This window comes from Procambarus clarkii, chromosome 32, assembly GCF_040958095.1.
Source record: "Procambarus clarkii isolate CNS0578487 chromosome 32, FALCON_Pclarkii_2.0, whole genome shotgun sequence".
Classification (NCBI taxonomy): Eukaryota; Metazoa; Arthropoda; class Malacostraca; order Decapoda; family Cambaridae; genus Procambarus; species Procambarus clarkii.
Genome location: NC_091181.1, coordinates 19,327,511 through 19,471,689, shown reverse-complemented (window position 1 = coordinate 19,471,689; position 144,179 = coordinate 19,327,511). Strand labels below are relative to the sequence as shown.

The window sequence follows — 144,179 nt, the reverse complement described above, 5'->3', positions numbered from 1 at the left end:
CTGGAGACCCCTGCCAGTGTGTTACTGGAGACCCCTGCCAGTGTGTTGCTGGAGACCCCTGCCAGTGTGTTGCTGGAGACCCCTGCCAGTGTGTTGCTGGAGACCCCTGCCAGTGTGTTGCTGGAGACCTCTGCCAGTGTGTTGCTGGAGACCTCTGCCAGTGTGTTGCTGGAGACCTCTGCCAGTGTGTTGCTGGAGACCCCTGCCAGTGTGTTGCTCGAGACCACTGCCAGCGTGTTGCTGGAGACCCCTGCCAGTGTTGCTGGAGACCCCTGCCAGTGTGTTGCTGGAGACACTTGCCAGTATGTTGCTGGAGACCCCTGCCAGTGTGTTGCTGGAGACCCCTGCCAGTGTGTTGCTGGAGACCCCTATCAGTGTGTTGCTGGAGACCCCTGCCAGTGTTGCTGGAGACCCCTGCCAGTGTGTTGCTGGAGACACTTGCCAGTATGTTGCTGGAGACCCCTGCCAGTGTGTTGCTGGAGACCCCTGCCAGTGTGTTGCTGGAGACCCCTATCAGTGTGTTGCTGGAGACCCCTGCCAGTGTTGCTGGAGACCCCTGCCAGTGTGTTGCTGGAGACACTTGCCAGTATGTTGCTGGAGACCCCTGCCAGTGTGTTGCTGGAGACCCCTGTCAGTGTGTTGCTCGAGACTTCTGCCAGTGTGTTGCTGGAGACCTCTGCCAGTGTGTTGCTGGAGACGTCTGCCAGTGTGGTGCTGGAGACCCCTGCCAGTGTGTTGCTGAAGACCTCTGCCAGTGTGGTGCTGGAGACCTCTGCCAGTGTGTTGCTGGAGACCCCTGCCAGTATGTTGCTGGAGACCCCTGCCAGTGTGTTGCTTGAGACCCCTGCCAGTGTCTTGCTGGAGACCCCTGCCAGTGTGTTGCTGGAGACCCCTGCCAGTGTTGCTGGAGACCCCTGCCAGTATGTTGCTAGAGACCCCTGCCAGTATGTTGCTGGAGACCCCTGCCAGTATGTTGCTGGAGACCCCTGCCAGTGTGTTGCTGGAGATCTCTGCCAGTGTGTTGCTGGAGACCTCTGCCAGTGTGGTGCTGGAGACCCCTGCCTGTGTGTTGCTGGAGACCCCTGCCAGTATGTTGCTGGAGACCCCTGCCAGTATGTTGCTGGAGACCCCTGCCAGTGTGTTGCTGGAGACCCCTGTCAGTGTGTTTCTTGAGACCCCTATCGGTGTGTTGCTTAAGACCCCTGCCAGTGTGTTGCTGGAGACCCCTGCCAGTGTGTTGCTTGAGACCCCTGCCAGAGTCTTGCTGGAGACCCCTGCCAGTGTGTTGCTGGAGACCCCTGCCAGTGTGTTGCTGGAGACCCCTGCCAGTGTGTTGCTGGAGACCCCTGCCAGTGTGTTGCTGGAGACCCCTGCCAGTATGTTGCTGGAGACCCCTGCCAGTGTGTTGCTTGAGACCCCTGCCAGTGTCTTGCTGGAGACCCCTGCCAGTGTGTTGCTGGAGACCCCTGCCAGTGTTGCTGGAGACCCCTGCCAGTGTTGCTGGAGACCCCTGCTAGTGTGTTGCTGGAGACCCCTGCCAGTATGTTGCTGGAGACCCCTGCCAGTGTGTTGCTGGAGACCCCTGCCAGTGTGTTGCTGGAGACCCCTGCCAGTGTCTTGCTGGAGACCCCTGCCAGTGTGTTGCTGGAGACCTCTGCCAGTGTCTTGCTGGAGACCCCTGCCAGTGTGTTGCTTGAGACCCCTGCCAGTGTCTTGCTGGAGACCCCTGCCAGTGTGTTGCTGGAGACCCCTGCCAGTGTGTTGCTGGAGACCCCTGCCAGTGTGTTGCTGGAGACCCCTGCCAGTGTGTTGCTGGAGACCCCTGCCAGTGTGTTGCTGGAGACCTCTGCCAGTGTGTTGCTGGAGACCTCTGCCAGTGTGTTGCTGGAGACCTCTGCCAGTGTGTTGCTGGAGACCCCTGCCAGTGTGTTGCTCGAGACCACTGCCAGCGTGTTGCTGGAGACCCCTGCCAGTGTTGCTGGAGACCCCTGCCAGTGTGTTGCTGGAGACACTTGCCAGTATGTTGCTGGAGACCCCTGCCAGTGTGTTGCTGGAGACCCCTGCCAGTGTGTTGCTGGAGACCCCTATCAGTGTGTTGCTGGAGACCCCTGCCAGTGTTGCTGGAGACCCCTGCCAGTGTGTTGCTGGAGACACTTGCCAGTATGTTGCTGGAGACCCCTGCCAGTGTGTTGCTGGAGACCCCTGCCAGTGTGTTGCTGGAGACCCCTATCAGTGTGTTGCTGGAGACCCCTGCCAGTGTTGCTGGAGACCCCTGCCAGTGTGTTGCTGGAGACACTTGCCAGTATGTTGCTGGAGACCCCTGCCAGTGTGTTGCTGGAGACCCCTGTCCGTGTGTTGCTGGAGACCCCTGCCAGTGTGTTGCTGGAGACCCCTGTCAGTGTGTTTCTTGAGACCCCTATCGGTGTGTTGCTTAAGACCCCTGCCAGTGTGTTGCTGGAGACCCCTGCCAGTGTGTTGCTTGAGACCCCTGCCAGAGTCTTGCTGGAGACCCCTGCCAGTGTGTTGCTGGAGACCCCTGCCAGTGTGTTGCTGGAGACCCCTGCCAGTGTGTTGCTGGAGACCCCTGCCTGTGTGTTGCTGGAGACCCCTGCCAGTATGTTGCTGGAGACCCCTGCCAGTGTGTTGCTTGAGACCCCTGCCAGTGTCTTGCTGGAGACCCCTGCCAGTGTGTTGCTGGAGACCCCTGCCAGTGTTGCTGGAGACCCCTGCCAGTGTTGCTGGAGACCCCTGCTAGTGTGTTGCTGGAGACCCCTGCCAGTATGTTGCTGGAGACCCCTGCCAGTGTGTTGCTGGAGACCCCTGCCAGTGTGTTGCTGGAGACCCCTGCCAGTGTCTTGCTGGAGACCCCTGCCAGTGTGTTGCTGGAGACCTCTGCCAGTGTCTTGCTGGAGACCCCTGCCAGTGTGTTGCTTGAGACCCCTGCCAGTGTCTTGCTGGAGACCCCTGCCAGTGTGTTGCTGGAGACCCCTGCCAGTGTGTTGCTGGAGACCCCTGCCAGTGTGTTGCTGGAGACCCCTGCCAGTGTGTTGCTGGAGACCCCTGCCAGTGTGTTGCTGGAGACCTCTGCCAGTGTGTTGCTGGAGACCTCTGCCAGTGTGTTGCTGGAGACCTCTGCCAGTGTGTTGCTGGAGACCCCTGCCAGTGTGTTGCTCGAGACCACTGCCAGCGTGTTGCTGGAGACCCCTGCCAGTGTTGCTGGAGACCCCTGCCAGTGTGTTGCTGGAGACACTTGCCAGTATGTTGCTGGAGACCCCTGCCAGTGTGTTGCTGGAGACCCCTGCCAGTGTGTTGCTGGAGACCCCTATCAGTGTGTTGCTGGAGACCCCTGCCAGTGTTGCTGGAGACCCCTGCCAGTGTGTTGCTGGAGACACTTGCCAGTATGTTGCTGGAGACCCCTGCCAGTGTCTTGCTGGAGACCCCTGCCAGTGTGTTGCTGGAGACCCCTATCAGTGTGTTGCTGGAGACCCCTGCCAGTGTTGCTGGAGACCCCTGCCAGTGTGTTGCTGGAGACACTTGCCAGTATGTTGCTGGAGACCCCTGCCAGTGTGTTGCTGGAGACCCCTGTCAGTGTGTTGCTCGAGACTTCTGCCAGTGTGTTGCTGGAGACCTCTGCCAGTGTGTTGCTGGAGACCTCTGCCAGTGTGGTGCTGGAGACCCCTGCCAGTGTGTTGCTGGAGACCTCTGCCAGTGTGGTGCTGGAGACCTCTGCCAGTGTGGTGCTGGAGACCCCTGCAAGTGTGTCCCTGGAGACCTTTGCTAATGTGTTGCTGGAGACCTCTGCCAGTGTGTTGCTGGAGATCCCTGCCAGTGTGTTGCTGGAGACCCCTGTCAGTGTGTTGCTGGAGACCTCTGCCAGTGTGTTGCTGGAGACCTCTGCCAGTGTGTTGCTGGAGACCCCTGCCAGTGTGTTGCTGGAGACCTCTGCCAGTGTGTTGCTGGAGACCTCTGCCAGTGTGGTGCTGGAGACCCCTGCCAGTGTGTTGCTGGAGACCCCTGCCAGTGTGTTGCTGGAGACCTCTGCCAGTGTGGTGCTGGAGACCCCTGCCAGTGTGTTGCTGGAGACCCCTGCCAGTGTGTTGCTGGAGACCTCTGCCAGTGTGTTGCTGGAGACCTCTGCCAGTGTGGTGCTGGAGACCCCTGCCAGTGTGTTGCTGGAGACCCCTGCCAGTGTGTTGCTGGAGACCCCTGCCAGTGTGTTGCTGGAGACCTCTGCCAGTGTGTTGCTGGAGACCCCTGCCAGTGTGTTGCTTGAGACCCCTGCCAGTGTGTTGCTGGAGACCCCTGCCAGTGTGTTGCTGGAGACCCCTGCCAGTGTTGCTGGAGACCCCTGCCAGTGTGTTGCTGGAGACCTCTGCCAGTGTGTTGCTGGAGACCTCTGCCAGTGTGTTGCTGGAGACCTCTGCCAGTGTGTTGCTGGAGACCCCTGCCAGTGTGTTGCTCGAGACAACTGCCAGCGTGTTGCTGGAGACCCCTGCCAGTGTTGCTGGAGACCCCTGCCAGTGTGTTGCTGGAGACACTTGCCAGTATGTTGCTGGAGACCCCTGCCAGTGTGTTGCTGGAGACCCCTGCCAGTGTGTTGCTGGAGACCCCTATCAGTGTGTTGCTGGAGACCCCTGCCAGTGTTGCTGGAGACCCCTGCCAGTGTGTTGCTGGAGACACTTGCCAGTATGTTGCTGGAGACCCCTGCCAGTGTGTTGCTGGAGACCCCTGCCAGTGTGTTGCTGGAGACCCCTATCAGTGTGTTGCTGGAGACCCCTGCCAGTGTTGCTGGAGACCCCTGCCAGTGTGTTGCTGGAGACACTTGCCAGTATGTTGCTGGAGACCCCTGCCAGTGTGTTGCTGGAGACCCCTGCCAGTGTGTTGCTGGAGACCCCTATCAGTGTGTTGCTGGAGACCCCTGCCAGTGTTGCTGGAGACCCCTGCCAGTGTGTTGCTGGAGACACTTGCCAGTATGTTGCTGGAGACCCCTGCCAGTGTGTTGCTGGAGACCCCTGTCAGTGTGTTGCTCGAGACTTCTGCCAGTGTGTTGCTGGAGACCTCTGCCAGTGTGTTGCTGGAGACCTCTGCCAGTGTGGTGCTGGAGACCCCTGTCAGTGTGTTGCTGAAGACCTCTGCCAGTGTGGTGCTGGAGACCTCTGCCAGTGTGTTGCTGGAGACCCCTGCCTGTATGTTGCTGGAGACCCCTGCCAGTGTGTTGCTTGAGACCCCTGCCAGTGTCTTGCTGGAGACCCCTGCCAGTGTGTTGCTGGAGACCCCTGCCAGTGTTGCTGGAGACCCCTGCCAGTATGTTGCTAGAGACCCCTGCCAGTATGTTGCTGGAGACCCCTGCCAGTATGTTGCTGGAGACCCCTGCCAGTGTGTTGCTGGAGATCTCTGCCAGTGTGTTGCTGGAGACCTCTGCCAGTGTGGTGCTGGAGACCCCTGCCAGTGTGTTGCTGGAGACCCCTGCCAGTATGTTGCTGGAGACCCCTGCCAGAATGTTGCTGGAGACCCCTGCCAGTGTGTTGCTGGAGACCCCTGTCAGTGTGTTTCTTGAGACCCCTATCGGTGTGTTGCTTAAGACCCCTGCCAGTGTGTTGCTGGAGACCCCTGCCAGTGTGTTGCTGGAGACCCCTGCCAGTGTGTTGCTGGAGACCCCTGCCAGTGTGTTGCTGGAGACCCCTATCAGTGTGTTGCTGGAGACCCCTGCCAGTGTGTTGCTGGAGACCTCTGCCAGTGTGTTGCTGGAGACCCCTGCCAGTTTGTTGCTGGAGACCCCTGCCAGTGTGTTGCTGGAGACCCCTGCCAGTATGTTGCTGGAGACCCCTGCCAGTGTGTTGCTTGAGACCCCTGCCAGTGTCTTGCTGGAGACCCCTGCCAGTGTGTTGCTGGAGACCCCTGCCAGTGTTGCTGGAGACCCCTGCCAGTGTTGCTGGAGACCCCTGCTAGTGTGTTGCTGGAGACCCCTGCCAGTATGTTGCTGGAGACCCCTGCCAGTGTGTTGCTGGAGACCCCTGCCAGTGTGTTGCTGGAGACCCCTGCCAGTGTCTTGCTGGAGACCCCTGCCAGTGTGTTGCTGGAGACCTCTGCCAGTGTCTTGCTGGAGACCCCTGCCAGTGTGTTGCTTGAGACCCCTGCCAGTGTCTTGCTGGAGACCCCTGCCAGTGTGTTGCTGGAGACCCCTGCCAGTGTGTTGCTGGAGACCCCTGCCAGTGTGTTGCTGGAGACCCCTGCCAGTGTGTTGCTGGAGACCCCTGCCAGTGTGTTGCTGGAGACCCCTGCCAGTGTCTTGCTGGAGACCCCTGCCAGTGTGTTGCTGGAGACCTCTGCCAGTGTCTTGCTGGAGACCCCTGCCAGTGTGTTGCTTGAGACCCCTGCCATTGTCTTGCTGGAGACCCCTGCCAGTGTGTTGCTGGAGACCCCTGCCAGTGTGTTGCTGGAGACCCCTGCCAGTGTGTTGCTGGAGACCCCTGCCAGTGTGTTGCTGGAGACCCCTGCCAGTGTGTTGCTGGAGACCTCTGCCAGTGTGTTGCTGGAGACCTCTGCCAGTGTGTTGCATGAGACCTCTGCCAGTGTGTTGCTGGAGACCCCTGCCAGTGTGTTGCTCGAGACCACTGCCAGCGTGTTGCTGGAGACCCCTGCCAGTGTTGCTGGAGACCCCTGCCAGTGTGTTGCTGGAGACACTTGCCAGTATGTTGCTGGAGACCCCTGCCAGTGTGTTGCTGGAGACCCCTGCCAGTGTGTTGCTGGAGACCCCTATCAGTGTGTTGCTGGAGACCCCTGCCAGTGTTGCTGGAGACCCCTGCCAGTGTGTTGCTGAAGACACTTGCCAGTATGTTGCTGGAGACCCCTGCCAGTGTGTTGCTGGAGAACCCTGCCAGTGTGTTGCTGGAGACCCCTATCAGTGTGTTGCTGGAGACCCCTGCCAGTGTTGCTGGAGACCCCTGCCAGTGTGTTGCTGGAGACACTTGCCAGTATGTTGCTGGAGACCCCTGCCAGTGTGTTGCTGGAGACCCCTGTCAGTGTGTTGCTCGAGACTTCTGCCAGTGTGTTGCTGGAGACCTCTGCCAGTGTGTTGCTGGAGACCTCTGCCAGTGTGGTGCTGGAGACCCCTGCCAGTGTGTTGCTGGAGACCTCTGCCAGTGTGGTGCTGGAGACCTCTGCCAGTGTGGTGCTGGAGACCCCTGCAAGTGTGTCCCTGGAGACCTTTGCTAATGTGTTGCTGGAGACCTCTGCCAGTGTGTTGCTGGAGATCCCTGCCAGTGTGTTGCTGGAGACCCCTGTCAGTGTGTTGCTGGAGACCTCTGCCAGTGTGTTGCTGGAGACCTCTGCCAGTGTGTTGCTGGAGACCCCTGCCAGTGTGTTGCTGGAGACCTCTGCCAGTGTGTTGCTGGAGACCTCTGCCAGTGTGGTGCTGGAGACCCCTGCCAGTGTGTTGCTGGAGACCCCTGCCAGTGTGTTGCTGGAGACCTCTGCCAGTGTGGTGCTGGAGACCCCTGCCAGTGTGTTGCTGGAGACCGCTGCCAGTGTGTTGCTGGAGACCTCTGCCAGTGTGTTGCTGGAGACCTCTGCCAGTGTGGTGCTGGAGACCCCTGCCAGTGTGTTGCTGGAGACCCCTGCCAGTGTGTTGCTGGAGACCCCTGCCAGTGTGTTGCTGGAGACCTCTGCCAGTGTGTTGCTGGAGACCCCTGCCAGTGTGTTGCTTGAGACCCCTGCCAGTGTCTTGCTGGAGACCCCTGCCAGTGTGTTGCTGGAGACCCCTGCCAGTGTTGCTGGAGACCCCTGCCAGTGTGTTGCTGGAGACCTCTGCCAGTGTGTTGCTGGAGACCTCTGCCAGTGTGTTGCTGGAGACCTCTGCCAGTGTGTTGCTGGAGACCCCTGCCAGTGTGTTGCTCGAGACCACTGCCAGCGTGTTGCTGGAGACCCCTGCCAGTGTTGCTGGAGACCCCTGCCAGTGTGTTGCTGGAGACACTTGCCAGTATGTTGCTGGAGACCCCTGCCAGTGTGTTGCTGGAGACCCCTGCCAGTGTGTTGCTGGAGACCCCTGCCAGTGTGTTGCTGGAGACCTCTGCCAGTGTGTTGCTGGAGACCTCTGCCAGTGTGTTGCTGGAGACCTCTGCCAGTGTGTTGCTGGAGACCCCTGCCAGTGTGTTGCTCGAGACCACTGCCAGCGTGTTGCTGGAGACCCATGCCAGTGTTGCTGGAGACCCCTGCCAGTGTGTTGCTGGAGACACTTGCCAGTATGTTGCTGGAGACCCCTGCCAGTGTGTTGCTGGAGACCCCTGCCAGTGTGTTGCTGGAGACCCCTATCAGTGTGTTGCTGGAGACCCCTGCCAGTGTTGCTGGAGACCCCTGCCAGTGTGTTGCTGGAGACACTTGCCAGTATGTTGCTGGAGACCCCTGCCAGTGTCTTGCTGGAGACCCCTGCCAGTGTGTTGCTGGAGACCCCTATCAGTGTGTTGCTGGAGACCCCTGCCAGTGTTGCTGGAGACCCCTGCCAGTGTGTTGCTGGAGACACTTGCCAGTATGTTGCTGGAGACCCCTGCCAGTGTGTTGCTGGAGACCCCTGTCAGTGTGTTGCTCGAGACTTCTGCCAGTGTGTTGCTGGAGACCTCTGCCAGTGTGTTGCTGGAGACCTCTGCCAGTGTGGTGCTGGAGACCCCTGCCAGTGTGTTGCTGGAGACCTCTGCCAGTGTGGTGCTGGAGACCTCTGCCAGTGTGGTGCTGGAGACCCCTGCAAGTGTGTCCCTGGAGACCTTTGCTAATGTGTTGCTGGAGACCTCTGCCAGTGTGTTGCTGGAGATCCCTGCCAGTGTGTTGCTGGAGACCCCTGTCAGTGTGTTGCTGGAGACCTCTGCCAGTGTGTTGCTGGAGACCTCTGCCAGTGTGTTGCTGGAGACCCCTGCCAGTGTGTTGCTGGAGACCTCTGCCAGTGTGTTGCTGGAGACCTCTGCCAGTGTGGTGCTGGAGACCCCTGCCAGTGTGTTGCTGGAGACCCCTGCCAGTGTGTTGCTGGAGACCTCTGCCAGTGTGGTGCTGGAGACCCCTGCCAGTGTGTTGCTGGAGACCCCTGCCAGTGTGTTGCTGGAGACCTCTGCCAGTGTGTTGCTGGAGACCTCTGCCAGTGTGGTGCTGGAGACCCCTGCCAGTGTGTTGCTGGAGACCCCTGCCAGTGTGTTGCTGGAGACCCCTGCCAGTGTGTTGCTGGAGACCTCTGCCAGTGTGTTGCTGGAGACCCCTGCCAGTGTGTTGCTTGAGACCCCTGCCAGTGTGTTGCTGGAGACCCCTGCCAGTGTGTTGCTGGAGACCCCTGCCAGTGTTGCTGGAGACCCCTGCCAGTGTGTTGCTGGAGACCTCTGCCAGTGTGTTGCTGGAGACCTCTGCCAGTGTGTTGCTGGAGACCTCTGCCAGTGTGTTGCTGAAGACCCCTGCCAGTGTGTTGCTCGAGACAACTGCCAGCGTGTTGCTGGAGACCCCTGCCAGTGTTGCTGGAGACCCCTGCCAGTGTGTTGCTGGAGACACTTGCCAGTATGTTGCTGGAGACCCCTGCCAGTGTGTTGCTGGAGACCCCTGCCAGTGTGTTGCTGGAGACCCCTATCAGTGTGTTGCTGGAGACCCCTGCCAGTGTTGCTGGAGACCCCTGCCAGTGTGTTGCTGGAGACACTTGCCAGTATGTTGCTGGAGACCCCTGCCAGTGTGTTGCTGGAGACCCCTGCCAGTGTGTTGCTGGAGACCCCTATCAGTGTGTTGCTGGAGACCCCTGCCAGTGTTGCTGGAGACCCCTGCCAGTGTGTTGCTGGAGACACTTGCCAGTATGTTGCTGGAGACCCCTGCCAGTGTGTTGCTGGAGACCCCTGCCAGTGTGTTGCTGGAGACCCCTATCAGTGTGTTGCTGGAGACCCCTGCCAGTGTTGCTGGAGACCCCTGCCAGTGTGTTGCTGGAGACACTTGCCAGTATGTTGCTGGAGACCCCTGCCAGTGTGTTGCTGGAGACCCCTGTCAGTGTGTTGCTCGAGACTTCTGCCAGTGTGTTGCTGGAGACCTCTGCCAGTGTGTTGCTGGAGACCTCTGCCAGTGTGGTGCTGGAGACCCCTGCCAGTGTGTTGCTGAAGACCTCTGCCAGTGTGGTGCTGGAGACCTCTGCCAGTGTGTTGCTGGAGACCCCTGCCTGTATGTTGCTGGAGACCCCTGCCAGTGTGTTGCTTGAGACCCCTGCCAGTGTCTTGCTGGAGACCCCTGCCAGTGTGTTGCTGGAGACCCCTGCCAGTGTTGCTGGAGACCCCTGCCAGTATGTTGCTAGAGACCCCTGCCAGTATGTTGCTGGAGACCCCTGCCAGTATGTTGCTGGAGACCCCTGCCAGTGTGTTGCTGGAGATCTCTGCCAGTGTGTTGCTGGAGACCTCTGCCAGTGTGGTGCTGGAGACCCCTGCCAGTGTGTTGCTGGAGACCCCTGCCAGTATGTTGCTGGAGACCCCTGCCAGAATGTTGCTGGAGACCCCTGCCAGTGTGTTGCTGGAGACCCCTGTCAGTGTGTTTCTTGAGACCCCTATCGGTGTGTTGCTTAAGACCCCTGCCAGTGTGTTGCTGGAGACCCCTGCCAGTGTGTTGCTGGAGACCCCTGCCAGTGTGTTGCTGGAGACCCCTGCCAGTGTGTTGCTGGAGACCCCTATCAGTGTGTTGCTGGAGACCCCTGCCAGTGTGTTGCTGGAGACCTCTGCCAGTGTGTTGCTGGAGACCCCTGCCAGTTTGTTGCTGGAGACCCCTGCCAGTGTGTTGCTGGAGACCCCTGCCAGTATGTTGCTGGAGACCCCTGCCAGTGTGTTGCTTGAGACCCCTGCCAGTGTCTTGCTGGAGACCCCTGCCAGTGTGTTGCTGGAGACCCCTGCCAGTGTTGCTGGAGACCCCTGCCAGTGTTGCTGGAGACCCCTGCTAGTGTGTTGCTGGAGACCCCTGCCAGTATGTTGCTGGAGACCCCTGCCAGTGTGTTGCTGGAGACCCCTGCCAGTGTGTTGCTGGAGACCCCTGCCAGTGTCTTGCTGGAGACCCCTGCCAGTGTGTTGCTGGAGACCTCTGCCAGTGTCTTGCTGGAGACCCCTGCCAGTGTGTTGCTTGAGACCCCTGCCAGTGTCTTGCTGGAGACCCCTGCCAGTGTGTTGCTGGAGACCCCTGCCAGTGTGTTGCTGGAGACCCCTGCCAGTGTGTTGCTGGAGACCCCTGCCAGTGTGTTGCTGGAGACCCCTGCCAGTGTGTTGCTGGAGACCCCTGCCAGTGTCTTGCTGGAGACCCCTGCCAGTGTGTTGCTGGAGACCTCTGCCAGTGTCTTGCTGGAGACCCCTGCCAGTGTGTTGCTTGAGACCCCTGCCATTGTCTTGCTGGAGACCCCTGCCAGTGTGTTGCTGGAGACCCCTGCCAGTGTGTTGCTGGAGACCCCTGCCAGTGTGTTGCTGGAGACCCCTGCCAGTGTGTTGCTGGAGACCCCTGCCAGTGTGTTGCTGGAGACCTCTGCCAGTGTGTTGCTGGAGACCTCTGCCAGTGTGTTGCATGAGACCTCTGCCAGTGTGTTGCTGGAGACCCCTGCCAGTGTGTTGCTCGAGACCACTGCCAGCGTGTTGCTGGAGACCCCTGCCAGTGTTGCTGGAGACCCCTGCCAGTGTGTTGCTGGAGACACTTGCCAGTATGTTGCTGGAGACCCCTGCCAGTGTGTTGCTGGAGACCCCTGCCAGTGTGTTGCTGGAGACCCCTATCAGTGTGTTGCTGGAGACCCCTGCCAGTGTTGCTGGAGACCCCTGCCAGTGTGTTGCTGAAGACACTTGCCAGTATGTTGCTGGAGACCCCTGCCAGTGTGTTGCTGGAGAACCCTGCCAGTGTGTTGCTGGAGACCCCTATCAGTGTGTTGCTGGAGACCCCTGCCAGTGTTGCTGGAGACCCCTGCCAGTGTGTTGCTGGAGACACTTGCCAGTATGTTGCTGGAGACCCCTGCCAGTGTGTTGCTGGAGACCCCTGTCAGTGTGTTGCTCGAGACTTCTGCCAGTGTGTTGCTGGAGACCTCTGCCAGTGTGTTGCTGGAGACCTCTGCCAGTGTGGTGCTGGAGACCCCTGCCAGTGTGTTGCTGGAGACCTCTGCCAGTGTGGTGCTGGAGACCTCTGCCAGTGTGGTGCTGGAGACCCCTGCAAGTGTGTCCCTGGAGACCTTTGCTAATGTGTTGCTGGAGACCTCTGCCAGTGTGTTGCTGGAGATCCCTGCCAGTGTGTTGCTGGAGACCCCTGTCAGTGTGTTGCTGGAGACCTCTGCCAGTGTGTTGCTGGAGACCTCTGCCAGTGTGTTGCTGGAGACCCCTGCCAGTGTGTTGCTGGAGACCTCTGCCAGTGTGTTGCTGGAGACCTCTGCCAGTGTGGTGCTGGAGACCCCTGCCAGTGTGTTGCTGGAGACCCCTGCCAGTGTGTTGCTGGAGACCTCTGCCAGTGTGGTGCTGGAGACCCCTGCCAGTGTGTTGCTGGAGACCCCTGCCAGTGTGTTGCTGGAGACCTCTGCCAGTGTGTTGCTGGAGACCTCTGCCAGTGTGGTGCTGGAGACCCCTGCCAGTGTGTTGCTGGAGACCCCTGCCAGTGTGTTGCTGGAGACCCCTGCCAGTGTGTTGCTGGAGACCTCTGCCAGTGTGTTGCTGGAGACCCCTGCCAGTGTGTTGCTTGAGACCCCTGCCAGTGTCTTGCTGGAGACCCCTGCCAGTGTGTTGCTGGAGACCCCTGCCAGTGTTGCTGGAGACCCCTGCCAGTGTGTTGCTGGAGACCTCTGCCAGTGTGTTGCTGGAGACCTCTGCCAGTGTGTTGCTGGAGACCTCTGCCAGTGTGTTGCTGGAGACCCCTGCCAGTGTGTTGCTCGAGACCACTGCCAGCGTGTTGCTGGAGACCCCTGCCAGTGTTGCTGGAGACCCCTGCCAGTGTGTTGCTGGAGACACTTGCCAGTATGTTGCTGGAGACCCCTGCCAGTGTGTTGCTGGAGACCCCTGCCAGTGTGTTGCTGGAGACCCCTATCAGTGTGTTGCTGGAGACCCCTGCCAGTGTTGCTGGAGACCCCTGCCAGTGTGTTGCTGGAGACACTTGCCAGTATGTTGCTGGAGACCCCTGCCAGTGTGTTGCTGGAGACCCCTGCCAGTGTGATGCTGGAGACCCCTATCAGTGTGTTGCTGGAGACCCCTGCCAGTGTTGCTGGAGACCCCTGCCAGTGTGTTGCTGGAGACACTTGCCAGTATGTTGCTGGAGACCCCTGCCAGTGTGTTGCTGGAGACCCCTGCCAGTGTGTTGCTGGAGACCCCTATCAGTGTGTTGCTGGAGACCCCTGCCAGTGTTGCTGGAGACCCCTGCCAGTGTGTTGCTGGAGACACTTGCCAGTATGTTGCTGGAGACCCCTGCCAGTGTGTTGCTGGAGACCCCTGTCAGTGTGTTGCTCGAGACTTCTGCCAGTGTGTTGCTGGAGACCTCTGCCAGTGTGTTGCTGGAGACCTCTGCCAGTGTGGTGCTGGAGACCCCTGCCAGTGTGTTGCTGAAGACCTCTGCCAGTGTGGTGCTGGAGACCTCTGCCAGTGTGTTGCTGGAGACCCCTGCCAGTATGTTGCTGGAGACCCCTGCCAGTGTGTTGCTTGAGACCCCTGCCAGTGTCTTGCTGGAGACCCCTGCCAGTGTGTTGCTGGAGACCCCTGCCAGTGTTGCTGGAGACCCCTGCCAGTGTTGCTGGAGACCCCTGCTAGTGTGTTGCTGGAGACCCCTGCCAGTATGTTGCTGGATACCCCTGCCAGTGTGTTGCTGGAGACCCCTGCCAGTGTGTTGCTGGAGACCCCTGCCAGTGTGATGCTGGAGACCCCTATCAGTGTGTTGCTGGAGACCCCTGCCAGTGTTGCTGGAGACCCCTGCCAGTGTGTTGCTGGAGACACTTGCCAGTATGTTGCTGGAGACCCCTGCCAGTGTGTTGCTGGAGACCCCTGCCAGTGTGTTGCTGGAGACCCCTATCAGTGTGTTGCTGGAGACCCCTGCCAGTGTTGCTGGAGACCCCTGCCAGTGTGTTGCTGGAGACACTTGCCAGTATGTTGCTGGAGACCCCTGCCAGTGTGTTGCTGGAGACCCCTGTCAGTGTGTTGCTCGAGACTTCTGCCAGTGTGTTGCTGGAGACCTCTGCCAGTGTGTTGCTGGAGACCTCTGCCAGTGTGGTGCTGGAGACCCCTGCCAGTGTGTTGCTGAAGACCTCTGCCAGTGTGGTGCTGGAGACCTCTGCCAGTGTGTTGCTGGAGACCCCTGCCAGTATGTTGCTGGAGACCCCTGCCAGTGTGTTGCTTGAGACCCCTGCCAGTGTCTTGCTGGAGACCCCTGCCAGTGTGTTGCTGGAGACCCCTGCCAGTGTTGCTGGAGACCCCTGCCAGTGTTGCTGGAGACCCCTGCTAGTGTGTTGCTGGAGACCCCTGCCAGTATGTTGCTGGATACCCCTGCCAGTGTGTTGCTGGAGACCCCTGCCAGTGTGTTGCTGGAGACCCCTGCCAGTGTCCTGCTGGAGACCCCTGCCAGTGTGTTGCTGGAGACCTCTGCCAGTGTCTTGCTGGAGACCCCTGCCAGTGTGTTGCTTGAGACCCCTGCCAGTGTCTTGCTGGAGACCCCTGCCAGTGTGTTGCTGGAGACCCCTGCCAATGTGTTGCTGGAGACCCCTGCCAGTGTGTTGCTGGAGACCCCTGCCAGTGTGTTGCTGGAGACCCCTGCCAGTGTGTTGCTGGAGACCTCTGCCAGTGTGTTGCTGGAGACCTCTGCCAGTGTGTTGCTGGAGACCTCTGCCAGTGTGTTGCTGGAGACCCCTGCCAGTGTGTTGCTCGAGACCACTGCCAGCGTGTTGCTGGAGACCCCTGCCAGTGTTGCTGGAGACCCCTGCCAGTGTGTTGCTGGAGACACTTGCCAGTATGTTGCTGGAGACCCCTGCCAGTGTGTTGCTGGAGACCCCTGCCAGTGTGTTGCTGGAGACCCCTATCAGTGTGTTGCTGGAGACCCCTGCCAGTGTTGCTGGAGACCCCTGCCAGTGTGTTGCTGGAGACACTTGCCAGTATGTTGCTGGAGACCCCTGCCAGTGTGTTGCTAGAGACCCCTATCAGTGTGTTGCTGGAGACCCCTGCCAGTGTTGCTGGAGACCCCTGCCAGTGTGTTGCTGGAGACACTTGCCAGTATGTTGCTGGAGACCCCTGCCAGTGTGTTGCTGGAGACCCCTGTCAGTGTGTTGCTCGAGACTTCTGCCAGTGTGTTGCTGGAGACCTCTGCCAGTGTGTTGCTGGAGACCTCTGCCAGTGTGGTGCTGGAGACCCCTGCCAGTGTGTTGCTGAAGACCTCTGCCAGTGTGGTGCTGGAGACCTCTGCCAGTGTGTTGCTGGAGACCCCTGCCAGTATGTTGCTGGAGACCCCTGCCAGTGTGTTGCTTGAGACCCCTGCCAGTGTCTTGCTGGAGACCCCTGCCAGTGTGTAGCTGGAGACCCCTGCCAGTGTTGCTGGAGACCCCTGCCAGTATGTTGCTAGAGACCCCTGCCAGTATGTTGCTGGAGACCCCTGCCAGTATGTTGCTGGAGACCCCTGCCAGTGTGTTGCTGGAGATCTCTGCCAGTGTGTTGCTGGAGACCTCTGCCAGTGTGGTGCTGGAGACCCGTGCCAGTGTGTTGCGTGAGACCCCTGCCAGTATGTTGCTGGAGACCCCTGCCAGTATGTTGCTGGAGACCCCTGCCAGTGTGTTGCTGGAGACCCCTGTCAGTGTGTTTCTTGAGACCCCTATCGGTGTGTTGCTTAAGACCCCTGCCAGTGTGTTGCTGGAGACCCCTGCCAGTGTGTTGCTGGAGACCCCTGCCAGTGTGTTGCTGGAGACCCCTGCCAGTGTGTTGCTGGAGACCCCTATCAGTGTGTTGCTGGAGACCCCTGCCAGTGTGTTGCTGGAGACCTCTGCCAGTGTGTTGCTGGAGACCCCTGCCAGTTTGTTGCTGGAGACCCCTGCCAGTGTGTTGCTGGAGACCCCTGCCAGTATGTTGCTGGAGACCCCTGCCAGTGTGTTGCTTGAGACCCCTGCCAGTGTCTTGCTGGAGACCCCTGCCAGTGTGTTGCTGGAGACCCCTGCCAGTGTTGCTGGAGACCCCTGCCAGTGTTGCTGGAGACCCCTGCTAGTGTGTTGCTGGAGACCCCTGCCAGTATGTTGCTGGAGACCCCTGCCAGTGTGTTGCTGGAGACCCCTGCCAGTGTGTTGCTGGAGACCCCTGCCAGTGTCTTGCTGGAGACCCCTGCCAGTGTGTTGCTGGAGACCTCTGCCAGTGTCTTGCTGGAGACCCCTGCCAGTGTGTTGCTTGAGACCCCTGCCAGTGTCTTGCTGGAGACCCCTGCCAGTGTGTTGCTGGAGACCCCTGCCAGTGTGTTGCTGGAGACCCCTGCCAGTGTGTTGCTGGAGACCCCTGCCAGTGTGTTGCTGGAGACCCCTGCCAGTGTGTTGCTGGAGACCCCTGCCAGTGTCTTGCTGGAGACCCCTGCCAGTGTGTTGCTGGAGACATCTGCCAGTGTCTTGCTGGAGACCCCTGCCAGTGTGTTGCTTGAGACCCCTGCCAGTGTCTTGCTGGAGACCCCTGCCAGTGTGTTGCTGGAGACCCCTGCCAGTGTGTTGCTGGAGACCCCTGCCAGTGTGTTGCTGGAGACCCCTGCCAGTGTGTTGCTGGAGACCCCTGCCAGTGTGTTGCTGGAGACCTCTGCCAGTGTGTTGCTGGAGACCTCTGCCAGTGTGTTGCTGGAGACCTCTGCCAGTGTGTTGCTGGAGACCCCTGCCAGTGTGTTGCTCGAGACCACTGCCAGCGTGTTGCTGGAGACCCCTGCCAGTGTTGCTGGAGACCCCTGCCAGTGTGTTGCTGGAGACACTTGCCAGTATGTTGCTGGAGACCCCTGCCAGTGTGTTGCTGGAGACCCCTGCCAGTGTGTTGCTGGAGACCCCTATCAGTGTGTTGCTGGAGACCCCTGCCAGTGTTGCTGGAGACCCCTGCCAGTGTGTTGCTGGAGACACTTGCCAGTATGTTGCTGGAGACCCCTGCCAGTGTGTTGCTGGAGACCCCTGCCAGTGTGTTGCTGGAGACCCCTATCAGTGTGTTGCTGGAGACCCCTGCCAGTGTTGCTGGAGACCCCTGCCAGTGTGTTGCTGGAGACACTTGCCAGTATGTTGCTGGAGACCCCTGCCAGTGTGTTGCTGGAGACCCCTGTCAGTGTGTTGCTCGAGACTTCTGCCAGTGTGTTGCTGGAGACCTCTGCCAGTGTGTTGCTGGAGACCTCTGCCAGTGTGGTGCTGGAGACCCCTGCCAGTGTGTTGCTGGAGACCTCTGCCAGTGTGGTGCTGGAGACCTCTGCTAGTGTGGTGCTGGAGACCCCTGCAAGTGTGTCCCTGGAGACCTTTGCTAATGTGTTGATGGAGACCTCTGCCAGTGTGTTGCTGGAGATCCCTGCCAGTGTGTTGCTGGAGACCCCTGTCAGTGTGTTGCTGGAGACCTCTGCCAGTGTGTTGCTGGAGACCTCTGCCAGTGTGTTGCTGGAGACCCCTGCCAGTGTGTTGCTGGAGACCTCTGCCAGTGTGTTGCTGGAGACCTCTGCCAGTGTGGTGCTGGAGACCCCTGCCAGTGTGTTGCTGGAGACCCCTGCCAGTGTGTTGCTGGAGACCTCTGCCAGTGTGTTGCTGGAGACCTCTGCCAGTGTGTTGCTGGAGACCTCTGCCAGTGTGGTGCTGGAGACCCCTGCCAGTGTGTTGCTGGAGACCCCTGCCAGTGTGTTGCTGGAGACCCCTGCCAGTGTGTTGCTGGAGACCTCTGCCAGTGTGTTGCTGGAGACCCCTGCCAGTGTGTTGCTTGAGACCCCTGCCAGTGTCTTGCTGGAGACCCCTGCCAGTGTGTTGCTGGAGACCCCTGCCAGTGTTGCTGGAGACCCCTGCCAGTGTGTTGCTGGAGACCCCTGCCAGTGTGTTGCTGGAGACCCCTATCAGTGTGTTGCTGGAGACCCCTGCCAGTGTTGCTGGAGACCCCTGCCAGTGTGTTGCTGGAGACACTTGCCAGTATGTTGCTGGAGACCCCTGCCAGTGTGTTGCTGGAGACCCCTGCCAGTGTGATGCTGGAGACCCCTATCAGTGTGTTGCTGGAGACCCCTGCCAGTGTTGCTGGAGACCCCTGCCAGTGTGTTGCTGGAGACACTTGCCAGTATGTTGCTGGAGACCCCTGCCAGTGTGTTGCTGGAGACCCCTGCCAGTGTGTTGCTGGAGACCCCTATCAGTGTGTTGCTGGAGACCCCTGCCAGTGTTGCTGGAGACCCCTGCCAGTGTGTTGCTGGAGACACTTGCCAGTATGTTGCTGGAGACCCCTGCCAGTGTGTTGCTGGAGACCCCTGTCAGTGTGTTGCTCGAGACTTCTGCCAGTGTGTTGCTGGAGACCTCTGCCAGTGTGTTGCTGGAGACCTCTGCCAGTGTGGTGCTGGAGACCCCTGCCAGTGTGTTGCTGTAGACCTCTGCCAGTGTGGTGCTGGAGACCTCTGCCAGTGTGTTGCTGGAGACCCCTGCCAGTATGTTGCTGGAGACCCCTGCCAGTGTGTTGCTTGAGACCCCTGCCAGTGTCTTGCTGGAGACCCCTGCCAGTGTGTTGCTGGAGACCCCTACCAGTGTTGCTGGAGACCCCTGCCAGTATGTTGCTAGAGACCCCTGCCAGTATGTTGCTGGAGACCCCTGCCAGTATGTTGCTGGAGACCCCTGCCAGTGTGTTGCTGGAGATCTCTGCCAGTGTGTTGCTGGAGACCTCTGCCAGTGTGGTGCTGGAGACCCCTGCCAGTGTGTTGCTGGAGACCCCTGCCAGTATGTTGCTGGAGACCCCTGCCAGTATGTTGCTGGAGACCCCTGCCAGTGTGTTGCTGGAGATCCCTGTCAGTGTGTTTCTTGAGACCCCTATCGGTGTGTTGCTTAAGACCCCTGCCAGTGTGTTGCTGGAGACCCCTGCCAGTGTGTTGCTGGAGACCCCTGCCAGTGTGTTGCTGGAGACCCCTGCCAGTGTGTTGCTGGAGACCCCTATCAGTGTGTTGCTGGAGACCCCTGCCAGTGTGTTGCTGGAGACCTCTGCCAGTGTGTTGCTGGAGACCCCTGCCAGTTTGTTGCTGGAGACCCCTGCCAGTGTGTTGCTGGAGACCCCTGCCAGTATGTTGCTGGAGACCCCTGCCAGTGTGTTGCTTGAGACCCCTGCCAGTGTCTTGCTGGAGACCCCTGCCAGTGTGTTGCTGGAGACCCCTGCCAGTGTTGCTGGAGACCCCTGCCAGTGTTGCTGGAGACCCCTGCTAGTGTGTTGCTGGAGACCCCTGCCAGTATGTTGCTGGAGACCCCTGCCAGTGTGTTGCTGGAGACCCCTGCCAGTGTGTTGCTGGAGACCCCTGCCAGTGTCTTGCTGGAGACCCCTGCCAGTGTGTTGCTGGAGACCTCTGCCAGTGTCTTGCTGGAGACCCCTGCCAGTGTGTTGCTTGAGACCCCTGCCAGTGTCTTGCTGGAGACCCCTGCCAGTGTGTTGCTGGAGACCCCTGCCAGTGTGTTGCTGGAGACCCCTGCCAGTGTGTTGCTGGAGACCCCTGCCAGTGTGTTGCTGGAGACCCCTGCCAGTGTGTTGCTGGAGACCTCTGCCAGTGTGTTGCTGGAGACCTCTGCCAGTGTGTTGCTGGAGACCTCTGCCAGTGTGTTGCTGGAGACCCCTGCCAGTGTGTTGCTCGAGACCACTGCCAGCGTGTTGCTGGAGACCCCTGCCAGTGTTGCTGGAGACCCCTGCCAGTGTGTTGCTGGAGACACTTGCCAGTATGTTGCTGGAGACCCCTGCCAGTGTGTTGCTGGAGACCCCTGCCAGTGTGTTGCTGGAGACCCCTATCAGTGTGTTGCTGGAGACCCCTGCCAGTGTTGCTGGAGACCCCTGCCAGTGTGTTGCTGGAGACACTTGCCAGTATGTTGCTGGAGACCCCTGCCAGTGTGTTGCTGGAGACCCCTGCCAGTGTGTTGCTGGAGACCCCTATCAGTGTGTTGCTGGAGACCCCTGCCAGTGTTGCTGGAGACCCCTGCCAGTGTGTTGCTGGAGACACTTGCCAGTATGTTGCTGGAGACCCCTGCCAGTGTGTTGCTGGAGACCCCTGTCAGTGTGTTGCTCGAGACTTCTGCCAGTGTGTTGCTGGAGACCTCTGCCAGTGTGTTGCTGGAGACCTCTGCCAGTGTGGTGCTGGAGACCCCTGCCAGTGTGTTGCTGAAGACCTCTGCCAGTGTGGTGCTGGAGACCTCTGCCTGTGTGTTGCTGGAGACCCCTGCCAGTATGTTGCTGGAGACCCCTGCCAGTGTGTTGCTTGAGACCCCTGCCAGTGTCTTGCTGGAGACCCCTGCCAGTGTGTTGCTGGAGACCCCTGCCAGTGTTGCTGGAGACCCCTGCCAGTATGTTGCTAGAGACCCCTGCCAGTATGTTGCTGGAGACCCCTGCCAGTATGTTGCTGGAGACCCCTGCCAGTGTGTTGCTGGAGATCTCTGCCAGTGTGTTGCTGGAGACCTCTGCCAGTGTGGTGCTGGAGACCCCTGCCAGTGTGTTGCTGGAGACCCCTGCCAGTATGTTGCTGGAGACCCCTGCCAGTATGTTGCTGGAGACCCCTGCCAGTGTGTTGCTGGAGACCCCTGTCAGTGTGTTTCTTGAGACCCCTATCGGTGTGTTGCTTAAGACCCCTGCCAGTGTGTTGCTGGAGACCCCTGCCAGTGTGTTGCTGGAGACCCCTGCCAGTGTGTTGCTGGAGACCCCTGCCAGTGTGTTGCTGGAGACCTCTGCCAGTGTGTTGCTGGAGACCTCTGCCAGTGTGTTGCTGGAGACCTCTGCCAGTGTGTTGCTGGAGACCCCTGCCAGTGTGTTGCTCGAGACCACTGCCAGCGTGTTGCTGGAGACCCCTGCCAGTGTTGCTGGAGACCCCTGCCAGTGTGTTGCTGGAGACACTTGCCAGTATGTTGCTGGAGACCCCTGCCAGTGTGTTGCTGGAGACCCCTGCCAGTGTGTTGCTGGAGACCCCTATCAGTGTGTTGCTGGAGACCCCTGCCAGTGTTGCTGGAGACCCCTGCCAGTGTGTTGCTGGAGACACTTGCCAGTATGTTGCTGGAGACCCCTGCCAGTGTGTTGCTGGAGACCCCTGCCAGTGTGTTGCTGGAGACCCCTATCAGTGTGTTGCTGGAGACCCCTGCCAGTGTTGCTGGAGACCCCTGCCAGTGTGTTGCTGGAGACACTTGCCAGTATGTTGCTGGAGACCCCTGCCAGTGTGTTGCTGGAGACCCCTGTCAGTGTGTTGCTCGAGACTTCTGCCAGTGTGTTGCTGGAGACCTCTGCCAGTGTGTTGCTGGAGACCTCTGCCAGTGTGGTGCTGGAGACCCCTGCCAGTGTGTTGCTGAAGACCTCTGCCAGTGTGGTGCTGGAGACCTCTGCCAGTGTGTTGCTGGAGACCCCTGCCAGTATGTTGCTGGAGACCCCTGCCAGTGTGTTGCTTGAGACCCCTGCCAGTGTCTTGCTGGAGACCCCTGCCAGTGTGTTGCTGGAGACCCCTGCCAGTGTTGCTGTAGACCCCTGCCAGTATGTTGCTAGAGACCCCTGCCAGTATGTTGCTGGAGACCCCTGCCAGTATGTTGCTGGAGACCCCTGCCAGTGTGTTGCTGGAGATCTCTGCCAGTGTGTTGCTGGAGACCTCTGCCAGTGTGGTGCTGGAGACCCCTGCCAGTGTGTTGCTGGAGACCCCTGCCAGTATGTTGCTGGAGACCCCTGCCAGTGTGTTGCTGGAGACCCCTGTCAGTGTGTTTCTTGAGACCCCTATCGGTGTGTTGCTTAAGACCCCTGCCAGTGTGTTGCTGGAGACCCCTGCCAGTGTGTTGCTTGAGACCCCTGCCAGAGTCTTGCTGGAGACCCCTGCCAGTGTGTTGCTGGAGACCCCTGCCAGTGTGTTGCTGGAGACCCCTGCCAGTGTGTTGCTGGAGACCCCTGCCAGTGTGTTGCTGGAGACCCCTGCCAGTATGTTGCTGGAGACCCCTGCCAGTGTGTTGCTTGAGACCCCTGCCAGTGTCTTGCTGGAGACCCCTGCCAGTGTGTTGCTGGAGACCCCTGCCAGTGTTGCTGGAGACCCCTGCCAGTGTTGCTGGAGACCCCTGCTAGTGTGTTGCTGGAGACCCCTGCCAGTATGTTGCTGGAGACCCCTGCCAGTGTGTTGCTGGAGACCCCTGCCAGTGTGTTGCTGGAGACCCCTGCCAGTGTCTTGCTGGAGACCCCTGCCAGTGTGTTGCTGGAGACCTCTGCCAGTGTCTTGCTGGAGACCCCTGCCAGTGTGTTGCTTGAGACCCCTGCCAGTGTCTTGCTGGAGACCCCTGCCAGTGTGTTGCTGGAGACCCCTGCCAGTGTGTTGCTGGAGACCCCTGCCAGTGTGTTGCTGGAGACCCCTGCCAGTGTGTTGCTGGAGACCCCTGCCTGTGTGTTGCTGGAGACCTCTGCCAGTGTGTTGCTGGAGACCTCTGCCAGTGTGTTGCTGGAGACCTCTGCCAGTGTGTTGCTGGAGACCCCTGCCAGTGTGTTGCTCGAGACAACTGCCAGCGTGTTGCTGGAGACCCCTGCCAGTGTTGCTGGAGACCCCTGCCAGTGTGTTGCTGGAGACACTTGCCAGTATGTTGCTGGAGACCCCTGCCAGTGTGTTGCTGGAGACCCCTGCCAGTGTGTTGCTGGAGACCCCTATCAGTGTGTTGCTGGAGACCCCTGCCAGTGTTGCTGGAGACCCCTGCCAGTGTGTTGCTGGAGACACTTGCCAGTATGTTGCTGGAGACCCCTGCCAGTGTGTTGCTGGAGACCCCTGCCAGTGTGTTGCTGGAGACCCCTATCAGTGTGTTGCTGGAGACCCCTGCCAGTGTTGCTGGAGACCCCTGCCAGTGTGTTGCTGGAGACACTTGCCAGTATGTTGCTGGAGACCCCTGCCAGTGTGTTGCTGGAGACCCCTGTCAGTGTGTTGCTCGAGACTTCTGCCAGTGTGTTGCTGGAGACCTCTGCCAGTGTGTTGCTGGAGACCTCTGCCAGTGTGGTGCTGGAGACCCCTGCCAGTGTGTTGCTGGAGACCTCTGCCAGTGTGGTGCTGGAGACCTCTGCCAGTGTGGTGCTGGAGACCCCTGCAAGTGTGTCCCTGGAGACCTTTGCTAATGTGTTGCTGGAGACCTCTGCCAGTGTGTTGCTGGAGATCCCTGCCAGTGTGTTGCTGGAGACCCCTGTCAGTGTGTTGCTGGAGACCTCTGCCAGTGTGTTGCTGGAGACCTCTGCAAGTGTGTTGCTGGAGACCCCTGCCAGTGTGTTGCTGGAGACCTCTGCCAGTGTGTTGCTGGAGACCTCTGCCAGTGTGGTGCTGGAGACCCCTGCCAGTGTGTTGCTGGAGACCCCTGCCAGTGTGTTGCTGGAGACCTCTGCCAGTGTGTTGCTGGAGACCCCTGCCAGTGTGTTGCTGGAGACCCCTGCCAGTGTGTTGCTGGAGACCTCTGCCAGTGTGTTGCTGGAGACCTCTGCCAGTGTGGTGCTGGAGACCCCTGCCAGTGTGTTGCTGGAGACCCCTGCCAGTGTGTTGCTGGAGACCCCTGCCAGTGTGTTGCTGGAGACCTCTGCCAGTGTGTTGCTGGAGACCCCTGCCAGTGTGTTGCTTGAGACCCCTGCCAGTGTCTTGCTGGAGACCCCTGCCAGTGTGTTGCTGGAGACCCCTGCCAGTGTTGCTGGAGACCCCTGCCAGTGTGTTGCTGGAGACCTCTGCCAGTGTGTTGCTGGAGACCTCTGCCAGTGTGTTGCTGGAGACCTCTGCCAGTGTGTTGCTGGAGACCCCTGCCAGTGTGTTGCTCGAGACCACTGCCAGCGTGTTGCTGGAGACCCCTGCCAGTGTTGCTGGAGACCCCTGCCAGTGTGTTGCTGGAGACACTTGCCAGTATGTTGCTGGAGACCCCTGCCAGTGTGTTGCTGGAGACCCCTGCCAGTGTGTTGCTGGAGACCCCTATCAGTGTGTTGCTGGAGACCCCTGCCAGTGTTGCTGGAGACCCCTGCCAGTGTGTTGCTGGAGACACTTGCCAGTATGTTGCTGGAGACCCCTGCCAGTGTGTTGCTGGAGACCCCTGCCAGTGTGTTGCTGGAGACCCCTATCAGTGTGTTGCTGGAGACCCCTGCCAGTGTTGCTGGAGACCCCTGCCAGTGTGTTGCTGGAGACACTTGCCAGTATGTTGCTGGAGACCCCTGCCAGTGTGTTGCTAGAGACCCCTGCCAGTGTGTTGCTGGAGACCCCTATCAGTGTGTTGCTGGAGACCCCTGCCAGTGTTGCTGGAGACCCCTGCCAGTGTGTTGCTGGAGACACTTGCCAGTATGTTGCTGGAGACCCCTGCCAGTGTGTTGCTGGAGACCCCTGTCAGTGTGTTGCTCGAGACTTCTGCCAGTGTGTTGCTGGAGACCTCTGCCAGTGTGTTGCTGGAGACCTCTGCCAGTGTGGTGCTGGAGACCCCTGCCAGTGTGTTGCTGGAGACCTCTGCCAGTGTGGTGCTGGAGACCTCTGCCAGTGTGGTGCTGGAGACCCCTGCAAGTGTGTCCCTGGAGACCTTTGCTAATGTGTTGCTGGAGACCTCTGCCAGTGTGTTGCTGGAGATCCCTGCCAGTGTGTTGCTGGAGACCCCTGTCAGTGTGTTGCTGGAGACCTCTGCCAGTGTGTTGCTGGAGACCCCTGCCAGTGTGTTGCTGGAGACCCCTGCCAGTGTGTTGCTGGAGACCTCTGCCAGTGTGTTGCTGGAGACCTCTGCCAGTGTGGTGCTGCAGACCCCTGCCAGTGTGTTGCTGGAGACCCCTGCCAGTGTGTTGCTGGAGACCTCTGGCAGTGTGTTGCTGGAGACCCCTGCCAGTGTGTTGCTGGAGACCCCTGCCAGTGTGTTGCTGGAGACCTCTGCCAGTGTGTTGCTGGAGACCTCTGCCAGTGTGGTGCTGGAGACCCCTGCCAGTGTGTTGCTGGAGACCCCTGCCAGTGTGTTGCTGGAGACCCCTGCCAGTGTGTTGCTGGAGACCTCTGCCAGTGTGTTGCTGGAGACCCCTGCCAGTGTGTTGCTGGAGACCCCTGCCAGTGTGTTGCTGGAGACCCCTGCCAGTGTGTTGCTGGAGACCACTGCCAGTGTGTTGCTGGAGACCTCTGCCAGTGTGTTGCTGGAGACCCCTGCCAGTGTGTTGCTGGAGACCCCTGCCAGTGTGTTGCTGGAGACCCCTGCCAGTGTGTTGCTGGAGACCCCTGCCAGTGTGTTGCTGGAGACCCCTGCCAGTGTGTTGCTGGAGACCTCTGCCAGTGTGTTGCTGGAGACCCCTGCCAGTATGTTGCTGGAGACCCCTGCCAGTGTGTTGCTGGAGACCCCTGCCAGTATGTTGCTGGAGACCCCTGCCAGTATGTTGCTGGAGACCCCTGCCAGTGTGTTGCTGGAGATCTCTGCCAGTGTGTTGCTGGAGACCTCTGCCAGTGTGGTGCTGGAGACCCCTGCCAATGTGTTGCTGGAGACCCCTGCCAGTATGTTGCTGGAGACCCCTGCCAGTGTGTTGCTAGACACCCTTGCCAGTGTGTTGCTGGAGACCCCTGCCAGTGTGTTTCTTGAGACCCCTATCGGTGTGTTGCTTAAGACCCCTGCCAGTGTGTTGCTGGAGACCCCTGCCAGTGTGTTGCTTGAGACCCCTGCCAGTGTGTTGCTGGAGACCCCTGCCAGTGTGTAGCTGGAGACCCCTGCCAGTGTTGCTGGAGACCCCTGCCAGTGTGTTGCTGGAGACACTTGCCAGTATGTTGCTGGAGACCCCTGCCAGTGTGTTGCTGGAGACCCCTGTCAGTGTGTTGCTCGAGACTTCTGCCAGTGTGTTGCTGGAGACCTCTGCCAGTGTGTTGCTGGAGACCTCTGCCAGTGTGGTGCTGGAGACCCCTGCCAGTGTGTTGCTGGAGACCTCTGCCAGTGTGGTGCTGGAGACCTCTGCCAGTGTGGTGCTGGAGACCCCTGCAAGTGTGTCCCTGGAGACCTTTGCTAATGTGTTGCTGGAGACCTCTGCCAGTGTGTTGCTGGAGATCCCTGCCAGTGTGTTGCTGGAGACCCCTGTCAGTGTGTTGCTGGAGACCTCTGCCAGTGTGTTGCTGGAGACCTCTGCCAGTGTGTTGCTGGAGACCCCTGCCAGTGTGTTGCTGGAGACCTCTGCCAGTGTGTTGCTGGAGACCTCTGCCAGTGTGGTGCTGGAGACCCCTGCCAGTGTGTTGCTGGAGACCCCTGCCAGTGTGTTGCTGGTGACCCCTGCCAGTGTGTTGCTGGAGACCTCTGCCAGTGTGTTGCTAGAGACCCCTGCCAGTGTGTTGCTGGAGACCCCTGCCAGTGTGTTGCTGGAGACCTCTGCCAGTGTGTTGCTGGAGACCTGTGCCAGTGTGGTGCTGGAGACCCCTGCCAGTGTGTTGCTGGAGACCCCTGCCAGTGTGTTGCTGGAGACCCCTGCCAGTGTGTTGCTGGAGACCTCTGCCAGTGTGTTGCTGGAGACCCCTTCCAGTGTGTTGCAGGAGACCCCTGCCAGTGTGTTGCTGGAGACCCCTGCCAGTGTGTTGCTGGAGACCCCTGCCAGTGTGTTGCTGGAGACCTCTGCCAGTGTGTTGCTGGGGACCCCTGCCAGTGTGGTGCTGGAGACCCCTGCCAGTGTGTTGCTGGAGACCCCTGCCAGTTCGTTGCTGGAGACCTCTGCCAGTGTGGTGCTGGAGACCCCTGCCAGTGTGTTGCTTGAGACCCCTGCCAGTGTGTTGCTGGAGACCCCTGCCAGTGTGTTGCTGGAGACCTCTGCCAGTGTGTTGCTGGAGACCCCTGCCAGTGTGTTGCTTGAGACCCCTGCCAGTGTCTTGCTGGAGACCCCTGCCAGTGTGTTGCTGGAGACCCCTGCCAGTGTTGCTGGAGACCCCTGCCAGTGTGTTGCTGGAGACCTCTGCCAGTGTGTTGCTGGAGACCTCTGCCAGTGTGTTGCTGGAGACCTCTGCCAGTGTGTTGCTGGAGACCCCTGCCAGTGTGTTGCTCGAGACCACTGCCTGCGTGTTGCTGGAGACCCCTGCCAGTGTTGCTGGAGACCCCTGCCAGTGTGTTGCTGGAGACACTTGCCAGTATGTTGCTGGAGACCCCTGCCAGTGTGTTGCTGGAGACCCCTGCCAGTGTGTTGCTGGAGACCCCTATCAGTGTGTTGCTGGAGACCCCTGCCAGTGTTGCTGGAGACCCCTGCCAGTGTGTTGCTGGAGACACTTGCCAGTATGTTGCTGGAGACCCCTGCCAGTGTGTTGCTGGAGACCCCTGCCAGTGTGTTGCTGGAGACCCCTATCAGTGTGTTGCTGGAGACCCCTGCCAGTGTTGCTGGAGACCCCTGCCAGTGTGTTGCTGGAGACACTTGCCAGTATGTTGCTGGAGACCCCTGCCAGTGTGTTGCTGGAGACCCCTGCCAGTGTGTTGCTGGAGACCCCTATCAGTGTGTTGCTGGAGACCCCTGCCAGTGTTGCTGGAGACCCCTGCCAGTGTGTTGCTGGAGACACTTGCCAGTATGTTGCTGGAGACCCCTGCCAGTGTGTTGCTGGAGACCCCTGTCAGTGTGTTGCTCGAGACTTCTGCCAGTGTGTTGCTGGAGACCTCTGCCAGTGTGTTGCTGGAGACCTCTGCCAGTGTGGTGCTGGAGACCCCTGCCAGTGTGTTGCTGGAGACCTCTGCCAGTGTGGTGCTGGAGACCTCTGCCAGTGTGGTGCTGGAGACCCCTGCAAGTGTGTTGCTGGAGACCCCTGCCAGTGTGTTGCTGGAGACCTCTGCCAGTGTGTTGCTGGAGACCTCTGCCAGTGTGTTGCTGGAGACCTCTGCCAGTGTGGTGCTGGAGACCCCTGCCAGTGTGTTGCTGGAGACCCCTGCCAGTGTGTTGCTGGAGACCTCTGCCAGTGTGTTGCTGGAGACCCCTGCCAGTGTGTTGCTGGAGACCCCTGCCAGTGTGTTGCTGGAGACCTCTGCCAGTGTGGCTGGAGACCTCTGCCAGTGTGGTGCTGGAGACCCCTGCCAGTGTGTTGCTGGAGACCCCTGCCAGTGTGTTGCTGGAGACCCCTGCCAGTGTGTTGCTGGAGACCTCTGCCAGTGTGTTGCTGGAGACCCCTGCCAGTGTGTTGCTTGAGACCCCTGCCAGTGTCTTGCTGGAGACCCCTGCCAGTGTGTTGCTGGAGACCCCTGCCAGTGTTGCTGGAGACCCCTGCCAGTGTGTTGCTGGAGACCTCTGCCAGTGTGTTGCTGGAGACCTCTGCCAGTGTGTTGCTGGAGACCTCTGCCAGTGTGTTGCTGGAGACCCCTGCCAGTGTGTTGCTCGAGACCACTACCAGCGTGTTGCTGGAGACCCCTGCCAGTGTTGCTGGAGACCCCTGCCAGTGTGTTGCTGGAGACACTTGCCAGTATGTTGCTGGAGACCCCTGCCAGTGTGTTGCTGGAGACCCCTGCCAGTGTGTTGCTGGAGACCCCTATCAGTGTGTTGCTGGAGACCCCTGCCAGTGTTGCTGGAGACCCCTGCCAGTGTGTTGCTGGAGACACTTGCCAGTATGTTGCTGGAGACCCCTGCCAGTGTGTTGCTGGAGACCCCTGCCAGTGTGTTGCTGGAGACCCCTATCAGTGTGTTGCTGGAGACCCCTGCCAGTGTTGCTGGAGACCCCTGCCAGTGTGTTGATGGAGACACTTGCCAGTATGTTGCTGGAGACCCCTGCCTGTGTGTTGCTAGAGACCCCTGCCAGTGTGTTGCTGGAGACCCCTATCAGTGTGTTGCTGGAGACCCCTGCCAGTGTTGCTGGAGACCCCTGCCAGTGTGTTGCTGGAGACACTTGCCAGTATGTTGCTGGAGACCCCTGCCAGTGTGTTGCTGGAGACCCCTGTCAGTGTGTTGCTCGAGACTTCTGCCAGTGTGTTGCTGGAGACCTCTGCCAGTGTGTTGCTGGAGACCTCTGCCAGTGTGGTGCTGGAGACCCCTGCCAGTGTGTTGCTGGAGACCTCTGCCAGTGTGGTGCTGGAGACCTCTGCCAGTGTGGTGCTGGAGACCCCTGCAAGTGTGTCCCTGGAGACCTTTGCTAATGTGTTGCTGGAGACCTCTGCCAGTGTGTTGCTGGAGATCCCTGCCAGTGTGTTGCTGGAGACCCCTGTCAGTGTGTTGCTGGAGACCTCTGCCAGTGTGTTGCTGGAGACCCCTGCCAGTGTGTTGCTGGAGACCCCTGCCAGTGTGTTGCTGGAGACCTCTGCCAGTGTGTTGCTGGAGACCTCTGCCAGTGTGGTGCTGCAGACCCCTGCCAGTGTGTTGCTGGAGACCCCTGCCAGTGTGTTGCTGGAGACCTCTGGCAGTGTGTTGCTGGAGACCCCTGCCAGTGTGTTGCTGGAGACCCCTGCCAGTGTGTTGCTGGAGACCTCTGCCAGTGTGTTGCTGGAGACCTCTGCCAGTGTGGTGCTGGAGACCCCTGCCAGTGTGTTGCTGGAGACCCCTGCTAGTGTGTTGCTGGAGACCCCTGCCAGTGTGTTGCTGGAGACCTCTGCCAGTGTGTTGCTGGAGACCCCTGCCAGTGTGTTGCTGGAGACCCCTGCCAGTGTGTTGCTGGAGACCCCTGCCAGTGTGTTGCTGGAGACCCCTGCCAGTGTGTTGCTGGAGACCTCTGCCAGTGTGTTGCTGGAGACCCCTGCCAGTGTGGTGCTGGAGACCCCTGCCAGTGTGTTGCTGGAGACCCCTGCCAGTGTGTTGCTGGAGACCCCTGCCAGTGTGTTGCTGGAGACCCCTGCCAGTGTGTTGCTGGAGACCTCTGCCAGTGTGTTGCTGGAGACCCCTGCCAGTATGTTGCTGGAGACCCCTGCCAGTGTGTTGCTGGAGACCCCTGCCAGTATGTTGCTGGAGACCCCTGCCAGTATGTTGCTGGAGACCCCTGCCAGTGTGTTGCTGGAGATCTCTGCCAGTGTGTTGCTGGAGACCTCTGCCAGTGTGGTGCTGGAGACCCCTGCCAATGTGTTGCTGGAGACCCCTGCCAGTATGTTGCTGGAGACCCCTGCCAGTGTGTTGCTAGACACCCTTGCCAGTGTGTTGCTGGAGACCCCTGCCAGTGTGTTTCTTGAGACCCCTATCGGTGTGTTGCTTAAGACCCCTGCCAGTGTGTTGCTGGAGACCCCTGCCAGTGTGTTGCTTGAGACCCCTGCCAGTGTGTTGCTGGAGACCCCTGCCAGTGTGTAGCTGGAGACCCCTGCCAGTGTTGCTGGAGACCCCTGCCAGTGTGTTGCTGGAGACACTTGCCAGTATGTTGCTGGAGACCCCTGCCAGTGTGTTGCTGGAGACCCCTGTCAGTGTGTTGCTCGAGACTTCTGCCAGTGTGTTGCTGGAGACCTCTGCCAGTGTGTTGCTGGAGACCTCTTCCAGTGTGGTGCTGGAGACCCCTGCCAGTGGGTTGCTGGAGACCTCTGCCAGTGTGGTGCTGGAGACCTCTGCCAGTGTGGTGCTGGAGACCCCTGCAAGTGTGTCCCTGGAGACCTTTGCTAATGTGTTGCTGGAGACCTCTGCCAGTGTGTTGCTGGAGATCCCTGCCAGTGTGTTGCTGGAGACCCCTGTCAGTGTGTTGCTGGAGACCTCTGCCAGTGTGTTGCTGGAGACCTCTGCCAGTGTGTTGCTGGAGACCCCTGCCAGTGTGTTGCTGGAGACCTCTGCCAGTGTGTTGCTGGAGACCTCTGCCAGTGTGTTGCTGGAGATCCCTGCCAGTGTGTTGCTGGAGACCCCTGTCAGTGTGTTGCTGGAGACCTCTGCCAGTGTGTTGCTGGAGACCCCTGCCAGTGTGTTGCTGGAGACCCCTGCCAGTGTGTTGCTGGAGACCTCTGCCAGTGTGTTGCTGGAGACCTCTGCCAGTGTGGTGCTGCAGACCCCTGCCAGTGTGTTGCTGGAGACCCCTGCCAGTGTGTTGCTGGAGACCTCTGGCAGTGTGTTGCTGGAGACCCCTGCCAGTGTGTTGCTGGAGACCCCTGCCAGTGTGTTGCTGGAGACCTCTGCCAGTGTGTTGCTGGAGACCTCTGCCAGTGTGGTGCTGGAGACCCCTGCCAGTGTGTTGCTGGAGACCCCTGCTAGTGTGTTGCTGGAGACCCCTGCCAGTGTGTTGCTGGAGACCTCTGCCAGTGTGTTGCTGGAGACCCCTGCCAGTGTGTTGCTGGAGACCCCTGCCAGTGTGTTGCTGGAGACCCCTGCCAGTGTGTTGCTGGAGACCCCTGCCAGTGTGTTGCTGGAGACCTCTGCCAGTGTGTTGCTGGAGACCCCTGCCAGTGTGGTGCTGGAGACCCCTGCCAGTGTGTTGCTGGAGACCCCTGCCAGTGTGTTGCTGGAGACCCCTGCCAGTGTGTTGCTGGAGACCCCTGCCAGTGTGTTGCTGGAGACCTCTGCCAGTGTGTTGCTGGAGACCCCTGCCAGTATGTTGCTGGAGACCCCTGCCAGTGTGTTGCTGGAGACCCCTGCCAGTATGTTGCTGGAGACCCCTGCCAGTATGTTGCTGGAGACCCCTGCCAGTGTGTTGCTGGAGATCTCTGCCAGTGTGTTGCTGGAGACCTCTGCCAGTGTGGTGCTGGAGACCCCTGCCAATGTGTTGCTGGAGACCCCTGCCAGTATGTTGCTGGAGACCCCTGCCAGTGTGTTGCTAGACACCCTTGCCAGTGTGTTGCTGGAGACCCCTGCCAGTGTGTTTCTTGAGACCCCTATCGGTGTGTTGCTTAAGACCCCTGCCAGTGTGTTGCTGGAGACCCCTGCCAGTGTGTTGCTTGAGACCCCTGCCAGTGTGTTGCTGGAGACCCCTGCCAGTGTGTAGCTGGAGACCCGTGCCAGTGTTGCTGGAGACCCCTGCCAGTGTGTTGCTGGAGACACTTGCCAGTATGTTGCTGGAGACCCCTGCCAGTGTGTTGCTGGAGACCCCTGTCAGTGTGTTGCTCGAGACTTCTGCCAGTGTGTTGCTGGAGACCTCTGCCAGTGTGTTGCTGGAGACCTCTTCCAGTGTGGTGCTGGAGACCCCTGCCAGTGGGTTGCTGGAGACCTCTGCCAGTGTGGTGCTGGAGACCTCTGCCAGTGTGGTGCTGGAGACCCCTGCAAGTGTGTCCCTGGAGACCTTTGCTAATGTGTTGCTGGAGACCTCTGCCAGTGTGTTGCTGGAGATCCCTGCCAGTGTGTTGCTGGAGACCCCTGTCAGTGTGTTGCTGGAGACCTCTGCCAGTGTGTTGCTGGAGACCTCTGCCAGTGTGTTGCTGGAGACCCCTGCCAGTGTGTTGCTGGAGACCTCTGCCAGTGTGTTGCTGGAGACCTCTGCCAGTGTGGTGCTGGAGACCCCTGCCAGTGTGTTGCTGGAGACCCCTGCCAGTGTGTTGCTGGTGACCCCTGCCAGTGTGTTGCTGGAGACCTCTGCCAGTGTGTTGCTAGAGACCCCTGCCAGTGTGTTGCTGGAGACCCCTGCCAGTGTGTTGCTGGAGACCTCTGCCAGTGTGTTGCTGGAGACCTCTGCCAGTGTGGTGCTGGAGACCCCTGCCAGTGTGTTGCTGGAGACCCCTGCCAGTGTGTTGCTGGAGACCCCTGCCAGTGTGTTGCTGGAGACCTCTGCCAGTGTGTTGCTGGAGACCCCTGCCAGTGTGTTGCAGGAGACCCCTGCCAGTGTGTTGCTGGAGACACCTGCCAGTGTGTTGCTGGAGACCCCTGCCAGTGTGTTGCTGGAGACCTCTGCCAGTGTGTTGCTGGAGACCCCTGCCAGTGTGGTGCTGGAGACCCCTGCCAGTGTGTTGCTGGAGACCCCTGCCAGTGTGTTGCTGGAGACCTCTGCCAGTGTGGTGCTGGAGACCCCTGCCAGTGTGTTGCTGGAGACCCCTGCCAGTGTGTTGCTGGAGACCCCTGCCAGTGTGTTGCTGGAGACCTCTGCCAGTGTGTTGCTGGAGACCCCTGCCAGTGTGTTGCTTGAGACCCCTGCCAGTGTCTTGCTGGAGACCCCTGCCAGTGTGTTGCTGGAGACCCCTGCCAGTGTTGCTGGAGACCCCTGCCAGTGTGTTGCTGGAGACCTCTGCCAGTGTGTTGCTGGAGACCTCTGCCAGTGTGTTGCTGGAGACCTCTGCCAGTGTGTTGCTGGAGACCCCTGCCAGTGTGTTGCTCGAGACCACTGCCAGCGTGTTGCTGGAGACCCCTGCCAGTGTTGCTGGAGACCCCTGCCAGTGTGTTGCTGGAGACACTTGCCAGTATGTTGCTGGAGACCCCTGCCAGTGTGTTGCTGGAGACCCCTGCCAGTGTGTTGCTGGAGACCCCTATCAGTGTGTTGCTGGAGACCCCTGCCAGTGTTGCTGGAGACCCCTGCCAGTGTGTTGCTGGAGACACTTGCCAGTATGTTGCTGGAGACCCCTGCCAGTGTGTTGCTGGAGACCCCTGCCAGTGTGTTGCTGGAGACCCCTATCAGTGTGTTGCTGGAGACCCCTGCCAGTGTTGCTGGAGACCCCTGCCAGTGTGTTGCTGGAGACACTTGCCAGTATGTTGCTGGAGACCCCTGCCAGTGTGTTGCTGGAGACCCCTGCCAGTGTGTTGCTGGAGACCCCTATCAGTGTGTTGCTGGAGACCCCTGCCAGTGTTGCTGGAGACCCCTGCCAGTGTGTTGCTGGAGACACTTGCCAGTATGTTGCTGGAGACCCCTGCCAGTGTGTTGCTGGAGACCCCTGTCAGTGTGTTGCTCGAGACTTCTGCCAGTGTGTTGCTGGAGACCTCTGCCAGTGTGTTGCTGGAGACCTCTGCCAGTGTGGTGCTGGAGACCCCTGCCAGTGTGTTGCTGGAGACCTCTGCCAGTGTGGTGCTGGAGACCTCTGCCAGTGTGGTGCTGGAGACCCCTGCAAGTGTGTCCCTGGAGACCTTTGCTAATGTGTTGCTGGAGACCTCTGCCAGTGTGTTGCTGGAGATCCCTGCCAGTGTGTTGCTGGAGACCCCTGTCAGTGTGTTGCTGGAGACCTCTGCCAGTGTGTTGCTGGAGACCTCTGCCAGTGTGTTGCTGGAGACCCCTGCCAGTGTGTTGCTGGAGACCTCTGCCAGTGTGTTGCTGGAACCTCTGCCAGTGTGATGCTGGAGACCCCTGCCAGTGTGTTGCTGGAGACCCCTGCCAGTGTGTTGCTGGAGACCTCTGGCAGTGTGTTGCTGGAGACCCCTGCCAGTGTGTTGCTGGAGACCCCTGCCAGTGTGTTGCTGGAGACCTCTGCCAGTGTGTTGCTGGAGACCTCTGCCAGTGTGGTGCTGGAGACCCCTGCCAGTGTGTTGCTGGAGACCCCTGCCAGTGTGTTGCTGGAGACCCCTGCCAGTGTGTTGCTGGAGACCTCTGCCAGTGTGTTGCTGGAGACCCCTGCCAGTGTGTTGCTGGAGACCCCTGCCAGTGTGTTGCTGGAGACCCCTGCCAGTGTGTTGCTGGAGACCCCTGCCAGTGTGTTGCTGGAGACCTCTGCCAGTGTGTTGCTGGAGACCCCTGCCAGTGTGGTGCTGGAGACCCCTGCCAGTGTGTTGCTGGAGACCCCTGCCAGTGTGTTGCTGGAGACCCCTGCCAGTGTGTTGCTGGAGACCCCTGCCAGTGTGTTGCTGGAGACCTCTGCCAGTGTGTTGCTGGAGACCCCTGCCAGTATGTTGCTGGAGACCCCTGCCAGTGTGTTGCTGGAGACCCCTGCCAGTATGTTGCTGGAGACCCCTGCCAGTATGTTGCTGGAGACCCCTGCCAGTGTGTTGCTGGAGATCTCTGCCAGTGTGTTGCTGGAGACCTCTGCCAGTGTGGTGCTGGAGACCCCTGCCAATGTGTTGCTGGAGACCCCTGCCAGTATGTTGCTGGAGACCCCTGCCAGTGTGTTGCTAGACACCCTTGCCAGTGTGTTGCTGGAGACCCCTGCCAGTGTGTTTCTTGAGACCCCTATCGGTGTGTTGCTTAAGACCCCTGCCAGTGTGTTGCTGGAGACCCCTGCCAGTGTGTTGCTTGAGACCCCTGCCAGTGTGTTGCTGGAGACCCCTGCCAGTGTGTAGCTGGAGACCCCTGCCAGTGTTGCTGGAGACCCCTGCCAGTGTGTTGCTGGAGACACTTGCCAGTATGTTGCTGGAGACCCCTGCCAGTGTGTTGCTGGAGACCCCTGTCAGTGTGTTGCTCGAGACTTCTGCCAGTGTGTTGCTGGAGACCTCTGCCAGTGTGTTGCTGGAGACCTCTTCCAGTGTGGTGCTGGAGACCCCTGCCAGTGGGTTGCTGGAGACCTCTGCCAGTGTGGTGCTGGAGACCTCTGCCAGTGTGGTGCTGGAGACCCCTGCAAGTGTGTCCCTGGAGACCTTTGCTAATGTGTTGCTGGAGACCTCTGCCAGTGTGTTGCTGGAGATCCCTGCCAGTGTGTTGCTGGAGACCCCTGTCAGTGTGTTGCTGGAGACCTCTGCCAGTGTGTTGCTGGAGACCTCTGCCAGTGTGTTGCTGGAGACCCCTGCCAGTGTGTTGCTGGAGACCTCTGCCAGTGTGTTGCTGGAGACCTCTGCCAGTGTGGTGCTGGAGACCCCTGCCAGTGTGTTGCTGGAGACCCCTGCCAGTGTGTTGCTGGTGACCCCTGCCAGTGTGTTGCTGGAGACCTCTGCCAGTGTGTTGCTAGAGACCCCTGCCAGTGTGTTGCTGGAGACCCCTGCCAGTGTGTTGCTGGAGACCTCTGCCAGTGTGTTGCTGGAGACCTCTGCCAGTGTGGTGCTGGAGACCCCTGCCAGTGTGTTGCTGGAGACCCCTGCCAGTGTGTTGCTGGAGACCCCTGCCAGTGTGTTGCTGGAGACCTCTGCCAGTGTGTTGCTGGAGACCCCTGCCAGTGTGTTGCAGGAGACCCCTGCCAGTGTGTTGCTGGAGACACCTGCCAGTGTGTTGCTGGAGACCCCTGCCAGTGTGTTGCTGGAGACCTCTGCCAGTGTGTTGCTGGAGACCCCTGCCAGTGTGGTGCTGGAGACCCCTGCCAGTGTGTTGCTGGAGACCCCTGCCAGTGTGTTGCTGGAGACCTCTGCCAGTGTGGTGCTGGAGACCCCTGCCAGTGTGTTGCTGGAGACCCCTGCCAGTGTGTTGCTGGAGACCCCTGCCAGTGTGTTGCTGGAGACCTCTGCCAGTGTGTTGCTGGAGACCCCTGCCAGTGTGTTGCTTGAGACCCCTGCCAGTGTCTTGCTGGAGACCCCTGCCAGTGTGTTGCTGGAGACCCCTGCCAGTGTTGCTGGAGACCCCTGCCAGTGTGTTGCTGGAGACCTCTGCCAGTGTGTTGCTGGAGACCTCTGCCAGTGTGTTGCTGGAGACCTCTGCCAGTGTGTTGCTGGAGACCCCTGCCAGTGTGTTGCTCGAGACCACTGCCAGCGTGTTGCTGGAGACCCCTGCCAGTGTTGCTGGAGACCCCTGCCAGTGTGTTGCTGGAGACACTTGCCAGTATGTTGCTGGAGACCCCTGCCAGTGTGTTGCTGGAGACCCCTGCCAGTGTGTTGCTGGAGACCCCTATCAGTGTGTTGCTGGAGACCCCTGCCAGTGTTGCTGGAGACCCCTGCCAGTGTGTTGCTGGAGACACTTGCCAGTATGTTGCTGGAGACCCCTGCCAGTGTGTTGCTGGAGACCCCTGCCAGTGTGTTGCTGGAGACCCCTATCAGTGTGTTGCTGGAGACCCCTGCCAGTGTTGCTGGAGACCCCTGCCAGTGTGTTGCTGGAGACACTTGCCAGTATGTTGCTGGAGACCCCTGCCAGTGTGTTGCTGGAGACCCCTGCCAGTGTGTTGCTGGAGACCCCTATCAGTGTGTTGCTGGAGACCCCTGCCAGTGTTGCTGGAGACCCCTGCCAGTGTGTTGCTGGAGACACTTGCCAGTATGTTGCTGGAGACCCCTGCCAGTGTGTTGCTGGAGACCCCTGTCAGTGTGTTGCTCGAGACTTCTGCCAGTGTGTTGCTGGAGACCTCTGCCAGTGTGTTGCTGGAGACCTCTGCCAGTGTGGTGCTTGAGACCCCTGCCAGTGTGTTGCTGGAGACCTCTGCCAGTGTGGTGCTGGAGACCTCTGCCAGTGTGGTGCTGGAGACCCCTGCAAGTGTGTCCCTGGAGACCTTTGCTAATGTGTTGCTGGAGACCTCTGCCAGTGTGTTGCTGGAGATCCCTGCCAGTGTGTTGCTGGAGACCCCTGTCAGTGTGTTGCTGGAGACCTCTGCCAGTGTGTTGCTGGAGACCTCTGCCAGTGTGTTGCTGGAGACCCCTGCCAGTGTGTTGCTGGAGACCTCTGCCAGTGTGTTGCTGGAACCTCTGCCAGTGTGATGCTGGAGACCCCTGCCAGTGTGTTGCTGGAGACCCCTGCCAGTGTGTTGCTGGAGACCTCTGGCAGTGTGTTGCTGGAGACCCCTGCCAGTGTGTTGCTGGAGACCCCTGCCAGTGTGTTGCTGGAGACCTCTGCCAGTGTGTTGCTGGAGACCTCTGCCAGTGTGGTGCTGGAGACCCCTGCCAGTGTGTTGCTGGAGACCCCTGCCAGTGTGTTGCTGGAGACCCCTGCCAGTGTGTTGCTGGAGACCTCTGCCAGTGTGTTGCTGGAGACCCCTGCCAGTGTGTTGCTGGAGACCCCTGCCAGTGTGTTGCTGGAGACCCCTGCCAGTGTGTTGCTGGAGACCCCTGCCAGTGTGTTGCTGGAGACCTCTGCCAGTGTGTTGCTGGAGACCCCTGCCAGTGTGGTGCTGGAGACCCCTGCCAGTGTGTTGCTGGAGACCCCTGCCAGTGTGTTGCTGGAGACCCCTGCCAGTGTGTTGCTGGAGACCCCTGCCAGTGTGTTGCTGGAGACCTCTGCCAGTGTGTTGCTGGAGACCCCTGCCAGTATGTTGCTGGAGACCCCTGCCAGTGTGTTGCTGGAGACCCCTGCCAGTATGTTGCTGGAGACCCCTGCCAGTATGTTGCTGGAGACCCCTGCCAGTGTGTTGCTGGAGATCTCTGCCAGTGTGTTGCTGGAGACCTCTGCCAGTGTGGTGCTGGAGACCCCTGCCAATGTGTTGCTGGAGACCCCTGCCAGTATGTTGCTGGAGACCCCTGCCAGTGTGTTGCTAGACACCCTTGCCAGTGTGTTGCTGGAGACCCCTGCCAGTGTGTTTCTTGAGACCCCTATCGGTGTGTTGCTTAAGACCCCTGCCAGTGTGTTGCTGGAGACCCCTGCCAGTGTGTTGCTTGAGACCCCTGCCAGTGTCTTGCTGGAGACCCCTGCCAGTGTGTTGCTGGAGACCCCTGCCAGTGTGTTGCTGGAGACCCCTGCCAGTGTGTTGCTGGAGACCCCTGCCAGTATGTTGCTGGAGACCCCTGCCAGTGTGTTGCTTGAGACCCCTGCCAGTGTCTTGCTAGAGACCCCTGCCAGTGTGTTGCTGGAGACCCCTGCCAGTGTTTCAGGAGACCCCTGCCAGTGTTGCTGGAGACCCCTGCTAGTGTGTTGCTGGAGACCCCTGCCAGTATGTTGCTGGAGACCCCTGCCAGTGTGTTGCTGGAGACCCCTGCCAGTGTGTTGCTGGAGACCCCTGCCAGTGTCTTGCTGGAGACCCCTGCTAGTGTGTTGCTGGAGACCTCTGCCAGTGTCTTGCTGGAGACCCCTGCCAGTGTGTTGCTTGAGACCCCTGCCAGTGTCTTGCTGGAGACCCCTGCCAGTGTGTTGCTGGAGACCCCTGTCAGTGTGTTGCTGGAGACCCCTGACAGTGTGTTGCTGGAGACCTCTGTCAGTGTGTTGCTGGAGACCCTTGCCAGTGTGTTGCTGGAGACCCCTGTCAGTGTGTTGCTGGAGACCCCTGCCAGTGTGTTGCTAGACACCCTTGCCAGTGTGTTGCTGGAGACCCCTGCCAGTGTGTTGCTGGAGACCCCTGCCAGTGTGTTGCTTGAGACCCCTATCGGTGTGTTGCTTAAGACCCCTGCCAGTGTGTTGCTTAAGACTCCTGCCAGTGTGTTGCGGGAGGGTTGTGAGAGGCGCCACCTGCTGGTACTAGGCTACGAGAGGCAGTGTTGTGGGAGGGTTGTGAGAGGCGCCACCTGCTGGTACTAGGCTACGAGAGGCAGTGTTGTGGGAGGGTTGTGGGAGGCGCCACCTGCTGGTACTAGGCTACGAGAGGCAGTGTTGTGGGAGGGTTGTGAGAGGCGCCACCTGCTGGTACTAGGCTACGAGAGGCAGTGTTGTGGGAGGGTTGTGAGAGGCGCCACCTGCTGGTACTAGGCTACGAGAGGCAGTGTTGTGGGAGGGTTGTGAGAGGCGCCACCTGCTGGTACTAGGCTACGAGAGGCAGTGTTGTGGGAGGGTTGTGAGAGGCGCCACCTGCTGGTACTAGGCTACGAGAGGCAGTGTTGTGGGAGGGTTGTGAGAGGCGCCACCTGCTGGTACTAGGCTACGAGAGGCAGTGTTGTGGGAGGGTTGTGAGAGGCGCCACCTGCTGGTACTAGGCTACGAGAGGCAGTGTTGTGGGAGGGTTGTGAGAGGCGCCACCTGCTGGAACTAGGCTACGAGAGGCAGTGTTGTGGGAGGGTTGTGAGAGGCGCCACCTGCTGGTACTAGGCTACGAGAGGCAGTGTTGTGGGAGGGTTGTGCGAGGCGCCACCTGCTGGTACTAGGCTACGAGAGGCAGTGTTGTGGGAGGGTTGTGAGAGGCGCCACCTGCTGGTACTAGGCTACGGGAGGCAGTGTTGTGGGAAAGTTGTGAGAGGCGCCACCTGCTGGAACTAGGCTACGAGAGGCAGTGTTGTGGGAGGGTTGTGAGAGGCGCCACCTGCTGGTACTAGGCTACGGGAGGCAGTGTTGTGGGAAGGTTGTGAGAGGCGCCTCCTGCTGGTACTAGGCTACGAGAGGCAGTGTTGTGGGAAGGTTGTGAGAGGCGCCACCTGCTGGAACTAGGCTACGAGAGGCAGTGTTGTGGGAGGGTTGTGAGAGGCGCCACCTGCTGGAACTAGGCTACGAGAGGCAGTGTTGTGGGAGTGTTGTGAGAGGCGCCACCTGCTGGTAGGGAGGCTACGCAGCGCAGTGTTGCCGGCGGCTCCCACCACAACACACACACTCTCTCATCTACGCTAACTGTGAGTACCATGTGTGTGTACTTATTCACAGCTCTTACTCACCTCCTGTGGTAGATGTATCAAACATGGTAGATTAATGCGAGTAAGAACCAGCAGCATTACTCAGATATATGAGCAATATAATATGATCATATTTATGAACCTCTCCAGTCTGCTTTATATGTTAGTTCCCCTTCACAACACAATAGTAAATATGCCCAATTATACCAAATTCTGTTTATTATAATAAAATAATATGGAACTACCAGCGTCTGTGTAGTGTACACTGTCCGCACTGTACGGGGTGTAGTGTACCAGTGTACACTGTCCGCACTGTCCGGGGTGTAGTGTACCAGTGTACACTGTCCGCACTGTCCGGGGTGTAGTGTACCAGTGTACACTGTCCGCACTGTACGGGGTGTAGTGTACCAGTGTACACTGTCCGCACTGTACGGGGTGTAGTGTACCAGTGTACACTGTCCGCACTGTACGGGGTGTAGTGTACCAGACACTGTCCACACTGTACAGGGTGTAGTGTACCAGACACTGTCCGCACTGTACGGGGTGTAGTGTACCAGACACTGTCCGCACTGTACAGGGTGTAGTGTACCAGACACTGTCCGCACTGTACAGGGTGTAGTGTACCAGACACTGTCCGCACTGTACGGGGTGTAGTGTACCAGACACTGTCCGCACTGTACAGGGTGTAGTGTACCAGACACTGTCCGCACTGTACAGGGTGTAGTGTACCAGACACTGTCCGCACTGTACGGGGTGTAGTGTACCAGACACTGTCCGCACTGTACAGGGTGTAGTGTACCAGACACTGTCCGCACTGTACAGGGTGTAGTGTACCAGACACTGTCCGCACTGTACGGGGTGTAGTGTACCAGACACTGTCCGCACTGTACAGGGTGTAGTGTACCAGACACTGTCCGCACTGTACGGGGTGTAATGTACCAGACACTGTCCGCACTGTACAGGGTGTAGTGTACCAGACACTGTCCGCACTGTACAGGGTGTAGTGTACCAGACACTGTCCGCACTGTACGGGGTGTAGTGTACCAGTGTACACTGTCCGCACTGTACGGGGTGTAGTGTACCAGACACTGTCCGCACTGTCCGGGGTGTAGTGTACCAGTGTACACTGTCCGCACTGTACGGGGTGTAGTGTACCAGACACTGTCCGCACTGTACAGGGTGTAGTGTACCAGACACTGTCCGCACTGTCCGGGGTGTAGTGTACCAGTGTACACTGTCCGCACTGTACGGGGTGTAGTGTACCAGACACTGTCCGCACTGTACAGGGTGTAGTGTACCAGACACTGGCAACACTGTACGGGGTGTAGTGTACCAGTGTACACTGTCCGCACTGTACGGGGTGTAGTGTACCAGACACTGTCCGCACTGTACAGGGTGTAGTGTACCAGACACTGTCCGCACTGTCCGGGGTGTAGTGTACCAGACACTGTCCGCACTGTACGGGGTGTAGTGTACCAGACACTGTCCGCACTGTCCGGGGTGTAGTGTACCAGTGTACACTGTCCGCACTGTACGGGGTGTAGTGTACCAGACACTGTCCGCACTGTACGGGGTGTAGTGTACCAGTGTACACTGTCCGCACTGTACGGGGTGTAGTGTACCAGACACTGTCCGCACTGTACGGGGTGTAGTGTACCAGACACTGTCCGCACTGTACGGGGTGTAGTGTACCAGACACTGTCCACACTGTACGGGGTGTAGTGTACCAGACACTGTCCGCACTGTACGGGGTGTAGTGTACCAGTGTACACTGTCCGCACTGTACGGGGTGTAGTGTACCAGTGTACACTGTCCGCACTGTACGGGGTGTAGTGTACCAGACACTGTCCGCACTGTACGGGGTGTAGTGTACCAGACACTGTCCACACTGTACGGGGTGTAGTGTACCAGACACTGTCCGCACTGTACGGGGTGTAGTGTACCAGACACTGTCCGCACTGTACAGGGTGTAGTGTACCAGACACTGTCCGCACTGTACGGGGTGTAGTGTACCAGACACTGTCCGCACTGTACGGGGTGTAGTGTACCAGACACTGTCCGCACTGTACGGGGTGTAGTGTACCAGACACTGTCCGCACTGTACGGGGTGTAGTGTACCAGACACTGTCCGCACTGTACGGGGTGTAGTGTACCAGACACTGTCCGCACTGTACGGGGTGTAGTGTACCAGACACTGTCCGCACTGTACGGGGTGTAGTGTACCAGACACTGTCCGCACTGTACGGGGTGTAGTGTACCAGACACTGTCCGCACTGTACGGGGTGTAGTGTACCAGACACTGTCCGCACTGTACGGGGTGTAGTGTACCAGACACTGTCCGCACTGTACGGGGTGTAGTGTACCAGACACTGTCCGCACTGTACGGGGTGTAGTGTACCAGACACTGTCCGCACTGTACGGGGTGTAGTGTACCAGACACTGTCCGCACTGTACGGGGTGTAGTGTACCAGACACTGTCCGCACTGTACGGGGTGTAGTGTACCAGTGTACACTGTCCGCACTGTACGGGGTGTAGTGTACCAGTGTACACTGTCCGCACTGTACGGGGTGTAGTGTACCAGTGTACACTGTCCGCACTGTACGGGGTGTAGTGTACCAGTGTACACTGTCCGCACTGTACGGGGTGTAGTGTACCAGACACTGTCCGCACTGTACGGGGTGTAGTGTACCAGACACTGTCCGCACTGTACGGGGTGTAGTGTACCAGTGTACACTGTCCGCACTGTACGGGGTGTAGTGTACCAGTGTACACTGTCCGCACTGTACGGGGTGTAGTGTACCAGACACTGTCCGCACTGTACGGGGTGTAGTGTACCAGTGTACACTGTCCGCACTGTACGGGGTGTAGTGTACCAGTGTACACTGTCCGCACTGTACGGGGTGTAGTGTACCAGACACTGTCCGCACTGTACGGGGTGTAGTGTACCAGACACTGTCCGCACTGTACGGGGTGTAGTGTACCAGTGTACACTGTCCGCACTGTACGGGGTGTAGTGTACCAGTGTACACTGTCCGCACTGTACGGGGTGTAGTGTACCAGTGTACACTGTCCGCACTGTACGGGGTGTAGTGTACCAGTGTACACTGTCCGCACTGTACGGGGTGTAGTGTACCAGTGTACACTGTCCGCACTGTACGGGGTGTAGTGTACCAGACACTGTCCGCACTGTACGGGGTGTAGTATACCAGACACTGTCCGCACTGTACGGGGTGTAGTGTACCAGTGTACACTGTCCGCACTGTACGGGGTGTAGTGTACCAGTGTACACTGTCCGCACTGTACGGGGTGTAGTGTACCAGTGTACACTGTCCGCACTGTACGGGGTGTAGTGTACCAGGTACACTGTCCGCACTGTACGGGGTGTAGTGTACCAGTGTACACTGTCCGCACTGTACGGGGTGTAGTGTACCAGACACTGTCCGCACTGTACGGGGTGTAGTGTACCAGACACTGTCCGCACTGTACGGGGTGTAGTGTACCAGGTACACTGTCCGCACTGTACGGGGTGTAGTGTACCAGTGTACACTGTCCGCACTGTACGGGGTGTAGTGTACCAGACACTGTCCGCACTGTACGGGGTGTAGTGTACCAGACACTGTCCGCACTGTACGGGGTGTAGTGTACCAGTGTACACTGTCCGCACTGTACGGGGTGTAGTGTACCAGACACTGTCCGCACTGTACGGGGTGTAGTGTACCAGACACTGTCCGCACTGTACGGGGTGTAGTGTACCAGACACTGTCCGCACTGTACGGGGTGTAGTGTACCAGTGTACACTGTCCGCACTGTACGGGGTGTAGTGTACCAGACACTGTCCGCACTGTACGGGGTGTAGTGTACCAGACACTGTCCGCACTGTACGGGGTGTAGTGTACCAGACACTGTCCGCACTGTCCGGGGTGTAGTGTACCAGTGTACACTGTCCGCACTGTACGGGGTGTAGTGTACCAGACACTGTCCGCACTGTACGGGGTGTAGTGTACCAGTGTACACTGTCCGCACTGTACGGGGTGTAGTGTACCAGGACACTGTCCGCACTGTACGGGGTGTAGTGTACCAGTGTACACTGTCCGCACTGTACGGGGTGTAGTGTACCAGACACTGTCCGCACTGTACGGGGTGTAGTGTACCAGACACTGTCCGCACTGTACGGGGTGTAGTGTACCAGACACTGTCCGCACTGTCCGGGGTGTAGTGTACCAGTGTACACTGTCCGCACTGTACGGGGTGTAGTGTACCAGACACTGTCCGCACTGTACGGGGTGTAGTGTACCAGTGTACACTGTCCGCACTGTACGGGGTGTAGTGTACCAGTGTACACTGTCCGCACTGTACGGGGTGTAGTGTACCAGTGTACACTGTCCGCACTGTACGTGGTGTAGTGTACCAGTGTACACTGTCCGCACTGTACGGGGTGTAGTGTACCAGTGTACACTGTACGGGGTGTAGTGTACCAGTGTACACTGTCCGCACTGTACGGGGTGTAGTGTACCAGTGTACACTGTCCGCACTGTACGGGGTGTAGTGTACCAGTGTACACTGTCCGCACTGTACGGGGTGTAATGTACCAGACACTGTCCGCACTGTACGGGGTGTAGTGTACCAGACACTGTCCGCACTGTACGGGGTGTAATGTACCAGACACTGTCCGCACTGTACGGGGTGTAATGTACCAGACACTGTCCACACTGTACGGGGTGTAGTGTACCAGACACTGTCCGCACTGTACGGGGTGTAGTGTACTAGACACTGTCCGCACTGTACGGGGTGTAGTGTACCAGGCACTGTCCGCACTGTACGGGGTGTAGTGTACCAGACACTGTCCACACTGTACGGGGTGTAGTGTACCAGACACTGTCCGCACTGTACGGGGTGTAGTGTACCAGACACTGTCCGCACTGTACGGGGTGTAGTGTACCAGACACTGTCCACACTGTACGGGGTGTAGTATACCAGTGTACACTGTCCGCACTGTACGGGGTGTAGTATACCAGTGTACACTGTCCGCACTGTACGGGGTGTAGTATACCAGTGTACACTGTCCGCACTGTACGAGGTGTAGTATACCAGTGTACACTGTCCGCACTGTACGGGGTGTAGTATACCAGTGTACACTGTCCGCACTGTACGGGGTGTAGTATACCAGTGTACACTGTCCGCACTGTACGGGGTGTAGTATACCAGTGTACACTGTCCGCACTGTACGGGGTGTAGTATACCAGTGTACACTGTCCGCACTGTCCGGGGTGTAGTGTACTAGTGTACACTGTCCGCACTGTACGGGGTGTAGTGTACCAGACACTGTCCGCACTGTACGGGGTGTAATGTACCAGACACTGTCCACACTGTACGGGGTGTAGTGTACCAGACACTGTCCGCACTGTACGGGGTGTAGTGTACTAGACACTGTTCGCACTGTACGGGGTGTAGTGTACCAGACACTGTCCGCACTGTACGGGGTGTAGTGTACCAGACACTGTCCACACTGTACGGGGTGTAGTGTACTAGACACTGGCAACACTGTACGGGGTGTAGTGTACCAGACACTGTCCACACTGTACGGGGTGTAGTGTACCAGACACTGTCCGCACTGTACGGGGTGTAGTGTACCAGACACTGTCCACACTGTACGGGGTGTAGTGTACTAGACACTGTCCGCACTGTACGGGGTGTAGTGTACCAGGCACTGTCCGCACTGTACGGGGTGTAGTGTACCAGACACTGTCCACACTGTACGGGGTGTAGTGTACCAGACACTGTCCGCACTGTACGGGGTGTAGTGTACCAGACACTGTCCGCACTGTACGGGGTGTAGTGTACCAGACACTGTCCACACTGTACGGGGTGTAGTGTACTAGACACTGTCCGCACTGTACGGGGTGTAGTGTACCAGACACTGTGCGCACTGTACGGGGTGTAGTGTACCAGACACTGTCCGCACTGTACGGGGTGTAGTGTACCAGACACTGTCCGCACTGTACGGGGTGTAGTGTACCAGACACTGTCCGCACTGTACGGGGTGTAGTGTACCAGACACTGTCCGCACTGTACGGGGTGTAGTGTACTAGACACTGTCCGCACTGTACGGGGTGTAGTGTACTAGACACTGTCCGCACTGTACGGGGTGTAGTGTACCAGACACTGTCCGCACTGTACAGGGTGTAGTGTACTAGACACTGTCCACACTGTACGGGGTGTAGTGTACCAGACACTGTCCGCACTGTACAGGGTGTAGTGTACTAGACACTGTCCACACTGTACGGGGTGTAGTGTACCAGTGTACACTGTCCGCACTGTACGGGGTGTAATGTACCAGACACTGTCCGCACTGTACGGGGTGTAGTGTACCAGACATTGTCCGCACTGTACGGGGTGTAGTGTACCAGACACTGTCCGCACTGTACGGGGTGTAGTGTACCAGACATTGTCCGCACTGTACGGGGTGTAGTGTACCAGACACTGTCCGCACTGTACAGGGTGTAGTGTACCTGACACTGGCAACACTGTACGGGGTGTAGTGTACCAGACACTGGCAACACTGTACGGGGTGTAGTGTACCAGACACTGGCAACACTGTACGGGGTGTAGTGTACCAGTGTACACTGTCCGCACTGTACGGGGTGTAGTGTACCAGACACTGTCCGCACTGTACGGGGTGTAGTGTACCAGACATTGTCCGCACTGTACGGGGTGTAGTGTACCAGACACTGTCCGCACTGTACGGGGTGTAATGTACCAGACACTGTCCGCACTGTACGGGGTGTAGTGTACCAGACACTGTCCGCACTGTACGGGGTGTAGTGTACCAGACACTGTCCGCACTGTACGGGGTGTAGTGTACCTGACACTGGCAACACTGTACGGGGTGTAGTGTACCAGACACTGGCAACACTGTACGGGGTGTAGTGTACCTGACACTGGCAACACTGTACGGGGTGTAGTGTACCAGACACTGGCAACACTGTACGGGGTGTGGTGTACCAGACATTGGCAACACTGTACGGGGTGTAGTGTACCAGACATTGTCCACACTGTACGGGGTGTAGTGTACCTGACACTGTCCGCACTGTACGGGGTGTAGTGTACCAGACACTGTCCGCACTGTACGGGGTGCAGTGTACCAGACACTGTCCACACTGTACGGGGTGTAGTGTACCAGACACTGTCCGCACTGTACGGGGTGTAGTGTACCTGACACTGGCAACACTGTACGGGGTGTAGTGTACCAGACACTGGCAACACTGTACGGGGTGTAGTGTACCTGACACTGGCAACACTGTACGGGTGTAGTGTACCAGACACTGGCAACACTGTACGGGGTGTAGTGTACCAGACACTGGCAACACTGTACGGGGTGTAGTGTACCAGACACTGGCAACACTGTACGGGGTGTAGTGTACCAGACACTGGCAACACTGTACGGGGTGTAGTGTACCAGTGTACACTGTCCGCACTGTACGGGGTGTAGTGTACCAGACACTGTCCGCACTGTACGGGGTGTAGTGTACCAGACACTGTCCGCACTGTACGGGGTGTAGTGTATCAGACACTGTCCGCACTGTACGGGGTGTAGTGTACCAGACATTGTCCGCACTGTACGGGGTGTAGTGTACCAGACACTGTCCACACTGTACGGGGTGTAGTGTACCTGACACTGGCAACACTGTACGGGGTGTAGTGTACCAGACACTGGCAACACTGTACGGGGTGTAGTGTACCAGACACTGGCAACACTGTACGGGGTGTAGTGTACCTGACACTGGCAACACTGTACGGGGTGTAGTGTACCTGACACTGGCAACACTGTACGGGGTGTAGTGTACCTGACACTGGCAACACTGTACGGGGTGTAGTGTACCTGACACTGGCAACACTGTACGGGGTGTAGTGTACCAGACATTGGCAACACTGTACGGGGTGTAGTGTACCAGACACTGGCAACACTGTACGGGGTGTAGTGTACCTGACACTGGCAACACTGTACGGGGTGTAGTGTACCAGACATTGGCAACACTGCACGGGGTGTAATGTACCAGACATTGGCAACACTGTACGGGGTGTAGTGTACCTGACATTGGCAACACTGTACGGGGTGTAGTGTACCAGACATTGGCAACACTGTACGGGGTGTAGTGTACCAGACATTGGCAACACTGTACGGGGTGTAGTGTACCAGACATTGGCAACACTGTACGGGGTGTAGTGTACTAGACATTGGCAACACTGTACGGGGTGTAGTGTACCAGACATTGGCAACACTGTACGGGGTGTAGTGTACCAGACATTGGCAACACTGTACGGGGTGTAGTGTACCTGACACTGGCAACACTGTACGGGGTGTAGTGTACCTGACACTGGCAACACTGTACGGGGTGTAGTGTACCAGACACTGGCAACACTGTACGGGGTGTAGTGTACCAGTGTACACTGTCCGCACTGTACGGGGTGTAGTGTACCAGACACTGTCCGCACTGTACGGGGTGTAGTGTACCAGACACTGTCCGCACTGTACGGGGTGTAGTGTATCAGACACTGTCCGCACTGTACGGGGTGTAGTGTACCAGACATTGTCCGCACTGTACGGGGTGTAGTGTACCAGACACTGTCCACACTGTACGGGGTGTAGTGTACCTGACACTGGCAACACTGTACGGGGTGTAGTGTACCAGACACTGGCAACACTGTACGGGGTGTAGTGTACCAGACACTGGCAACACTGTACGGGGTGTAGTGTACCTGACACTGGCAACACTGTACGGGGTGTAGTGTACCTGACACTGGCAACACTGTACGGGGTGTAGTGTACCAGACACTGGCAACACTGTACGGGGTGTAGTGTACCAGACACTGGCAACACTGTACGGGGTGTAGTGTACCAGACATTGGCAACACTGTACGGGGTGTAGTGTACCTGACACTGGCAACACTGTACGGGGTGTAGTGTACCAGACACTGGCAACACTGTACGGGGTGTAGTGTACCTGACACTGGCAACACTGTACGGGGTGTAGTGTACCTGACACTGGCAACACTGTACGGGGTGTAGTGTACCAGACATTGGCAACACTGTACGGGGTGTAGTGTACCAGACACTGGCAACACTGTACGGGGTGTAGTGTACCTGACACTGGCAACACTGTACGGGGTGTAGTGTACCAGACATTGGCAACACTGTACGGGGTGTAATGTACCATACATTGGCAACACTGTACGGGGTGTAGTGTACCTGACATTGGCAACACTGTACGGGGTGTAGTGTACCAGACATTGGCAACACTGTACGGGGTGTAGTGTACCAGACATTGGCAACACTGTACGGGGTGTAGTGTACCAGACATTGGCAACACTGTACGGGGTGTAGTGTACTAGACATTGGCAACACTGTACGGGGTGTAGTGTACCAGACATTGGCAACACTGTACGGGGTGTAGTGTACCAGACATTGGCAACACTGTACGGGGTGTAGTGTACCTGACACTGGCAACACTGTACGGAGTGTAGTGTACCTGACACTGGCAACACTGTACGGGGTGTAGTGTACCAGACATTGGCAACACTGTACGGGGTGTAGTGTACCAGACATTGGCAACACTGTACGGGGTGTAGTGTACTAGACATTGGCAACACTGTACGGGGTGTAGTGTACCAGACATTGGCAACACTGTACGGGGTGTAGTGTACCTAACATTGGCAACACTGTACGGGGTGTAGTGTACCAGACATTGGCAACACTGTACGGGGTGTAGTGTACCAGACATTGGCAACACTGTACGGGGTGTAGTGTACCAGACATTGGCAACACTGTACGGGGTGTAGTGTACCAGACATTGGCAACACTGTACGGGGTGTAGTGTACTAGACATTGGCAACACTGTACGGGGTGTAGTGTACCAGACATTGGCAACACTGTACGGGGTGTAGTGTGCCAGACATTGGCAACACTGTACGGGGTGTAGTGTACCAGACATTGGCAACACTGTACGGGGTGTAGTGTGCCAGACATTGGCAACACTGTACGGGGTGTAGTGTACCAGACATTGGCAACACTGTACGGGGTGTAGTGTGCCAGACATTGGCAACACTGTACGGGGTGTAGTGTACCTGACACTGGCAACACTGTACGGGGTGTAGTGTACCAGACATTGGCAACACTGTACGGGGTGTAGTGTACCAGACATTGGCAACACTGTACGGGGTGTAGTGTACCAGACATTGGCAACACTGTACGGGGTGTAGTGTGCCAGACATTGGCAACACTGTACGGGGTGTAGTGTACCTGACACTGGCAACACTGTACGGGGTGTAGTGTACCAGACATTGGCAACACTGTACGGGGTGTAGTGTACCAGACATTGGCAACACTGTACGGGGTGTAGTGTACCAGACATTGGCAACACTGTACGGGGTGTAGTGTACCAGACATTGGCAACACTGTACGGGGTGTAGTGTACTAGACATTGGCAACACTGTACGGGGAGTAGTGTACCAGACATTGGCAACACTGTACGGGGTGTAGTGTACCTGACACTGGCAACACTGTACGGGGTGTAGTGTACCTAACATTGGCAACACTGTACGGGGTGTAGTGTACCTAACATTGGCAACACTGTACGGGGTGTAGTGTACCAGACATTGGCAACACTGTACGGGGTGTAGTGTACCTAACATTGGCAACACTGTACGGGGTGTAGTGTACCAGACATTGGCAACACTGTACGGGGTGTAGTGTACCTAACATTGGCAACACTGTACGGGGTGTAGTGTACCAGACATTGGCAACACTGTACGGGGTGTAGTGTACCAGACATTGGCAACACTGTACGGGGTGTAGTGTACCAGACATTGGCAACACTGTACGGGGAGTAGTGTACCAGACATTGGCAACACTGTACGGGGTGTAGTGTACCAGACATTGGCAACACTGTACGGGGTGTAGTGTACCAGACATTGGCAACACTGTACGGGGTGTAGTGTACCAGACATTGGCAACACTGTACGGGGTGTTTATCTCATGAGAACAGTTGGTGTTGCCGTCGTGGGAGCATGCAATATTATTCATTTTTCTTTATCTTTATTTAAAAAAATACAATATAAATCATATATACATAAGTTTTACTTGGCAATACTACATTACATATACAGTAGTATAATTCTCAGTGAACAAGTGTTTCTTATCACAGAACATGCATTGGTGCCAAACTGTACTCAACTTGTTGTGCTTGCGGGGGTTGAGCTTCGGATCTTTGGTCCTGTCTCACAACTGTCAATCAACAGGTGTACAGATTCCTGAGCCTACTGGGCTCTATCATATCTACATTTGTAACTGTGTATGGAGTCAGCCTCCACCACATCACAGCTTAGTGCATTCCATATAGATGCATACCTTTAGATGATGTAGACCGCCACCCACAGGCAGCTAAGTACATGGAGTCCAAGCATGTCATAGCACAATCAAAGTAACCAACCCAAATCGACTCATTTCATCGCAAACTAAATTCAAAACAATCCTCTCTGGCGGTGAGTACCAGTGCATGCTGCCCGCCTCTGCCCATCACCGCGCTGCCTGACGCAAGTTTCCACCACAACATATACTCCAGTCATCCTCGACCTATCATGTCTCCCCAGGAACAAGACTGTGCAGGTAAATAAGAGCAACAAAGCCCCCAACAAGGCATCCATCATGCACTAAAGATGGGAAAATCAACTGCTCCTGGAGAGGATGGTATTACTTACAGTCTACTGAGATTAGTCTCACACGTACCAGGTAATCCATTATTAGTGTTGTACAGAATGAGTTTAAGTGAAGGAGTATTACCTGATGCTTGGACAAAGAGTGTCATTGTTCCCATCCCCAAACCACACTCAGATAATTATAGACCCATATCTCTAACATCGTGTGTTTGCAAAGTGCTTGAACGTATTGTTCTTAACCGGCTCATGTATCGTATACAGGGGCACCTGTCACCCCAACTGTTTGGATTTATGCCTGGGCTCAGTACACAATACTGTTTTGCTGAGTACTTCGCACATATTGAAGCTTCCCCTCAAACAGTCTTCATCAACCTAGCAGCAGCTTTTGATACAGCAAACAGAGAAATCATACTGGAACAGCTTGCCGAGCTGGGAATACAAGGAAAATTACTGAAATGGATAAAGGGCTATTTGTCTAATCGAACAGCATATGTTTTGTTTAATGGTGTTAAAAGCGCAGAGAGCAAACACTTTGAACTGGGAACTCCACAAGGAGGGGTCCTCAGCCCCTTGTTGTTCAACGTTCTGATGCATAAACTTATTAAAGATCTTCCAACTGATAATGAAGACACTGTCATTTGTTATGCTGATGATATATGTTTACAGGCTGCCACCGAGCCTAGAATGCAAGTTCTGCTCGACGCTTTTGCTACTAGAGCTGAAGAATGAGGCCTCCTTATCTCTGTACAGAAAACTCGTGCCCTCATTCCATGTGGTATTCCACCAGCCAATTATCATATAGATGGGCGAGCACTTGAGAACTGCGAGTCTTACAGATACCTTGGTGTCCCCATTAACGACCCTGGGTACCTTTCTTTTCTCAAGAGGAGACTTTGGGAGAGATTAAAGCCCTTGCGGGTCCTTGTTGGTGTCAATCATGGACTTAACGTGAGACTTGCTAGAATGTTTTATGTATCATTTATACGCTCTGTGATTGACTACAATGCTCTACATCTCACACTGTATACTGACAAAGAGCTGAAATCTCTTGAAACCTTGCAAAATGAAGCTATGCGTCTTATCCTTGGGGCTCCAAAGTCCACGAGAATAGTTAATATGAGAGCAGAGTTAAAATTACCTACCATAAGTGAGAGAATTTTGTCTATTAGCACAGTTTTCGGCGTGAAGGCATTGAGTAGATCTAGACAACACATGAAGTTTCAAGCTAAACTTTCTAATATGCTGCACTCACCTGAGGTCTATAGAAGAAGAACGAAATCTGATTATGTATATTGGTTCTACAAGGTAGCCAACTTCATCAAAATATTAAATATGTACCCAACTCAACTAATGATTAATTAGCCAATTACTCCATGGGATAACTGGGATCTATTAGTTGATTTTGTAAATGCGTCCAAGAAAGATAGTGTGCACACTACATTATTAAAACAGTTAACACTGAAAAGCATCACTGAAAGTAATCAGAGTATGGGTAACGATGTTTATCAATGCTACACCGACGGCTCTGTAGAAGAAGGTGGACGATGTACCGGATGTGCATGAAATATATTTGAACAATCTTCTCTCGTACATACAGCAATGAAGCGCGTCAATGACTGGGCAAGTACGACTCAAACCGAACTTGCAGGCATATACCTTGCCACTGAATTTTTAAAAGACAAAGGCAGTGGACTTATATACTGTGACTCGCAGAGTGCACTCCTGGCATTGAACGCACATAGTAGTGACACCCAGAAAATAGTCAGTGATATTCGAATAAATGTTTTAGCTGCCAAAGAAAACAGATTTGAGATTAAATTCCTATGGATACCATCACATGTTGGCATCTCAAGGCATGACACTGTTAATATGCTTGCTAAGTCAGTCTGCAGAAAACCAGTGGTAGAAATTGATATGGGTGTTTCATTAGCAGTGACAAAGAGAATACTTAAACAAATATCTAATGAAAATCTCACCGACCTAACAAATTCTCAAAGACCTGAAAGTTGTAGCATTAAATATTATGATAGATATCGTGAGGAGACATTCACATATGGGACTAATAGAACAAGAACCCGGCAATGTGATGTTATAGTGGCCAGAATACGCCTGGGATATAGACGTATCTGGCAGCTTTCTCAAAACCCAAATGTCGAGTACACAATGTGTCAACTTTGTGAAAGAGAAAACATGCACTCTCTTGAACATTATATTGTAGAAGTCCCATACTGACTGACTTTCGCCCTCCTGGGCTAAGGTATGCTGAACTCTGTAGTTACTATATGAGTACTGGAACACTTGATGATATATTGGACTTGTATCCAAGATTGACCATGTAATATATCAATCATACAATGTATATATATGATGTAACTATATAACCTGAGCTTGTAAAAGCACCTTCATCACCTTCAGTGATTAAGTGCTTAATTGCACACTACTTTCTTTATCATCTACCTCACCCTGTCAGAGTAAATGAGACAAATGTATGTGAATGCATGTGTGTGTGTATATATGTATGTATATGTGTGTGTGTGTGTATGTATATGTATGGGTATAAAGTATATATGGAAGCTGATCAGAATTACATTTCACCTTTGTGAATGTACATTAATGACACTATGTAAAAGACGCATCTAACACTTTATGTAGGGCATACGTAAATCTGTGTATCTATGTATTTACGCATGTAGGTTAGCTTAGCATTTTAAAAGCACCGAATCACCTTCTGTGGTTGAGTGTTCAATAAACCCTTGAATTATATGTTTAACACTTCTCTAACCCTGTCCATGGAGGACAGAAGAAAATGTATATATGCTGGTTAGCATTGTAAATGTGTGGCCACGTCTGTGGTAGAAGAAAAAAAAAATCCTCTCCTATTACCACTCTTACATCCCAGTTTACGAAATTCAAGCGTGCTACTGGTCCCTCACTGGATTTTCCTAACTGGGCTGATAATTAGTGGTTCAAAAAGTTGTGCTCAGTCCTTGAGACTCAAAATGCGATCATCATGAGTCTTCAAACTGAAAATCAAGCAAACTGTGTGAACCTCCATCAACAACAACAAGAAATAACCCTACTCCACGAGGATATTAGAAACATAATGGCTAGCCAAGATCAACTCCAGCATGACTTGAATGGTCTCCGTGAGGAAAACATTCGCCTGAAATCTGATGAAGCCATAATAAAACAAGAGGAAGCTCTCAGCAAAATGACTGCTTGTACCAGTACATTATCCGCCCAACGTTCCGTCACCCAGGATGAACAAGATCAGCATAAACTGCTTGACTCTGTAGTTGTGTCGTCCCAAGATATTCCAGTAGAAAGCGAAGGTAAAAAGTGTATTGAAATTGTTCAGGATCTCTTAAAAAATCAATTGCAGGTCACTCTAAACAAAGCAGACATTATTGCTGCCTACAGAGTAGGCAAAAAGAACCCATCAGGACAAAACCAGCGGAAAATTCGCCTGAAGCTGGCTTCCCAGTCCACGAAATTACATATTGTCCGGACAGCTGCATCCCAACGACAGGGAATCTACATCAACGAGTGTTTGACTAGAAAAAGACAGCAACTCCTCCACCGCCTGCGTCAAATCCGTCATCAAAACCCAGATGCGATTCAACAGTGTTTCGTCAGAGATGGCTTGAATAAAGTGAGAAAGACTTCAGTAGGTAAAATGTTTACAATTGCTAATGAGGATAACCTCAACACTTTCCTCATCCAATGTGGTTTGTCTCACCTTATTATCACTCCCAATGAGTCAACATAATTAACCCCCTTGTCACCTATTGCGGGCTAGGTATCCTAAGTCTCTGTTACACTTTTTAAATTAATTTTTAATTTACTATTTACTAGTCATTTATTGGACTTAATTAACTGAGTACTTTAATATTTCTTAAGGTCTTATTAATTATACGATCATAACTAAACTACTTATAGTTAATAATCTTTAGCTTAAATTTGCCTATGTTTATTATTCAACTTTTTTCTTTGATTTCATTTATTACCTAGGTTGCCTAGCCTCGCCATACTCCCTTACTCCATTGTACCCCTGGCTTTGCCTGTGTCTTTAAATGCAAATTATTACTTACAGTGTACCTGAGAGTACCTGTAAGCTACCTCATTTTTTCTTTTCTTTTTGTTCATTTTATGTTTGTTTTGTATAGGCTTGTTTATATATTTTTCCCCCTTTTATATCAAAATTCTATTTTGTAATAGCCATTCTTGCCTTGTTTTCCTACAACCAGCCGTTTTATGCAGACAAGTATAGACCCAGAACTAAACTTCTTATCCACTATCTATGACAATCATCACTTCAATGATCAAAATTGCAGATATTTTACAGCACATGATGTAAACAATGTATTTACACATAATCACAATATCTCTGTAATCAACTTGAACGTTAGATCCCTAGGTAAACCATTCGATGATGTTAGTGCCTTGATTGAAACTATTGACAACAAATTCTCTTTTATTATACTTACTGAAACGTGGTTGAAAGAAGATAGTACTCAACTCTTTAACATGCCTAACTACTCGGCAATTCACAACTGTCGTCAAATTCAGAGAGGTGGTGGTATTGCTCTTTACTACCACCAAGAACTAACATGCTTAAAAGTAATTAGAACTATAGACTGCTGTGGGGAGTATATCTTCGGCAGTTTCAGAGTCAAGGGTGCTGAGTCTGTCCTGACTGTGGGTGCAGTCTATATAATTCCTAACACTGATGTGTCCGAATTCAACTCAAACCTTAGAAATCTAATACTAGATAACAGACTGAACAAAAACCATTTAATTATCGCAGGGGACTTTAATATTGACCTCTGCGAGCCTGAACACCCTACTGCTGTTAGCTTCCTCAACTGTATGAATTCCTGCTTCCTCATACCTGTCATGTTCACAGAAAATGGTACCATCCGTTTTCTATGTACGGCGGCTGAGACGCCAGAGTAGAGAAGGTAAACAAGAGCGTACAGGACGCTACCAGCTTGGAAGCTACTAGTCATGTATCATAATAAGTATTAAAGTCAGTAACCAAGCAATGACTTTATATCAACCCTACAACCAAGACTTCCTCAGCAACACACAAACACCACATTGGCGATGAGGATGAACTGTGAACGCAGGTATTTCTTGAGCTTCAAACACAAGGGAGAAGCATTCTGTCTGGAGGAGGAAGAGAAGCTGTGAGCACCATACCCGATGCTGTATGCTAACCGATGCTGTGTGCTAACCAATGCTGTGTGCTAACCAATGCTGTGTGCAACCCAAGCTGTGCTGACTGAAGAAGCTGTGTACTGAGGAATCTGCCGACGCAGTGTACGAAACGACGCTTTGATGCTGTATACAAAACCCGATATTTTGTATACGAAACGCGCTCTGTGCTACAATTCTTCATGCAGTGAACTGACTGCTGTACCAACTGCTGCCAACTACTGTACCAACTGCTGCACCAACTGCTGTGCTGCTGTGAGTAGGAACAGCACATGTACACAAGGGCTAGGTAAGAAGTCAGTTGCTGCTGTATTGTGCTCTGCTGTGAACTTTTGCATTAAAATGCTTGTGTGCTTTGCAAAATTAAAGTAATTACAGTGAATTCTTAACTAGCATATACAGTGCAGTAAGTGTTTAGTATTCTGAGGAACATTTTAAGTGATAAGTTTACTTATATTCAGTAAAAAATGGCAAATATACCTCAGTTTCCTGCATTTGATCCTGACTGTGACCAGACAAACCTGTCACAGAGGTGGATCAAATGGCTTAAAAGGTTTGAAAATTTGTTGATAGTTTCAGACATCAAAAGTGCTGAAAGAAAGCGTGCCTTTCTACTTCATTATGCAGGTGATAGAGTTTGAAACATCTTTGAAACACTGAAAGACACTGGTGGTGCCAAAGATTATGACACTACCAAAGCCAAACTAACAGCGCATTTCAAACCAAGGCAAAATACTGCAATGGAAATTTATGCATTTCAGGAGAGCCATACAACTCTCTAATGAAACTGTGGATCAATACCACACACGTCTGCAGGGTTTAGCAACCCATTGTGAGTTTGCTGATGTTGACAAAGAAATCAAACAGCAAATAATTGAAACATGCACATCAACACGTCTCCATCGAAGAGCTCTAGAACTTGATGATGATGAAAGTTCTCTTACCAAGATACTGGATATTGCTCGTCGAATGGAAGATGCTGCACGTGATGCTCGTGTCATGGAGTGCAGTGCCAATAACGGTTCTGCCACTGTTACTAACAGTGATGAGGTACGTAAGGTTCAGGGAGGACACCGTGATCAAAGAAGATATCATGCCAAACCTAACAGTAAATTGAGCCGAGAACCACATCACACCTGGAGTCATGGAACAAGACTCAAGCAGTCACAACGACTCACATCAGAGGGTGTCAACAATAAATGTTACAATTGTGGAGGAGACTACCCACACCAAGATAATGTTTGTCCTGCTCAAGGTAAGAAGTGCTATGAGTGTGGAAAACTAGGTCATTTTCGTGCTATGTGTCGTTCCGCACTCAAGAAACCACAGTCAATGATGTTACGGACCCGAATCCAGCGTCCGAGCCTGGAGCAGTGACGACCACGCCATCTGTGGGTCAGCTCCCGAAACCTCCTCCAAATGGACGACGACACCTGGTGAGGACGAGGTGTACTGGCCACGAGGGCCAGTTTCCAGTCCTGTTCAGCTCACAACACAGCCGCTGCTGACCTCTGGTGAGGTGGTGCTCAGACGACAACGCCATCTATGGAGTGGATAGGTGGGCGTTTGGGTCTGAGCCTGTAAGTGAGGTGCTTTAGTGTGTCCCTGTTATTGATGACGTGTCTGCTTACAGAGTCGACCTGGGACTGCTGTAAGGGAAGTTGAGTCAGTCTACCCAAGGCAGCCGTCTCGACACCAAGTGTTTTGCTGCAGCAGCTGTGAGTCGCCTCCCGGATGAACACTGTGGTGTTACCCTGCCTGTGAAGCGGCAGTTGAGGATTGTCATACCCGGGACTGACTGGTGGAGACGCTTAACCACTGGGGTATTGTGGACAGGAGAGTGATCTGTGGTATCACACGAGGCTCCTGACTAGGGCGTTACCCTAGTATCGCTCGTGGAGTGGCCTGACCAGCGTTGCTGATCCGGAACTTGCCAGCTGTCTGCTGGAGTTGTGGTTGACGGTCTCCACGGCGGTGCCCCCAGTGGAACTGTGTTTTGGCTGGCCTGTGGCCGGGGTAGACTCAGCTTTTCGAAGGATTCGTCGTGAGGCCACGAGAGCACCGAGAACTTGGCATAGAGAAGATCCAGAGTCTTCAGACGAAGACGACAGTGTAGATAATACCCCTGTGTAGTGTTTATACCCTCCCCCGAGTAATCTTCTTATATATATTTATTGGTGAAGGTGCTAATTATATTATATTAAGTTTTTGACTTTATTTCCCTTCCCCTTTTAATTTACTTGCGTTACGGATCACATCCCTTGAAAGCCACTACTGGCTTGGGGCCGGATACCCTTCCTCTAACAACATCAGAGTAAGAACCCAGTTGCGACCCGAGAGGGCCGTAACAAATGAATAAAAGCACTGTACGAGGATCAGGTCATAGGTGTCGAGGTGGTAAACACAATATTGCACATCATATCCAAAATGTTAATAATGTACAAGACAACATTTCATTACAACCAATCTCAGATGACAGTTAATGTGATTATACTTATGGAGTACAAGCAATCACAGAATGGAATGATCTTCCAAACAACCCAGAGACTATAGTATACATTGCTGGTATTTGTCTCAAAGTTCTCATTGACACTGGATGAAACATTGACACAATTGCTGAGTGCCAGTATGAAAAATTTAAAAAACAGTTCCCAAAGCTTGAAAACTATAATGGCAAAGCCACTGCCTATGCTTCAAAGGTAGCCTTGCCAGTGATTGGAACTTTCACTGCAGAGATTAAGTCAAAGAGTGCAATGCTCACTACTACATTCCATGTTGTTAGGAATGCAAAGGAGTCTCTACTCAGTTACAAGACCTCAACCAAATTGGGGCTACTTCAGCTTTCTAATGCTGTAGCAGTGGAATCTGCAAACAATGTTGATGCTATTGTTGCTGAATTTTCTGATCGATTTAAATCCATAGGTTGTTATACTGATAGCAAAGTACATCTGCATATCAACCCAGATGTAATTCCAGTTGCCCAACCACATCGCCGACAACCATTCCATACTCGCAAGAAAGTCGATGCCGAACTGGATAGGCTGATGGAACTAGATATCATTGAACCAGTAACAGGCCCAACACCATGGGTAAGCCCAATTGTCACTCCACCAAAGCCGAAGAATCCAGATGAGATACGCATGTGTGTAGACATGCGTGTTCCCAACAAGGCAATAATGCGTGAACGCCATCCTACACCCACTGTAGATGATATGATTTACCGCTTGAATGGTGCAACTGTATTCAGCAAGTTAGATTTAAACAAGGGCTATCATCAGCTTGAACTTGATGATGAGAGTCGCTTCATCACAACATTTAAGACACATCGAGGTCTGTACAGGTACAAGCGCCTGAGTTTTGATATCAACAGTGCTGCCGAGGTATTCCAGCACATCATCAGCCAGGTATTGCAAGATATACCTAATGGTGACAACATGTCTGATGACATCATTGTTTATGGCTGTACCCAAGCTGAACACGACAAAGCTCTTAGTGCAACATTGCAACGCTTACGAGAAAAGAATTTGACGCTAAGCCAAGCAAAGTGTGAGTTCAATCAACATAAAATTGAATTCTTTGGACATGTACTTAGTGACAAAGGTCTGTCTCCAGATCCTAAGAAAGTTGCAGATATCAAGAATGCTGCACCTCCTTCAACATCCACTGAAGTACATAGTTTTCTGGGAATGGCAAACTACTGTTCTCACTTCATTCCAGATTTTGCTACCATTACGAAGCCTCTACATGAACTCCTGAAGAAAAATGCATCATGGTACTGGAGCGATATCGCGCAAAATGCATTTGATGCTGTGAAAGATGAACTAGTAGAGAATGCGACTGCTGCGTATTTTGATCCATCATTGAACACTGAGTTAACGGTGGATGCTAGTCCTGTTGGTTTAGGTGCTGTTTTAGCCCAACACAAACCTGGTCAACCAGATTCCAGAGTAGTAATTGCCTACGCCAGCCGTTCTCTCACAGATGTTAAGCAACGATACAGTCAGACAGAGAAGGAAGCTCTTGCTCTTGTATGGGGCTGTGAACACTTCAATGTGTATCTGCTTGGTGCACCCTTCACCACGATAGTCACTGACCACAAACCGTTGGAGACCATCTTCAATAATCCAAAGTCCAAACCACCAGCTCGCATTGAGAGATGGGCTCTTCGTCTGCAACCATACAACTTTACGGTGAAATACAAGCCGGGTGCAGGCAATCCTGCTGATTACATCAGTCGACATCCTGCCAACAGCTTCACCATCACCAAGCATCAGCAAGTTGCCGAGGAATATGTACACTCTGTAACCTGTGATGCAGTCCCTAAGGCTCTCACTCTTGATGAAATCCGTACTGCAACCCTAGAGGACTCAACTCTGCAAGCAGCTGTGGATGCATTGACTAAGAAAAAGTTTCCACGCATCTCACCCTCAGGAGTTGACCAAGATGGATTCAAAGCACTTGAACGCATCCAGACAGAATTAAGTGTTACGCAACAACGCGACACCGTGCTGCGAGGTACTCGTATCGTCATTCCAGCTGTTCTCCAGCAACGTGCTTTGAAGCTTGCACATCAAGGACACCAAGATCTTGTTAGGACCAAACAGCTGCTACGAGAAAAGGTGTGGTTTCCTGGCATTGATCGTCAAGCAAAGGATATGCATGATGCCTGTGTCCCTTGCCAAGCTGCAGTGGATACTTCAAGACCAACACCTCTACAACCTTCACCACTACCTGCTGCACCATGGACGGAAGTATCGATGGACTTCTGCGGACCGCTACCAACTAGAAAGTACTTGATGGTAGTCATTGATGATCACTCACGTTATCCAGAAGTAGAAATCATCACTTCCACATCTGCAAAGGCCGTCATCCCGAAACTCGACAAGATCTTTTCAAACTTTGGCATTCCTGAAGTTGTCAAGACGGACAATGGACCGCCATTCAATGGACAAGACTTCGTCAACTTTGCTGAGCATATTGGATTCAAACACCGCCGTGTGATGCCACTACATCCCCCAAGCAAATGGAGAAGTCGAGAGATTCATGCAACCTCTCATGAAAGCAGCGCGCTGTGCTCATGCCGAAGGATGATCCTGGAAACAAGCTATGTATGCTTTTCTCAGGAACTACCGTGCAACACCATATGGAACACTGGGCAAGTCGCCTCGCGAACTTTTATTTGGAAGTCTTATGAGGATCTCACTACCCGTCATGCCAGCCGAGGTAATGGATAAACGTCTCGCTCAGAAGGATACACTAGCCAAGGGCAAAATGAAAATTGCTCATGATCAACGTGCAAAAGAACAAGTCATAAAGGTTGGAGATACTGTTCTCGTTAAAAAGAAAAAAGAGGGAAAGTTAGATATGCCGTATGATACAAAACCATATAAAGTGATTAGTGTAAAAGGAACTATGGTAAGAGCTAGTAATAGAGATCATAGTATAACACGTAATATGGCCTATTTCAAAGTGATTTCAACTAGTGTAGAAAATTATGAAGTGCAAAGTCGTGCAAAAGAAAAAGAAAAAATGAGTTATAACTCAATAAACAATTCATCAAGGGATGTTATGGTATATGGAGACTCTCGTCCTAAACGTCATGTTAAACGTCCTAAGCGATTTCATGATTAATTGTGTTCCTATGTAATGCAAAGTATTTACTTATTATGCTAAACTAAATTTAATATTGTTTGAATAATGCAGATATCTTATTCAATATTTTGTAACTTTGTATTACAGTTTCTTTCATGTTTGTTTAACATTGCATTTGTATTTTTAACATTGAAATCCTGTGTGGTAAAGATTAAGTTGTTTAAATTCTTTGTGTGCTTAATTAATGTTAAATGTATGCAATATCTCTTGATATGTTAATAACTTACTTTGTGTCAATAACTTTGCTTTGTGCTACAAGCATGGTAGATATCCTGTATTCATTCTTTTTAAAGAAAAGGAGGGATGTCATGTTCACAGAAAATGGTACCATCCGTTTTCTATGTGCGGCGGCCGAGACGCCAGAGTAGAGGAGGTGAACAAGAGCGTACAGGACGCTACCAGCTTGGAAGCTACTAGTCATGTATCATCTTAAGTATTAAAGTCAGTAACCAAGCAATGACTTTATATCAACCCTACAACCAAGACTTCCTCAGCAACACACAAACACCACAATACCCTTAATCACTAGACCTACTAGAATCACTGATAGTACTGCCACGACTCTAGATCACATCTGGACCAACATAACCTCTCCTCTTACTTCAGGTATAATCACCGATAGCACTACAGACCATTACCCCACATTTCTCTTAACTAACATTAACAAACCATCTCTAGAGACAAGGGAGTTAAGCTTTAGGCTGCACAATGAAACTGCTATAGCCAATTTTATACCTGCTGCTGTTAATGTCAACTGGGAGTCCGAGTTAGGTAACATAGGGGACATCAACCTAGCAGTGCAATCTTTTCTTCAAAAAACTCTCAGCCTTTATAACACCCACTGTCCTATGCTTACAAAACAAGTCACAACCAAAAGGCTTAACAATCCTTGGCTTACAAAGGGAATACTTAAATTCATTAATAAAAAACATGACCTTGAGAAGAAGTATAGGTTAGGAACCGACTCCAAAGAATTCTCAAAGAATTACTCGTTATTGCTATCCAAAATAATTAGACGAGCCAAAACTAAATACTACGAAGATAAATTTACCCAAATAAAGAGCAACATTAAAAAAACTTGAGGCACAATTTCACAAATATTGGGATCAAAGAAGATTTTAAATAACAAACCAACACTCCTGTCCAATAACGATGGTCAGCTTTCAGCCTCTGATTCTGCTATTGAGTTCAATAGGTTCTTCTCCTCCATTGGGTCATCTCTTGCAAATGATATTCCATCTTCCAGTACTGATGTTAAGGACTATCTTACAGGTAACTATCCACAGTCTCTGTACCTAAAGCCTACTAATTCCACTGACGTTAATGAGATAATCCTTTCCCTTAAAATCAAGTCTAGTGCCCTTGAGGAGATACCAACTTTAATTTACAAAAAAGCCTCCAGATCTCTAGCCCCTGCTATTGCTTTGCTCTTCAACAAGTCACTTGAACTTCAAACCTTTCCAGATATTCTAAAAAAAGCGAGAGTAACCCCTGTCCACAAATGTGGTGATCTCACAGATGTTAACAACTACAGACCTATATCAATCCTGCCTAACCTGTCAAAAATATTTGAAAAACTAATCTACAAACAGCTTTACTCTTATCTAGCCAAACACAATATACTTAGCTAATGTCAATATGGCTTCAGACCCAAAAAAAGCACTAATGATGCACTTATTAGTATGATTAACTTGATTCATGCAGCACTTGATAAAAATGAGTTCCCTGTTGGGTTATTCGTGGGACCTGCGTAAGGCTTTTGACACTGTCAACCACCAAAACCTTCTTAAATTACATCATTATGGAGTCAGAGGACACTCCCTGCAATACCTCAAATCTTACCTTACTGACAGGCTCCAGTATGTTTATGTGAATAATTCAATTTCTCCCACCCTACCCATCAACATCGGTGTTCCCCCAGGGCAGCATACTTGGCCCTCTCCTCTTTTTCATCTACATTAATGACCTTCCAAATGCCTCCCAACACCTCAAGCCAATTCTATTTGCTAATGACACAACCTTCATTTACTCCAGTCCTGACCCCCTTGCTCTGAATGCCACAGTAAATACTGAGCTAAATAAAGTCCATCTTTGGCTAACTGCCAACAAACTCACCCTCAACATTGACAAAACATTCTATATTTTGTTTGGCAATAAATCCTCTAATCAAATATATTTCATGATAAACAATACCCAAATTCGTAACAAAATAGATGGCAAATTCCTTGGCGTTCTCAATGACCACATGCTGAATTTCCAGGGACACATTCTAAAAATATAAAAAATATAGTTATAGTCATATAATTGGCTACAAGAATAATTATGTCCACACACCCGTCATGATGCACACTTATGTCCACACACCCGTCATGATGCACACTTATATCCACACACCCGTCATGATGCACACTTATGTCCACACACCCGTCATGATGCACACTTATGTTCACACACCCGTCATGATGCACACTTAAGTTCACACACCCGTCATGATGCACACTTATGTTCACACACCCGTCATGATGCACACTTATGTTCACACACCCGTCATGATGCACACTTATGTTCACACACCCGTCATGATGCACACTTATGTTCACACACCCGTCATGATGCACACTTATGTCCACACACCCGTCATGATGCACACTTATGTCCACACACCCGTCATGATGCACACTTATGTCCATAATAGATGTTAAACGAGAACAAATTTACCTATTTATATTTTATAGTTACTAGAGAGAATGCATCTTTGTCTACTTGTCTGTTTGTTTGTCTTTCTGTCGAATGTTGAAGGTTAGACGCGTGGGGCTAGTTTGTTCCAAACTAACAGAGGGAACAGTCTGTGGTATGGGATGAACATAGGCTGGTCGGGGTCGCTGGAGTTTATAAGAACACAGAATGCCAGGGACATACCCAGATCCTCCTGACAATTTATGACACTGCTCGCCATATAACCAGCTAAATATTTAGAAAACAAATATTTCAAAATGATTTCATTATCTTATAATAATATACACCATTATTTATTGATCTAGTAAAAAATGACCTAAATTTCCTGCTATCCATAATTTGCCCGTAGTAACCAAACAGACTTTCCTCCTACAGCTTCAAAGCTTTCTTAAGCCCCGGCCTGTGCTCTGAAGCAGCGCCTCTTTCTCAGAATCCACGCCCCCTTTCTCCGAAGCCACGCCCCCTTTTCTCAGAAACCCAGCCCCATGCTTAGAGTAAATGGGGGTTATTATTACATTTTTCGTATATTTCACACTGATAGGGTGGTCGCCTGTGTCAGAATCTTAACACCAATGTTAGTTATTAAACTTTTTACAAAAGAGAGAGAGAGAGAGAGAGAGAGAGAGAGAGAGAGAGAGAGAGAGAGAGAGAGAGAGAGAGAGAGAGAGAGAGAGAGAGAGAGAGAGAGAGAGAGACAGACAGACAGACAGACAGACAGAGACAGACAAAGAGGGAGAGAAATACAGAGACAGATGATTGAGACAGAGACATACAGTAGATACATTCAAAGATGGATATATAAATGGATGGAAACGTAGATGGAATGTAAATAGATGGATGGGGAAGTAGATGGATGGATGGATTGCCAGAGAGATAGATAGATAGATAGATAGATAGATAGATAGATAGATAGATAGATAGATAGATAGATAGATAGATAGATAGATAGATAGATAGATAGATAGATAGATTAGATAAATAGATGTACATATGGATAGATGGATGGATATATGGGTATAGATAGACGATTAGATTGACAGATACATGGATAGAAAGTTGGATAACTGGACTGATAGTTGGATAGAAGGAGAGATAGATGGAAAGATAGATGGATAGATTGATGGATGGGGTTGATGGATAATTAGATGGATAGATAGATGGGTGGATAAGTGGATAGATAGACGGATGCATAGGTGGATGGATGGATAAACTAATAGATGGATAGATTATTTAACTGATTGTTACGTGGATAGATGGATGAGTAGATAGATGGATAAATGGAGAGATGGATACATAGATCGATGGATAAATGGAGAGATGGATACATAGATCGATGGATAGATGATATATAGATAGATGGATGGAAAAATGGATTAATAGGTGGATGGATTGAAAGAGAGAGATGGATAGATTGATGGACGAATGGATAGATGGAAACATAGACGGATGGATAATATTGATAAATAGATGGACAGATAGACAGTTGGATAGAAATCCGGATAGATGGACGTATAGGTGGTGAGATGAATGTATAGATTGATGAATGCATAGCTTGATGGATAGATAGATGGATGGATGGATAGAAAGATGGACAGGTGGGAGACAGACAGATCCACATGGTAATACCCCTCCCCCCCTTTCCCTAGAATATTATATTTCGGTAAATATAGAAGATGGTTATTGGCGTTTAATAATGACCTATGTATAACTAAATTGAGTTTTTGATATATAGTACAATCTTGTTTTAGCTTGAGGAAGAAGAGGAGGAGGAGTGATGTCTGTGGCGGTGGTAGAGCAAGTGTTGCCAGGGGTGCACCTGGGCGAGGGACCTCACTGGGTGCACCACCACCAGTGTCTCCTCTTTGTTGACATCGTCAAGGGCGACGTCCACCGCTACTTCCTCCAGACCAAGAGATGCCAGGTTCTTCACATTGGTAAGGTGTAGCATTTTCGTGTGGGTAAATAGGGTGTTGAGTCTCCTGTAGTACAGTTTGTTTTTATCTTTATTTAATATTATTAAACTATTGGAACAATTGATTCGATTTCTGGTAGGGATTAAATCGAATCCTTAATAAGAATCAGTAGTACTATCAAGTACTACTTATTATCTTTAAATCCTATATCTAATTATATTATAATTACATCTTATCTCAATCATATGTGTTATAAATGGGAGTCTGTACTATGGGGGGATATAGTATAACATGGATGCAGGGGCAGTAGTTAGCATTAAGAGTTATCAAATATGGGAGATCTAAAAGGCCTGGCCCCTAAAATACACTATCCACAGTGAATATTAACTTGCTACTAGTTCATGTCAGTCTAGAGGTTGATCATAGATCTCCTACACAGGAAGAATGGATACTCCTTTAACTAACTTACTTATTTATTAACCCCTTAACAACCCCCATATACACTCACACCAATAACAATAATAATAATTACTTTACCACACTATCTTACGGTAAAAGCCTTGGTCCACATAAGCAGGATACAAGGTTTACACTGAGAACAAGCTAGGGTAAAGTTCTACTAGGCAAGGGACACTAACAATGACTCTAGGGATCTTACTGGTAACACTGGAGCCCACCTGGTTCCCCTGGAACCCCCTAGAGTAACTTGTAAAAATAAACACCAGTGAACACCTAATTGCTACACATCAATACTCTACGCATAGAACACATGCCAGACAATGAGGATACTACACAGTCTACTTAACTGGATAACACGACATAGAAATAAAGAAACAGAGGAAGGGGAGGAGGTTTCCTTTCACCACAACGCCAGCCAGAGAAGAGAGAGCATCTCCACTCTTCTCCCTCAGTTCACTCGCTGCCAGCAGACTACTCAACTAATCGTACAGCATTCCTATCCCAAATTACTCAGGTTTACTTTACAAATGATTAGAAAGTATTAGTAAACATAGTTGGTGCCTATTTTATTATTTAATAATCAACCCCCAAGCTCAGTCTTTAAATGCTCTTTGAGAAACAAGAATAGTCTTACGTCTGGCAGGGAAAATACAAACAACTGCACCTCGTGATGCGTTTCCAATACTATAAGGCAGTTTATTTAGCTCAGTTTTGACCTCTGGTTTCCACCGAGGAACCCAGGGTCGTAACAATATGTCTAGACAGTAAAAATAATCAATCAATATTCATTGAAAGCTACCCCTCTCAATGGAGATGGAGGAGCCAACTCGGGAGCAAGCGACCGACGGGGGCGCCTGAGGCAGAACACCTTGTGTTTACTAAACAGTGAAAACGTACCACAGTGCCTTAGTGAACATTAATTAGCTCAGGACATCTTATCGAATTATCTTTATCACCAGTGATTACTCTCTAGAACTGGGGGAGTACCTCGACAATATATCTACAAGGAAAAATTCCCAAAACATATCTAATAATGTTATAGTGGAGCACACAAAGTGACACCGTCTCCACCTACAACATCACCTATCATCCTTCTGCAACGCAGTTAAAGAGAAATCACGTAGCAATGCTACAAGAACAATCTACAGCAAAGCTTGATATAAAATATCATGCCTAAACTCGACAAGAAAGTTATCCAGTTTGGCACACTTGTCAGACAGGCACCTGGCATTCAGAGAAGTATATTGAATGTTATTAGTGTATTAATTGGCAAATTTTATGCTTGTATAACTTTAATATATCCAATAAGTCTGTCTGTCAGTTATAGGGTGAGGCAACGCCTCATATTTCAGTAAATTTATTAATTAATATTGTAGTGCAGCTGCTGAATCTTTTTCCAAGCATAGGAAACTGCATGAGTGTCCCTTGTGTGGGAAAAGCTTCAGTCGCGGTAAACAAAACCTCACGAGTATCCCTTGTGTGGAAAAAGATTTTATCAGGCTGACTGAACTTCTTCATATAAATTGAATATATCAATATATACATATACTTGAATATATAAATTAATTTAACAATTGCTAGCTCAGTTATCTTTAATTTATCACATAAGTTTATCTAATTGTATATAATTTTTAGTACTTAGTTAATAGTACTTAGACTACATTTAAGGTCATTTAATATCATACTTCTACAATTTAAATTGTTGTGTTATTAGTATAAGAATATTTTGGCTGTTGATAGTTATGGTGCTAGGCTGGACTATGTATATGTTTAAATCCCTTCTTTAAACAGAACCAGTGTTCAGTCATAGAACTGAATTTATTAAAATCTTATCCTTGTATTAAAAAATACAAGTTAATGTGAGATACTTGTCTGCAGGTGGACTGTGGATCTTCAATCAACCTATCAACTAATTCATTCACCCCACCTGCCCCTTACAGCCCACAATCTGTCATTAGGAATTAGGAATCATTAGGAATCTGTCATCGGTCCCAAAAGAGTACCAATGATGCAATCATTAGTCTCCTTGACATTATCTACTCAGCCCTTGACAAAAATGAGTTTCCGATTGGACTCTTCATTGACCTAAGAAAAGCCTTTGATACTGTTAATCACAACTACCTCTTACTTAAACTCCAGCATTATGGAATCCGAGGCCTTGCCCTTGACTACATCCGATCCTATCTTAGTGACAGACACCAATATGTAACCATCAATGATACAACTTCTTCCACTCTACCAATTACCGTTGGAGTGCCACAGGGCAGCATCTTAGGACCTCTTCTATTTCTTATATATATAAACGATCTGCCTAATGTCTCTAATATTCTCAAACCTATATTGTTTGCTGACGATACTACCCTTATCTACTCAAACCTCAACCCACATACACTAAATAATGTTGTGAATAATGAATTAAAAAAAGTCCACTTATGGATGTCAACGAACAAACTAACATTAAACATCGAAAAGACTTACTACATCTTATTTGGAAGCAAATCATCAAATGCAATTCAGCTACAGATAGACAACATTAACATCAGTAATAAAAATGATGGCAAGTTTCTTGGCCTATTCCTAGACAAGAGACTCAACTTCAGTACCCACATTCAACACATAACTAAGAAAGTCTCTAAGACAGTTGGTATACTCTCCAAAATCAGATATTATGTTCCTAACTCTGCTCTCCTCTCACTATATTATGCACTAATCTACCCCTATCTTAATTATGGTATCTGTGCATGGGGGTCTACCACTGCAAACCACCTTAAGCCCATCATCACACAGCAAAAATCTGCTATCAGAATAATAACTAACTCTGCTTTCAGACAACACTCAGCTCCCTTGTTTAAATCTCTAAACTTGCTAAATATTAACTCCCTCCACACATTCTCTTGTGTCAACTACATTTACAAAACCCTGTTCTTAAATGCAAACCATGCTCTGAAACTCTCCCTGGACAGATGTAATAGGACCCATTATCACCACACCAGAAATAAATATCTCTTTGATATCCCCAGGGTCAAACTTAATCTGTGTAAACACTCTATGCAAATTAAGGGACCTAGTCTATGGAACTCACTCCCTAGTGAATTGAAAAACTGTAAAACTTTTGCCTTATTTAAAAGCAAAACCAAAAAGTACCTAACTTCATCTATTTAGTTTCCTACACTGAGCTTTAAATTTGCTCTGTACCTATTGGTACCCAATCTCCTAATTTTTATGTAATATCAAACAACCTTATCATTGTGTTCATTGCTGTCTTCTTTTATGTGCTAGCCATATGCTGTATTGTGACTACCAATTTTTTGTCAACTACCATTCAAGCTGTCATTGCAATCAATCTTATATTGTTTCTGCTGTATTGTGCCTACCAATTTGTTGTCAACTACCATTTTAAGCTGTCATTGCAATCAATCATAGCTACCTATGTGCTTTAATATACTGTACCTATAATTTTCTCTCATCTTTTTTTTTTTCATTCCATGTAATCTGTTATCATTTTTTTTGTCTATAAATTTTGCAAGTATTTACCTCCTTAAAATTTTCTTAGATTAAGGACCTGCCCGAAACGCTGCGCGTGCTAGTGGCTTTACAAGACTGTAATTACCATAATTGTATCCTCACATTCCTTATGTACATTCTTGTATATGCATAAATAAATAAATAAATAAATAAGGAAAAGAGGAGTTAGGATTTACGACCCTAGCTAGAGACTTCAGTTGAATTAATTGCAGACAGTAATTTTTAATTTAGTACAGTACAAGTCCCTGGTAGTCTCTTCTCATATCAATCCCAGCAGGTTTTACCCACAAGGACCAGGCTGCGGGGACACTAAGCCCCGAAATCCTCTCAAGATTTCCTCAAGATCTCAAGACAGTGGTTAAGGTACCAGGTATGCCAAGGTGCATAGTACTTCTGGCTGACTGGGTTCGAATCCTTCTGGGGTGTTGAGTTTTCAGTTATATATGTATGTATATATGTATATATGTATATATATAAGTTAAATTATTGTTTACTTCAGATATAATCCGTTTGCGTGTTTCTGCAGATTGTTGTTACAATGAAGGCTCATGTTCTCTCATATAAGTTAATTCTGTCAATGAAAACGAACTTCTAGTCTTTGACTACTGAGAGCTATTGGGTCATTTAACAACCCACCCCATCGGTGGGTAGGGGCCGGCCCATACAAAGCATGATTTAGGTGCTTGGGTCGACCCAAGCACCAGTTGACCCTGGTTCCTAACACTTACATGGTGCAACATGTTATGATCGACCCAATAGCTTGGACAAGCAGGGCACTCGGGCACCACCGGGTATCCAGGCACCGCCAAGCACCTGATCTAGTTTATCCATGGATGAATAATGCTGTTTGTTTTTACCTAAAGTTTCATTAAGTTTGTATATGGGGAAATTGTCATATGTGTGAAAACTTACAGTTTTATTCATTACATTTACATATATTCCTAACATAATGTGTTATACAATGTTACAAGGGTGTTGGGCTTGTGTGTGTGTGTGTGGCAGCTTTAGCCGCACACAGCCGTGAAGTTAGAGGATCTACCATAAATAATTTGTAACAATCATATTGCTATTGATCACATCGTTGACTGCAGAGGGAGGTGAGGCAGGAGGCACAGTGTCCCTGGTGGTGCCGGTGGAGGGCGCTCCTGACCTGTTTATGGTCAGTCTGGGGCGATCACTGGCTGTGGTGGAGTGGTCCGTCAGCGACCCAGACTACCACACCGTCAGGCCCAAAGCCATCCTTCACACCGTCGATCACCGCTTCCCAACCAATCGCTTCAATGACGGCAAGTGTGACCCACGAGGCAGGCTCTGGGCAGGTAACCACACTTTTATTTCCTAAATCCATTATGTTACTGACAGTTAAAGTCATATACATAGCGGTGTTCAGAACTAAATATTGTTGGTTTTCCTTTATTGACGATTACTCTACATTAACAAACAGTATTTCTTGTACATATAGCAATGATCCGTATTCAGCTTTACTTTCCACTTCAGTATCATAAATGTTGCCATGAAATTTACCCACTCAAAGCAGTTTTTAAAAAGATGATTGTCTAGCCTTAAGTCAGCTGGGATACTGAAGGTGCCTTATTCTTGACCTGTGCTAACAAGGTACCATGGGTCATGAAGACGTCCCCGGCCAGCCAGAACTGTACCGGGGCTCCTTGTTTTGTCTGGACGGTGACCTTCGCCTCACTGACCGGGTTAACAAGGTCAGCTCCATGTGACTACTTCAGAGCACTCTTTTATGATCTCTTTTCTAGGTAACAGTACTGACTGTGGTTGGATTCACAGATCACAGATCACAATGGTGTGAAATAACAATGAGAAAATCAGTTGGAGCAGTGCGGGGATTCGAACCATCATCCAGATGAAACCTGACATGCACCTTAGCTCACTTACCCCACTAGGCTGTCGTGGCCAAGTAGGTTAAGGTGCTGTTATTCACCACAACGCTGCTTCGAATCTCCGCCCTGCCATATCTGATTTTATCAGTACAATAATGAATATCTAATAGCAAATAATATTTAAATGATCTACATTACCATACACTAATGATCCCAGGGAGTCTAACGATGGAACTGTTATGACACAGCAGAGCAGTTTGGTGTTTAATTATTGTAATGTTTTGTATTGTGAGAGTGACTGTAATATGTTCATCCCCAGTCTCTCCCACTCCCCAGTCTCTCCCACTCCCCAGTCTCTCCCACTCCCCAGTCTCTCCCACTCCCCAGTCTCTCCCACTCCCCAGTCTCTCCCAACCCCCAGTCTCTCCCACTCCCCAGTCTCTCCCACTCCCCAGTCTCTCCCACTCCCCAGTCTCTCCCACTCCTCAGTCTCTCCCACTCCCCAGTCTCTCCCACTCCCCAGTCTGCCTCCTCCCAATATTACACATGTTTTGCTACCACTACAAAATTACTGGATTGTGTTTACTCATGAAACACAAAATCACAAACTTTTCATAAGAACAATCTGTAAAACTAAGGTTCGAAATTCCGACAAAATTATAATAATGATGTTATATAATATATGATTATTAGAGTAAGTTGAGGGGCTTTATTATCTAATCTTCTCACCACACAGGTGTCTATTGCAAATGGACTAGCATGGAGTCTGGAGAGGAAAACTTTCTATTACATTGACTCCTGTGCGTACTCAGTTGATGCCTTTGATTACGACGAATCAACCAGTCAAATTGGTGAGTATATTCGTGTTCGCTTTATGCTACCACTGCGACCATGTTATGTATCTCACTTGTGTACTAGTTGTCTACCGGCCCCTACCTGCCTAGTCTAGTTAAGGTTAGACATTTTAATACCTTTACTTACTCCGATCTTTACTGTTATGAAGCAACGTTATTGGTCAGGTTGAAGACAACTCGCTACAGATGGTTGATGGAGCTTCAAGGATGCTCTTTAAATATACAGTCCTAACATTCTACTGATAGGTTCAAGAAATATGTTTACACAAACTTTCACTCGTGTTTGCTTTTGTCAGACAACCGAGGGAAAGTTTTAATACAGAAGACATAACATGTCTCTTCCACCTGTTATCACTTAGGAACATACAGTTTCACACTTTCACTGCAGTTACCCTAATACATACAGTATTGGGAGTACTTACCCCAATAAGTAAGTAATTATCAAATGAAGGCACCGAGCCTGGAAGATTATGCAGCACCATCAGTTTTGCAGGGTATTGAAAAGGCACTAAATATCACAAAGAATGACAGAACTAGTACAAAAAACATATGGCGAGCGATATTAAAGGTATCTGATTCACCGACACCATCGAGGGATTCAGGGGACATTAGGAAAGCAGGACAGATGATCGTCCTGAAAAGATTATCACATTCTGTAAGGAGATGAATGACTGTAAGTGGGATAATACAGCGGAGACAATAAGGAGCAGGACAATGTTCCATTAAGTGCCCTTGAGTTAAGTATGTATGACCAATATATAACCTATCCAATGCCGTTTCCCACCATCTATTCTGATGATTGGAGGAAGGCCAAGAGGATAGGTTACCTTCAAGAGTTTGTTTTCTGTAACTCCAGATTAACGACCTTGCCAGCGGTCTAAAAATTGAGGAAAGAATGACTGGGGTAGAAATCTGAATAAGGAATGTCTTCTTGGGAAATAGGACAAGTGCAGATAGCCTTCTTAGCAGCAGTGTCTGCACATTCATTCAAGGTAATGCCACTATATCTGGGAATCCATCAAAACTCACCTGTCTTAAATCTGCTTCAGATAAGAAACAGTCAATATTAGATTTCGATCACAGCAGGATGCATAGGGTTAAAAAGACGCCAGAGCAATGGGGCACTACAAAAATCAACCACAAATGGCAGAGGTATGCTAACATTGGGAAAGCAGTTGACAGAGAGTATGCAGGATTGCATAAAGTTCCGCTGTGACAAAGCTAGTCTCCGGGTGGGGATGGGGAGGATAGGCGGAAAATATAGTTTGGTCGGGAAAGATAATGGACTAGCCAATACCGTCGGCAGACTATGGCCCATCTGTGAATAGGGCAATGAAGTGTGAGTGCGAAGAAAAGTGTTCAAGGAAAGGTAATTCATAACTATAGGAGGGGGTATAATTAAGTCATTACCATCTGGGTCAAGGTCTTGCAAAACTTTGTAAGGCGAACCCTCCATGGGGCCAAGGATGAAACGAGACGATGAGATATATTGTAAACATAAACCGAGAGAGAATCTTAGAAGTGAGATATCCATATAGAAAAAGAAAGGTGGTGAAAGGGAACAGGAACAACAGGTGGGGCACCGGTCAAAGCACGACATAAGTGAGGGTGCTGTAGAGACTGCATAAGGTAGCGTAAACAGTAATGATCACGACAATTCTCTATAGACAGGACGCCAGTTTCAACATACGGGCTCAGGGTAGGGGACGAACGAAAGACACTAGAGCAGGAGAATAACCCAATATGGTGCTGAGCATCAAGACGACGAAGATTGGAAGGAGAGACAGAGGAGTAGGCGGGACAGTCATAATGAAGTTAAAACAGTACGCGAGAGAAGTATAAATATCGGAGTGTGTCTATCAGCGTCCCAAGAAGTAGGGGACAAGCCTTTAAAAAGGTAAGGGCCTTAGAGCATTCAACTCGGAGGTGAAAGATATGCAGTTACCAAGAAAAGTGGGAACCAAAGATCAACACCAAAAGTTTACAATCTTTATACAGAAGATTAACATAGAGCACCAATGGTGGACGAAGAACGACCTGCTTCCGAGAAAAAAGTCAAAGCACAAGTCTTAGTTGTAGAGAAATTGAAGATGAGATTAGTGACCCAGGACGACACAGCATCAGTAGCAAGTTGAAGCTGTCCTTGGAGGGAAGGGAAGTCATCACAGCACAGCATAGCGGGAAATCATCAACATAAAGGGCCGAGGCCGAGAAAGTGGAGAAGGATGGGATGAAGGAACACCTTTTAGATCAACTAGGAATAGAGTAGTACTCAAAACACTACCTGGAGGAAAACCTTCATTTTGACGAAAAGAGCCAGAGAAAGTGGTACCAAATCTCACTTTAAACGAACAACTAGACTGGAAGCTTTGAAGGGATTTGTGGCAAGAGATTGCCACAAAGCCCAAAAAAACACAGTTGGAATAATATACTGTATACCTTGTATCCCGTGTTATATGCCTTTCCAGGTCAAATGGACACAGAAAATAGTTTTGGGCCCTCACACGAACTCCGAGCGCGTGATAAGACCACCACTGGAGTCATCACTTTTCCTCTCTGTCAACCAAGGACTACAGGGACTCTATCAGTTTCCCCAAGGGCTACCTGAACCACTCACTGTTCCCAGAGGGTGATCGAATAGAATGAGAAGTGTAATGGGGTCCATGCACACCAGTGATCCCTACCCACCGAGTTATGCTCTTGGTTCTCTAGCGGGGCCCCCCCCCAAAAAAAAGAGGCTGCTAGACTGTCTATTTTCCGGGGTAAAAAAAAATAAAGAGCAGTGGGACTGTCTATTTTCCTTGACTTCTATGACAATATTCTCTGAAAATTGTTTTTTTTTAATAATTTCGGTCTTACACTCTTAAATAAACTTCTATGATCATATGAACTCTGAAATATTTTCCTAAACTGATCTCTGAAAAATTTTGAATTTCCTCCATAAGAAACCTTTCAGTTCGTTTGGTCCCCTTTTCCAAAGTTCGTTGAAACCGGTGGGGCGTATCGACACCTTTGTTATATTCATTGAATCCGGTGGGGCGTAGTGGAATTTTTCCCAAAATAAAAAAATGTTCCGCTGGACCGCCATCCCTACTACTATCAAGTACCGTCCATGTTAGGTGTGTATACATATAAAAGGTGCAGAGACATTATCAAGACTGGAAAAGGTGTGAGTGGGTGAGTCAGCATGACTTGGCTTGCTAGAATTTCAGAGGGACAATGAAAAAAAAGAGGATGAATGTTCCAGAAGGTGACCTCAGGTTTGTGGAAGATCACCGCTCCATAGAGTATGTCCACAGTTACAATCACCGAAAAGGAGCACAGGCTCCAGTAAGGAGTACAACAAGTGTTTAAGAGCATTAAGAGAAAGCAGAATATGCGGGCTGAGATAAATGAAACAGGCGGTTTGCAATTTACTCACAAAGATACGGGCAGCAGAGGACAGAATGTTCTGTCCTCTGAAAAAGTAGGCGGATGAAGGGAATATCAAGACGGATCAAGAGAGCGGTAGAGGTATGGGGGCCAAGCAAAAGCTGGAGGGGAAGAGAGAAAGGAATAACCATGGAAGCGACCAGGACGAACTCCAAGCATCGGCTCCTCCAGACAGACATAAAGTGGCGAAAACTGAGAGATCAGAACCTGTTTGTCATGGAAATAGGCGTAAAAAAATACTTGAGTGAAGAATAGATATAGTCAAGAACAGAGATAAAAGTAAAAAGAAAAGGGAAAATCTAAGGTAAAGAACACAGGAGAAGAAGGAGCAGATATATTGAAATCAGGGTTGGTGGCATAGTTAAATTTAGCAAAGACGGCAGAGTTGAGAGGGTGGCGGGAAGAGGCATGGGGGAACTGACAGGGTGCGGTGTAGGACGAGACACAGGGAAGGGGCAGTCAAAGAAATGGTGGTGACGAAGGACAGAAACAGCAGAGTGCTCTTGATCAATAGTATCATCAAAAGGAGAATCAAGGGCCATGGGAATCTCCATAGCAGGGTCAGTAGACTCCCCCACCAAGATGGGAGGAGACAGGGAGAGAGCCGGAGGTGGAAAGTTGGGGATAGACTGAAACTTTCTTACCCGCTGGAGAGGAACCAGGTGTGTTACTGACTGCGAGACACAGGCGCACCAGTAGCAATGTACATTGCAAGTCTCCAAGGTCTCAGGCAGAGAGGGAGAACGAGACCGGACAACACAAAGACGGCTGGCAGGAGAATGGATATCGGCCTGGACGGACATTTGTAATGGTGGGCCAAAAGAGCGAGCGGACGACTGAGAAGAAAATCGGCGTAGAAAAATAAAGGTCACAGTGGATAGAGAAAAGGGTGGAGGTGGAGAAATTACACTAAGGTGAAGGGAAGGAGAAGATTGGGAAGGAAGGGTGGAAACACCAGTCGGTGAACCATGAGGAACACTCAGTTTCAGAGTGCGGGGAAGCGGAAGACTGGGAGCAGGTGGTGAAGGTATCAGGGTTTAAGACCTGCAAATAGTTGTGAAATTAAGAGTGAAGAAGAGCCGGGGAAGAAAAGTGTGATGCAACGGATAAGTCATGTCGGAGAAAGTGGTATGACGGCGGACTGAGCTTCTTGCTCAGGGAAAGATATACGATCGCGATATTTTAAGTTGAAGGTTGATTGTTCAAATATCTCGTTCATACATGTGGGAGAAGGGAGGACGGGTCTCATAACAGTTGATGCAGCGAGCTTGATGACAAGATTACTCTGCCTGAGAATGATCAGCCTCTCTACACAAGGGACAAAGGGATATATCTCGCTAGTACATAAGGGACCATAGTCAAATTCCCAACAACTGCTACAGAGGTGTGGAGAGAGGATGTATTCTTGAACACTTATTGCAGAGGTGTTCAGAGTCTGCTACACCTACACCTTCTTGTGTGGACCATGTCTGATAGTCTGCTACACCCACACCTTCCTGTGTGGACCATGTCTGATAGTCTGCTACACCCACACCTTCCTGTGTGGACCATGTCTGATAGTCTGCTACACCCACACCTTCCTGTGTGGACCATGTCTGATAGTCTGCTACACCCACACCTTCCTGTGTGGACCATGTCTGATAGTCTGCTACACCCACACCTTCCTGTGTGGACCATGTCTGATAGTCTGCTACACCCACACCTTCCTGTGTGGACCTTGTCTGATAGTCTGCTACACCCACACCTTCCTGTGTGGACCATGTCTGATAGTCTGCTACACCCACACCTTCCTGTGTGGACCATGTCTGATAGTCTGCTACACCCACACCTTCCTGTGTGGACCTTGTCTGATAGTCTGCTACACCCACACCTTCCTGTGTGGACCATGTCTGATAGTCTGCTACACCCACACCTTCCTGTGTGGACCATGTCTGATAGTCTGCTACACCCACACCTTCCTGTGTGGACCTTGTCTGATAGTCTGCTACACCCACACCTTCCTGTGTGGACCATGTCTGATAGTCTGCTACACCCACACCTTCCTGTGTGGACCTTGTCTGATAGTCTGCTACACCCACACCTTCCTGTGTGGACCATGTCTGATAGTCTGCTACACCCACACCTTCCTGTGTGGACCATGTCTGATAGTCTGCTACACCCACACCTTCCTGTGTGGACCATGTCTGATAGTCTGCTACACCCACACCTTCCTGTGTGGACCTTGTCTGATAGTCTGCTACACCCACACCTTCCTGTGTGGACCATGTCTGACAGTCTGCTACACCCACACCTTCTTGTGTGGACCATGTCTGATAGTCTGCTACACCCCCACCTTCCTGTGTGGACCTTGTCTGATAGTCTGCTACACCCACACCTTCCTGTGTGGACCATGTCTGATAGTCTGCTACACCCACACCTTCCTGTGTGGACCATGTCTGATAGTCTGCTACACCCACACCTTCCTGTGTGGACCATGTCTGATAGTCTGCTACACCCACACCTTCCTGTGTGGACCATGTCTGACAGTCTGCTACACCCACACCTTCCTGTGTGGACCATGTCTGATAGTCTGCTACACCCACACCTTCCTGTGTGGACCATGTCTGACAGTCTGCTACACCCACACCTTCCTGTGTGGACCATGTCTGATAGTCTGCTACACCCACACCTTCCTGTGTGGACCATGTCTGATAGTCTGCTACACCCACACCTTCCTGTGTGGACCTTGTCTGATAGTCTGCTACACCCACACCTTCCTGTGTGGACCATGTCTGATAGTCTGCTACACCCACACCTTCCTGTGTGGACCATGTCTGATAGTCTGCTACACCCACACCTTCCTGTGTGGACCATGTCTGATAGTCTGCTACACCCACACCTTCCTGTGTGGACCATGTCTGACAGTCTGCTACACCCACACCTTCCTGTGTGGACCATGTCTGATAGTCTGCTACACCCACACCTTCCTGTGTGGACCATGTCTGATAGTCTGCTACACCCACACCTTCCTGTGTGGACCATGTCTGACAGTCTGCTACACCCACACCTTCCTGTGTGGACCATGTCTGATAGTCTGCTACACCCACACCTTCCTGTGTGGACCATGTCTGATAGTCTGCTACACCCACACCTTCCTGTGTGGACCTTGTCTGACAGTCTGCTACACCCACACCTTCCTGTGTGGACCATGTCTGATAGTCTGCTACACCCACACCTTCCTGTGTGGACCATGTCTGATAGTCTGCTACACCCACACCTTCCTGTGTGGACCATGTCTGACAGTCTGCTACACCCACACCTTCCTGTGTGGACCTTGTCTGACAGTCTCCTACACCCACACCTTCCTGTGTGGACCATGTCTGACAGTCTGCTACACCCACACCTTCCTGTGTGGACCATGTCTGACAGTCTGCTACACCCACACCTTCCTGTGTGGACCATGTCTGATAGTCTCCTACACCCACACCTTCCTGTGTGGACCTTGTCTGATAGTCTGCTACACCCACACCTTCCTGTGTGGACCATGTCTGATAGTCTCCTACACCCACACCTTCCTGTGTGGATCATGTCTGATAGTCTCCTACACCCACACCTTCCTGTGTGGACCTTGTCTGACAGTCTCCTACACCCACACCTTCCTGTGTGGACCATGTCTGATAGTCTGCTACACCCACAGCTTCCTGTGTGGACCTTGTCTGATAGTCTGCTACACCCACACCTTCCTGTGTGGACCATGTCTGATAGTCTGCTACACCCACACCTTCCTGTGTGGACCTTGTCTGACAGTCTCCTACACCCACACCTTCCTGTGTGGACCATGTCTGACAGTCTCCTACACCCACACCTTCCTGTGTGGACCATGTCTGATAGTCTGCTACACCCACACCTCATTACCTTTTATACAGTATATATTACCATTGTTTATAAGATATTATTTGTTTCGTTTAAGTATGTCTTCTGAGTCTTGGTGATTCTGTCCTTAGACTGTCTCCTGAGTTATTACTTCACATGGCAAGTTATTGTCTTGTTTTTCTGTTCAGATAAATACCCTGTACTCCACTCTCGTGACTAACACTTAATATGGCTTTTAATTCCAGATGTTGCAAGTAATTTTTATATCCACTTATTTAACACCTTTAATCCAGCTCAAGTTTATTCGTCCGAGGAAGGAATTCATCATACATTGTGAATGACTAGCTAAATTTGTATTATAAATCCTTTCGTAAAAGATGAGTCCATTAGGATATTAAGTAAAAATACACCTGAACTTGAACCCTCAACATGACAGCGGTGTACACTATTTGTTGTTATTCAGAAAATCGTCGCACTGTGGTGGACTACAAAACGTCTGGTCTGGGAAAGGACATCCCTGATGGAATGTGTATTGACGAAGTTGGTAATCTCTGGGTCGCCAATTTCTATGGAAAAAAGGTAAGTGTTCTTGACCAGTTACCTAAACATTGTAGCTGAGTTTACGTGGGTATACCTGCGAGACAGTAGCCAACCCATCCACCTGTTTAGACAGTAGCCAACCCATCCACCTGTTTAGACAGTAGCCAACCCGTCCACCTGTTTAGACAGTAGCCAACCCGTCCACCTGTTTAGACAGTAGCCAACCCATCCACCTGTTTAGACAGTAGCCAACCCATCCTCTTGTTTAGACAGTAGCCAACCCATCCACCTGTTTAGACAGTAGCCAACCCGTCCACCTGTTTAGACAGTAGCCAACCCATCCACCTGTTTAGACAGTAGCCAACCCATCCACCTGTTTAGACAGTAGCCAACCCATCCACCTGTTTAGACAGTAGCCAACCCATCCTCTTGTTTAGACAGTAGCCAACCCATCCACCTGTTTAGACAGTAGCCAACCCGTCCACCTGTTTAGACAGTAGCCAACCCATCCACCTGTTTAGACAGTAGCCAACCCGTCCACCTGTTTAGACAGTAGCCAACCCATCCTCTTGTTTAGACAGTAGCCAACCCGTCCTCTTGTTTAGACAGTAGCCAACCCATCCACCTGTTTAGACAGTAGCCAACCCGTCCACCTGTTTAGACAGTAGCCAACCCGTCCACCTGTTTAGACAGTAGCCAACCCATCCACCTGTTTAGACAGTAGCCAACCCGTCCTATTATTTAGATAGTAACTATTGTGACGGTCGTCAATAGTCACGAATTCGTACGTTCTTATCTTCTATATAGTTGTATACTGACTAGTAAGGAGTTCTTTTAAAATAAATGAAACTAAAAAACTAACTTAAATAGTCCCAGGCCTAATATAGCACACATATGTGCTATATTAGGACTCAGATATCGTGTATTACGCCTAGGAAGAATAGGATATATTAGTTTAGCTTCTCAGAGCAACACAAGTAAAAAGTAATTTTCCGGATTGTCCAACTCAATAGTTCAGATTTCTACTCTTTAACATCGTTGTAGGTGGGGTATATGAACTATGGTCCTCACGTGGGGTATATGAACTATGGTCCTCACGTGGGGTATATGAACTATGGTCCTCACGTGGGGTATATGAACTATGGTCCTCACGTGGGGTATATGAACTATGGTCCTCACGTGGGGTATATGAACTATGGTCCTCACGTGGGGTATATGAACTATGGTCCTCACGTGGGGTATATGAACTATGGTCCTCACGTGGGGTATATGAACTATGGTCCTCACGTGGGGTATATGAACTATGGTCCTCACGTGGGGTATATGAACTATGGTCCTCACGTGGGGTATATGAACTATGGTCCTCACGTGGGGTATATGAACTATGGTCCTCACGTGGGGTATATGAACTATGGTCCTCACGTGGGGTATATGAACTATGGTCCTCACGTGGGGTATATGAACTATGGTCCTCACGTGGGGTATATGAACTATGGTCCTCACGTGGGGTATATGAACTATGGTCCTCACGTGGGGTATATGAACTATGGTCCTCACGTGGGGTATATGAACTATGGTCCTCACGTGGGGTATATGAACTATGGTCCTCACGTGGGGTATATGAACTATGGTCCTCACGTGGGGTATATGAACTATGGTCCTCACGTGGGGTATATGAACTATGGTCCTCACGTGGGGTATATGAACTATGGTCCTCACGTGGCGTATATGAACTATGGTCCTCACGTGGGGTATATGAACTATGGTCCTCACGTGGGGTATATGAACTATGGTCCTCACGTGGGGTATATGAACTATGGTCCTCACGTGGGGTATATGAACTATGGTCCTCACGTGGGGTATATGAACTATGGTCCTCACGTGGGGTATATGAACTATGGTCCTCACGTGGGGTATATGAACTATGGTCCTCACGTGGGGTATATGAACTATGGTCCTCACGTGGGGTATATGAACTATGGTCCTCACGTGGGGTATATGAACTATGGTCCTCACGTGGGGTATATGAACTATGGTCCTCACGTGGGGTATATGAACTATGGTCCTCACGTGGGGTATATGAACTATGGTCCTCACGTGGGGTATATGAACTATGGTCCTCACGTGGGGTATATGAACTATGGTCCTCACGTGGGGTATATGAACTATGGTCCTCACGTGGGGTATATGAACTATGGTCCTCACGTGGGGTATATGAACTATGGTCCTCACGTGGGGTATATGAACTATGGTCCTCACGTGGGGTATATGAACTATGGTCCTCACGTGGGGTATATGAACTATGGTCCTCACGTGGGGTATATGAACTATGGTCCTCACGTGGGGTATATGAACTATGGTCCTCACGTGGGGTATATGAACTATGGTCCTCACGTGGGGTATATGAACTATGGTCCTCACGTGGGGTATATGAACTATGGTCCTCACGTGGGGTATATGAACTATGGTCCTCACGTGGGGTATATGAACTATGGTCCTCACGTGGGGTATATGAACTATGGTCCTCACGTGGGGTATATGAACTATGGTCCTCACGTGGGGTATATGAACTATGGTCCTCACGTGGGGTATATGAACTATGGTCCTCACGTGGGGTATATGAACTATGGTCCTCACGTGGGGTATATGAACTATGGTCCTCACGTGGGGTATATGAACTATGGTCCTCACGTGGGGTATATGAACTATGGTCCTCACGTGGGGTATATGAACTATGGTCCTCACGTGGGGTATATGAACTATGGTCCTCCTCGTTACTATAAGTACTTCCAACACGGGAGGAGGGGCTGAGGTACCTTGGTACATGGGCTGGTAGGTGTCACTCTCAGTGTTGCTGCCTGCTGTGTGTGTCACGCTCAGTGTTGCTGCCTGCTGTGTGTGTGTGTATCACGCTCAGTGTTGCTGCCTGCTGTGTGTGTGTGTATCACGCTCAGTGTTGCTGCCTGCTGTGTGTGTGTGTATCACGCTCAATGTTGCTGCCTGCTGTGTGTGTGTGTGTGTGTGTCACGCTCAGTGTTGCTGCCTGCTGTGTGTGTGTATCACGCTCAGTGTTGCTGCCTGCTGTGTGTGTGTATCACGCTCAGTGTTGCTGCCTGCTGTGTGTGTGTATCACGCTCAGTGTTGCTTCCTGCTGTGTGTGTGTATCACGCTCAGTGTTGCTGCCTGCTGTGTGTGTGTGTATCACGCTCAGTGTTGCTGCCTGCTGTGTGTGTGTGTGTGTGTCACGCTCAGTGTTGCTGCCTGCTGTGTGTGTGTGTGTGTCACGCTCAGTGTTGCTGCCTGCTGTGTGTGTGTGTGTATCACGCTCAGTGTTGCTGCCTGCTGTGTGTGTGTGTATCACGCTCAATGTTGCTGCCTGCTGTGTGTGTGTGTGTGTCACGCTCAGTGTTGCTGCCTGCTGTGTGTGTCACGCTCAGTGTTGCTGCCTGCTGTGTGTGTGTATCACGCTCAGTGTTGCTGCCTGCTGTGTGTGTCACGCTCAGTGATGCTGCCTGCTGTGTGTGTCATGCTCAGTGTTGCTGCCTGCTGTGTGTGTGTATCACGCTCAGTGTTGCTGCCTGCTGTGTGTGTCACGCTCAATGTTGCTGCCTGCTGTGTGTATCACGCTCAGTGTTGCTGCCTGCTGTGTGTGTCACGCTCAGTGTTGCTGCCTGCTGTGTGTGTGTGTCACGCTCAGTGTTGCTGCCTGCTGTGTGTGTGTGTATCACGCTCAATGTTGCTGCCTGCTGTGTGTGTCACGCTCAGTGTTGCTGCCTGCTGTGTGTGTCACGCTCAGTATAGCTGCCTGGTGTGTGTGTCACGCTCAGTGTTGCTGCCTGCTGTGTGTGTCACGCTCAGTGTTGCTGCTTGCTGTGTATATCACGCTCAGTGTTGCTGCCTGCTGTGTGTGTGTATCACGCTCAGTGTTGCTGCCTGCTGTGTGTGAGTGTATCACGCTCAGCGTTGCTGCCTGCTGTGTGTGTCACGCTCAGTGTTGCTGCCTGCTGTGTGTGTGTGTCACGCTCAATGTTGCTGCCTGCTGTGTGTGTGTGTCACGCTCAGTGTTGCTGCCTGCTGTGTGTGTCACGCTCAGTGTTGCTGCCTGCTGTGTGTGTGTGTCACGCTCAGTGTTGCTGCCTGCTGTGTGTGTCACGCTCAGTGTTGCTGCCTGCTGTGTGTGTGTCACGCTCAGTGTTGCTGCCTGCTGTGTGTATGACGCTCAGTGTTGCTGCCTGCTGTGTGTGTGTGTCACGCTCAGTGTTGCTGCCTGCTGTGTGTATCACGCTCAGTGTTGCTGCCTGCTGTGTGTGTACTCACCTAATTGTACTCACCTAATTGTGCTTGCGGGGGTTGAGCTCTGGCTCTTTGGTCCCGCCTCTCAACCGTCAATCAACTGGTGTACAGATTCCTGAGCCTACTGGGCTCTATCATATCTACACTTGAAACTGTGAATGGAGTCAGCCTCCACCACATCACTTCCTAATGCATTCCATTTGCTAACTACTCTGACACTGAAAAAGTTCTTTCTAACGTCTCTGTGGCTCATTTGGGTACTCAGCTTCCACCTGTGTCCCCTTGTTCGCGTCCCACCAGTGTTGAAAAGTTCGTCCTTGTTTACCCGGTCGATTCCCCTGAGGATTTTGTAGGTTGTGATCATGTCCCCCCTTACTCTTCTGTCTTCCAGTGTCGTGAGGTGCATTTCCCGCAGCCTTTCCTCATAACTCATGCCTCTTAGTTCTGGGACTAGTCTAGTAGCATACCTTTGGACTTTTTCCAGCTTCGTCTTGTGCTTGACAAGGTACGGGCTCCATGCTGGGGCCGCATACTCCAGGATTGGTCTTACATATGTGGTGTACAAGATTCTGAATGATTCCTTACACAGGTTCCTGAACGCCGTTCTGATGTTAGCCAGCCTCGCATATGCCGCAGACGTTATTCTCTTTATGTGGGCTTCAGGAGACAGGTTTGGTGTGATATCAACTCCTAGATCTTTCTCTCTGTCTGTTTCATTAAGTACTTCATCTCCTATTCTGTATCCTGTGCCTGGCCTCCTGTTTCCACTGCCTAGTTTCATTACTTTGCATTTACTCGGGTTGAACTTCAACAGCCATTTGTTGGACCATTCACTCAGTCTATCCAGGTCATCTTGTAGCCTCCTACTATCATCCTCTGTTTCAATCCTCCTCATAATTTTTGCATCGTCGGCAAACATTGAGAGGAACGAATCTATACCCTCTGGGAGATCATTTACATATACCAGAAACAGTATAGGTCCAAGGACTGACCCCTGCGGGACTCCACTTGTGACGTCTCGCCAATCTGAGACCTCACCCCTCACACAGACTCGTTGTCTCCTGTTGCTTAGGTATTCCTCTATCCACCGGAGTACCTTCCCTCTCACTCCAGCCTGCATCTCCAACTTTCGCACTAGCCTCTTGTGTGGCACTGTATCAAAGGCTTTCTGACAATCCAAAAATATGCAGTCTGCCCACCCTTCTCTTTCTTGCCTTATTTTTGTTGCCTGGTCGTAGAATTCAAGTAACCCTGTGAGGCAGGACCTGCCATCCCTGAACCCATGTTGATGCTGTGTTACAAAGTTCCTTCGCTCCAGATGCTCCACTAGTTTTTTTCGCACAATCTTCTCCATCAGCTTGCATGGTATGCAGGTTAGGGACACTGGCCTGTAGTTCAGTGCCTCCTGTCTATTCCCTTTCTTGTATATCGGGACTACGTTAGCTGCTTTCCAAGTATCTGGCAGTTCCCCTGTTGCCAGTGATTTGTTATACACTATGGAGAGTGGTAGGCTCAGTTCTCTTGCTCCTTCCTTTAGAACCCAAGGGGAGATTCCATCTGGGCCTATAGCCTTCGTCACGTCCAACTCTAGTAAACACTTCCTTACTTCCCCACTGGTAATCTCAAACTCTTCCAGTGGTTCCTGGTTAGCTATTCCCTCACTTACCTCTGGAATTTCTCCTTGTTCTAAGGTGAAGACCTCCTGGAATTTCTTATTCAATTCCTCACACACTTCCTTGTCATTTGTAGTGAATCCTTCCGCCCCTATCCTTAATCTCATAACCTGTTCCTTTACTGTTGTTTTTCTCCTAATGTGGCTATGCAACAATTTAGGCTGAGTCTTTGCCTTGCTTGCGATGTCATTTTCGTATTGTCTTTCTGCCTCTCTTCTCATCCTGACATATTCATTCCTGGCATTCTGGTATCTTTCTCTGCTCTCCAGTGTCCTGTTATTCCTATAGTTTCTCCATGCCCTTTTACTTTGCTGCTTAGCTAGCCTACATCTTTGATTAAACCATGGGTTTCTCATCTTCATTTCTCTGTTTTCCTTTTGGACTGGGACAAACTTGTTTGCTGCGTCCTTGCACTTCTGCGTGATGTAATCCATCATATCTTGGGCCGTCTTTCCCCTGAGCTCTGTTTCCCATGCTATATCTGTTAGGAATTTTCTTATCCCCTCATAGTTTCCCTTTCGGTATGCTAACCTTTTGGTTTCGGTATCCCTCCTCGAGTTCAATAACCCTTCTTCAATCAAGTACTCAAACACCAGTACACTGTGGTCGCTCATTCCTACTGGGTCCTCAAAACCGATTTCTCTTATGTCGGAGTCGTACAGAGTGAAGACTAGGTCGAGTCTCTAGAAGAGAAGACTAGTCAACTGTGTGTATCACGCTCAGTGTTGCTGCCTGCTGTGTGTGTATCACGCTCAGTGTTGCTGCCTGTTTGTGTGTATCACGCTCAGTGTTGCTGCCTGGTGTGTGTGTCACGCTCAGTGTTGCTGCCTGCTGTGTGTGTCACGCTCAGTGTTGCTGCCTGCTGTGTGTGTCACGCTCAATGTTGCTGCCTGCTGTGTGTGTGTGTGTGTCACGCTCAGTGTTGCTGCCTGCTGTGTGTGTGTGTCACGCTCAGTGTTGCTGCCTGCTGTGTGTGTCACGCTCAATGTTGCTGCCTGCTGTGTGTGTGTGTGTGTCACGCTCAGTGTTGCTGCCTGCTGTGTGTGTGTGTCACGCTCAGTGTTGCTGCCTGCTGTGTGTGTGTGTCACGCTCAGTGTTGCTGCCTGCTGTGTGTGTCACGCTCAGTGTTGCTGCCTGCTGTGTGTGTCACGCTCAGTGTTGCTGCCTGCTGTGTGTGTGTGTCACGCTCAGTGTTGCTGCCTGCTGTGTGTGTGTGTATCACGCTCAATGTTGCTGCCTGCTGTGTGTGTCACGCTCAGTGTTGCTGCCTGCTGTGTGTGTCACGCTCAGTATAGCTGCCTGGTGTGTGTGTCACGCTCAGTGTTGCTGCCTGCTGTGTGTGTCACGCTCAGTGTTGCTGCTTGCTGTGTATATCACGCTCAGTGTTGCTGCCTGCTGTGTGTGTGTATCACGCTCAGTGTTGCTGCCTGCTGTGTGTGAGTGTATCACGCTCAGCGTTGCTGCCTGCTGTGTGTGTCACGCTCAGTGTTGCTGCCTGCTGTGTGTGTGTGTCACGCTCAATGTTGCTGCCTGCTGTGTGTGTGTGTCACGCTCAGTGTTGCTGCCTGCTGTGTGTGTCACGCTCAGTGTTGCTGCCTGCTGTGTGTGTGTGTCACGCTCAGTGTTGCTGCCTGCTGTGTGTGTCACGCTCAGTGTTGCTGCCTGCTGTGTGTGTGTCACGCTCAGTGTTGCTGCCTGCTGTGTGTATGACGCTCAGTGTTGCTGCCTGCTGTGTGTGTGTGTCACGCTCAGTGTTGCTGCCTGCTGTGTGTATCACGCTCAGTGTTGCTGCCTGCTGTGTGTGTACTCACCTAATTGTACTCACCTAATTGTGCTTGCGGGGGTTGAGCTCTGGCTCTTTGGTCCCGCCTCTCAACCGTCAATCAACTGGTGTACAGATTCCTGAGCCTACTGGGCTCTATCATATCTACACTTGAAACTGTGAATGGAGTCAGCCTCCACCACATCACTTCCTAATGCATTCCATTTGCTAACTACTCTGACACTGAAAAAGTTCTTTCTAACGTCTCTGTGGCTCATTTGGGTACTCAGCTTCCACCTGTGTCCCCTTGTTCGCGTCCCACCAGTGTTGAAAAGTTCGTCCTTGTTTACCCGGTCGATTCCCCTGAGGATTTTGTAGGTTGTGATCATGTCCCCCCTTACTCTTCTGTCTTCCAGTGTCGTGAGGTGCATTTCCCGCAGCCTTTCCTCATAACTCATGCCTCTTAGTTCTGGGACTAGTCTAGTAGCATACCTTTGGACTTTTTCCAGCTTCGTCTTGTGCTTGACAAGGTACGGGCTCCATGCTGGGGCCGCATACTCCAGGATTGGTCTTACATATGTGGTGTACAAGATTCTGAATGATTCCTTACACAGGTTCCTGAACGCCGTTCTGATGTTAGCCAGCCTCGCATATGCCGCAGACGTTATTCTCTTTATGTGGGCTTCAGGAGACAGGTTTGGTGTGATATCAACTCCTAGATCTTTCTCTCTGTCTGTTTCATTAAGTACTTCATCTCCTATTCTGTATCCTGTGCCTGGCCTCCTGTTTCCACTGCCTAGTTTCATTACTTTGCATTTACTCGGGTTGAACTTCAACAGTCATTTGTTGGACCATTCACTCAGTCTATCCAGGTCATCTTGTAGCCTCCTACTATCATCCTCTGTTTCAATCCTCCTCATAATTTTTGCATCGTCGGCAAACATTGAGAGGAACGAATCTATACCCTCTGGGAGATCATTTACATATACCAGAAACAGTATAGGTCCAAGGACTGACCCCTGCGGGACTCCACTTGTGACGTCTCGCCAATCTGAGACCTCACCCCTCACACAGACTCGTTGTCTCCTGTTGCTTAGGTATTCCTCTATCCACCGGAGTACCTTCCCTCTCACTCCAGCCTGCATCTCCAACTTTCGCACTAGCCTCTTGTGTGGCACTGTACCAAAGGCTTTCTGACAATCCAAAAATATGCAGTCTGCCCACCCTTCTCTTTCTTGCCTTATTTTTGTTGCCTGGTCGTAGAATTCAAGTAACCCTGTGAGGCAGGACCTGCCATCCCTGAACCCATGTTGATGCTGTGTTACAAAGTTCCTTCGCTCCAGATGCTCCACTAGTTTTTTTCGCACAATCTTCTCCATCAGCTTGCATGGTATGCAGGTTAGGGACACTGGCCTGTAGTTCAGTGCCTCCTGTCTATTCCCTTTCTTGTATATCGGGACTACGTTAGCTGCTTTCCAAGTATCTGGCAGTTCCCCTGTTGCCAGTGATTTGTTATACACTATGGAGAGTGGTAGGCTCAGTTCTCTTGCTCCTTCCTTTAGAACCCAAGGGGAGATTCCATCTGGGCCTATAGCCTTCGTCACGTCCAACTCTAGTAAACACTTCCTTACTTCCCCACTGGTAATCTCAAACTCTTCCAGTGGTTCCTGGTTAGCTATTCCCTCACTTACCTCTGGAATTTCTCCTTGTTCTAAGGTGAAGACCTCCTGGAATTTCTTATTCAATTCCTCACACACTTCCTTGTCATTTGTAGTGAATCCTTCCGCCCCTATCCTTAATCTCATAACCTGTTCCTTTACTGTTGTTTTTCTCCTAATGTGGCTATGCAACAATTTAGGCTGAGTCTTTGCCTTGCTTGCGATGTCATTTTCGTATTGTCTTTCTGCCTCTCTTCTCATCCTGACATATTCATTCCTGGCATTCTGGTATCTTTCTCTGCTCTCCAGTGTCCTGTTATTCCTATAGTTTCTCCATGCCCTTTTACTTTGCTGCTTAGCTAGCCTACATCTTTGATTAAACCATGGGTTTCTCATCTTCATTTCTCTGTTTTCCTTTTGGACTGGGACAAACTTGTTTGCTGCGTCCTTGCACTTCTGCGTGATGTAATCCATCATATCTTGGGCCGTCTTTCCCCTGAGCTCTGTTTCCCATGCTATATCTGTTAGGAATTTTCTTATCCCCTCATAGTTTCCCTTTCGGTATGCTAACCTTTTGGTTTCGGTATCCCTCCTCGAGTTCAATAACCCTTCTTCAATCAAGTACTCAAACACCAGTACACTGTGGTCGCTCATTCCTACTGGGTCCTCAAAACCGATTTCTCTTATGTCGGAGTCGTACAGAGTGAAGACTAGGTCGAGTCTCTAGAAGAGAAGACTAGTCAACTGTGTGTATCACGCTCAGTGTTGCTACCTGCTGTGTGTGTATCACGCTCAGTGTTGCTGCCTGTTTGTGTGTATCACGCTCAGTGTTGCTGCCTGGTGTGTGTGTCACGCTCAGTGTTGCTGCCTGCTGTGTGTGTCACGCTCAGTGTTGCTGCCTGCTGTGTGTGTCACGCTCAATGTTGCTGCCTGCTGTGTGTGTGTGTGTGTCACGCTCAGTGTTGCTGCCTGCTGTGTGTGTGTGTCACGCTCAGTGTTGCTGCCTGCTGTGTGTGTCACGCTCAATGTTGCTGCCTGCTGTGTGTGTGTGTGTGTCACGCTCAGTGTTGCTGCCTGCTGTGTGTGTGTGTCACGCTCAGTGTTGCTGCCTGCTGTGTGTGTGTGTCACGCTCAGTGTTGCTGCCTGCTGTGTGTGTCACGCTCAGTGTTGCTGCCTGCTGTGTGTGTCACGCTCAGTGTTGCTGCCTGCTGTGTGTGTGTGTCACGCTCAGTGTTGCTGCCTGCTGTGTGTGTGTGTCACGCTCAGTGTTGCTGCCTGCTGTGTGTGTGTGTATCACGCTCAGTGTTGCTGCCTGCTGTGTGTGTGTATCATGCTCAATGTTGCTGCCTGCTGTGTGTGTCACGCTCAATGTTGCTGCCTGCTGTGTGTGTGTGTGTGTCACGCTCAGTGTTGCTGCCTGCTGTGTGTGTGTGTCACGCTCAGTGTTGCTGCCTGCTGTGTGTGTCACGCTCAGTGTTGCTGCCTGCTGTGTGTGTCACGCTCAGTGTTGCTGCCTGCTGTGTGTGTGTGTCACGCTCAGTGTTGCTGCCTGCTGTGTGTGTGTGTATCACGCTCAATGTTGCTGCCTGCTGTGTGTGTCACGCTCAGTGTTGCTGCCTGCTGTGTGTGTCACGCTCAGTGTAGCTGCCTGGTGTGTGTGTCACGCTCAGTGTTGCTGCCTGCTGTGTGTGTCACGCTCAGTGTTGCTGCCTGCTGTGTATATCACGCTCAGTGTAGCTGCCTGGTGTGTGTGTCACGCTCAGTGTTGCTGCCTGCTGTGTGTACTCACCTATTTGTTCTTACTTATTTGTGCTTGCGGGGGTTGAGCTTTGGCTCTTTGGTCCCGCCTCTCAACTGTCAATCAACTGGTGTACAGATTCCTGAGCCTACTGGGCTCTATCATATCTACATTTGAAACTGTGTATGGAGTCAGCCTCCACCACATCACTGCCAAATGCATTCCACCTGTAACTACTCTGACACTAAAAATTTTATTTCTAACGTCCCTGTGGCTCATTTGGGTACTCAGTTTCCACCTGTGTCCCCTTGTTCGCGTACCACCAGTGTTGAATAGTTTATCCTTGTCTACCCTGTTAATTTCCTTGAGGATTTTGTAGATAGTGATCATGTCTTCTCTTACTCTTCTGTCTTCCAGTGTCGTAAGGTGCATTTCCCGCAGCCTTTCCTCGTAACTCATGCCTCATAGTTCTGGGACTAGTCTAGTGGCATACCTCTGAACTTTTAACAGCTTCGTCTGTGCTTGACAAGGTACGGGCTCCATGCTGGGGCCGCATACTCCAGGATTGGTCTTACATATGTGGTATACAAGATTTTGAATGATTCCTTACACAGGTTCCTGAAGGCTGTTCTGATGTTAGCCAGCCTCGCATATGCCGCAGACGTAATTCTTTTTAAGTGGACTTCAGGAGACAGGTTTGGTGTGATATCAACTCCTAGATCTTTCTCTCTGACCGTTTCATTAAGTACTTCATCTCCTATTCTGTATCGTGTGTCTGGCCTCCTGTTTCCAATTCCTTGTTTCATTACTTTGCATTTACTCGGGTTGAACTTTAGCAGCCATTTGTTGGACCATTCATTCAGTCTGTCTAGGTCATCTTGTAGCCTCCTTCTATCATCATATGTTTCAATCCTCCTCATAATTTTTGCATCATCTGCATAGATTGAGAGAAACGAGTCTATACCCTCTGGGAGATCATTTACATATATCAGAAACAGTATAGGTCCAAGGACTGACTCCTGTGGGACTCCACTTGTGACGTCTCACCAATCAGAGACAGCACCCCTCATAGTGACTCATAGTCTTCTGTTGCTTAGGTACTCCCTTATCCAACTGAGTACCTTCCCTTTCACTCTAGCTTGCATCTCCAGCTTTTTCACTAGCCTCTTGTGTGGCACTGTATCAAAGGCTTTCTGGCCTCCAAAAATATGCAGCCTGCCTACCCCTCTCTTTCTTGCCGGATTTTTGTTGCCTGGTCGTAGAATTCAATTAACCCTGTGAGGCAGGATTTGCCATCCTTGATCTCATGTTGATGCTGTGTTACAAAGTTCTTTCGCTCCAGATGTTCCACTGATTGTTCTTCGCACAATCTTCTCCATCACCTTGCATGGTATGCAAGTTAGGGACACTGGCCTGTAGTTCAGTGCCTCCTGTCTATCCCCTTTCATGTATATTGGGACTATATTAGCTGCTTTCCAAATTTCTGGCAGTTCCCTTGTTGCCAGTGATTTGTTATACACTATGGAGAGTGGCAGGCACTTTGCTTCTGCTCCTTCCTTTAGTATCCAAGGGGAGATTCCATCTGGGCTTATAGCCTTTGACACAGCCAACTCTAGTAAACACTTCCTTTGTTCCCCGCTGGTAATCTCAAACTCTTCTAGTGGTTCCTGGTTAACTATTCCCTCTCTTATCTCTGGAATTTCTCCTTGCTCTAAGGTGAAGACTTCCTGGAATTTCTTATTCAGTTTCTCACACTTAATTGTCATTTGTTGTGAATCCGTCTGCCCCGTCCTTAATTTCATTACCTGTTCCTTTACTGTTGTTTTTCTCCTGATGTGGCTGTGCAGCAATTTAGGTTGAGTGCCTTTCTTTTTCGTATTGTCTTTCTGCCTCTCTTCTCATCCTGACATATTCATTCCTGGCATTCTGGTATCTTTCTCTGCTCTTAAGTGTCCTGTTATTCCTGTAGTTTCTCCATGCGCTTTTACTATGCTGCTTAGCTAGCCTACATCTCTGATTAAACCATGGGTTTCTCATCTTCATTTCTTTGTTTTCCTTTTGGACTGGGACAAACTTGTTTGCTGCTTACTCGCACTTCTGCGTGATGTAGTCCATTATGTCTTGGGTCATCTTTCCCCTGAGCTCTGTTTCCCATGCTATATCTGTTAGAAATTTTCTTATCTCCTCATAGTTTCCCTTTTGGAATGCCAGCCGTTTCTTTTCAGTACCTCTTCTCGAATTCAATAACCCTTCTTCAACCAGATACTCAAACGTCAGTACTTTGTGGTCACTCATTCCTACTGGGGCCTCAAAGCCGATTTTCCTTATGTCGGAGTCGTTCAGAGTGAAGACTAGATCGAGTCTCGCAGGTTCATCGTTTCCTCTCATCCGAGTGGGTTTTCTGACATGTTGGCTTAGAAAGTTTCTTGTCGCCACGTCCATTAATTTGGCTCTCCATGTATCCTCTCCTCCATGCGGTTCCTGATTCTCCGAGTCGATCCTTCCGTGATTGAAGTCCCCCATGATGAGCAGATGGGATCTATTTCTACAGGCAGCAGAGGCTGCCTTCTCAATTAAAGTGGTACCTTCCATGTTGTTGTTGTCATACTCTTGCCTAGATCTTCTGTCATTTGGCGGAGGGTTATATAATCACTGCTGCTATTACTTTTGGTCCTCCCATTGTCATGGGGCCTGTTATGTAGTCTCTGAATCCCTCGAAGCCGGGGATGATATCTCCTTAGAAACTCCATTCCTTTCTCATTAGTAGGGCCACTGCACCTCCTCCCCTTCCTTCCCTCTCTTTCCTTATTACAGTGTAGTCTTGGGGAAACACCGCATTCTTTATGATTCCTGAGACTTTTGCTTCCATATGTCTGATTTCATCTGGGTTCACTTCTTGTGCTCTTTCCCTTAGTTCACTTGCCTTGCTGGTGATCCCATCTATGTTCGTGTACATCACCCTGAAACTGATTCTCTTCTGTCCCTTCTCAGATCCTATTGCTTTCCCTGAAGCAGGGAAACAGGGAGGGACCGGGATGGGAGGGCCTATGAATTGGGACCTGGGGGGTCTGGGGTGTGTGGGGGCTGGGAGGATCTGGTATTGGGAGGGTGGTGTAGGAGGGAGGGCTTGGGGGATTGGGGTGAAAAAAGGGCTTGGGGGTGGGGGGGCAAGGGAGGATTAGGGGTGGGTGAAAGGGGGAGGCTTGGGGGAGTGGGTGAGAGGAGGAGGCTTTGGAGAGTGTGGGGTGAAGGGGATGCTTGGGGGGGGGTATGGGAGGAGGGAGGGCCTGGGGGGATGGGGTGGGGAATAGGGCGCTTGGAGGGGGATAAAAAGAAGGAGGGCTTAAAAGAGGGGAGGTTGGGGAAAAGGGAGTGCTGAGGGGGTTGAGGAAGAAGGGCGTGCTGAGGAAAGTGGGAGAGAGGGAGGGCTCAGGAGGGTGGGGGGATACTGGAGGGTTTAGGGGGGGTGGGGGAGAATGGAGGGCTTGGGGATGGGGAGAAGAGATAGCATGGGGGATTAGGGAGGCCTTGGGGGGTGGGGGAGAAGGGAGATCCTGGGGAGGGTGCCCGTGAATCACGCTCAATGTCACGCTCAGTGTTGCTGCCTGCTGTGTAATTACCTAAGTGTAATTACCTAAGTGTAGTTACAGGATGAGAGCTACGCTCGTGGTGTCCCGTCTTCCCAGCACTCTTTGTCATATAACAAATAACATATATTTAACATATAACATATAACAATATTTAACATATAACATATATAACAATATATATATAATATATAACATATAACATATGTGTGTGTCACGCTCGGTGTTGTTGCCTGCTGTGTGTGTCACACTCAGTGTTGCTGCCTGCTGTGTATGTGTGTCACGCTCAGTGTTGCTGCCTGCTGTGTGTGTCACGCTCAGTGTTGCTGCCTGCTGTGTGTGTTACGCTCAGTTTTGCTGCCTGCTGTGTGTGTCACGCTCAGTGTTGCTGCCTGCTGTGTGTGTCACGCTCAGTGTTGCTGCCTGCTGTGTCTGACACGCTCAGTGTTGCTGCCTGCTGTGTCTGACACGCTCAGTGTTGCTGCCTGCTGTGTGTGTGTGTGTGTGTGTCACGCTCAGTGTTGCTGCCTGGTGTGTGTGTGTGGATCACGCTCAGTGTTGCTGCCAGGTGTGTGTGTGTGTGGATCACGCTCAGTGTTGCTGCCTGCTGTGTGTGTGTGTGGATCACGCTCAGTGTTGCTGCCTGCTGTGTGTGTGTGTGGATCACGCTCAGTGTTGCTGCCTGCTGTGTGTGTGTGGATCACGCTCAGTGTTGCTGCCTGCTGTGTGTGTGTGGATCACGCTCAGTGTTGCTGCCTGGTGTGTGTGTGTGGATCACGCTCAGTGTTGCTGCCTGCTGTGTGTGTGTGGATCACGCTCAGTGTTGCTGCCTGCTGTGTGTGTGTGTGGATCACGCTCAGTGTTGCTGCCTGCTGTGTGTGTGTGGATCACGCTCAGTGTTGCTGCCAGGTGTGTGTGTGTGTGGATCACGCTCAGTGTTGCTGCCTGCTGTGTGTGTGTGTGTGTGGATCACGCTCAGTGTTGCTGCCTGCTGTGTGTGTGTGTGTGTCACGCTCAGTGTTGCTGCCTGCTGTGTGTGTGTGTGGATCACGCTCAGTGTTGCTGCCTGCTGTGTGTGTGTGTGGATCACGCTCAGTGTTGCTGCCTGCTGTGTGTGTGTGTGTGTGGATCACGCTCAGTGTTGCTGCCTGCTGTGTGTGTGTGTGTGTCACGCTCAGTGTTGCTGCCTGCTGTGTGTGTGTGTGGATCACGCTCAGTGTTGCTGCCAGGTGTGTGTGTGTGTGTGGATCACGCTCAGTGTTGCTGCCTGCTGTGTGTGTGTGTGTGTGGATCACGCTCAGTGTTGCTGCCTGCTGTGTGTGTGTGTGTGTCACGCTCAGTGTTGCTGCCTGCTGTGTGTGTGTGTGGATCACGCTCAGTGTTGCTGCCTGCTGTGTGTGTGTGTGGATCACGCTCAGTGTTGCTGCCTGCTGTGTGTGTGTGTGTGTGGATCACGCTCAGTGTTGCTGCCTGCTGTGTGTGTGTGTGTGTCACGCTCAGTGTTGCTGCCTGCTGTGTGTGTGTGTGTGGATCACGCTCAGTGTTGCTGCCTGCTGTGTGTGTGTGTGTGTGGATCACGCTCAGTGTTGCTGCCTGCTGTGTGTGTGTGTGTGTCACGCTCAGTGTTGCTGCCTGCTGTGTGTGTGTGTGTGGATCACGCTCAGTGTTGCTGCCTGCTGTGTGTGTGTGTGTGTCACGCTCAGTGTTGCTGCCTGCTGTGTGTGTCACGCTCAGTGTTGCTGCCTGCTGTGTGTGTGTGTGTGGATCACGCTCAGTGTTGCTGCCTGCTGTGTGTGTGTGTGTGTCACGCTCAGTGTTGCTGCCTGCTGTGTGTGTCACGCTCAGTGTTGCTGCCTGCTGTGTGTGTGTGTGTGGATCACGCTCAGTGTTGCTGCCTGCTGTGTGTGTGTGTGTGTCACGCTCAGTGTTGCTGCCTGCTGTGTGTGTCACGCTCAGTGTTGCTGCCTGCTGTGTGTGTGTGTGTGGATCACGCTCAGTGTTGCTGCCTGGTGGGTGTGTGTGATCAAGAAGTGTAAGTCTGCTGGTAAATGCTATAACATGCGGAAGATATTTCAAATCATCGTGTTTAGCGTTCACATTCATGGTATAATTTGTATATATATATATATATATATATGTCGTACCTAGTAGCCAGAACGCACTTCTATGCTACTATGCAAGGCCCGATTTGCCTAATAAGCGAAGTTTTCATGAATTAATTGTTTTTCGACTACCTAACCTACCTAACCTAACCTAACCTAACTTTTTCGTCTACCTAACCTAACCTAACCTATAAAGATAGGTTAGGTTAGGTTAGGTAGGGTTGGTTAGGTTCGGTCATATATCTACGTTAATTTTAACTCCAATAAAAAAAAATTGACCTCATACGTAATGAAATGGGTAGCTTTATCATTTCATAAGAAAAAAATTAGAGAAAATATAATAATTCAGGAAAACTTGGCTTATTAGGCAAATCGGGCCTTGCATAGTAGGCCGAGAAGAGCGTTCTGGCTACTAGGTATATATATATATATATATATATATATATATATATATATATATATATATATATATATATATATATATATATATATAAATGTCGTACCTAGTAGCCAGAACGCACTTCTCAGCCTACTATGCAAGGCCCGATTTGCCTAATAAGCCAAGTTTTCATGAATTAATTGTTTTTCGACAACCTAACCTACCTAACCTAACCTAACCTAACTTTTCGGCTACCTAACCAAACCTAACCTATAAAGATAGGTTAGGTTAGGTTAGGTAGGGTTGGTTAGGTTCGGTCATATATCTACGTTAATTTTAACTCCAATAAAAAAAAATTGACCTCATACATAATGAAATGGGTAGCTTTATCATTTCATTAGAAAAAAATTAAAAAAAATATATTAATTCAGGAAAACTTGGCTTATTAGGCAAATCGGGCCTTGCATAGTAGGCCAAAAAGTGAGTTCTGGCTACTAGGTACGACATAAATATATATATATATATATATATATATATATATATATATATATATATATATATATATATATATATATATATATATATATATATATATATTATTAAATATGACCGAAAAAGTAAGATTAATAATTCTAACACGAATTTTCTCAATCTTTCGTACATTTCTTTTCACTGTTGGAGGTAATTCAAAAATCAATTCTCCAAAATTCATTTTTATTTCTAGTCTGACACGACACTTGAGCGCGTTTCGTAAAACTTATTACATTTTCAAAGACTTTACACATACACAACTGAATAGAACTTACATTTCTCCGATTTGTTTATATCTACATTTGAGTGAGGTGGATGGGGTGAGGTGGTATTTAATAGGGTATTAATTTCATCAACACAAGACAGAACACGAAACAATGGGTATTGAAATGGAAGTGATTGTAGAAAGCCTATTGGTCCATATTTCTTGATGCTTCTATATTGGAGCGGAGTCTTGAGGTGGGTAGAATATAGTTGTGCATTAATTGGCTGTTGATTGCTGGTGTTGACTTCTTAATGTGCAGTGCCTCGCAAACGTCAAGCCGTCTGCTATCGCTGTATCTATCGATGATTTCTGTGTTGTTTACTAGGATTTCTCTGGCGATGGTTTGGCTGTGGGAAGATATTATATGTTCCTACATGGAGCCCTGTTGCTTGTGCATCGTTAAACGCCTAGAAAGAGATGTTGTTGTCTTGCCTATATACTGGGTTTTTTGGAGCTTACAGTCCCCAAGTGGGCATTTGAAGGCATAGACGACGTTGGTCTCTTTTAAAGCGTTCTGCTTTGTGTCTGGAGAGTTTCTCATGAGTAGGCTGGCTGTTTTTCTGGTTTTATAGTAAATCGTCAGTTGTATCCTCTGATTTTTGTCTGTAAGGATAACGTTTCTATTAACAATATCTTTCAGGACCATTTCCTCCGTTTTATGAGCTGTGGAAAAGAAGTTCCTGTAAAATAGTCTAATAGGGGGTATAGGTGGTGTGTTAGTTGTCTCTTCAGAGGTTGCATGGCGTTTCACTTTCCTTCTTATGATGTCTTCGACGAAACCATTGGAGAAGCAGTTGTTGACTAGGACCTGCCTTACCCTACAGAGTTCTTCGTCGACTTGCTTCCATTCTGAGCTGTGGCTTAGAGCACGGTCGACATATGCGTTAACAACACTCCTCTTGTACCTGTCTGGGAAGTCGCTGTTGGCATTTAGGCACATTCCTATGTTCGTTTCCTTAGTGTAGACTGTAGTGTGGAAACCTCCGCTCTTTTCCATGACTGTTACATCTAGAAAGGGCAGCTTCCCATCCTTTTCCATCTCGTAAGTGAAACGCAGCACGGAACTCTGCTCAAATGCCTCCTTCAGCTCCTGCAGATGTCTGACATCAGGTACCTGTGTAAAAATGTCGTCAACATACCTGCAGTATATGGCCGGTTTCAAGTTCATGTCGACTAAGACTTTTTGCTCGATGGTACCCATGTAGAAGTTTGCAATCAGGACACCTAGGGGAGAACCCATGGCGACCCCATCTACTTGATTATACATGTACCCATCCGGGCTCAAGAAGGGTGCCTCTTTAGTACAAGCTTGGAGTAGTTTCCTCAGAATATTTTCTGGTATGTCAAGAGGAGTACAGGCTGGATCACGATACACTCTGTCGGCTATCATCCCGATTGTCTCGTCCACAGGTACGTTGGTAAACAGCGAATAAAGAGTCGCTTCGCCAGTCTGTACGTGAGTGTGGGTATCTGGCTAATGATTGGCTGAAGTGGGTTTCCAGGCTTGTGTGTCTTGACATTTCCATATGCATATCCAGGTTTATATTCCCCAATGATCTTTGGCAGGTGGAGTCCGGATTTCTTGGCCTTCACAGTTTCGATCAGTTTGTTGACCTTTGCTTTCAATTCGGCTGTAGTGTCCTTCGTTACCCTTTGGAACTTAGTTTGGTCAGAGAGTATGAGGTTCATTTTCGCCAGATATTCGTCTTTTTTAAGAATGACATATATTGGCGACTTGTCACCTCTCCTGACAACTATCTCCTTGTTCTCACGAAGGCTTTTAGCTGCCGCTTTGAGCTCGGGGGATAGTATGGTGCTTCTGTAATTGCCTCGATTCTTTCCTCCTTCTGCAATAAGTTCTGCTTGTAAGGTATCTTTGATAGTGACCTTCTTTTGTGTCTCGAGGTCGAATATGTCGTCCAACAGAATTTCCAACTCTACTTTCCGGGCCATCTCACTCGGTCTGGACATAACGTGACAGTTTATGCCCAGATTTAGGAGAGTGACTTGGTCCTCAGTGAGGTTAATTCCTGCAAGGTTCAGGAAGCCATCTCTTGGTCGTGGAATTGCCATAGGTCCTCCATATAATGTTGTTAGTTTCTTGATAACCCTTGTTTCAGTGCTGAGGTGATGTCGGTCTGTGAGGATGTCGAGATGTTCCAAAATATACTAATATATATATATATATATATATATATATATATATATATATATATATATATATATATATATATATATATATATATATATATATATATATATATATATATATATGTCGTACCTAGTAGCCAGAATGCACTTCTCGGCCTACTATGCAAGGCCCGATTTGCCTATTAAGCCAAGTTTTCATGAATTAATTGTTTTTCGACAACTTAACCTACCTAACCCAACCTAACCTAACTTTTTCAGCTACCTAACCTAACCTAGCCTATAAAGATAGGTTAGGTTAGGTTAGGTAGGGTTGGTTAGGTTCGGTCATATATCTACGTTAATTTTAACTGCAATAAAAACAAATTGACCTCATACATAATGAAATGGGTAGCTTTATCATTTCATAAGAAAAAAATTTGAGAAAATATATTAATACAGGAAAACTTGGCTTATTAGGCAAATTAGGCCTTGCATAGTAGGCCGAGAAGTGCATTCTGGCTACTAGGTACGACATATATATATATATATATATATATATATATATATATATATATATATATATATATATTGTGACGGTAACGCGTTGGTGATCGGCTGTTCAAAAGCTAGGGGTATGGCCTCGTCACATATAGAAACAAAAAATAGAAAATCTGGAACTTCGTCTGTGGTAAGGTAATGAGAAGACACACAAAACACAAGTAAATTTAACAATGAAATTTTAATTACGTTAGAAAAGCAAAACATGAATAAAATGGACATACAAATTCGTATAATAAAATCAATCAATCAAAATAATAAGAATAATCAAATGGCAAAATGAAAAGTTACGTTAAGACAAGTGAGTAAAAACAAGTGTACAATATACAATCAAATAAGAGGTGCAGGAATATTGGCTTTAAGCTATCACCTCTCTTAGTACACGTAAGCCACAGCTTAGTCTACCAACGAGACGTGTTAACCTGATGAAAGCACTGGATATTCTGAGAGCGGTAGGTTGTGTGGCCCCAGACATCAGGTAGTGTGGGGGGGTGGAGGGCAGGTGCAGCTGGACACGCAGCCAATCAGCGAGGAGCAAGCGCCAGACAGGTAGTTTGGCGGTTCGAGGTGGAGCAGGTGTTCCTGGCTGCATACGTTTTGCGCTCTGGCAAACCTTGGAGATATAGTTGTTGGATATTTCTTTCATACTTGTTTTATATAGATGTATATATCGACGTATTTTTGGAGGGAAGAGCAGGCTCAATCTCTTGAAGGAGATTATCGTCACAATATGTATATATATATATATATATATATATATATATATATATATATGTCGTACCTAGTAGCCAAAACGCACTTCTCAGCCTACTATGCAAGGCCCGATTTGCCTAATAAGCCAAGTTTTCATGAATTAATGTTTTTTCGGCTACCTAACCTAACCTTCTTGAGGTTATCTTGAGATGATTTCGAGGCTTTTTAGTGTCCCCGCGGCCCGGTCCTCGACCAGGCCTCCACCCCCAGGAAGCAGCCCGTGACAGCTGACTAACACCTAGGTACCTATTTTACTGCTAGGTAACAGGGGCATAGGGTGAAAGAAACTCTGCCCATTGTTTCTCGCCGGCGTCTGGGATCGAACCCAGGACCACAGGATCACAAGTCCAGCGTGCTGTCCGCTCGACCGACCGGCACCTTACCTATAAAGATAGGTTAGGTTAGGTTAGGTAGGGCTGGTTAGGTTCGGTCATATATCTACGTTAATTTTAACTCCAATAAAAAAAATTAACCTCATACATAATGAAATGGGTAGCTTTATCATTTCATAAGAAAAAAAATTAGAGAAAATATATTAATTCAGGAAAACTTGGCTTATTAGGCAAATCGGGCCTTGCATAGTAGGCTGAGAAGTGCGTTCTGGCTACTAGGTACGACATATATATATATATATATATATATATATATATATATATATATATATATATATATATATATATATATATATTGGTAGCAGTCTTTTCTGTAGACATATATTATTAAATATGACTGAAAAATTAAGATTAATAATTCTAACACGAATTTTCTCAATATTTCTTATGGTTCTTTTCACTGCCGATGGTAATTGAAAAATCAGTTCTCCAAAATTCATTTTTATTTCTTGTCTGACGCAACACTTGAACGCGTTTCGTAATAACTTATTACATTTTCAAAGACTTTAGTTTACACACACACAACTATAACCTGCAAACACTAAAACAGATTTCTTACTATGCTATAATTCAAATGGCTTTTCATTTTATATACCTGCATTTGGGTGAGGTGATATGTTACAATAGTTTTGGATGAGGTGAAAACAAACTTTCAACACAAGATAGAACACAAAATATTGGGTAAAGTTAAAGGGGAAGAATGGAAGTAAATGCAAAGGGCCTATTGGCCCATATTTCTTGATGCTTCTATATTAGTGCGGAGTCTTGAAGTGGGTAGAATATAGTTGTGCATTAATTGGCTGTTGATTGCTGATGTTGACTTCTTAATGTGTAGTGCCTCGCAGATATCAAGCCGCCTGCTATCGCTGTATCTATCGATGATTTCCGAGTCTTTTCTTAAGACTTCTCTGGCGATGGTTTGGTTGTGGGAAGAGATTATATGTTCCTTAATGGAGCCCTGTTGCTTATGCATCGTTAATCGCCTGGAAAGAGATGTTGTCTTGCCTATATACTGAATTCTTTGAGGCTTACAGTCCCCAAGTGGGCATTTGAAGGCATAGACGACATTGGTCTCTTTCAAAGCGTTCTGCTTTGTGTCTGGAGAGTTTCTCATGAGTAGGTTGGCAGTTTTCTTGGTTTTATAGAAAATCGTCAATTGTATCTTCTGATTTTTGTCTGTAGGGATAACGTTTCTATTAACAATATCTTTCAGGACCCCTTTCCTCCGTTTTATGAGCTGTGGAAAAGAAATTCCTGTAAAATAGTCTAAGAGGGGGTACAGGTGTTGTGTTAGTTGTCTCTTCAAAGGTTGCATGGCGTTTCACCTTCCTTCTTATGATGTCTTCAAGGAAACTATTGGAGAAGCCGTTGTTGACTAGGACCTGCCTTACCCTACGGAGTTCTTCATCGACTTGCTTCCATCCTGAGCTGTGGCTGAGAGCACGGTCAACATAAGCGTTAACAGCACTCCTCTTGTACCTGTCTGGGCAGTCACTGTTGGCATTGAGGCACATTACTATGCTTGTTTCCTTAGTGTAGACTGCAGTGTGGAAACCTCCGCTCTTTTCCTTGACTGGTACATCTTGAAAGGGCAGCTACCCATCCTTCTCCATCTCGTAAATGAAACGCAACAAAGAATTCCGCTCAAATGCCTCCTTCAGCTCCTGCAGATGTCTGACATCAGGTACCTGTGTAAAAATGTCGTCAACATACCTGCAGAATATGGCCGGTTTCAAGTTCATGTCGACTAAGACCTTTTGTTCGATGGTACCCATGTAGAAGTTCGCAAACAGGACACCTAGGGGAGAACGCATAGCGACCCCATCTACTTGCTTATACATGTGCCCTTCTGGCTCAAGAAGGGTGCCTCTTTAGTACAAGCTTGGAGTAGTTTCCTTAGAATGTTTTCTGGTATGTCAAGAGGAGTACATGCCAGATCACGATACACTCTGTCCGCTATCATCCCGATTGTTTCATCCACAGGTACGTTGGTAAACAGTATTTCTACTTCCAACGAGGATCTTATCCCTTTGGCCCGTGTTCCCCGCAGTAAGTCAACAAATTCCTTTGGAGACTTCAGGCTGAAGGCGCAAGGGACATAAGGAGTCAGCAAGCCGTTGAGTCGCTTCGCCAGTCTATACGTAGGTGTGGGTATCTGGCTGATGATTGGCCGAAGTGGGTTTCCAGGCTTGTGTGTCTTGACATTTCCACACGCGTATCCAGGTTTGTATTCCCAATAATCTTTGGCAAGTGGAGTCCGGATTTCTTGGCGTTCACAGTTTCAATCAATTTGTTGACCTTTGCTTTCAATTCGGCTGTAGTGTCCTTCGTTACCCTTTGGAATTTAGTTTGGTCAGAGAGTATGAGGTTCATTTTCGCCAGATATTCGTCTTTTTTAAGAATGACGTATATTGGCGACTTGTCACCTCTCCTGACGACTATCTCCTTGTTGTCACGAAGGCTCTTAGCTGCCCCTTTGAGCTCGGGGAACAGTATGGTGCTTCTGTAGTTGCCTCGATTCTTTCCTCCTGCGATAAGTTCTGTTTGTAAGGTGTCCTTCGTGGTGATGTTCTTTTGTGTCTCGAGGTCGAATATGTCGTCCAACAGGAAAGTCGAGTTGGAAATCCTGTTTGACAGAACAGGATATATATATATATATATATATATACATATGTCGTACCTAGTAGCCAGAACGTACTTCTCAGCCTACTATGCAAGGCCCGATTTGCCTAATAAGCCAAGTTTTCATGAATTAATTGTTTTTCGACTACCTAACCTACCTAACCTAACCTAACCTAACTTTTTCTGCTACCTAACCTAACCTAACCTATAAAGATAGGTTAGGTTAGGTAGGGTTGAACATAAGAACATAAGAACAAAGGTAACTGCAGAAGGCCTATTGGCCCATACGAGGCAGCTCCTATTCTATAACCACCCAATCCCACTCATATACTTGTCCAACCCGTGCTTGAAACAATCGAGGGACCCCACCTCCACAATGTTACGCGGCAATTGGTTCCACAAATCAACAACCCTGTTACTGAACCAGTATTTACCCAAGTCCCTCCTAAATCTAAACTTATCCAATTTATACCCATTGTTTCGTGTTCTGTCCTGTGTTGATACTTTTAATACCCTATTAATATCTCCCCGGTTATGTCCATTCATCCACTTGTAAACCTCTATCATGTCACCCCTAACTCTTCGCCTTTCCAGTGAATGCAACTTAAGCTTTGTTAATCTTTCTTCATATGAAAGATTTCTAATTTGGGGAATTAACTTAGTCATCCTACGCTGGACACGTTCAAGTGAATTTATATCCATTCTATAATATGGCGACCAAAACTGAACTGCATAATCTAAATGGGGCCTAACTAGAGCAAGATATAGCTTGAGAACCACACCAGGTGTCTTGTTACTAACGCTGCGATTAATAAATCCAAGTGTCCGATTTGCCTTATTACGAACATTTATGCATTGATCCTTTTGTTTTAAATTCTTACTAATCATAACTCCCAGATCCCTTTCGCAATCCGACTTCGCAATCACAACACCATCTAGCTCGTATCTTGTAACTCTATCATCATTACCTAACCTCAGAACTTTACATTTATCAGCATTAAACTGCATCTGCCAATCCTTTGACCATTTCAAAACCCTATCTAGATCAACTTGAAGTGATAGTGAGTCCTCCTCCGAATTAATTTCCCTACCGATTTTCGTATCATCGGCAAATTTGCAAATGTTGCTACTCAAACCTGAATCTAAATCATTTATATATATTATAAACAACAGAGGTCCCAGGACAGAGCCTTGAGGCACTCCACTTACAACATTTTCCCACTCTGACTTGATTCCATTTATACTAACTCTCTGTTTCCTTTGGTATAGCCATGCCCTAATCCAGCTTAATATAGCACCCCCAATACCATGAGACTCTATCTTTTTAATCAGTCTTTCATGTGGCACTGTATCAAAAGCTTTGCTAAAGTCAAGGTATACAACATCGCAATCCTTACCACTATCAACTGCCTCAACAATGCTAGAATAAAAAGATAACAAATTTGTTAAACATGAACGGCCATTTATAAAACCATGTTGCGACTCAATTATTAATTTATGTTTTTCAAGATGAAGACGAATTTTATTTGCTATTATAGATTCGAGTAACTTTCCCACAATAGACGTTAGGCTAATTGGTCGATAGTTAGACGCAAGTGATCTATCTCCTTTCTTAAAAACTGGTATCACATTAGCAACTTTCCAAAACTCTGGCACTCTGCCTGACTCTATTGATTTATTAAATATGGTTGACAGTGGGTCACAAAGCTCCTCTTTGCATTCTTTAAGCACCCTGGCAAACACTTCATCCGGCCCTGGGGATTTGTTTGGTTTGAGTTTTACTATTTGTTTAAGAACATCCTCCCTGGTAACTGCTAAACTCGTCAACCTGTCCTCGTCCCCACCCACATAGACTTGTTCGGCTGAAGGCATATTGTTAAGTTCCTCTTTAGTAAATACAGATACAAAATATTTATTAAAAATACTACTCATCTCTTCATCACTATCTGTTATTTGACCTGTCTCAGTTTTTAATGGACCTATCCTTTCCCTAGTCTTAGTACGATATAACTGAAAAAACCCTTTAGGATTTGTCTTTGTTTGCCCTGCTATGCGAACTTCATAGTTTCTTTTTGCTTTCCTTATCTCTTTTTTAACATTTCTAACCAGTTGTACGAATTCCTGTTCTAAAGTGACCTCCCCATTTTTAATCCTTTTGTACCAAGCTCTCTTTTTACCTATAAGGTTCTTCAAATTCTTTGTTATCCACTTGGGGTCATTAGTATTCGATCTATTCAATTTGTATGGTATACTTACGTTCCTGTGCTTTGTTTAGAATATTCTTAAATAAGTTATATATTGAATCCACATCGAAATCCCCATTTAAGTCACCTATCGCTGGGTTCATGTCTCGCTCCAAGACCGGCCCACACCCCATACCCAAGACTTTCCAATCAATTTGACCCAAAAAATTTCTTAGGCTATTAAAATCAGCTTTTCGAAAATCTGGCACTTTAACAGAATTTTCTCCTACTGGTCTATTCCATTCTATGCTAAATCTGATTTCTTTGTGATCACTGCTCCCTAGCTCACCTAGTTGGTTAGGTTCGGTCATATATCTACGTTAATTTTAACTCCAGTAAAAAATAATTGACCTCATACATAATGAAATGGATAGCTTTATCATTTCATAAGAAAAAAATTAGAAAAAATATATTAATTCAGGAAAACTTGGCTTAATAAGCAAATCGGGCCTTGCATAGTAGGCTGAGAAGTGCGTTTTGGCTACTAGGTACGACACATGTCTATATATATATATATATATATATATATATATATATATATATATATATATATATATATATATATATATATATATATATATATATATTATATATATATATATATATATATATATATATATATATATATATATATATATATATATATATATATATATATATATATATTATTAAATATGACCGAAAAAGTAAGATTAATAATTCTAACACGAATTTTCTCAATCTTTCGTACATTTCTTTTCACTGTTGGTGGTAATTCAAAAATCAATTCTCCAAAATTCATTTTTATTTAGTCATGGAAAAGAGCGGAGGTTTCCACACTGCAGTCTACACTAAGGAATCGAACATAGGAATGTGCCTAAATGCCAAAAGCGACTGCCCAGATAGGTACAAGAGGAGTGTTGTTAACGCATATGTCGACCGTGCTCTCAGCCACAGCTCAGAATGGAAGCAAGTCGACGAAGAACTCTGTAGGGTAAGGCAGGTCCTAGTCAACAACGGCTTCTCCAATGGTTTCGTCGAAGACATCATAAGAAGGAAAGTGAAACGCCATGCAACCTCTGAAGAGACAACCAACACAACACCTATACCCCCTATTAGACTATTTTACAGGAACTTCTTTTCCACAGCTCATAAAACGGAGGAAATGGTCCTGAAAGATATTGTTAATAGAAATGTTATCCCTACAGACAAAAATCAGAGGATACAACTGACGATTTACTATATAACCAGAAAAACGGCCAGCCTACTCATGAGAAACTCTCCAGACACAAAACAGAACGCTTTAAAAGAGACCAACGTCGTCTATGCCTTCAAATGCCCACTTGGGGACTGTAAGCTCCAAAAAACCCAGTATATAGGCAAGACAACAACATCTCTTTCTAGGCGTTTAACGATGCATAAGCAACAGGGCTCCATTAAGGAACATATAATCTCTTCCCACAACCAAACCATCGCCAGAGAAATCCTAGTAAACAACACAGAAATCATCGATAGATACAGCGATAGCAGGCGGCTTGACGTTTGCGAGGCACTACACATTAAGAAGTCAACACCAGCAATCAACAGCCAATTAATGCACAACTATATTCTACCCACCTCAAGACTCCGCTCCAATATAGAAGCATCAAGAAATATGGACCAATAGGCTTTCTACAATCACTTCTATTCAATACCCATTGTTTCGTGTTCTGTCTTGTGTTGATGAAATTAATACCTTATTAAATACCACCTCACCCCATCCACCTCACTCAAATGTAGATATAAACAAATCGGAGATGTGTAAGTTCTATTCAGTTGTGTATGTTTAAACTAAAGTCTTTGAAAATGTAATAAGTTTTACGAAACGCGCTCAAGTGTCGCGCCAGACTAGAAATAAAAATGAATTTTGGAGAATTGATTTTTGAATTACCCCCAACAGTGAAAACAAATGTACGAAAGATTGAGAAAATTCGTGTTAGAATTATTAATCTTACTTTTTCGGTCATATTTAATAATATATGTCTACAGGAAAGACATATATTATGTACGACATATGTCGTACCTAGTAGCCAGAACGCACTTGTCAGCCTACTATGCAAGGCCCGATTTGCCTAATAAGCCAAGTTTTCATGAATTAATTGTTTTTCGACTACCTAACCTACCTAACCTAACCTAACCTAACTTTTTCGGCTATCTAACCTATAAAGATAGGTTAGGTTAGGTAGGGTTGGTTAGGTTCGGTCATATATCTACGTTAATTTTAACTCCAATAAAAAAAAATTGACCTCATACATAATGAGATGGGTAGCTTTATCATTTCATAAGAAAAAAATTAGAGGAAATGTATTAATTCAGGAAAACTTGGCTTATTAGGCAAATCGGGCCTTGCATAGTAGGCTGAGAAGTACGTTCTGGCTACTAGGTACGACATATATATATATATATATATATATATATATATATATATATATATATATATATATATATATATATATATATATATATATATATTAGTATATTTTGGTAGCAGTCTTTCCTGTAGACATATATTATTAAATATGACCGAAAAAGTAAGATTAATAATTCTAACACGAATTTTCTCAATCTTTCGTACATTATGCTTCACTGCTGGAGGTAAATCAAAAATCACTTCTCCAAAATTCATTTTTATTTCTAGTCTGACGCGACACGGGCGCGTTTCGTAAAACTTATTACATTTTCAAAGACTTTACATTAATACTTAAAAATCAAAATTACAACAATCCATGACATAATAACTATCATTACAACCACAAATTTCCACCATAAGGCCAACACTTTTTTTATCGTATACTGTACATCAATGTTGTGTATTTATCGTATACTGTACATCAGTTGTGTATTTGTGAAGTCTTTGAAAATGTAATAAGTTTTACGAAACGCGCCCGTGTCGCGTCAGACTAGAAATAAAAATGAATTTTGGAGAAGTGATTTTTGATTTACCTCCAGCAGTGAAGCATAATGTACGAAAGATTGAGAAAATTCGTGTTAGAATTATTAATCTTACTTTTTCGGTCATATTTAATAATATATATATATATATATATATATATATATATATATATATATATATATATATATATATATATATATATATATATATATATATATATATATATATATATCTGCAGTTCCTAGTACTTGCCACCGAAATTAATTCATATATGTCATATTACGCTTGAAACAATCAACTGAGCCCCATGTCTGTTATTTTTTTTTAAACCAAACTAAATTTTAAAACCAGTATATGCACAGGTTTTCTCCTCACTCTAAACTTATTAAATATACACTATATCCAATGTTATGTGTTGATTTATATAACTCTCTTGTTAATATGTCTCTTGTTTGACCCTATTGTCATTTGTACACTTCAGTTATATTACCTCTAACTTCTCGCGTTTTTTGGGGAAGCTAAATGATGCTCACTCACTCTCTCTCTTTATCTGGAAGGTTCCGTAGTGCTGGGATTAATGTTGTTATTTATCCTGTATTCGTATAATGAAATTGTTGTCCATTGTATAGCATAGCGACCAAAATGCACATGTTAATTAAAACAAACGTGTTACTGAATTTGATCGAAAGGGTTTGATCGATAGGTATCTTTTTATACACACAACTAAACCGTCGCTTGAGCTGTGCTGACAACATCTCTGAAATAATTGACAAATACAACAACAATAGAAGATAACACATTGCCAGAGCTATATATAGCACACACTGTAATCGAACAATCAGCAGCCAGCTGACGGGTTGATTGTGCTACCATCCTCAAGGTCAACACAAGAGTGTCAGCACACACCTTACCTTGTGCCCCAGCTGACATTGACTGACTAACACTTCATCCTACCTGGATATATATACTGATCATGTGCATCCACTTTCCCCTCTGTGTCCGAAGATGTTGACAGCTACAACGAAACAAATCATCTAGTTACGTCAGGTAAAATAAAATTTTAAAATGTACCTTGGAGAGTTGATTATTGAAATGCCTTCTGAGGTGAAGAAAAAGACAAGGGAAATGGAGATCAGTTTTCGATTCAACGATGTAACTGTGTCGGTCATGTTCAATAACACATGTCTACAGGATAGCCTGCTTCTATGATATATATAAATACTAGAAGAAGTCTTTCTCCCCCCCCCCCTTCCTCTCTCTCTCTGAGTTGATATTAAACTAAATACGTAATCCTGTGGACCGGGGTTCGATTCCCGTCGCCGACGGAAACAGATGAGCAGGTTCTTTCACCCCTGACCTGAGGCCCCTGTTACCTAGCAGTAAATTGTTACCTATTTACTGCTAGGTAACAATAGCATCAGGGTGAAGGAAACTGACCATTTATTTTTCCGGCGGTGCCGGGGAATCGAACCCCGGTCCCTAGGTCCACTAGTCTAGAGCGCTGTCAACTCGGCCACCATCCAGTGTGTGTGTGTGTGTGTGTGTGTGTGTTCACCAATTTGTGCTTGCGGGGGATGAGCTCTGGCTCTTTGGTCCCGCCTCTCAACTGTCTATCAACTGGTGTACAGATTCCTGAGCCTACTGGGCTCTATCATATCTACGTTTGAAACTGTGTATGGAGTCAGCCTACACCACATCATTGCCTATTGCATTCCATCCGTTAACTACTCTGACACTGAAAAGTTCCTTCTAACGTCTCTGTGGCTCATGTGGGTACTCAGTTTCCACCTGTGTCCCCTTGTTCGCATACCACCAGTGTTGAATAGTTTATCCTTGTTTACTCGGTCAATTCCCCCTAAGGATTTTGTAGGTTGTGATCATGTCTCCCCCTTACTCTTCTGTCTTCAAGTGTCGTAAGGTGCCTTTCCCGCAGCCTTTCCTCGTAACTCATGCCTCTTAGTTCTGGAACTAGTCTAGTGGCATACCTTTGGACTTTTTCCAGCTTCGTCTTGTGCTTGACAAGGTACGGGCTCCATGCTGGGGCCGCATACTCCAGGATTGATCTTACATATGTGGTTTACAAGATTCTGAATGATTCCTTACACAGGTTCCTGAACGCTGTTCTGATGTTAGCCAGCCTCGCATATGCCGCAGACGTTATTCTTTTTATGTGGGCTTCACGAGACAGGTTTGGTGTGATATCAACTCCTAGATCTTTCTCTCTGTCCGTTTCATTAAGTACTTCTCTCCTATTCTGTATCCTGTGTCTGGCTTCCTGTTTCCACTGCCTAGTTTCATTGCTTTGCATTTACTCGGGTTGAACTTCAACAGCCCGAGAATGTTGGACCATTCACTCAGTCCGTCTAGGTCATCTTGTAGCCTCCTACTATCATCCTCAGTTTCAATCCTCCTCATAATTTTTGCATCATCGGCAAACATTGAGAGAAACGATTCTATACCCTCTGGGAGATTATTTACATATATCAGAAACAGTATAGGTCCAAGGACTGACCCCTGCGGGACTCCACTCGTAACGTCTCGCCAATCTGAGACCTCATCCCTCACACTGACTCGTTGTCTCCTGTTGCTTAGGTACTCCTTTATCCAATGGAGTACCTTCCCTTTCACTCCAGCTTGCATCCCCAGCTTTATCACTAGCCTCTTGTGTGGCACTGTATCAAAGGCTTTCTGACAATCCAAAAATATGCAGTCTGCCCACCCTTCTCTTTCTTGCCTTATTTTTGTTGCCTGGTCGTAGAATTCAAATAACCCTGTGAGGCAGAACCTGCCATCTCTGAACCCATGTTGATGCTGTGTTACAGAGTTCTTTCGATGTTCCACTAGCTTTCTTCGCACAATCTTCTCCATCAGCTTGTATGGTATGCAGGGTCGGGACACTGGCCTGTAATTCAGTGCCTCCTGTCTATCCCCTTTCTTGTATATCGGGACTACGTTAGCTGCTTTCCAAATTTCTGGCAGTTCCCTTGTTGCCAGTGTGGCAGGCACAGTTCTTCTGCTCCTTCCTTTAGTATCCAAGGGGAGATTCCATCTGGGCCTATAGCTTTTGTCACATCCAACTCTAGTAAACACTTCCTTACTTCCCCGTTGGTAATCTCAAACTCTTCCAGTGGTTCCTGGTTAGCTATTCCCTCTCTTATCTCTGGAATTTCTCCTTGCTCTAATGTGAAGACCTCCTGGAATTTCATATTCAGTTCCTCATACACTTCCTTGTGTTCCTCACACACTTGTGTGTGTGTCTGTGTATACCTACCTAATTGTACTTACATAATTGTGCTTGCGGGGGTTGATCTCTGGCTCTTTGGTCCTGCATCTCAACCGTCAGTCAACAGTTGTACAGGTTCCTGAGCCTATTGGGCTCTATCATATCTACACTTGAAGCTGTGTATGGAGTCAGCCTCCACCACATCACTTCCTAATGCATTCCATTTGTCTACTACTCTGACACTGAAAAAATTCTTTTTAACGTCTCTATGGCTCATTTGGGCACTCAATTTCCACCTGTGTCCCCTAGTGCCTGTGCCCCTTGTGTTAAAAAGTTTGTCTTTATCTACCCTATCAATTCCTCTTAGAATGTTGTATGTGGTGATCATGTCCCCCCTAACTCTTCTGTCTCCCAGTGACGTGAGGTTTAATTCCCGAAGTCTCTCCTCGTAGTTCATACCCCTCAGTTCGGATACTAGTCTGGTGGCAAACCTTTGAACCTTTTCCAGTTTAGTCTTATTCTTGACTAGATATATGGACTCCATGCTGGAGCCGCATACTCCAGGATTGGTCTGACATATGTGGTATATAATGTTCTGAAAGATTCCTTACACAAGTTTCAAAAGGCCGTTCTTCTGGTAGCCAACCTGGCATATGCCGCTGATGTTATCCTCCTGATATGAGCTTCAGGGGACAGGTCTGGCACGATATCAACCCCCAGGTCTTTCTCTCTCTCTGACTCTTGCAGGATTTCATCTAAATGATACCTTGTATCTGGTCTCCTGCTCCCTACACCTATCTTCATTACATTACATTTGCTTGGGTTAAACTCTAACAACCATTTGTTCGACCATTCCTGCTGCTTGTCCAAGTATTCTTGAAGCCTCAAACTGTCCTCCTCTGTCTTAATCCTTCTCATAATTTTTGCGTCGTCAGCAAACATGGAGAGGAATGAGTCTATACCCTCTGGGAGATCATTTACGTATATCAGAAACAGGATAGGTCCGAGTACAGAGCCCTGTGGGACTCCACTGGTGATTTCACGCCAATCTGAAGTCTCACCCCTCACAGTAACTCTCTGCTTCTTATTGCTTAGGTACTCCCTTATCCACTGGAGCGCCCTACCAGTTACTCCTGCCTGTTTCTCCAGCTTATGCATCAGCCTTTTATGGGGTACTGTGTCAAAGGCTTTCCAACAGTCCAAAAAAATGCAGTCCGGCCATCCTTCTCTTTCTTGCTTAATCTTTGTCACCTGATCGTAGAGTTCTATTAAGCCTGTAAGGCAAGATTTACCCTCCCTGAACCCATGTTGATGGGTTGTCACGAAGTCCCTTCTCTCCAGATGTGTTACTAGTTTTTTTTCTCACAATCTTCTCCATCACCTTGCATGGTATACAAGTTAAGGACACTGGCCTGTACTTCAGTGCCTCTTGTCTGTCGCACTTTTTGTATATTGGGACTATATTAGTCGTCTTCCATATTTCTGGTAGGTCTCCCGTTTCCAGTGACCTACTATACACTATGGAGAGTGGCAAACAAAGTGCTCCTGCACACTCTTTCAATACCCATGGTGAGATTCCGTCCGGCTCAACAGCTTTTCTCACGTCCAGCTCCAATAGGTGCTTCTTGACCTCATCTTTTGTAATTTCGAACCCTTCATAGGTCGTCTGGTTTGCTGCCACCTCTCCTAGTGCCGTGACTTCTCCTTGTTCTATTGCAAAGACCTCCTGGAACCTTTTGTTGAGGTCTTCACACACCTCTTTGTCATTCTCTGTGTACTTGTCCTCACCCGTTCTAAGTTTCATCACCTGTTCCTTCACTGTTGTTTTCCTCCTGATGTGACTGTGTAGTAGCTTTGGTTCGGTCTTGGCTTTATTAGCTATATTATTTTCATATTATGAAAATAATAATGTATTCTCAGCTGCTCTTCTCACACTAACATACTCGTTCCTGGTTCTCTGGTATCTCTCTCTACTTTCTGGTGTTCTGTTATTACGGAGGTTCCTCCATGCCCTTTTGTTCAGCTCCTTTGCTTTCATACATTCCCTATTAAACCACAGATTCTTCTTTTGCTTCTCGTTTTGTTTTTTGTAGGTCCGGGATAAACCTGTTTACCGCCTCCTGACACTTTTGGGTGACATAGTCCATCATGTCTTGTACGGACTTAGTTCTGAGTTCTGTGTTCCATGGTATATCCTTTAGGAATTTATTCATCTCCTCATAGTTTCCCTTTCGGAACGCCAGCTCTTTGTTTTCTAGTTCTTTTTTGGGGGAGATAATTATTAGCTCTACCAGGTACTCAAAGCTCAATACACTATGATCACTCATTCCCAAGGGGGCTTCCAACTTAACTTCCCTTATATCCGACTCATTTAGGGCAAATATCAGATCAAGCAAGGCTGATTCATCCTCGCCTCTCTTTTTTATCGGTCCCTTGACGTGTTGACTTAGAAAGTTTCTTGTTGCCACATCCAGCAGCTTAGCTCTCCATGTGGGTCTCTGTTCTCCCAATCTATCTTCCCGTAGTTGAAGTCTCTCATGATTAGTAGTCTGGATCCGTTCCTGCTAGCCACAGAAGCTGCTCTCTCTATTATATTGATGGTGGCCATGTTGTTTCTATCATATTCCTGTCTGGGTCTTCTGTCGTTTGGTGGGGGGTTATATATGACTACTACTATAATTTTCTGTCCTCCAGTTGTTATGGTGCCTGATATGTAGTCACTGAAACCTTCACAGCTCTGATTAACCATCTCTTCAAAACTCCAACCTCTTCTTATCAACAAAGCTACACCACCTCCTCCTCTCCCTTCTCTCTCTCTTTCCTCACTACATAGTAGTCCTGTGGAAACACTGCATTTGTTATGGTTTTCGTTAGCTTTGTTTCTGTGAGTGCTATTAGGTTTTCTTCCAGTACCCATTCTCCGAGTGTAATTACCTAAGTGTAATTACCTAAGTGTAATTACCTAAGTGTAGTTACAGGATGAGAGCTATGCTCGTGGTGTCCCGTCTTCCCAGCACTCTTTGTCATATAACGCTTTGAAACTACTGACGGTCTTGGCCTCCACCACCTTCTCCCCTAACTTGTTCCAACCGTCTACCACTCTGTTTGCGAAAGTGAATTTTCTTATATTTCTTCGGCATCTGTGTTTAGCTAGTTTATATCTATGACCTCTTGTTCTTAAAGTTCCAGGTCTCAGGAAATCTTCCCTATCGATTTTATCAATTCCTGTTACTATTTTGTATGTAGTGATCATATCACCTCTTTTTCTTCTGTCTTCTAGTTTTGGCATATTTAATGCCTCTAACCTCTCCTCGTAGCTCTTGCCCTTCAGTTCTGGGAGCCACTTAGTAGCATGTCTTTGCACCTTTTCCAGTTTGTTGATGTGCTTCTTAAGATATGGGCACCACACAACTGCTGCATATTCTAGCTTTGGCCTAACAAAAGTCGTGAACAATTTCTTTAGTATATCGCCATCCATGTATTTAAAAGCAATTCTGAAGTTAGAAAGCGTGGCATAGGCTCCTCGCAAAATATTCTTTATGTGGTCCTCAGGTGATAGTTTTCTATCTAGAACCACCCCTAGATCTCTTTCTTTATCAGAATTCTTTAAAGATTTCTCACATAATATATAGGTTGTGTGGGGTCTATGTTCTCCTATTCCACATTCCATAACATGACATTTATTAACATTAAATTCCATTTGCCAAGTGGCGCTCCATGTACTTATTTTGTCCAGGTCTTCTTGAAGGGCATGACAATCATCTAAGTTTCTTATCCTTCCTATTATCTTAGCATCATCAGCAAACATGTTCATATAATTATGTATACCAACTGGTAGATCATTTATGTATACAATAAACATCACTGGTGCAAGAACTGAACCCTGTGGTACTCCACTTGTGACATTTCTCCAGTCCGATACATTGCCTCTGATCACAGCCCTCATTTTTCCATCAGAAAATTTTTCATCCATGTTAGAAGCGTACCTGTCACTCCTCCAATATTTTCCAGTTTCCAGAACAACCTCTTATGTGGAACTCTGTCGAAAGCCTTTTTTAGGTCCAGATAGATGCAGTCAACCCAACCATCTCTTTCCTGTAATATCTCTGTTGCTCGATCATAGAAACTGAATAAATTCGATACACAGGATCTTCCAGATCGAAAACCATACTGTCTGTCTGATATTATATCATTTCTCTCCAGGTGTTCTACCCATTTAGTTTTAATTATTTTTTCCAATGTTTTGACTATTACACTTGTCAATGATACCGGTCTATAATTAAGGGGGTCTTCCCTGCTTCCACTTTTGTAGATTGGAACTTTTTGTAAACTGGAACACTTTTGTAAATTGAAAGTAGTGTGTATGTGTGTGTGTGTGTGTGTGTGTGTGTGTGTGTGTGTGTGTGTGTGTGTGTGTGTGTGTGTGTGTGTGTGTGTGTGTGTGTGTGTGTGTACTCACCTATTTGTGCTTGCGGGGGTTGAGCTTTGGCTCTTTGGTCCTGCTTCTCAACTGTCAATCAACTGGTGTACAGGTTCCTGAGCCTACTGGGCTCTATCATATCTACATTTGAAACTGTGTATGGAGTCAGCCTCCACCACATCACTGCCTAATGCATTCCATCCGTTAACTACTCTCACACTGAAAAACTTCCTTCTAACGTCCCTGTGGCTCATGTGGGCACTCAGTTTCCACCTGTGTCCCCTTGTTCGCATACCACCAGTGTTGAATAGTTTATCCTTGTTTACCCAGTCGATTCCCCCTAAGGATTTTGTAGGTTGTGATCATGTCTCCCCTTACTCTTCTGTCTTCCAGTGTTGTAAGGTGCATTTCCCGAAGCCTTTCCTCGTAACCCATGCCTCTTAATTCTGGGACTAGTCTAGTGGCATACCTTTGGACTTTTTCCAGTTTCGTCTTGTGCTTGACAAGGTACGGGCTCCATGCTGGGGCCGCATACTCCAGGATTGGTCTTACATATGTGGTGTACAAGATTCTGAATGATTCCTTACACAGGTTCCTGAAGGCTGTTCTGATGTTAGCCAGCCTCGCATATGCCGCAGACGTTATTCTTTTTATGTGGGCTTCAGGAGACAGGTTTGGTGTGATATCAACTCCTAGATCTTTCTCTCTGTCAGTTTCATTAAGTACTTCATCTCCTGTTCTGTATCCTGTGTCTGGCCTCCTGTTTCCACTGCCTAGTTTCATTGCTTTGTATTTACTCGGGTTGAACTTCAACAGCCATTTGTTGGACCATTCACTCAGTCTGTCTAGGTCATCTTGTAGCCTCCTACTATCATCCTCTGTTTCAATCCTCCTTATAATTTTTGTATCGTCGGCAAACATTGAGAGGAACGAATCTATACCCTCTGGGAAATCACTTACATATACCAGAAACAGTATAGGTCCAAGGACTGACCCCTGCGGGACTCCACTCGTAACGTCTCGCCAATCTGAGACCTCACCCCTCACACTGACTCGTTGTCTCCTGTTACTTAGGTACTCCTTTATCCAATGGAGTACCTTCCCTTTCAATCCAGCCTGCATCTCCAGCTTTCTCACTAGCCTCTTGTGTGGCATTGTATCAAAGGCTTTCTGACAATCCAAAAATATGCAGTCTGCCCACCCTTCTATTTCTTGCCTTATTTTTGTTGCCTGGTCGTAGAATTCAAGTAACCCTGTGAGGCAGGACCTGCCATCCCTGAACTCATGTTGATGCTGTGTTACAGAGTTCTTTCGCTCCAAATGCTCCACTAGCTTTTTTCGCACAATCTTCTCCATCAGTTTGCATGGTATGCAGGTTAGGGACACTGGCCTGTGAAATGAAATTGAAATTGAAATAAGTTTATTGAGGTAAAATACACACAAAGGGATGAGGTAGCTCAAGCTATTCTCACCCCATTCAGTACAACGTGTTAATATATACATAGACACACATCACAAATAAACATATTACCAAACATTCTGAGAGATAAACATATACATTTCCTCCTTCACAAGTAGTATGTTATCAGACGTACACACAACTACTTTTATGACCTAGGTATACTGTATAGACAATTTGCAAGAGACATGCAGATAATTCAACAAAATATTACAATCTTGGTGCAAAATTCTTATATCTCTCAAGAATATCATCAACCTTTCCGTTGTGACACATCCAGGCTATTTGTTCAGGAACAGTCCTTATCTCAGTGTTTCTATATACATTTATCAACGGACAATCAAGAACATAATGGGCAAGGGTGTGAGACCTTAACATACCACATAGTTTACACTTCGTGTCATTACCATGAACATCTATCCCATATTCCCAGTAATATTTGTACCCAAGCCTGAGCCGCATGTACACATAGTCACTCCAAGCATTTCTCCTTTTACCATAAGTGAAATGGGTGTTTTGACTCACATACATGTAGTGTTGCATGGTTTGACTACTCTCATACATTATCTCTCTCCTCTCCACTCCTGCCTGTGCCTGAATATTTCTGATTTTGCTTCTTATTTGTCTCATTGTGAATTCACATTCAATGTCAACTTTAAGGATCTCGGTAACTGCGTTTTTGTCCTTGTCTCACAGCTCCTTTGGGCTGTGTGTATGTGTGTGTGTGTGTGTGTGTGTGTGTGTGTGTGTGTGTGTGTGTGTGTGTGTGTGTGTGTGTGTGTGTGTGTGTGTGTGTGTGTGTGTGTGAAAACAGATTAGTTAGTAGATAGTTACAGTTGATTGACAGTTGAGAGGCGGGCCGAAAGAGCAGAGCTCAACCCCCGCAAGCACAACTTGGTGAACTAGGTGAATACACAGTATTTATTACATTTATTATGTAGTTAGTAAATGGAATGCATTAGGCAGTGATGTGGTGGAGGCTGACTCCATACACAGTTTCACATGTAGATATGATAGAGCCCAGTAGGCTCAGGAATCTGTACACCAGTTGATTGACGGTTGAGAGGTGGGACCAAAAAGTCAAAGCTCAACTCCCGAAAGCACAACAAGGTGAGCACACACACACACACACACACACACACACTGGGAGGCGGGCCGTGTGTGTGTGTGTGTGTGTGTGTGTGTGTGTGTGTGTGTGTGTGTGTGTGTGTGTGTGTGTGTGTGTGTGTGTGTGTGTGTGTGTGTGTGCGTGTGTGTGTGTAATTACCTAAGTGTAGTTACAGGATGAAAGCTACGGTCGTGGTGTTCCGTCTTCCCAACACTCTTTGTCATATAACGCTTTGAAACTACTGACGGTCTTGGCTTCCACCACCTAACTAGCTCCAACCGTCTACCACTCTGTTTGCGAAAGTGAATTTTCTTATATTTCTTCGGCATCTGTGTTTATCTAGTTTAAATCTATGACCTCTTGTTCTTGAAGTTCCAGGTCTCAGGAAATCTTCCCCATCGATTTTATCAATTCCTGTTACTATTTTGTACGTAGTGATCATATCACCTCTTTTTCTTCTGTCTTCTAGTTTTGGCATATTTAATGCCTCTAACCTCTCCTCGTAGCTCTTGCCCTTCAGTTCTGGGAGCCACTTAGTAGCATGTCTTTGCACCTTTTCCAGTTTGTTGATGTGCTTCTTAAGATATGGGCACCACACAACTGCTGCATATTCTAGCTTTGGCCTAACAAAAGTCGTGAACAATTTCTTTAGTATATCGCCATCCATGTATTTAAAAGCAATTCTGAAGTTAGAAAGCGTGGCATAGGCTCCTCGCACAATATTCTTTATGTGGTCCTCAGGTGATAGTTTTCTATCTAGAACCACCCCTAGATCTCTTTCTTTATCAGAATGCTTTAAAGATTTCTCACATAATATATAGGTTGTGTGGGGTCTATGTTCTCCTATTCCACATTCCATAACATGGCATTTATTAACATTAAATTCCATTTGCCAAGTGGCGCTCCAGATACTTATTTTGTCCAGGTCATCTTGAAGGGCATGACAATCATCTGTCATGCTTATGACTCTTATCCTTCCTATTATCTTAGCATCATCAGCAAACATGTTCATATAATTTTTTATACCAACTGGTAGATCATTTATGTAGACAATAAACATTTACTGTCATACACATTTATTGTCATACACACATACACACACACACACACTGTGTGTGTGTGTGTGTGTGTGTGTGTGTGTGTGTGTGTGTGTTTGTGTGTTTGTGTGTGTGTGTGTGTGTGTGTGTACTCACCTAGTTGTACTCACCTAGTTGTGTTTGCGGGGGTTGAGCTCTGGCTCTTTGGTCCCGCCTCTCAACCGTCAATCAACAGGTGTACAGATTCCTGAGCCTATCGGGCTCTGTCATATCTACACTTGAAACTGTGTATGGAGTTTGCCTCCACCACATCACCCCCAAATGCATTCCATTTGTCAACCACTCTGACATTAAAAAAGTTCTTTCTAATATCTCTGTGGCTCATTTGGGCACTCAGTTTCCACCTGTGTCCCCTTGTGCGTGTTCCCCTTGTGTTAAATAGACTGTCTTTATCTACCCTATCAATCCCCTTCAGAATCTTGAATGTGGTGATCATGTCCCCCCTAACTCTTCTGTCTTCCAGCGAAGTGAGGTTTAATACCCGTAGTCTCTCCTCGTAGCTCATACCTCTCAGCTCGGGTACTAGTCTGGTGGCAAACCTTTGAACCTTTTCCAGTTTAGTCTTATCCTTGACTAGATATGGACTCCATGCTGGGGCTGCATACTCCAGGATTGGCCTGACATATGTGGTATACAAAGTTCTGAATGATTCTTTACACAAGTTTCTGAATGCCGTTCGTATGTTGGCCAGCCTGGCATATGCCGCTGATGTTATCCGCTTGATATGTGCTGCAGGAGACAGGTCTGGCGTGATATCAACCCCCAAGTCTTTTTCCTTCTCTGACTCCTGAAGAATTTCCTCTCCCAGATGATACCTTGTATCTGGCCTCCTGCTCCCTACACCTATCTTCATTACATTACATTTGGTTGGGTTAAACTCTAACAACCATTTGTTCGACCATTCCTTCAGCTTGTCTAGGTCTTCTTGAAGCCTCAAACAGTCCTCTTCTGTTTTAATCCTTCTCATAATTTTAGCATCGTCCGCAAACATTGAGAGAAATGAATCGATACCCTCCGGGAGATCATTTACATATATCAGAAACAAGATAGGACCGAGTACAGAGCCCTGTGGGACTCCACTGGTGACTTCACGCCAATCGGAGGTCTCACCCCTCTCCGTAACTCTCTGCTTCCTATTGCTTAGATACTCCCTTATCCACTGGAGCACCTTACCAGCTACACCTGCCTGTCTCTCCAGCTTATGTACCAGCCTCTTATGCGGTACTGTGTCAAAGGCTTTCCGACAATCCAAGAAAATGCAGTCCGCCCAGCCCTCTCTTTCTTGCTTAATCTGTGTCACCTGATCGTAGAATTCTATCAAGCCTGTAAGGCAAGATTTACCCTCCCTGAATCCATGTTGGCGATTTGTCACGAAGTCCCTTCTCTCCAGATGTGTTACCAGGTTTTTTCTCACGATCTTCTCCATCACCTTGCATGGTATACAAGTCAAGGACACTGGCCTGTAGTTCAGTGCCTCTTGTCTGTCGCCCTTTTTGTATATTGGGACCACATTCGCCGTCTTCCATATTTCTGGTAGGTCTCCCGTCTCTAGTGATTTACTATACACTATGGAGAGTGGCAAGCAAAGTGCCTCTGCACACTCTTTCAGTACCCATGGTGAGATCCCATCTGGACCAACCGCCTTTCTAACATCCAGATCCAGCAGGTGTCTCTTGACCTCCTCTCTCGTAATTTCGAACTCCTCCAAGGCCGCCTGGTTTACCTCCCTTTCTCCTAGCACAGTGACCTCACCCTGTTCTATTGTGAAGACCTCCTGGAACCTCTTGTTGAGTTCCTCACACACCTCTCTGTCATTCTCTGTATACCTGTCCTCGCCTGTTCTAAGTTTCAATACCTGTTCTTTCACTGTTGTTTTCCTTCTGATGTGACTGTGGAGTAGCTTTGGTTCGGTCTTGGCTTTGTTTGCTATATCATTTTCAAAATTTTTCTCTGCTTCTCTTCTCACCCTGACGTACTCATTCCTGGTTCTCTGGTATCTCTCCCTGCTTTCTGGTGTTCTGTTATTCCGGAAGTTCCTCCACGCCTTTTTGTTCAGTTTCTTCGCTTCCATACATGCCCTATTATACCATGGATTCTTCTGTTGCTTCTCGGATTTTTCCCTTTGGGCCGGGATGAACCTGTTTACTGCCTCCTGACACTTTTGGGTAACATAGTCCATCATACCCTGTACAGACTTGTCTCTGAGGTCTGTGTCCCAAGGTATTTCACTTAGGAAACTTCTCATCTGTTCATAATTCCCCTTTCGGTATGCCAGCCTTTTGATTCCTAGTTCTTTTTGGGGGGAGATAAGTCCTAGCTCTACCAGGTACTCAAAGTTCAACACTCTGGTCACTCATTCCCAAGGGCGCTTCCATCTTAACTTCCCTTATATCCCATTCATTTAGGGTAAATATCAAATCAAGCATTGCTGGTTCATCTTCTCCTCTCATTCTTGTTGGCTCTTTGGTATGCTGGCTTAGAAAGTTTCTTGTTGCCACGTCCAGCAGCTTAGCTCTCCATGTTTCTGGTCCTCCATGCGGGTCTCTGTTCTTCCAATCTATCTTCCCATGGTTGAAGTCTCCCATAATTAGTAGTCCAGATCCATTCCTGCTAGCAACAGAAGCTGCTCTTTCTATTATGTTAATGGTGGCCATGTTGTTTCTATCATATTCCTGTCTAGGTCTTCTGTCATTTGGTGGTGGATTATATATGACTGCGACTATAATTTTTTTTTTCCCTCCATTTGTTACAGTACCTGCTATGTAGTCACTGAAACCTTCACAGCCCTGTGTGTGTGTGTGTGTGTGTGTGTGTGTGTGTGTGTGTGTGTGTGTGTGTGTGTGTGTGTGTGTGTGTGTGTGTGTGTGTGTGTTCACCTTGTTGTGCTTTCGGGAGTTGAGCTTTGACTTTTTGGTCCCACCTCTCAACCGTCAATCAACTGGTGTACAGATTCCTGAGCCTACTGGGCTCTTTCATATCTACATGTGAAACTGTGTATGGAGTCAGCCTCCACCACATCACTGCCTAATGCATTCCATTTACTAACTACATAATAAATGTAATAAATACTGTGTATTCACCTAGTTCACCAAGTTGTGCTTGCGGGGGTTGAGCTCTGCTCTTTCGGCCCGCCTCTCAACTGTCAATCAACTGTAACTATCTACTAACTAGGGATGGGGTATGAGGAGCGCCTGAGGGAACTGTGCCTTACGACACTGGAAAGAAGAAGGGAGTGGGGGGACATGATAGGAACGTATAAGATACTCAGAGGGATTGACAGAGTGGACATAGACGAAATGTTCACACGGAATAGTAACAGAACGAGGGGACATGGATGGAAGCTTGAAACTCAGATGAGTCACAGAGATGTTAGGAAGTTTTCTTTTAGCGTGAGAGTAGTGGGAAAATGGAATGCACTTCAGGAACAGGTTGTGGAAGCAAATACTATTCATAATTTTAAAACCAGGTATGATAGGGAAATGGGACAGAAGTCATTGCTGTAAACAACCGATGCTCGAAAGGCGGGATCCAAGAGTCAATGCTCGATCCTGCAGACACAACTAGGTGAGTACACACACACACACACACACACACACACACACACACACACACACACACACACACACACACACACACACACACACACACACACACAAACACAAAAGTGTAAGGAGGCAGCAGACAAGTTTGTCTCAGTTCAAAAGGAAAGAAATGAAATGCAGACGGGAAACCCATGGTTTAATCAGAGAGGCAAGCTAGCAAAGCAAACAAGTAAAAGGGCGTGGAGAAACTACAGAAAAAATAGGACACTAGTGAGCAGAGAAAGATACCAAAGCACCAGGAATGAATACGTCAGGGTGAGAAGAGAGGCAGAAAGACAATATGAAAAGACATAGCAAGCAAGGCAAAGACTCAACCTAAATTGCTGCACAGCCACATCAGGAAAAAAACATCAGTGGAGGAACAGGTAATGAAACTGAGGACAGGGGAAGATGAATTCACTACTAACGATAAGGAGGTGTGCGAGGAACTCAATACGAAATTTTAGAAGGTCTTCACAGTAGAGCAAGGGAATGTCCCAGATATAGGAGAGGGAAGATCTAACCAAACATTACTAGATGAGTTTGTAATTACCAGTGAGAAGGTGAGGAAGCATCTGTTAGAGTTGGAAGTGACAGTCTATAGGCCCGGATGAAATCTCACCATGGATACTGAAGGAAGGAGCTGAAGCTCTGTGTCATCCACTCGCCATGGTGTGGCGAGTGGCTGACACACTGGTGACAGGTGAACTGCTAAAAACTTGGAAGACGGCCAATGTAGTCCCGATATTCAAGAAGTGTGATAGACAGGAGGCACTGAACTACAGGCTAGTGTCACTAACTTAGATACCAACCAAGTGATGAGGAAGATTGTGCAAAAAAAAAACTAGTGGAACATCTGGAGCAGAAGAACTTTGTATCAAAACATCAGCGTGGGTTCAGGGATGGCAGATCATGCCTCACAGGATTGATTGAATTATATGACCAGGCAACAAAAATCAGGCAAGAAAGAGAGGGTTGGGCAGACTGCATATTTTTGGATTGCCGGAAAACCTTTGACACAGTACCACACAAGAGACTGGTGAACAACCTGGAGATTCAGGCAAGAGTGAAAGGGAAGGTACTTCATTGGATAAGGGAGTACCTAAGCAACAGAAGACAGCGAGTCACTGTGAGGGGTGAGGTCTCGGAGTGGCGAGACGTCACCAGTGGAGTCCCTCAGGGATCAGTTCTTGGACCTATACTGTTCCTGATATATGTAAATGATCTCCCAGAGGGAATAGACTCGTTCCTCTCAATGTTTGTGGACGATACAAAAATTATGATAAGGATTATCATAATTTGCCCGAAACGCTTTGCGTAATAATGCCCGAAACGCTTTGCGTAATAGTGGCTTTAGGCATTGTATGTACTAGCTATACCTATAAGTTAAACAATCCTTGTAAATATTTATTGTATGTATGTACCTTACCTAAATAAAATTGTATTGTATTGTATTGTATTGTATTGATTAAAACGGAGGAAGATAGTATGAGGCTACAAGATGACCTAAACACACTGAATAAATGGTCCATCATATGGGTACTAACGTTCAACCCGAGTAACTGTAAGGTAATGAAACTAGGGAGGAGGAAATATGAGGCCAGACACTGGAGACAGAATAAGAAATGGAGTCCTTCGCGAAACTAACAGAGAGAGAAAGATCTAGGAGTTGATATCACACCAAACCTGTCTCCCGAAGCCCACATTAAAAGAATAACATCGGCGGCGTATGCGAGGCTGGCTAACATCAGAACTGCCTTCAGAAACTTGTGTAAGGAATCTTTCAGAACGTTGTATACTACGTATGTAAGGCCAATCCTGGAATATGCGGCCCTAGCATGGAGCCCGTACCTTGTAAAGTACAAGACGAAACTGAAAAAAAGTTCAGAGGTATGCCGCTAGGCTTGTCCCAGATAACTAAGTGGCATGAGTTACGAGGAAAGGCTGTGGGAACCGCATCTCACGTCGCTGGAAGACAGAAGGGCCCAGGGAGACATGATCACTACATACAAGATTCTCAGGGGATTTGACAGAGTAGACAAGAAGGGGGGCCTACGAGGGGGGCCTCGTAGCCTGGTGGATAGCGCGCAGGACTCGTAATTCTGTGGCGCGGGTTCGATTCCCGCACGAGGCAGAAACAAATGGGCAAAGTTTCTTTCACCCTAAGTGCCCCTGTTACCTAGCAGTAAATAGGTACCTGGGAGTTAGTCAGCTGTCACGGGCTGCTTCCTGGGGTGTGTGTGTGTGGTGTGGAAAAAAAAAAAAAAAAATAGTTAGTAAACAGTTGATTGACAGTTGAGAGGCGGGCCGAAAGAGCAAAGCTCAACCCCCGCAAAAACACAACTAGTAAACACAACTAGTAAACACACACACACACACCCACATATGGAAGAAATATACCAGAAATATGGAAGACGGCGAATGTGGTCCCAATATACAAAAAGGGCGACAGACAAGAGGCACTGAACTACAGGCCAGTGTCCTTGACTTGTATACCATGCAAGGTGATGGAGAAGATCATGAGAAAAAACTTGGTAACACATCTGGAGAGAAGGGACTTCGTGACAAATCGCCAACATGGGTTCAGGGAGGGTAAATCTTGCCTTACAGGCTTGATAGAATTCTACGATCAGGTGACACAGATTAAGCAAGAAAGAGAGGGCTGGGCGGACTGCATTTTCTTGGATTGCCGGAAAGCCTTTGACACAGTACCGCATAAGAGGCTGGTACATAAGCTGGAGAGACAGGCAAGTGTAGCTGGTAAGGTGCTCCAGTGGATAAGGGAGTATCTAAGCAATAGGAAGCAGAGAGTTACGGTGAGGGGTGAGACCTCCGATTGGCGTGAAGTCACCAGTGGAGTCCCACAGGGCTCTGTACTCGGTCCTATCTTGTTTCTGATATATGTAAATGATCTCCCAGAGGGTATCGATTCATTTCTCTCAATGTTTGCAGACGATGCTAAAATTATGAGAAGGATTAAAACAGAAGAGGACTGCTTGAGGCTTCAAGAAGACCTAGACAAGCTGAAGGAATGGTCGAACAAATGGTTGTTAGAGTTTAACCCAACCAAATGTAATGTAATGAAGATAGGTGTAGGGAGCAGGAGGCCAGATACAAAGTATCATCTGGGAGAGGAAATTCTTCAGGAGTCAGAGAAGGAAAAAGACTTGGGGGTTGATATCACGCCAGACCTGTCTCCTGCAGCACATATCAAGCGGATAACATCAGCGGCATATGCCAGGCTGGCCAACATACGAACGGCATTCAGAAACTTGTGTAAAGAATCATTCAGAACTTTGTATACCACATATGTCAGGCCAATCCTGGAGTATGCAGCCCCAGCATGGAGTCCATATCTAGTTAAGGATAAGACTAAACTGGAAAAGGTTCAAAGGTTTGCCACCAGACTAGTACCCGAGCTGAGAGGCATGAGCTACGAGGAGAGACTACGGGAATTAAACCTCACTTCGCTGGAAGACAGAAGAGTTAGGGGGGACATGATCACCACATTCAAGATTCTGAAGGGAATTGATATGGTAGATAAAGACAGTCTATTTAACACAAGGGGAACACGTACAAGGGGACACAGGTGGAAACTGAGTGCCCAAATGAGCCACAGAGATATTAGAAAGAACTTTTTTAGTGTCAGAGTGGTGGACAAATGGAATGCATTAGGAAGAGATGTGGTGGAGGCTGACTCCATACACAGTTTCAAGTGTAGATATGATAGAGCCCGATAGGCTCAGGAATCTGTACACCTGTTGATTGACGGTTGAGAGGCGGGACCAAAGAGCCAGAGCTCAACCCCCGCAAACACAACTAGGTGAGTACACACACACACACACACACACACACACACACACACACACACACACACACACACACACACACACACACACACACACACACACACATCTCAACCGTCAATCAACTGGTGTACAGATTCCTGAGCCTACTAGGCTCCCCCTAACACCTTCCCCCATCTCCCCCTTACCCTCTTCTACCCCAAAACCCCCACCTACCCCCGATTCCCCCCTAACTAATACACCCTCTCTTCCACTCCCAGCACCCATGCTCCATTCTCCTCTCAGCCCTCTGCCCTCAATATCCCTCTCCCCCCCAACCTCTATCTGACTCTCAGTCTCTATTTCTCAACCCCCCTATGCTATTTAGACCCCTAACTTTCAGACCCATTATGCCCTTCCTACCCCCTTAGATGTCCAGACCCCATTTGCCTACCAGGCACTCCCAGGCACCCCCTAACACCCCCCCCCAGTCACCCCCACAGCCCCCACTCGCCCCCAGACACTCCCCAGTCCCCCCCAGACCCCCAGTGAAAGGGGGAACTCTGGCACCAGAGTTTCCAAGAAGAGTCTCAAGGTTTGGTACACCAATGCTGATGGGGTATCCAATAAAGCAGAAGAGATAAAAGAAAGAGTTTGTGAGGCAGACCCAGACATAGTGGTAATAGTGGAAACTAAAATAAATGGCATGATCTCGGATGCAATCTTTCCAGAGGGGTACCAGGTGATAAGAAAATAAAGGACACAGAGACAGGGAGGAGGAGTGCAACTCCTAATAAAGCGGAAATGGAAGTTTGATGAGCTGGAAAATCCGGGTACCAGTGATAGCACGAGCTCCATACATGGAACTCTGACAGTGGATGGGAAGAAGATTGTAATCTTGATACTCTACAATCCCCCACCAAACAGTAGAAGGCCCAGGCAGGAGTACGAGGACAGCAACAAGGCATGTATAGATGAACTGCAGTGGGCAGCAACAATAGCGCATAGAATGAGAGCGAAGCTGCTGGTCATGGGGGACCTAAATCACGGAGAGATAGATTGGGAAACGAGGAATCCCCATGGGGGGAAGGAGACCTGGGGAGCGAAGCTGGTAGACGTTATTGACAGGAATTTCCTAACACAGCAAGTGAAGGAAGATACTAGGGAAAGAGGAGGGGATACGCCCAGCTTATTAGATCTCATTTTCACCCAGAATGTAGAAGACATCGAGCAGTTGGAACATGAATTACCACTAGGAGCCAGTGACCATTGTGTCCTAGTCTTTGACTACATGATGGAGCTTAAAATTGTGACCAAAGGACAAGAGGTCCGGGAAAGGAGACTTGATTACAGAAAAGGGGACTACAGAAGGATAAGGGACTACCTGGGAGAAGTGCAGTGGGAGGAAGAACTTAGAGGAAAAACAGTGCAAGGTATGATGAACCAAGTCATATGGAAATGCAAGGAGGCTGAAGAGAGATTTATTCCAACAGTAAAGGAAAAAAAGCAGGAGGGAATATAATAACCCATGGTTTAATAGACAGTGTCAGGAAGCAAAGGTGAGAAGCAGGAGGGAGTGGAGGAAGTACAGAAGACAAAGGACAGAGGACAACAGGATTAGATGTAACAGAGCTAGGAATGATTACATTAACATAAGACGAGTGTCGGAAAGAAATTATGAGAATGATATTGCAATCAAAGCGAAAAAGCAACCTAAATTACTACATAGCCATATAAGAAGGAAGATGTCGGTGAATGACCAAGTGACAAGACTGAGGAAAACAGAAGGGGCATATACAGAAAGCGACAAGGAAATCTGCGAGGTACTGAATGCAAGTTTCCATGGAGTGTTCACAACCGAGCCTGAGCAGCTCCCATTGTTAGAAGCGATTACCCTAAATGAAAGACTATCAGATATAGAGGTGACAGCAGAGGAGGTAATGAAACAGTTGACAACACTGGATGCAAATAAAGCTGTTGGACCAGACAAAGTATCACCGTGGATACTAAAAGAGGCAGCGCAGGCTTTCAGCGTGCCACTGGCAATGATCTTTAATGAGTCACTTATGTCGGGAGAATTGCCCAGTTGCTGGAAGGAGGCAAATGTCGTACCGATTTTCAAGAAAGGTGATAGGGAGGAGGCACTTAACTACAGACCCGTATCACTGACAAGCATCCCCTGCAAAATACTTGAAAGAATAATTAGGCTAAGACTTATTGAGCACCTGGAGAGCATTGGGTTTGTAAACAAGCACCAACATGGGTTCTGGACAGGAAAATCGTGCCTAACAAACCTTTTAGAATTCTATGATTAAGTAACAAGGCTAAGGCAGGACAGAGAAGGCTGGGCAGACTGCATATTTCTTGACTGCCAAAAGGCCTTTGATACAGTACCGCACATGAGACTGCTATACAAACTTGAGAGGCAGGAAGGAGTAAGCGGAAAGGACCTAGCATGGGTGAAGAACTATCTAACAGAAAGTAGCCAGAGGGTAATGGTAAGGGGCGAGAAGTCGGACTGGCGAACAGTAACAAGTGGAGTACCTCAAGGATCGGTGATGGGACCAATCCTCTTTCTAATTTACATAAATTATATGTTTACAGGAGTGGAATCATACATGCCAATGTTTGCGGATGGCGCAAAATTAATGGGAAGAGTTGTGACAGACGAGGATTGTAGGATCCTCCAAGAGGACTTAAAGAGGTTACAGAGATGGTCAGGGAAATGGCTACTGGAGTTCAACACCAGTAAATGTAAAGTTATGGAAATGGGATCAGGTGATAGGAGACCAAAGGGACAGTACACAATGAAGGGGAACTGCCTACCTGTAACGATTCGAGAAAGAGACCTGGGAGTGGATGTGACACCTAATCTAACTCCTGAGGCACATATAAATAGGATAACGACAGCAGCGTACTCTACACTAGCGAAAATTAGAACTTCATTCAGAAACCTAAATGAGGAGGCTTTTAGGGCGCTTTACACTGCCTACGTGAGACCCGTCTTAGAGTATGCTGCGCCATCATGGAGCCCCCACCTGAAGACACACATAAGGAAGTTGGAGAAGGTTCAGAGGTTTGCGACGAGGCTGGTCCCAGAGTTACGAGGGATGGAATATGAAGAGCGTCTGAAGGAACTGAACCTTACGACACTAGAGAAAAGAAGGGAGAGAGGAGATATGATAGGGACATATAAAATACTCAGGGGATTTGACAAAGTGGAATTAGATGAAATATTCACACGTAATAATAACAGAACGAGGGGACATGGGTGGAAACTTGAAACTCAGATGAGTCACAGAGATGTTAGGAAGTTTTCTTTTAGCGTGAGAGTAGTAGAAAAATGGAATGCACTTGGGGAACAGGTTGTGGAAGCAAACTCTATTCATACTTTTAAAATTAGGTATGATAGGGAAATGGGACAGGAGTCATTGCTGTAAACAACCGATAGCTGGAAAGGCGGGATCCAAGAGTCAATGCTCGATCCTGCAAGCACAAATAGGTGAGCACAAATAGGTGAGTACACACACACAGAAGAACGGGCTTTAGAAACTTGTGTAAGGAAACATTCAGAACATTATATACCACATATGTCAGACCCCTCCTGGAGTATGCGGCTCCAGCATGGAGTCCATATCTAGTCAAGCATAAGACTAAACTGGAAAAGGTTCAAGAGTTTGCCACCAGACTAGTACCCGAACTAAGGGGTATGAGCTATGAGGAGAGACTACAGGAATTAAACCTCACGTCAAGTGTAGATATGTTAGAGCCCAATAGGCTCAGGAACCTGTACATTAGTTGATTGACGGTTGAGAGGCGGGACCAAAGAGCCAGAGCTCAACCCCCGCAAGCACAACTAGGTGAGTACAACTAGGTAAGTACACACACACACACAATAAGAACACTTCACATATGGTGGTCACCAAATATTAGAACACTTCACATATGGTGGTCACCAAATATTAGAACACTTCACATATGGTGGTCACCAAATATTAGAACACTTCACATATGGTGGTCACCAAATATTAGAACACTTCACATATGGTGGTCACCAAATATTAGAACACTTCACATATGGTGGTCACCAAATATTAGAACACTTCGCATATGGTGGTCACCAAATATTAGAACACTTCGCATATGGTGGTCACCAAATATTAGAACACTTCACATATGGTGGTCACCAAATATTAGAACACTTCACATATGGTCGTCACCAAATATTAGAACACTTCACATATGGTGGTCACCAAATATTAGAACACTTCACATATGGTGGTCACCAAATATTAGAACACTTCACATATGGTGGTCACCAAATATTAGAACACTTCACATATGGTGGTCACCAAATATTAGAACACTTCACATATGGTGGTCACCAAATATTAGAACACTTCACATATGGTGGTCACCAAATATTAGAACACTTCACATATGGGGGTCACCAAATATTAGAACACTTCACATATGGTGGTCACCAAATATTAGAACACTTCACATATGGTGGTCACCAAATATTAGAACACTTCACATATGGTGGTCACCAAATATTAGAACACTTCACATATGGTGGTCACCAAATATTAGAACACTTCACATATGGTGGTCACCAAATATTAGAACACTTCACATATGGTGGCCACCAAATATTAGAACACTTCACACATGGTGGTCACCAAATATTAGAACACTTCACACATGGTGGTCACCAAATATTAGAACACTTCACATATGGTGGTCACCAAATATTAGAACACTTCACATATGGTGGTCACCAAATATTAGAACACTTCACATATGGTGGTCACCAAATATTAGAACACTTCACATATGGTGGTCACCAAATATTAGAACACTTCACATATGGTGGTCACCAAATATTAGAACACTTCACATATGGTGGTCACCAAATATTAGAACACTTCACATATGGTGGTCACCAAATATTAGAACACTTCATACATGGTGGTCACCAAATATTAGAACACTTCACATATGGTGGTCACCAAATATTAGAACACTTCACATATGGTGGTCACCAAATATTAACACATATAGAAAGACTAAAGAAATAAATCATGACATCATCGCCGATTATTCAGGCTTAAAATGCTAATATGATCAGATTGTTTTACAATACAGTAAGACAGAAATAACAGTATACAGTAAGACAGAAATAACACTATACAGTAAGACAGAAATAACACTATACAGTAAGACAGAAATAACACTATACAGTAAGACAGAAATAACACTATACAGTAAGACAGAAATAACACTATACAGTAAGACAGAAATAACACTATACAGTAAGACAGAAATAACAGTATACAGTGTTGTAGATTGTGGATTGGTGTTGTTGTCGTTGTTGATCCTTCTCTACGGACAACCCAACCCACAACTCGGTAGAGTGCTTATACCTCTCTAGGAGATCACACTAGGCGCTTCTGGCCCTTGGAGAGGGGCTCAACGTCACACATTTAGGGGATGCGGTTCCAACACTTAGCCTCGTTGTCACATGCACACACCCACTCGAGCCGCTGTGACTCCCCACTCTCTCCTTAGATGATATGATCTCCTCAATCCCCCTTTGACTTATTAGTATTACCTTCTACCCTGTCCACAGTAGTGGTTCTTGGTTCTTTCTCTCTCTCTCTCTCCTTCTGTACTATTTCATGGGAAGCCTCACTAGGACAAGGTCAAATACCAGCAAATTGGAATACATTTACTGGACAGAGCACATACACAATACATATACACATATAATAATAATGAATCCTATACTCTATACTATTACAATCATACTATTACAATCAGGTTGCACTCCAACACCATCAGAACTCTATCATCAGCTTATCAAGTGGTATCCTATCTCCTGGTTCACCACCTGATACTATCAACCTCCTCAAGTAGATCAAGTCTACATACACTGTTGCACCATCAGCAAGAGAATACTGTATATATATATATATATATATATATATATATATATATATATATATATATATATATATATATATATATATATATACATATATATATATATGTATATATATATATATATATATATATATATATATATATATATATATATATATATATTTATATATATATATATATATATATATATATATATATATATATATATATATATATATATATATATATGAATGAAAACTCACACCCCAGAAGTGACTCGAACCCATACTTCCAGAAGCATCGCAACTGGTAACTACAGGGCGCCTTAATCCGCTTGACCATCACGGCCGTCAAGAATGAGGTGATTTGGTGAAATGCTATGCCCAAGATTACCATCCGAGTTGCCGTCGGGGAAGTGGCTCAAATAGCCTCGGCTATCACTTCCTTTGACGGCCGTGATGGTCAAGCGGATTAAGGCGCCCTGTAGTTACCAGTTGCGATGCTTCTGGGAGTATGGGTTCGAGTCACTTCTGGGGTGTGAGTTTTCATTCGCATATAGTCCTGGGGACCATTCAGGCTTGTTTGCATTTGTGTTCCTCACGTGTGCCCCAAAGAATGAGGTGATTTGGTGAAATGCTATGCCCAAGATTACCATCCGAGTTGCCGTCGGGGAAGTGGCTCAAATAGCCTCGGCTATCACTTCCTTTGACGGCCGTGATGGTCAAGCGGATTAAGGCGCCCTGTAGTTACCAGTTGCGATGCTTCTGGGAGTATGGGTTCGAGTCACTTCTGGGGTGTGAGTTTTCATTCGCATATAGTCCTGGGGACCATTCAGGCTTGTTTGCATTTGTGTTCCTCACGTGTGCCCCAAAGAATGAGGTGATTTGGTGAAATGCTATGCCCAAGATTACCATCCGAGTTGCCGTCGGGGAAGTGGCTCAAATAGCCTCGGCTATCACTTCCTTTGACGGCCGTGATGGTCAAGCGGATTAAGGCGCCCTGTAGTTACCAGTTGCGATGCTTCTGGGAGTATGGGTTCGAGTCACTTCTGGGGTGTGAGTTTTCATTCGCATATAGTCCTGGGGACCATTCAGGCTTGTTTGCATATATATATATATATATATATATATATATTTATATATATATATATATATATATATATATATATATATATATATATATATATATATATATATATATATATATATATATATATATAAACTTGTACAAGGAAAATCAGCATGTGAATGCAATAACATATATCAGTATAAATGTTCCTTGATACACAACAATGATCAATCGATCACTCTATCAGTCCTAGAACACATACATCTGTAGGTAATCCAGCCTACAACTGTAACTCTAAACTTCAGTATAAAACACTCCTTGACATAAGAATGCAAACAATCACTCACCTCTCACTGCGTCTTGCACGCTAATGACAACCAAACACTATCAACTCCCTACAAGTAATCCACCAGAACTTCCCTTCCACCTCTGGAAGTTCACTACCCTGATATCTTCAGGTTCTCCCGGGCTTAACTACCAGGACCCTCTGCAGCTCCTCCAGGCTGCTACCATGAAGTTCTCCTTGAGCAACTACGGTGCTTCACCCTTCTGCTAGGTTCCTCCACAGCTCTCCTGGCTGCTACACCATGAAGTTCCCTCGAGCAACTATGGTGCTTCACCACCTCTACAGAAGCACGTGACACTCCTCTTCACTGCTTCTCCTCACAGCTCGAGGTCCTCTGCTCCAGTACCTTAGAGTCTCATCAACTACTTCCTCTGTGCTGGCTTCGAAGTTCTCAGCAACTTCTTCCCCAAAGACAAACCACAGATTATCTGGTCGAGGGCGCTCCTCCCTCTGACGAAGCCTGGTCAGGGCGATTCCACAGCCCACGAAAATGTCTCTGGGCGGCTTAATACTCTCCTCGTCGACCAGGACTTGAGACCACAACGTTCCCAGCTCGATTCTACAGCTGGCACGTCTGCACACTTCTCTTCTCTTGGAGATATATCACTAGGGGTTCCTTCCTGACGGGAGCTCAACGGAGCGCGGCTTTCCCCCTGCGATGTCTGGCCTCAGGTGAGGTCAAAGCCCACCAGAAGCGAGCCTCACGCCTCCAGCAAAATGTCCACATCTCCTAGCCAGTCATTTATCTGTTTTCTTCTTCACTGCCCATAATCTTAAATTGTTCATCATATCCAACCAGCTATTATAACTCTGTGTTATCGCCTCTATATATCCTAGACCTTCTGGTTAGGTCAGGCTTGTCTCTCAAGGGGGAGACTCGTTTCTCCTGCAGGCTGAGATCATAACAACAGTAAGACAGAAATAACAGTATACAGTAAGACAGAAATAACACTATACAGTAAGACAGAAATAACACTATACAGTATGACAGAAATAACACTATACAGTAAGACAGAAATAACACTATACAGTAAGACAGAAATAACACTATACAGTATGACAGAAATAACACTATACAGTATGACAGAAATAACACTATACAGTATGACAGAAATAACGAAGCGGGTCTCCCAGGGTTTCTTTTACCCTGATGCACTTGTTCACCTAGCAGTAAATAGGTACCTGGGAGTTAGAGACCTGGTCGAGGACCGGGACGCTAAACCCAGAAATCATCTCAAGATAACCTCAAGATACGGTTGCAGTGACTGCAGGATATGAGGAGAGTTTGTGTGTGTGTGTGTGTGTGTGTGTGTGTGTGTGTGTGTGTGTGTGTGTGTGTGTGTGTGTGTGTGTGTGTGTGTGTGTGTGTGTGTGTGTGGAGGCGGGGAGGGTGTGGGATAGTGGAGATAGATTAGGTGTGAGACATTTACAGTAATGAAGTGATGAAGCGAAATGGGTGATGGTATGTGACGTGTTGGGGAGGGTGAATGTTGGAAGAGATGGGGTGGATGTGTATGGATGGGGTGGGGGGGGGAGATGAGGGGGATTGATGTGGGAGGAGACATTGGAGGGGTGTATAGGGGAGAGACCTGGGCACAGGCATGACCCGGGCACCATTGGGTAGCCCATCTAGTTTACATACATATATTTACATTTTTCATTATTTATGTTCACACTTTATTATACAGGGTTACAGAGTTACATACCTGTTTGGTTACAAAATGTGAACATTAAGTGGAAATGAAGTGAAGTTTGTTTCCTAGAGGCTGTAGATTTCTTCAAACTCCTCCGACGCCGGGTAGGAACCGAGGATGCAGTGGGCATTCCCCCTCTGGATCGCGACACTGATGTGCTGGAAGAGAAAACTTGCCGCTCTAGGGTCCCTTGTAGTTTCAGTGAGCCTGTAACCAAGATCCTTAAGAAACCTCCTTGCACTCTCTCCCCATGGACCAAGGGTCTCAGATCATACTGGAACGAAAATGTACCAGTGATCTATTTCCCTGTACTTGGGTGATTTTGTCTTTCTCTGCGTGTCGCCGCGGCTCCTGCCTGGCCGACAGAGAGGTTGATGCATGTGGCTGCCAGGCTGGATTCGCATGCATAGTCCCATGCCAGTTGTTTATTTTTCCAAGGGCATAATGTGATTCCATCTGGTCATCCAGCAAAGCTAATAGAGTTATGGTTCAAAATATTGTGAGTTTCTCTCACTACTGGACACTGGGTAGAGGCAGGGCTCCTCTTAATGATATGTTGACTTCATTGTGTTGGGAGTGCCAACCGCCTGATTTTCCACAGTGCAGGCCATGCAATCTATATTCATCTGCATCTGCCTCACTGCAAATACACCTATGAACAGTGTGGAATGAGGCAGCAAGGAGGAGAGCGACTGCAATATGGAACTGCTGTGGATCTAAACCGTCCTCTTAAAAATAACGTCGCTTTTCGCTCGTATGCACTCAGTGGTAAAAAATGGAAGTAATTTAAAATGAATTCGGCTCATAAAAGTGATGTACTGTTCCATTTTCTGTTTGAGTCGTCTGGCTTACTTGGCATGATTAGGAGAGGAAACTTTCAATTAACGTTTTTCATGACGTTTTGTAACTATAGGAAAATTTCCTGTCCACCTAACCAACCAGAGGATCCTTAACTTACTGTTTTGGAAAAAAAATCCCAAATTTATTTAGATTTTTTTCATTTTCAAATTACGTCCATTTCCGGCCATACGGGCAAACGGCCAAAATCAGACGTAATTTGTTGGAGGACAGGTTGTGGATCAAGACATGTGCCTGTCACAGACATAGGGACTGTCAAAATGAGGTCCCCTAAATGGAAAGCTGCACAGCTGTGAGGCGTGCACAATCACCGGGGGTTATTACTGCCTCTAGCAAAGCTGTGGTTTCCATGCCTACAATGGGGCTGTCCCAGCTGGATTGTTTCTTGGCTTTCAACAGAGTTGGTCTGAGTGCTGGGTCTGCCATGGTACCCCATTTTGTGTCGCATTCCATGTAGTAGGAGTCCTATATCCCTGCTAAGTCACACAGGTTGCCAGGTAGAATTTCCTTGACCAAGTCATCCAATGCGGAGGAGGAAGACTGGAAGGTTGCTACAGTAATTTGTCTTCACTGTCAGTGTGGACACCCAGGCCGCCGAGCCTGACAGGAAGAGTGATTTGCTTCCACTGACAGTCATGGAGGAAAAGGTTGACAACTTTCCTAGCATGGCCTTCAGAAGGAAGTCATATTCCTACATATTCATATGGCATTTTTAAAGTCCAGTTTGAGCAGGGCCTTTTCGTTAGAAATGTTGGTGATGTATGCTCGTGCTGCATGAGCAGCCGCTTCACAGCCTTGGGGGATCCCAAATCCTAGCTGAGTTGGTTACAACAATTCAGTCAGCACCACTCGTGGAAGCCTTGGCAACCAGGCGTCGGAGAGTGTTGTCAACAGCGATTGGCCTGATTCCCCCACCCTTCTTGTAGAGAGCACAGACGGAGGCACCAAAAAAGAGAGGCCTGATGACCTCAGGTATATCACCAGCTAGGCATGCGTTGACGAACCTTGTAAGTTCCACAAGAAGATCTGCAGCATTGCCAACTGCAGGATTTAACATTTGCTTGATGTGATGAGGTTTTAATCCTGTAAAGCTGCCTGCTGACCCAGGTGGAAAAAAGGGCTGCTTTGTAGACCTCAGATTTACCAACAGTTAATGGGTCTGACCTGGCCTCGGCTGGTGGCGGTACGATGTTGTCACCTTCTGAGGTTCTGGTTGGGTGCTTGCTTTGCAGGACTCGTGCTGTGGCAGAGTTTCTAGCAGCAATTTTCTCGTCACTGGTGAGGACTCTAATAGCACTTGATCATTGTCCTGAACATTGTCCATGACTAAAGTAAACTTCAAGTGTATGTACACCGAGAAACGGGTAACACCTCTCGGTGTATATATCCCCTCTTACAAAACATGTAATATTATACAAAAACTAAAAACGTGCTCAAAATTATCAGGAAAAAAAAACTACTTCAGACTCATAGTTTTTGCTGCTACAAACAAAGTATGATGATAAGAAAAAATTATGTTAATTTTTTAGTGATCAGTGCACAATGGTTTACAATAGTATAAGAAAAATAAAGCATTTTTAAAGTATTTATCTGGTGGCCAGTGCAAAACCCGTCGTGTGGTTCAATATGTGATCGCGATATGCTGTCCTCTCTTGAATTGTGGCGACACGGACCCGACCACGTTGGGCACGTACCTCACAGGAATCAGTGTGCAAAATTTAGTGAGGTTACCCCCAAGTGTTTGGGGGCTCAACAGTTAGCCTCCTCAGTCTGGGGTAAAGCCATTTGTTGGTTGGTCAGTATAAGCACTCGTGAAGACGTTAATAACTTCCCGCAGTCACCTTTGTGTTTGTTGGCTTTTACTGTAATATTATCCTGACACCCCTCAGTAACGTACATAATTTGGTGCGTATGCTGTCATGATGAGTCCTGGTGAGAGGCTGTGTTATGAGAGTCCAGGTAAGATGAGCTCCAAAGGTCAGCAAGACATCACAAGATTCACAGACGTATAATAAATACTCTGTTTGAACTTTTATACTAAACATGTGGTATTTATATTCATTTAATCATTTATATATATTTTCACAATTCATTTAATAAAGCTTGAAGCAGGCCATGACTATAACGTAAAGCACAATGAAATATTTCGCAGGTCATCTGTATTGATCCAGAAATCGGCAAGATTGTCCGTAGCGTGGAGCTGCCAGCCCGGGACGTTACCTCAGTGTGCTGGGGAGGTCCACACTACTCCACCCTCTTCGTAACCTCAGCCCAAACTGGGCTGTCAGCGGAGGAGCTGGCCTCGCAGCCCGCAGCTGGGGGCGTGTTTGCCATCTCGGGCTTAGGGGTCAAAGGTCTTCCACCTACAAACTTCAGCGCTAATCTTGATTTGTTGAAAAAACAGATGTCTTCTGAAGTTTCTGATTAATAATACCAAAACTCTTAAACACTTAGTAGTTAATGATGCTACATTACAGAACTGTTTTTATTATGTTAAGTTACTGAAGCTGTAAACAAAATGAAGTTACTCTAATTACTGAGCTGTGAACGTTGATCACGTTCCCTCTAGTTTTCTGGCTTCATACTCTCACCGGTGTGACTTTCTAACCAATTTATTCAATTATTTGTATTTTTCTTTACAGTCGCAGATTATGGAGTTGTATATCACAAGATAATATCAAGATGTAAGATATCACAAAGCACGATAACATGAATTTCCTGCCCGAAACGCTATTTGTGCTAGTGGCTTGACAAGAATGTCAAAACATCCATGCTATATATTCTCATAAACCCAACGTTCCTTCTTGAATATATATATATATATATATATATATATATATATATATATATATATATATATATATATATATATATATATATATATATATATATATATTATACATATATATATATATAAATAAATAATACATAAATGTAAATGACGCTCAGTTAGCAAAGTCATTCAAAAGTTATTTTCTTTTCGAAAACAGCATCACTCAAAACTCCCAGTTTTTAGAAGCCTACATCTTCACTTCTGATTGGAATGAACAAGAGAAGAAAAGAACAGCACTATAAAAGTAGGAGAAAAGTAGGCCAAATGTAACTTTCAAGAATAAAGAATTTATGAGTTATTCCCCTTTAATTATCCTGAGGGTAATGTGGAGGAACATTATGTAGTTTTTCACGTTAAAGTTACAGAAGAGCACTGTATACACTCATCCTTCACTCTACAGTCATGATGGAGCACTGTATACACTCATCCTTCACTCTACAGTTATGATGGAGCACTGTATACACTCATCCTTCACTCTACAGTCATGATGGGGCACTCACAGGAAATCAGCCAAATCCCGTAAGTACAGAGAAGTGAATCACTACTACAATTTTGTCCCCTTTGCTTCTGAGACACTCGGAGTCTGGGGTAAGAGTGTCACCAAGTTTTTAAGGAGCTGGGTTCTAGGCTACTTGAAACACCAAGAGGCCCTAGAGCTACCAGCTTCCTTTTCTAGCGCCTCAGCGTGGCGATACAGAGGGGAAATGCACACTGCATTTAGGGTTCCTGCCCGCCACCTGAGGAGCTGGAGGAACTCGACAACTTATGATAATCATCTTTGTACTCTATATGTAACTCCTTTTTTGTAACAAAGTTTAAATAAAACAAATATATATGTGTATTTACAAAAGAATAGGGGTGGTAGGAGAAGAAAAGATTAAAATGTTCAGTGAGAATCCACAAAGTCTTCTCTGAATACTCCTTATTTTCTTCTCCGAGGCCATGGGTCCCCCCATTTGCACCAGAGGTGGTACCCTCACAACTTTATATGCAACTATCCTTCACTCTACTGCAATGCAGTAGAGTGAAGATAAATAATTTGATCTTATTTCATTAAATAATTTTTAAATAATTTTATCTTAAATATGCGTTTAATAAATGCAACTATAGTTGCATTTATTAAACAGTTTACAAGCATGAAAACTTGCCAATCAACTTTTGTTATTGTTATAAACAGCCTCCTGGTGCTTCGGAGCTCATTAACTGTTAAATAATTGTAAACAAAGCTGCCAAAGATTGAGAAAAGAGATACAGGTTCGTAAGTGTTTGCGTAATTTCTTCGTGAATCTAGC

The 144,179-nt window shown here is 48.6% G+C and overlaps 1 protein-coding gene across 1 annotated transcript; it reads left to right on the top strand.

Moving 5' to 3' along the window:
- The first annotated feature begins 39,995 nt into the window (after positions 1-39,995).
- On the top strand, positions 39,996-143,185 carry LOC123759289 (regucalcin). Its single transcript, XM_069334989.1, has 7 exons — positions 39,996-40,148; positions 67,215-67,400; positions 72,455-72,682; positions 72,978-73,078; positions 73,950-74,064; positions 81,815-81,930; positions 142,207-143,185. The coding sequence occupies exons 2-7, from the start codon at positions 67,241-67,243 to the stop codon at positions 142,480-142,482; spliced, it is 996 nt and encodes a 331-aa protein (XP_069191090.1). The 5' UTR covers positions 39,996-40,148; positions 67,215-67,240; the 3' UTR covers positions 142,483-143,185.
- Positions 143,186-144,179: the final 994 nt, after the last annotated feature.

Excerpts from the sequence above, each read along its gene's own strand:
- LOC123759289 (XM_069334989.1), top strand. The coding sequence starts at position 67,241 with ATGTCTGTGGCGGTGGTAGAGCAAGTGTTGCCAGGGGTGCACCTGGGC. Across the intron at positions 67,401-72,454 it reads ATGCCAGGTTCTTCACATTG|AGGGAGGTGAGGCAGGAGGC; the intron begins GTAAGGTGTAGC and ends CGTTGACTGCAG. Across the intron at positions 81,931-142,206 it reads CCAATTTCTATGGAAAAAAG|GTCATCTGTATTGATCCAGA; the intron begins GTAAGTGTTCTT and ends AATATTTCGCAG.